At 33.5% G+C, this 121,896-nt stretch overlaps 11 protein-coding genes, 1 long non-coding RNA gene and 1 pseudogene across 12 annotated transcripts; 8 read left to right on the plus strand and 5 right to left on the minus strand.

Moving 5' to 3' along the window:
* Positions 1-2,201: 2,201 nt before the first annotated feature.
* LOC123664557 (GATA zinc finger domain-containing protein 1) lies at positions 2,202-4,905 on the plus strand. Its single transcript, XM_045599088.1, has 3 exons — positions 2,202-2,720; positions 3,036-3,222; positions 4,688-4,905. The coding sequence occupies exons 1-3, from the start codon at positions 2,310-2,312 to the stop codon at positions 4,852-4,854; spliced, it is 765 nt and encodes a 254-aa protein (XP_045455044.1). The 5' UTR covers positions 2,202-2,309; the 3' UTR covers positions 4,855-4,905.
* Positions 4,906-10,223: 5,318 nt separating this feature from the next.
* Positions 10,224-13,410, plus strand: LOC123664564 (U6 snRNA-associated Sm-like protein LSm6). The gene is made up of 3 exons (XM_045599094.1): positions 10,224-10,455; positions 12,237-12,392; positions 13,015-13,410. Exons 1-2 carry the CDS (start codon positions 10,365-10,367, stop codon positions 12,383-12,385), a joined length of 240 nt encoding a protein of 79 aa, XP_045455050.1. The 5' UTR covers positions 10,224-10,364; the 3' UTR covers positions 12,386-12,392; positions 13,015-13,410.
* LOC123664562 lies at positions 13,141-14,120 on the minus strand. Its single transcript, XM_045599092.1, has 2 exons — positions 13,751-14,120; positions 13,141-13,273 (listed from the first exon to the last, which is right to left on the minus strand). Exons 1-2 carry the CDS (start codon positions 13,988-13,990, stop codon positions 13,211-13,213), a joined length of 303 nt encoding a protein of 100 aa, XP_045455048.1. The 5' UTR covers positions 13,991-14,120; the 3' UTR covers positions 13,141-13,210.
* A 4,398-nt stretch (positions 14,121-18,518) lies between these two features.
* Positions 18,519-23,231, minus strand: LOC123664565. Its single transcript, XM_045599095.1, has 3 exons — positions 23,064-23,231; positions 21,781-21,863; positions 18,519-18,829 (listed from the first exon to the last, which is right to left on the minus strand). Exons 1-3 carry the CDS (start codon positions 23,094-23,096, stop codon positions 18,712-18,714), a joined length of 234 nt encoding a protein of 77 aa, XP_045455051.1. The 5' UTR covers positions 23,097-23,231; the 3' UTR covers positions 18,519-18,711.
* A 7,898-nt stretch (positions 23,232-31,129) lies between these two features.
* Positions 31,130-43,098, minus strand: LOC123664554. Its single transcript, XM_045599085.1, has 9 exons — positions 42,574-43,098; positions 41,946-42,256; positions 39,314-39,451; positions 37,586-37,681; positions 36,974-37,172; positions 36,690-36,776; positions 36,413-36,531; positions 32,161-33,950; positions 31,130-31,279 (listed from the first exon to the last, which is right to left on the minus strand). Exons 1-9 carry the CDS (start codon positions 42,692-42,694, stop codon positions 31,159-31,161), a joined length of 2,982 nt encoding a protein of 993 aa, XP_045455041.1. The 5' UTR covers positions 42,695-43,098; the 3' UTR covers positions 31,130-31,158.
* An 8,155-nt stretch (positions 43,099-51,253) lies between these two features.
* LOC123664566 lies at positions 51,254-58,388 on the minus strand. The gene is made up of 11 exons (XM_045599096.1): positions 58,152-58,388; positions 57,397-57,555; positions 56,952-57,071; positions 56,464-56,601; positions 55,476-55,669; positions 54,560-54,815; positions 54,083-54,255; positions 53,146-53,295; positions 52,191-52,265; positions 51,585-51,708; positions 51,254-51,482 (listed from the first exon to the last, which is right to left on the minus strand). Exons 1-11 carry the CDS (start codon positions 58,184-58,186, stop codon positions 51,314-51,316), a joined length of 1,593 nt encoding a protein of 530 aa, XP_045455052.1. The 5' UTR covers positions 58,187-58,388; the 3' UTR covers positions 51,254-51,313.
* A 2,279-nt stretch (positions 58,389-60,667) lies between these two features.
* Positions 60,668-62,209, plus strand: LOC123664394 (zinc finger MYM-type protein 1-like). The gene has a single exon (XM_045598940.1). The coding sequence runs from the start codon at positions 60,668-60,670 to the stop codon at positions 62,207-62,209; it is 1,542 nt and encodes a 513-aa protein (XP_045454896.1).
* Positions 62,210-72,274: 10,065 nt separating this feature from the next.
* On the plus strand, positions 72,275-72,933 carry LOC123664560 (annotated as a pseudogene).
* A 413-nt stretch (positions 72,934-73,346) lies between these two features.
* On the plus strand, positions 73,347-86,011 carry LOC123664556. The gene is made up of 12 exons (XM_045599087.1): positions 73,347-73,629; positions 73,739-73,788; positions 76,433-76,591; positions 77,027-77,146; positions 78,043-78,180; positions 78,844-79,040; positions 79,476-79,678; positions 80,700-80,928; positions 81,342-81,491; positions 81,748-81,825; positions 85,145-85,268; positions 85,353-86,011. Exons 1-12 carry the CDS (start codon positions 73,576-73,578, stop codon positions 85,519-85,521), a joined length of 1,671 nt encoding a protein of 556 aa, XP_045455043.1. The 5' UTR covers positions 73,347-73,575; the 3' UTR covers positions 85,522-86,011.
* A 1,334-nt stretch (positions 86,012-87,345) lies between these two features.
* LOC123664567 lies at positions 87,346-88,406 on the plus strand. Its single transcript, XR_006744841.1, has 3 exons — positions 87,346-87,801; positions 88,040-88,195; positions 88,253-88,406. It is a non-coding gene; the product is annotated as an uncharacterized LOC123664567 (long non-coding RNA).
* Positions 88,407-91,209: 2,803 nt separating this feature from the next.
* LOC123664395 lies at positions 91,210-91,563 on the plus strand. Its single transcript, XM_045598941.1, has one exon. The coding sequence runs from the start codon at positions 91,210-91,212 to the stop codon at positions 91,561-91,563; it is 354 nt and encodes a 117-aa protein (XP_045454897.1).
* Positions 91,564-98,809: 7,246 nt separating this feature from the next.
* Positions 98,810-101,362, plus strand: LOC123664555 (DNA polymerase epsilon subunit 2). Its single transcript, XM_045599086.1, has one exon. It carries the CDS (start codon positions 99,161-99,163, stop codon positions 100,736-100,738), a length of 1,578 nt encoding a protein of 525 aa, XP_045455042.1. The 5' UTR covers positions 98,810-99,160; the 3' UTR covers positions 100,739-101,362.
* Positions 101,363-102,024: 662 nt separating this feature from the next.
* LOC123664571 (putative ferric-chelate reductase 1 homolog) lies at positions 102,025-121,619 on the minus strand. The gene is made up of 12 exons (XM_045599097.1): positions 121,518-121,619; positions 120,319-120,501; positions 118,026-118,198; positions 112,236-112,389; positions 109,981-110,455; positions 108,482-108,653; positions 106,964-107,021; positions 106,239-106,392; positions 105,740-105,832; positions 105,125-105,237; positions 104,224-104,343; positions 102,025-102,281 (listed from the first exon to the last, which is right to left on the minus strand). The coding sequence occupies exons 1-12, from the start codon at positions 121,611-121,613 to the stop codon at positions 102,153-102,155; spliced, it is 1,920 nt and encodes a 639-aa protein (XP_045455053.1). The 5' UTR covers positions 121,614-121,619; the 3' UTR covers positions 102,025-102,152.
* Between the last annotated feature and the right edge of the window lie 277 nt (positions 121,620-121,896).

A 121,896-nucleotide genomic window follows, 5' to 3' on the forward strand; every position in this document is an offset into this window, starting at 1 on the left:
TACTTGACCTTTTTTTATATAAAAATATATATCCACAGGCTTATAATGCCCGTGCTTTTGTTATTCCAATTATTTGTTTGTTAATATCGATAACTTGGTACTTACACATGCAACTTTACATTTAGAGGACTAATTGACTTACTAAACTAAGCTTAGTATCTCTAAATCATACGTGAGTCCACCGATCAAAAATTTTAAGTTACGCCAACTAAAATTACTTATATATATTATTATTATTATTTCCATCTTACAGTGATCCAGGGGTAGAAGCTGTATACATTTCTTTAAATTTTGTTTACATACTGTTGCTATTATTATCTAAGTTTATATTTACACTTATATGCTAGTTATCATATATGTACACTTATTTCCTAGTTACCTTACATATACACTTATGGCCTCTACTCGACCTTTAACTAATAATGAATCACAAGGTATACTCGATTGCACAGAATATATCCACCACTCTTCTCCATGCTATGGTAAAGTGCTCGGCCGAGACGACAGATGTCCACAGAACTGTGTACTAATTCAAATAGGATCCACATGTATCCTTTTTTTGTATCGTAGGGGAACTCATTTGCGGGTGACATCCAGGACGCCCGGGTAGGTAGTCCTAGACCGTATGTCGGTCTCAGCACTTGGGGGTACAATACCGACTAAACCCCTGCGGGAGCGGCGAAAAGGCAAGACTTCTCCTCCATGAGGACTGTCCGGCTTACCTCTGAACAATCCCGATGAGGCCGTGTCTAGCAGGACCGGCCCGACACGGACACAGGGGCGTTACTGAAGGCGCATTAAGTAGCGCCTCCTGCGCATCCCCGTTCGTCGCCTGCGGAGGAGGCTTCGTCGGCGGCCTCCTTTCTCCCCGCTCGTCATCCTCCTTCTGTGACATTGCTGTCTCGCAGAAGGAAAATCTACATATATCCTACTCAACCACAGTTATTTTTTACAAACTGATTTGCTATTGCACTAAAATGAGTAGGTACTAAACTTAAACGTAATTGAAATTAAAGGAATATATATAGGATTAGTAGTAGTAGTTAGTGATAGTTTAATTAGTTTCATAACAACGTGATGTCAAGTCGTTTCTATTCAAACAAAATACCTGTTATACGTCTGTGTTTTCAAACTTTAAATCAAAGGATTATCCACCAGGCGTAGCTTCGTTAAAAGTTTTAATACTTCATTTGGATTTGGAAATTATTGACAGTTCTAAAATGCAACGTTAAAAATGTTTTAATGATTAAAGATTATTATTATTAGATTAAATTATTTAAGTGCATTGAGAAAATTTCTTATCTTGATAAAGTTTCATTTACCTATATATAAAATTTTGTTTACTTACAATATCTATATTTTATTGAAGTTATATATTTTTTTACGTTATTCGAAGCTATATTTTCATTGTTGATAGCTATATATTACATCCATATAGATTCTGCGACATCTGCGTTCCTTCAAATGGGGGGTTCTGTAGGTGTTATAGATCACGATCCGAGTGAAAAAAAATAAGTTAGCCCATTTTTATATTTGGCTTTGCTTAAATAGATGAGCTAATACCTCAAATATATATTAGGTGTTAGCCAAAGGTGTTAGCTTATTATACAGAACAAAAAAAAAAACTTTGTTTAAAACGATTTATTACGACGCTAAAATGTGATTTATCTTATTAAATAAATATAAATCACGTTGCTCAACGGTTGTTTTATTTATTTGGTGCAAGGTGCGTGCATTTCATTTGACATCCAGAGCATTCGTACATAAATCCACGTACACTGAAATCACGAGATAAATCTCTATAGCGATAGTTCGTACGTGATAAATTAAGCTAGACAACAACGTCAGCATAAACCATGCGGTAAAATAAATTCACCTGACATGTAATCAGATACGGGCTATAATTTACCAAAACGGGATATATATGCAAATTAAATGTACATAAGGGCAGATTTTGTTTGATTTTGGGTTGACTTTTATTTTGTATGATTACTTCAATCGTTAATTGCCAGTATTTTCTACTTAATAATAGATGGCGCCTTAATAGCTACACTGTATAAAAGAAAAATGCTAATTACAGTTACAATTTCTGATTGTAAATGTTAGATAGAAATAGAATCATTTTTGTTTAGTTTTACGTTCAGAAATCTCTAAAATGTATGCTTATTAACTCTTGACAAGTGAACAAACTTCGAACTGTCAAACTCAAAAGTTGAACTACCTATACATTTGTTTAGGTTGTTATAATGAATATTTTTAAGTTAAAATAAAAAAGCTCTTCTCTTCAGCTTTGATTAAATTTATTTAAAATGCCAAAACCAACGTGTGTCCAATGCAATACGAACGATTCATTGCTCTGGCGTAGCGCAGAATCCGGCCAAATATGTAACGATTGTCACCTTACAAACACTGCTAATAAAGAAGTAAAACCTGAAGCTAGTACTATCAAAACCGAGGGGGAAGATAAAAAGGAAGAGAAAGAAGATTTAGAAGGTAAAAATGGCAAAGCTGAAGGGGAAACAACGCCAGCAAAGGCAACTGGGAAAGGTACTCGTAAGAGTACGCGTTCAACGAGATACAAGGCAAAGACGCCTGCCCCAGCGCCATCGAAACCGGCAGCGCCTCGTGGAAGAGGTCGACGAAGTATTTTTAAAAGGCAACCATTAAAAGCTCCTACAGCAACCGCCACTGTTGTTACAAGTGAATCTATATTTTTTAGGGTAAAATGCATAACCATAATTTATATCTTTTACTTTTTAAAGAAACGATGGTTTTATAGTGCCAGATTTTATTTTATTATGTGTATGATGTGTGATCCTTTCCTATTTGATCCTTGGATAATATGATTATAGAACAAACAAACAACATATATTTTATTTTTATTTATAGTTTATGTTACAATTACATGTAATAATGAAAGTGAAGACAACTTAATATTATACCAATAATAATATATTGTTAAAAGTGCAAAAATATTTTTTTATCTACTAACGTTCTTATGCATATGTATATTTATTATATTATTTTCTTTCCAGGGCACATACATGCAAGTCGGTGACATAGTCTCAATGATAGACATCGATGGAGGCACATACTATGCTCAAATCCGAGGTTTCCTAACTGACCAGTACTGCGAGAAGAGTGCTGTCGTCACTTGGTTGTTGCCCACAAAAGCGAGTCCACCTCCTGAGAAAGGATTTGATCCAGCTACTTATATCATAGGTATTTTTTAAAATATTTCCAAAGTTAAATATCGAAACTTTTTTTGTATAAAATAAAAAATAATTTGGAATAAAAACTTTTCAACAGACAAACTTAAACACTTAGTGTATTTTTTTATAAACTGTAAGGTTAAATAATAAAGTTATACATACAATTGTGATTCAGCCTGTAATATCCCACTACTGGGCATATGCCACCTCATGTTATATGTTAACAACCGCAAAAAGCTGCACACTGAATGGTAATAACTTAGGTTCAAATAATTATTATTGTAGTTTAGATTTGTTTTGAAAGTATCTCACTATCTGACAAATAACAAACTGATGTAATGGTTCGTGTGTCATATTGTCTTATAAACACCTATACTTACGGTTCGATTCACGTTTGGGACGGATATTTCCATTTTTGCAAATTTGTTTCTGGTCTTTGGGTCTGACCTTATCAGTTTTCCATTTTGTCTCAGAGAGCATGTTAAACTGTCTGCCCAGGCTGTTATCATAAACACCTGTTAGCAATCGTTACTCATTACACCATACCCATTAAACCATAGGAGAGCAGCATGGTGGATTAAGCTGAAATGTCAAAAAGTACATCAATCAATCAAACATTACAATGTATTATAAAAAGATATATTTAAGTATCACAGGTTATAGATCATCACATCAGCCTATCGCAGTCCACTATTAGACATAGGCCTCCACAAGTTCACGCCAAAAACGCCGTGAACTCATGTGTTTTGCCCATAGTCACCACGCTGGGCACGCTTTTATTTTATTTTTATTTGGGAAACGCACAATTTTATATTACATTATTATATTATGTCTAACTACAATAACTGAAATCAGTAAAGTTTCCACTATTAACTAATACATACAACAGCACTATAAGATTCGCTTCAGCCTGTAATATCCCACTACTGGGCATAGGCCTCTTTCCCCATGTAGGAGAAGGATCAGAGCTTAATCCACCATGCTGCTCCAATGCGGGTTGGCGGATATATTCCTTACTATGAGTAACGATCGCTATCAGGTGTACATGATAACAACCGGGACCGACGGCTTAACGTGCTCTCCGAGGCACGGTGGGGAGACCCACAAGGACTGCACAAACACCCAGACCATGGCAAACACCTGTATGGCCAATACAAATGTTTGTCATGTGCGGGGATCGAACCCGCAACCGCCAGCGCAACAGGTACAAACCATGGCTGTGACCGCTGCGCCAACGCGGCGTCACAGCCATGATAACACTATAAGATTGCGTGAAATATATTGTTTGGGAAAAAAAATTAAACAAAACAAAATGGAGAAATAAAATTGTTATATTTAGAGTAAAATGTATGTGATTGCAATCATAGTGTATTAGAAAAGAATCTTAGTGACTGATAATATAACTTTTTTTTAATTTACAATAAAAAAAAATTAAGTTTGGTGGAATCATTAATTTTATATATATTATATTTCAGGTCCAGAAGAGGAATTGCCGCGCAAATTAGAATATATGGAATTCATAATGCACGCCCCGTCAGACTACTACAAAGCAAGCAACACACCCTATCCCCTAACAGAAAATGAATTAAATAATTATTCAGGATTTATTTGGACGACACTGGAACCTAAGGAAAAAACATAAATTTATTTTTTTAGTATTATTTAGATGTTAATTAAAGAAGTTCTTACGAAAGGAGTGTTTATTTCTTATAGATATTGGTTATAAAATTAGATTTAAAAGATAGATTTAACAGATTTAACAAATATGACTGGCAGAATTTTTATGAAAAATAAATAAAATGTACTGTGTGGCTACGGTACTAAAGAATATAGCCACCCCCTCTCTTCCCGTGGGTGTCGTAAGAGGCGACTAAGGGATAACACAGTTTCGCTACCACATTGGAACTTAAAAAGCCGACCGGTGGCGGGATAACCATCCAACTGCTGGCCTTGAAATACATAGGCCGAAGACGGGCAGCAGCGTCTTAGGTGCGACAAAGCCAGCCCTGCGGTCACCAACCCGCCTGCCCAGCGTGGTGACTATGGGCAAACCACATGAGTTCACGTTATTTTTGGCCTAAACTTGTGGAGGCCTATGTCCAGCAGTGGACTGTACAGGCTGTAATGAAATAAAATCTTTGAATATTAAGACATCTTGAAAATTATTAGACTGTGTTCCCACATTTAAAAGAACGATTCGTAATTTCAATCAAACTGTTCAATTTTGAATATAGCACTAAAACGAATCATATGATTATAGGAGAAGCTTTAATGAATTTACTACAATCTAGTTCTGTCGGTCAATCAGGGCTCTCGATGGAAAAGCGTCAAGCTTCTATGTCATATACCTACGGCATTTCACAATATATCACATAGGTATAAGCTTATCGCAATCAAGTACTCGTACTTATACTTTCAATATTGGCATTCGCGCGCAACTACGCGAGTATTTGGCGAATATTTACCCGACTGCAAAGGAAGGGTTATGTTTTTCGCTCGTATCTTGTAAGGATGTATGTATGTAATATTCTTTATTACCTCATATCTCCAGAACCGCTCAACGGATTTACATAAGTAAGGTATCGTTAGATTCGTCTTAGCAGCCCAAATGTTCTTAGTTATGTGACGTTAAAAAAATCAAACATGGCGGCTGTGCGAAGCCATTGTATTTGATATTGTTTTGATTTATTTCGCTGGCTTTGTGTAAGACAGTATGAGTATAAGTGTAGTAAGTAATGACAGTATGAGTGATGCCTTTTAAAGTGGCCTGATAATACTACCTGTTAATACCTCAGGTGGTAATAAGGGGTAGATTACAATTTATACTGATCATTTTCGCATTTCTATTTTATTATTATTAAAAAACTAGGTCGGCAAACAAGCGTATGGCTCACCAGATGGCGATGTAAGCGATTACCGTAGCTTACCGTCTGTAACACCAGAAGCATCGCAAGTGCGTTGCCGACTCTATCCCCAATTCCCTCAAGAGCCTTACTCATCATCAGGTACACAACTCTTCAAGGCTTCTTCTTAATCTTAGGCTGCATCTTCAATTACCATCAATGTGAGATCGCAGTCAAGCGCTAGTCTATAGGTATATTAAAAAATATATAATAAAATTTTACGATTTCATCAAGCTATTGTTGTAGTAGTGTAGATGTTGAACCTGAATGAAAAGTTGCAGTCAAGAAAAATAATTTAATGTTCTACTACTTATCGAGTTTTACATTTATTTGTTTTTGCCTTCACTTTACAAAATTCTGGGTACGCAAATTTGGAGCAGGGTGGGACCATACTTCACATCGGAACATCGGCCTCTGTTTTACAAAGTTCAGGTCAGTCCCCGTGTATGAAAATTTAAGGCGGAGTTCCCCAATAACAACTCCTACATTTTGACTCCATTAAACGCCGAGCAGTTCGCATTATCGGCGATTCAAAACTTATGGATGGTGTAGAACCTTTAAGTATAAGAAGAGACGTCGTCTCTCAGTATTTTTCTCTTAGTTTTTTTTGAAGACTATATAATGGAAAAGTGTTTTTAAGAACTCTTCGATATGGAACCACTATCACGTTTTTACAATCATATCCTTAGCCACAGGACTAGGCATCATCCATACCAACTGGATCTTCTTTACGCTCATTTTTTCCACGTACGTACAAACTATGGAATGACCATCCTCCTGAGGTTGTTCATGAGACATATTTTCTTTAAAGGTCGTCGACTAACTCGCGCCTCTTTTAAATGTGCAAATTTCCATAAATTCTTAACTGGAGAAGAACGTCTTAACTGAAAAAGAATCACTTAAATAAGAACTCTTTTTAATTGGATTAGAATATTGTTTCGTAAAATAGATTTTTCTAAACAGAAACGGAATCTTCTGCTAATTGTTATCGTAAGTTTATAATCTTTTGAGGTCACTATCAACACTTTTCATAGACCTTCGTAACTTTTGGTCACCGGCGATGTCGTTTGCATTGTGCAAAGTCTAATCATATATAAAACATTGATACTTTCAAAATAGCGATCGCGGTAATAAATTGCTTTGCAAGTATTACGTTGCGTCATTAGATGCCAGAAAGTGTTGCGTTTATTTGGTTAATTTAAACACTTATTTAAATTTAAAATCCTCTTAGTTTAAAGCTTTCAACGTTCCTGTGCTTAATTACAGATACTTAGAAAAATTCTAAACTCTCATTCATTCGTGCCTTTGGCATAATAATAATGGTCTTTCTAATTCCAATAGTGCCATACCAAGATTCCAGATGGGTGCCAGATAGGGTTGCCAGATGGTCGGGATTCGTCGGGATTATCCCGACATTTCGTATGATGTCCAGAGTCCCGAAAAAATACTAAATGTCCCGACAAACAACAGCAAAACAAAAATCTAAAACTATCGCGATAATAAATGTAATGCGAAGTACATGTGGCAGTAATTTATCAAAAAGGAGTTCAAATTACTAATAATTATAATACTTATTAGAATAAGTGATTGTGATAATTAATGATCTCAGAATCTGCCAAACATGTTTTTTTTTTGTTTATTGTTTTTGTGATTTTTATTTTTATAATAAAAAGTAATTTTGTTTATTGTTTTTGTTATTTAAATTTTTATAATAAAAAGTGATTTTTTATATTTCTTAATATTTATTTGTCCCGTTGGTCCCGACCCTAATTCCAAAATCCCGACTTTTTGAAAATTTGCCCAGATATTTTAGTCTACCCATCTGGTAACCCTAGTGCCAGACCCAAGAAGCTTATACAAAACACATATATGAGCAATTCTCAAAATAATGCTGAATAATTTTTATTATGACTTTAAAAAACAAAATGACAGTATCCTACTTATTAATGTTTCCAATTAATAAAGAAATAATCAAATTTGACTATTTTTTATAAAACTACCTTATTTATTTAATATTTCTTGGAAAAAATATAAGTTTTTAAGACAATGGTCTAAAAATGTTCTTATTACGTTACCGAATAAAATTCGTTAAAAATGAAAACACGTAAAAGTTTGCAAACCTTTTTAATAAATTTTAAATATTTTAAATGAAAACACAGACAGAGAACGGAAAACTTTAATTATAAGATCAATACTTTAGAAGAAATAGACCACATTTTGTCCATTTCGTTACCTTTGGAACACCTGCTTGGAAAACATTTTAAATTATTAAGTTCACAGGCAGAATCTCAGTCATTTTTTAATTAAAATTACAAAATAAATCAACAATCTATGCTGTAACACTCTTAATTATTATAAAAAATTGTTAAATTTTAAATATTAATAGAAGAATCGGTCATCTCTATCAGGACAATAACAAAGTAGGAACATTGGTAACACAACAAGAACTTATAAGGCTGAGTAAGGCTGACAATACACAATTCAAAACAATGTTTTTATTTAACATAATTCGAACTTAAGATTGAGAATGACGTTAATTAGCTATTTTAGAAATCACAAATTTTATTCGAGCATAGTATTTTAAATATATGTATATGTTGAATACTGTACTATCAAACACATTTCACGTAAAAATTAATTATACTTATTCTAAAGTAAATAAATCAAAAATCCTTATAGGTTAGTATATCTAAATCACAAATGGGATATCAAATAAACTTAATTATTATTTACTTAGTAATAATTATGAAATTATTATCAGGAATCAGGATTTTATTATCAGGAATCAGGATTATTAGGGCAATTCAGGAAACCACACTCAGAACCACAACAAAAAGTCGTAGAATTTAACCCTAGAACCCGATTGAAGTGCCACCTACTTACTGGGTCTAATTGTTAATCTAAGCCATCTACGACCCACTTAAACACAAAAAAATCATTGGAAATCGGACAAAAGCTTATACTTTGAATAAATGTGCTACTCAATGGTGAAAACCCCATCCAAACACAACGTACATACATACAAACATACAGGTCAAACTGAGAACCTCGAACCCGAGAAAAGAACTAAATACTTATAGACATAAAGTCAAAAATAACCCTCCCTTATATTGTGCTATAGTTGGGTAACAATGCAATGTAGACTCTGCCTTACGTTTTCCTATTTTGTTACTTCATATTCTTCTTATACATAATCAAACAAAAGTAACCAAAGAGGAAGTAACGAACATAGACCAGAAGTTTTATTTCATCTATTTCTACAATAAAATCTGATAAAATCGACTGTAGGTGATAAGATATCAAAAATGTATTAAACAATTATCAATTCTTAACACTATAAACATTAAAAATTATAAACTTACCCTTGTTAATACAGTTACAAAACAAGAAGAAAATTTTGAATCCGGCGCGCACCACACAATGAAACGATATTTTCAAATAAATTCGAAAAGTGGAGGCAATGCTAATTTTAGATTTTCGTTCTTCTCAAATGTTGCCGGTGCACAGAAAATCATAATCTACTAACTTGTTTTTAAATATTTTCCATAAACCACGTAACAAAATAAGAAAATACAAAAGGAACTTTTTAAAGACGTGTTATAAAATATATTTATTTTTAAAATATGCAATGTTTTTCGCAAAAATGTATATTCGAGTGATAAATTGATAGTAACAGCGTAAAATAGCATCATAAAATTAAATGTCAGCCCATAATATTAAAAAAAAAACTAATAGAAAGTCATACACTGCTAAATGGGACACATCACTCTCCATACATTTGCACACTCAATAGTTTATCTTTTTTTGTTTTTTTTCATAAATTATCAATTTGTCATAAGAATGAAAGCAGGAATGTAAACAGTAATTCAGTGATTTTATTTATTTAATTATTATCTTGAACATAATATTATTCTACCATTTAAAAAAATTAAGTCAATTTATGGGACAGCAATACAACGATCATTCAGCATTATTTTGAGAATTGCTCATATAAGCTTTTTCGCCAGACCCAAACGGCACAGATGATTTCGCCAATTCATTCATTTTTCTCATCCTTATGTCTATGTTTCATAAACCAAAAAGTCTAAAAAGTAGATAATTTGACACTGACAATAATAAGAGTTGACAAATTAGTGATTACAATTTGTAGTGTTTAGCGGCATTTATTTTTATTTTTTAAAATAAAACCAATACAAAAAGTAATAAATATTATTGCCTTACTCGGAACTCGGAAGTGAATTCATAAAAAATGAGTCGAAAGGAGGCACTTTCTTCCTTCATACAACAAATCCACGGTCGCCCAGTTGTCGTGAAACTGAACAGCGGCGTCGACTACAGAGGTAATATTTACTTTAACCTTGATTTTAGAATTTCCGGAAATAATAACATAATATTCAAGGAATAAAATAAGAAGAATATTTTTGTTTATAGTTTTTTGCATTACGGTTTTTATTTATACTTTAAAATTGAAGGTTAATTTTTAGTGCTGTATTTTTTAAATAAAATTAATTGCGTGCTATAATTTTTTTTACATTAAGGGTCATATTATAACGTAATATAATAAGTTTTATATATGTACATTCTTTCAAATGTATTAACAATATTTGCTATATATATATACTACGTGTCCTTTTAGCAAAATTAACCAGAATTAGACCCAAAATTCTCTTTATCTTCATTCTCTATGGCCAATGCAAATGTTTGTTATGTGCGGGGATTGAACCTGCGACTGCAAGCGCAACAGCCACAAACCAGTGCTGTGACAGTTGCGCCAACGTGTCGTCCAATAGCCTAAAAGTAGTCAAAGTTTTATTTTAAGTATGTTAAAAAATAAAATCACAACATACTTATTAAAGATCAGCAACCTGCGACTTCGCTCGCATGGAATACACTATTTTATCCTGTTAAAATTTAGCCTATGTCACTAAGTAGTAATGTAACATTTTCCATTTACTACTCAGTTACTACCGGTGAAAGAGTTTTCATAATCAATTCTTTTTATGTTTTGAATATAGATTATGAACCAAAATAAAAAGAACCACATATATAAAATAATTTATGTAACTAGTGGCCTGTATTAGTCGAGGCACTCATTATCCTTTAACACATTGATACCAAGTTCAATATGTAAATGCAGCTTCTATTACATAGATTTGTAGATGTTTGTCAATATTTGATCCTATATTCAGTTATTCTCATACTTATGTACGAAGGTCTTCGCACACATTCTAGTTTATATACATTATGTATTTAAATAGTTTTACGAGATCGTAAATAACTTCAATGTTGTACAATGGTTCATCTAAATATAGCTATTGTCTATGTGCTAACAATATATGTATATGTTGTTATGTGATGTAAAACAACAAGCGTTATAACCAATTTAAATCTCAACTTAATTACTGGATATAATGAATATTTAATTTTTTCATTTAAAGTATATAGTTTGTAAACATTATTATGTTTTATTTAGCACCATTACAATATTAGCACAAGATTTTGTTTCTAAAAAACTAATTTGTGAGACAATACTTTTTTGTCTAGAAGAAGAACAGCCATAAGTCTGCCCATAGTTTTAATGACTGTTACTGTCAAGTGTGTCGGTTACATAATAAAGTATAAAATAATATATATAAAAATAAATGTTTTTCTGTATGTTCTTTAAAGAATCGTAAACTATGCATTTGATCATATCATGATCTTCAGCAAAGTATTGTACACGAGCCCACAAAGGTTTCTAAGTTAATATGACCAAAAAAAAATAGCATAGCAACACCCGCAGGGTACAGCTAGTAAAGTATACATTAATAAGCAATTCAATTAAAATATAGAACTGTGCAAAAATATAACATACAATGAATAATAATATTGTTTAATTTTTATATAATTATTAGCTGACCCAGCAAACACTGTTCAAGCTAAAATTTCATAAAATTAGTCAAACTGTTTCGGATGAGTTCTGTAACAAACACTGTGACATAAGATTTTTATATGTCAGATTATGAACAATTTAGAAATTTATAAATCATTACAAAATACTTTTAATCAGATACGATTTATTTAAAAAAAATTGAATTATAGTTTTTGTCTTTTAAACTTAATAATTTATTTGTTTTTACAGGAGTTCTGGCTTGCCTTGATGGGTATATGAACATAGCATTAGAACAAACTGAAGAGTATGTTAATGGCCAGCTCAAAAACAAATACGGAGATGCCTTCATAAGAGGAAACAATGTACTTTACATAAGTACACAGAAAAGAAGGATATAGTTTTTTTTTATTTTTTAACCGACTTCCAAAAAAGGAGGAGGTTCTCAATTCAACTGTATTTTTTTTTTTTTTTTTTTATGTATGTTACATCAGAACTTTTGCCCGTGTGGACCGATTTCGACAAATTTTCTTTTAATCGAAAGGTGATGTGTGCCAATTGGTCCCATTTAAATTTATTTGAGATCTAACAACTACTTTTCGAGCTATATCTAATAATGCGTTTTTACTTGACGCTTTTTTCGTCGACCTACGTTGTATTATACCACATAACTTTCTACTGAATATACCGATTTTGATAATTCTTTTTTTGTTGGAAAGAAGATATCCCTAGTTTAGTACCATGATAAGGAAACCAGGATCTGATGATGGGATCCTAGAGAAATCGAGGGAACTTCTTGAAAATCCGCAATAACTTTTTATTAGGTGTACCGATTTTAATGATTTTTAATTTAATCGAAAGCCGATGTTTATCATGTGGTCACATTTAAATTTCATTGAAATCTAATAACTACTTTTTGAGTAATCTTTGATAATGCGTTGTTACTTGACTATTTTTTCGTCGATCTACGTTGTATTACTCGTCGATGTAATTGAAGTCGGTTTTTTTTTTCGTTTGCGAGCAAACACAATTATTATAGAATAAGTTTGTTTAAAAAGGCTGAACTTTTTAACTAAGAAATATAATGTACACCATAAAAATTGTTTATTTAAGTTAAATAAATAAAAATCTACAATGAAAAATAAAACTAAATAAATATGAATATTTAATTAGTGTTTTATTAGTATTAACTCACTATAAGTACACAATTCATGAAAGCTTTATAATTAGTGATGTCCTCTTTTGTTAGCCCCATCATATGTGTAGTAAACCTGTATATCTCCATAATCCTAAAACATGAAATAAGGATTTATATTAACAAAACTAAAGTTTTTTTTTTAACATTTAAAACATCATTCTGTAACGGGTTTATTTATAAATTTTTATATAACATTTTTATCATTAATTAGCAATAAATATTCTGAAACTATATCAAAAATGTCCGTTATTTTTCCAAACAGTACAGACAGGTGTACTGACAGCAAGAGTTTAAATGATATATTAGGAATAATTTTCACTAAAGTTAGGTTTATGTTTATTTTCTTCATGTTAATTTTTTTAGATGCTTCTACAGGGGTTTTGGATAAAATTTCCCTTCAAACCATGGTTAATTTAAAATTTCTTAGTCATATTCTTTTTATATTTATCCTTTTTTTAAACATTGCGTATTCGAACAAGTTTTTTATTCAAACGCTTTTTTTGGCGATATTGTAAAAACTGGATATGGCTAATTTTCTAAATGACTTCTTTATATATATTAGACATACCTTATATTCCTTATTAGGTCCATTTCCATTGCTCAAATCAGCTATTAATTTCTCACCATTTTTTCCATATTTCTGTATGTATTCTTCCCTCGCATTTTTACCTGCATTTGGATCGAATGCTATATCAACTTTATACCCTAATATTTTTGGATTAAATAGTGGCGCCCAAAAACTAGAAGAAATCAACCCGCACTCATAACACGTTAGTGTAGCCAGAATAAAAACTAATTTTAATTTCATTGTAAGGAATAATTTTATTGTTATACGAAGAACGAAATATATGAATGATTATTTGCAGGAAACACACGCGGTTAAATTGTAAACATGAATGAGGATATTTATGCGTACGAGAACATTTTTGTTGACCGTGCCAACAGATTTCAAGGATTAATACAAAGTAGCTGTCATTTTAATGAACACTTCATTTTTAGCGCGTGCGATGCGCTCGGTTTTATACAGGTAGTAGTTACAATTTCTTTTAAATAAATGAATATCCCACCAAAAACATTTTCATGTAAAATGTTGCCAAGACGAAATCATATGGCTCGCACTGTCAAAAGTTATCAGATCTTAACCTTTTAGTGATGATGACCACTTATCAAAGTGTGTATTTTACCGCCAAGCACTAACTGTTTGGGGGAAATATTTTATACTTGGTTATTCCTAATTAATAGTAGTTCTAGTACTTAGTTGTAGCCTAGTGTGACTCACTCACTCTACACAATGCTTTCGCGCACCGGTTCGGGTGCTTCCGGGGACCGCACTTGATCCGCGGACCACTCGTATAGACTAAACTAATATTTGTCATTATATTAATTTTTATACTATTACGAACATTTGTCACGAGCGAGATCGAATCCGAAAAAATGCGCGCGAAAATTATTATTGTCAGAATCGATAACGGGATTCGCATGATGCAACCACCCTCCGCGTCGCACTATTTCTCCAACAATTATCGTCATATTTTAACAAATTTATACAAAACAACAAATTACATTCCTAAGATTTTAAGCTTTCCTCAGGAATCGCTCTTTCTATTGATAGAAATGGTATAAAAATCCGCGTTTATCATCAGTGATCCAAACATTACATTTACCTACATTTCCGTCTTGTCAGTACAACCATAATTTGTATTTTTTTCTTCTGTATATATTAATAATATAATTAATTAAAGCATAATAAAATATATTCAAGTATCATATTTTTTTCTTTGAATATTTTATGCAGTCGTTTGACCTTATACCAAATTATATTTTGTATAGATATACTACATAAATGTACAAAAAACTAGGAATTTGACTATATTAAAAACAGCTAACAATGTATAATCCTTCATGTAGCCATTATTTGTGTTTTTTTTCAAAACACTGGTATGTATTAAAAAATGCGGACTATAACCTACTACATTTTTTTATACACCTAGGTCGGCAAACAAGTGTACGGCTCACCTGTGGTAAACGATTACCGTAGCTTATAGACATCTGCAACACTAGAAACATCGCAAGCGCATTGTCGACCCTATCTCCTATTCCCCCCAGGAGCTCTGGTCACCTTACTGACCAACGAGAACACAATGAAACATTATTATTTAGCTGTGTTAGTGTTGCCCAAATTCAGTCTTGGTCTTGCAGTCTTGGTCTTGTTCTTGCGTTTTTGCAAGACCAAGACCAAGAACAAGACCGCGTATTTTTAGCAAGACCAAGACCAAGACTGACCGTGCAAGACTTGAGCAAGAACAAGACATAGCCTGCAAGACTCTTGCGTCTTGCAGCTAGGACTTAGCGCTATTTCACTGAGTAGTTAGGTGTAACAGTTCGGTGTATAGGTAGGTACGCTTAGGAATTCTATGAGACGCAAAAAACTGTATCAAAGAATATGAAAAACTGGACCTATGCGCATTACGACTAATACCATAAACATAGCGAATAAAAAAATATCTATTAAAATCAAACTGAGTGCATGCATAGTTATGTTTTAACCATCGGCACTTTGATAATGCGGCATCAAAGGTTTTGTACTTACTTCTCAAAGAAATTTGCCGCTTTTCGGAAGTACATGGTTATGATACACGCGCCGGCGGCTTCTTTTGAAATCTAAAACAATCGTTGCCGCCACGCCGAAATCATAACATTTGACACTATTTGATTGCCGCCATAGGGCGTAGGTATACTCATGCAAAATAATTTCGAATTTTAAGAGTACCTACAGTTGTTCCAAAGAATAAATAAGTTTCAGAGTGCTTAGAATGAAAATGAATACATTATACTGATCACGCAAGTAGTATTATGATTAGGATAAAATGGTAAGGATAGGTAGTAGATGTCATATTAATTCATTCTAGTAAGTATATATTATAATATTGATTACTTATATGGTTTTAAACTAATTACTTAGGTACTATTATTGTACATTTAGTCATTATATTTCTTAAGTTTTTACAAGAAAAAATAGCAAAAAGTGTTCAAATATCACCCGTTTAGTAAATATTGTAGCCACTTTTAAATATACTTGAAACGTGTAAAAAAATTCTACAAAACTAATAAAATAATATAAAAAGCGTAGGTACTTACCTACTAATAAAATAAAAAGCCTGCGATAAGAGTTTTGTATTACTTACCAGCCCGAATATCTCTGAGAGAGTTGATGAGAGTAAGTATTTACTAGCTGTGCCCGCGACTTCGTCCACGAGGAATAGTAACTTTGGAGGTATAGTGACGTTCAGGACTTATTTATTTATTTTAAAACTTCTGTCATCAAACATACAAACGAACTCTTCAGCTTTATAATATTAGTATAGATGTAAATTTCTTATAAGTTGAGGGTTCAATCTCTTTCTAGACAGATAAGTATTGTTCTTTAAAATACAGTCAAGTTATTGTAATTAATTTGTTTTTTTACATGTTTTAGCAAATGTAAGCTTATAAATCATAAATGTTTATTAAGAAACAGTTACTTCCATGGAAAACGACATATAGGTCAATTGATTTTTCGAATTTCTTATCAAATCTTCAGTTATTTATTAATCTGCTTGATCTTTACTATGGCTATGTTAATTCAAGCTCACAATGTTCCAATTCTAATACGTTTTTCTAAGATTTAAAGTAAACTTTAATAAATAGTAATAGACTAATAGGTAATTGCAAGACTTGCAAGACTCTTGCTGCAAGACCAAGACCAAGACCAAGACTGGGAGCGCAAGACCAAGACCAAGACCAAGACCAGGTGTATTGGCGCAAGACCAAGACCAAGACTGGCTAAGTCTCGTCTTGTTCTTGCATTTGGGCAACACTAAGCTGTGTTCTTCTCAGCAAACCGTTGCACATGTAATAAATAACAATTTTAGCCTGTAAGGCTGTATGGTTACGGCAGCAAAAAATATAGCCACCCCCTCTCTTCTCGTGGGTGACGTAAAAGGCGACTACGGGATAACACAGTTCCACTGCCACCTTGGAACTTTAAATGCCGACCGATGGCGGGATAACCATCCAACTGCTGGCTTTGAAATACACAGACTCAAGAAGGGTAGCAGCGTCTTCGATGCGATAAAGCCAGCCCTGCGGTCACCAACCCGCCTGCCCAGCGTGGTGACTATGGGCAACACACATGAGTTCACACCATTTTTGGCGCGAACTTGCCTATATCCAACAGTGGACTGCGATAAGCTGATGTGTGTGTTTGTTAGCCTGTAAGTATTCAAAAATCAAGTACCTATATCTACTTAGGTAAGACGATCAGATTTGTTAATTTATTGGAAAGTATGTCAATTCGCGTTACTAGAAACAAATTCCAATGCAATTCTATTACACCATATATTTTAAATATTGTTAGGTTTTTTTTTTTTGAAAGTATTAGTAAAATTGGATCACCAATTTTGAGTTCTGGAAGAGAAATAAAAATCTGAGTAATCAGATATTTCTGTTTTCACATTTTTGTCATAATTATGTAAGATAATTGTTTTAAACCTTCGAAATCCGAATATTATAGCATTTGTTTATTTAAAGTGTTTCGAAAACGACTATATTTCTATAGTCTATGACTGTCTATGCTATTTTTGATATGAGTACCATAAAATGGAGTTAATAGGAAATGCGATATCAATAGTGACGACATCCGGAAAGAAATTCGGTAAAAATGTTCATAAAATTTAAACATAAATCGATATGATCATTTTACCTTATAAAAGAATATCTCAGCTTGACATTAGTATCACCCAACCAGTAAGGAATTTCCAAAAAGTTGGTTTAATTTTTTCGGGACTCAAAATTTGGCTAAACAGGCCCTAAGACTTTTGTAGATATTAAATCTGCCCTGTTTCACCAGGTGGATAACGCTGATGACGATAGAAGGCGCTAGGACGCGGATGACGATACAAACCACGGTCGTATATACAGGTCATGTAAGTGAGCCCCATTTCAATGGTGAAAGATTAGTAAGATAGTGTCATAACTTTTCGTTCGCGTCAACGCTACTGTATGTACGTCACTGCTATCGATATGTGCGATGCGCAACGCGCATTGCGCACGCCGGTCAAGTGACGTTTCATTGTAATTAATTATGTTTTAAAACATAATTATCTTCATGCCTCTGGCGGCCGTAAATAAAAAGAAAAGTGCAACTATTAAGCCAAAGTACCCCCACTATACTAGATGATAGATTAGATGGTTTATTATTTTATTTTAATTGGCATATTAATTTGACATTACGCTTTTATTTTAATTGTTTGACATTTAAATAAATATGGCGCCCTTGGAATAAAATAACAGTAATTTTTATTTAAAAAGTTTTATTTACAATATCAACCCTCGTTGTATAAATTTATAAAATATATGTAATTATATACCTAAATCCTGTATATACGATATCTTCACTTACACATACCCATGTCTGAGAACTGTAATGAGATTTAAATAAACATCTTAATAATATTTGCACCAAAGTTTTTTATTTATATTAAATTATTATCAGTGGATGCCTTCAAGTGGTGAATAAGATTTATACTGATACAATTCTGGTCCCCCATAACCGTACAGTAATTTTCCTTTGCCATTTTCATCGTAATATGGGTAGCGGTATTTTGGCCTGAAATAGAAAAATAATATTGAAATAAATTTTTTGTTGTAGGTGTGTAGGGGAAAGGAGGGTAACCCGGCCACTTATATTTGTTTAATTTTGTCCCTAATAAAGAGTAGTAAAAAACTACACATAACTTATCTCTAAGATATATATTTAACATAAAATCGTATAAAGAGAGTGACAAATTGTCAGAAACTCGAATACAAATTATTTTAAGGACAGGCTTGATTTCGGTTTCTCTAAAATCGTGGCGGGTAGCTCTGACTACCACAATATTTAGCTGTCGAAAAGACATTTGACATTATAAAAGTCTCATATTTAGTACAAATTATCTGTATTTACATAAACAAATGCCTCATAACCCAATCTTGATCTTATTGGCATAGCCTCCAGTCTTCGTCAAAAGTTTTATCATAAATGATGCATTAGTGTTTTTCTTTTGATATGCGATTTAAATCTACCCTTTTCTTAGATGATTTTCTTCTTTTTCTTCATGTCATCTTTAGTTTCTTCTTTGGAATTGTTAATCTCGATAAGTTCATTTTGATAAGGCAGTGATATTTTGTTTGATTGATGTTAAAGTTTTACTTATTTAGTTTCGTTACATCCTTTACGTGCTCCTGTAATTATTAAATTTCTGGGAATGCTATATCTTTCTGCAGCAGCTTTCTTCGGGAAATTCAAGTTCAAGTATCAAGTTCTCATGTTTTTTTAACTCAATTCACTCATTTCGTTTTTGTCTCTTTGAACTTAGGTATTTCGACGTCCGTTTACGATAAACCAAGGACGGGTAATTGCAATAAACATTATTTATGAACTTTTGAATAGAAATAAGCCTTACAATATATGACCGGAGCTACCCACCAAAGTGGTGGCCAGAGCTACTCGATAAGACTTTAAGCAAAATTATGGCTTTAGTTCTAAAATAGCTCTTTTTTATAATGGGAATAATAAATAAGGTATAATGACAGAACTTAATGTTGGCCATGTAATGTAAACATTTCATTACGTATTTTCAACTCGAAACTTTCTTACGTTGAACTTGACGTGATCGTCATTCTCTTACGACCAGACAAAATACCAACCGAGTTTTACTTATTGTACCTTTCTGGTATTTATATACAAAACTAAGGGCGCATATATTTCAGACATGACCGGTCCTACCCAACTCCCCCCTATAACTACTTACTATAACTACCGCATAACATATGCTTAAATATTTTTTTAATCGAATCTAAACGAAAACGAAAAGATAACACTCTTTACCAGCACACCAGGCTGGATAATAGAAAGACAATAAATAAAAAATAAGTATAGCATAACCATAAGTATAATTATTAGAAACAAAGACACATTCTATAAATATAAAGTTTCAAAAAAAAAAACAGCAATTGAAAATTCAGTATTGAAAGCCCGGGTTTCAACCTGTTCTAGCAGCACTAGTATTTTAAAAGGTTCGTTCAACCTATATCAAGATATTTTGATATTTTTTTATGCAAAAATTTAACTGAAAACGAACCAAACTTATTTTTCTTGACACTCAAAATTACACGTTAATGCAATTATGATTATTCTTTTATTACTTACCATCAAAATGTAGTTATTACAAAACTTAAGTGATATCATTGAACATAACAGTAAATCTAAGCGCCAGTTAATTATGTAAGTACATTAAAATTTGTTATATATGTTAACATACTGAGAATTAATAATCGGTTCCTTTTTAATATAATGATGAAATAAAGTGTCGTAATGCGTTATTATTTCATTGTGTAAGATCCTACCAGCAAAAAAAAACATTTTGTGTAATTACACCTAGCACTTAGAATTTTTAAAATAGGTATTACGTATTTTTATGACGATGTACATAAACGTAAAATACTCGACATACAATAAGTTAATGTACTTTTTAACCGACTTCAAAAAAGGAGGAGGTTACTCAATTCGACCGTATATAGGTATATATTTTTAACCGACTTCCAAAAAAGGAGGAGGTTCTCAATTCGACTGTATTTTTTTTTTATGTATGTTACATCAGAACTTTTGACCGGGTACACCGATTTCGACAAATTTTGTTTTAATCGAAAGGTGGTGTGTGCCAATTGGTCCCATTTAAATTTATTAGAGATCTAACAACTACTATTCGAGTTATATCTAATAATGCGTTTTTACTTGACGCTTTTTTCGTCAACCTACGTTGTATTATACCGCATAACTCTACTGGATATACCGATTTTGATAATTCTTTTTTTGTTAGAAAGGGGATATCCCTAGTTTGGTACCATGATAAGGAAACCAGGATCTGATGATGGGATCCCAGAAAAATCGAGGGAAACTCTCGAAAATCTGCAATAACTTTTTACTGGGTGTACCGATTTTGATAATTTTTAATTTAATCGAAAGCTGATGTTTATCATGTGGTCACATATAAATTTTATTGAGATCGGATAACTACTTTTTGAGTAATCTTTGATAACGCGTAGTTGCTTGACTATTTTTTCGTCGATCTACGTTGTATTACTTGTCGATGTAATTGAAGTCGGTTTTTTTTTTCGTTTGCGAGCAAACACAATTATTTTACGTATGTTCGGCGATAACTTCGTCGTTTATGAATCGATTTTGATAATCCTTTTTTGTTGGAAAGAAGATATCTCTGGTGTGGTACCATGATAAGGAAACCAGGATCTGATGACGGAATCCCAGAGAAATCGAGGGAAACTCGAAAATCCGCCTAATTCTTTACTGTGTGTATCTACTGGTTTTGATAATTTTTAATTTAATCGAAAGCCGATATTTATCATGTGGTCACATTTAAATTTCATCGAGATCTAATTACAACTTTTGGAGTAATCTTTGATAATGCGTATTTACTTGACTAATTTTTCGTCTACCTACGTTGTATTACTTGTCGATATAATTGAAGTCGGTTTTTTTTCGTTTGCAATTATTATATTTACCTTTCAAAATATTGAAAATTTGGTGCTCGAGGCTGTGGTACTGTAGACTCTGCGATGGCCATCATTGACAAAACTACGACGAGCTAAAAAATACATTAACACCATATTATATAAAACATGATTACAATTATATTTTATAACATTTTTAGTCCTAATACATCGACTTTCAGTTCCCTAATTTTAAAAGATAATCAGAACTCTCGCAATTTATTATATTCTAATGAAAAGTCGCGGACTCTCCGGGAGGAAATTAAAAGTGATTTTAAAGTTGTACATACAAATACACATGCATACACAAACTCACACTCAATAATCGCGTGCCTAGTTACGTACTCAAACAGACATGTAGGTAGTCAACATAATGGTTATTACGTGATAATTCAAATTTAGTCAACGTCCGCGATAAAAAAATAACTCTAAACTAAAAGAAGTAACATTTGCGTAACTAATGATTTTTATTTAAAATAGACATTATCTAATGAAAAAATAAAACTTAATCCTTGGCTTGATTTATTTTTAAGGTAATAGCCGAAAAAGGCAAAGTCGATTCTGAATTGGAAGGTACTCTCAGCTCTAATTACTTGATCTCATCCATGAGATTCAACTGATATTTGAGAAGGGAATATTTATGGCTCATATTTTTGATTATAATAATAATAATAATGTATTCTTTATTGTACACCATGTAAAATGGGTATAAGTAAATATAAAACATTAATAAATATTATACATATTATGTTCTAGTATAATATTTATATATTATACATTCAACCGAAGAGCATTCCACAAAAGGATGGCTGTAATAGTAAAGAAAAACTATAAACAGTAGTAAAGTGCGCAGGCATTTTTAGCGTCAAATTTATTAATTTAATAAATGGATACATTTCTAGATTAAAGTGCCATCTATCCTTGAGTAGCAGAAATATAAGTTAAGACCTACTCGCTAAGTATATGATGCAATTTTTTTAAATAACAACCAGGACTTAATCTACATAAAACATGTATGAAAATTGCTTCCAAAATTTATTAAAAATTAAATTAGAATTAATTAATTAGTAGATTAAATTGTAAAATAAACCCTTAACAAAAACTAAGCTCATACTTTTAAAATTATTATTAAAAATTACATTTTTATTCCTTTTTGAATTATTTAAATAAAGGACTCTTTAAATAAGAAATTTCTGACGTCAATCACACAACATGACATAAAAAAGAACTTCATTAATAAGTTCACATAACACTAAAAAACTCGTAAGAGAAAAAAAAAAGAGATAATAACCCACCATGAAAACCAAAACCCTCCAACACTTTTCCATTTGAGCTGAAACCAAACACTAAGACACGGTTTTATTTAATTTCACACACCAAAACTTTAACAGCGTACGTGCGTCACTGCGAGTAAAGGTTACAAAACTAGTCGATGCCTTTAGAAAGTGTGCTTCGAATGCTAATGATTCTCCATAACCTACTTAGTCCAGGGATTTGGTTTCTTTAACCTTGAATGATAAAGCATAACTTAGAACATCGTTAGATCTTTTTGACTGATCACTTTTAACCTGTTTTATAAGGTCGCTGAACTTTAGGTTCTAAGGTTTAGCTGTAGAATGGTAAAATCGTTTTGATACTTGCAAATATATTTCAATTAAAATTTTATAAAACTTAATTTTTTATTAATTTACGTTTCATTTTCAAAAGTAATACAATTTCTAATAGATACCAAACTAACAAAAGTGATTTACCTTTTTTCCTATTGTTTGAAAAATAATGAATAGTTCATTTGTTCAATAATAGTAATAATGGTATTAAATAACTTTAGCAATTAGTAATTAATTAATAATGTCATTAAAATCAAGGTATCATAATCCACCTACATCAACAAGTGAAAGTCACCGTTCCGTAATGTGTTCTTACATCATACCCAATACTCGAGAACAGTCTGTTGTTCCATTTGCCCAACTTCGTGTCAGACTAGCGTGGCGGGCCCAGGACGGGGGGGGGGGGGGGGGGATGACCCCGGACTGCACACGAACGGCGGCAAAATCATCACATCTCTTCAATTTACAAAATAAATCCATATCGCCTCCGCAATGTAACACACAACAGTGTACAGTAGACTACAACAAAATTGAGAACCTTCATATAAATTATATTTTATATTTAAGAAGTCGGTTAATAATAATAATAATAATAATAATAATAATCTTTATTTCGGGACTAGCCCATATAGTGTTAGTAACAATGATGCTTATAGTCTAATGTTAGTACAATTACATTTAAATAATTAAATAATTACATTTTAATAAATTTTGAATTAACAATAACTATAATAATATTTCTTAATAATAATAACAACAATTTTAAAACAACTAAAATGTGCATTCCCTTTTTTAAATATTATATTAATGTGAATTATAATTTAATTATTAATTTATTTACCATTTCATTATCATTATTAACAATTTATAATTAAGGAGTTAAATACAATGAATTAAAAACACACAGAACACAAAATAGACATGAAAAAATATATATATCAAGTTAATCAGTATCATTCAATCCTCCTTTCACTCTTCGTGGCTTTCATCCATATCGTATGTACCTATCATGCTAATGTTATTAATTTATTTAGCGGCTCGGTCCGACGGCATAACATGCATGGTGATCCAATGTTTTATTATGGATCCGTCAAACCGGTCCGCAACTGTACGCAGGATGCTGTTGGTGCTCGCGCGTATCCGCCTCCACAGAGATGCCACACGCTTACGCATAATTGCATAAAAGCCATCTGTATGCTCCTCTGCGAACATCCCCGAGGCACTGCAGTGTCGCGGGAGCCCCAACAGCGCCCTAAACGCATTATTATACTGGACACGCAGGACGCTGTAGGCCTTCTTAGTATATTTAATCCACAGGCTGCAAGTGTAAAAAGATTGACAGTATGCTCTGAATAGAGTTATTTTAACTTCATTTGTGCACTTTGCAAACCTGCGGATAAGCATGTTACTTCTGACCGCCAGCGCCCTACGTTCCCGTTCCATGTCCATATCATCGCTCTGGTCAGCATTTACCCAATGCCCCAAGTACTTGAACTTTGTTACTATTTTAAGCGAGGTGCCACTTATTGTTACCGACGGTACTGTGGGATAACATTTATTACCTGCTTTAAATATAAGCATTTCGCTCTTTTCGGGATTATACCTAAGGCCATGAGCCACTGCATACCTCTCACAGATCCCTAATAATTTTCTAAGGGCTTTGATTGAAGGGCTCAGCAGCACCATGTCGTCAGCGTAACTTATATTGTTAACAAATGTACCATCAATAGAGCATCCGACTTTGGTGCTGCTCAGCTCCTCAATCAGACGGTTCACATACAAGCTAAAAAGCTTCGGCGAGGTCACTCCTCCCTGCCTTACCCCACATTCCAGCCTGTATGGCTCCGACAGCGAGCCCGCCCAACTAATAATGTTATTCTGGTTACCGTACCAGTACTTCAATAGACGTATAAAGCCTTCAGGTAGTGTGGTCTCTGTCTTTAATTTATGCCACAGCTTATTGTAAGACACCAAATCAAAGGCCTTTGAAAGGTCCAGGAAACACGCATAAACTGGTGTGTTCCTGTTCGTATAGTATTGGACAGTATGCTTAAGACACAGCACTGCACTTTCAGTGGACAGTCCGGGTCTAAATCCGAACTGTGCGTCATGCAGATTTAGATGCGTATCCAATCGGCTACTGAGCATACTGTCCAGTATTTTTGCAATGATGGTGGCCAATGATATGGGTCTATAGTTACGTCTATCAAAGACATCCCCTGTACGGTTTTTCACAATAGGTACCACCAGGGTCCTCATCATTTCCTCAGGTAGGTATGAGTGACACACGCAAGCAGTATAAAACAACGCCAGTACCTTAGACATATGCTCACCCGCATACTGTACATGTTCAATGCTTAGGGAGTCATGTCCAGGTGATTTCCCGCGCTTTATGCTCTTTATAGCTGCTTTTACCTCTACCTCAGAAAATACCACCTGTTCAACTAACTTGGAATCATCTCCCAGATTCAATGAATATTCCTCCGATGGAACAAGTACAGATTCTACTTTAAACTGGTTTTTAAAGAGCTCTGCAATTTCAGAGGGCTCGCTAACACCGTTCACACTAACCGGAACTCGCGACCTGGGATTCAGTTTACTCGTTTGTTTCCAGAATTTCCCAAAGTCTTTATTATAATGATGTGAAGCTATCATGTCCATTTGTATCTGTTCTTTATTATCTAGGCACCATTTCAATCTTTCCTTAAAAACTTTTCTAGTATAGACCATGTTGTTATATATATCTCCCGTTTTAGGCCTACCATATAGAACCCAGTCCTGAAACCCACATCGCGCGTCCCGATGTGCTAACCTAACGTGCTTGTTCCATCCTACAACATGTTTTTTTCTCTTATTCTTATTTTTACTACAGCTTCGACTAGATGCAATTTTTAATACATTAACAATATTACTATACAAACTATCAATAATAACCCTATGTTCCTGATTACAACAACTAATATTACTACACTGATTTAACACCTCAGGAAACTCAGGAGGAAGGTTAAAGAACATAATGAAAATTGTGCTGACAATAAAAGTATTACATTTATTTGGTAAAAAAAAATGAATTGTTTAAACATATTTTAATTATATAAATTTTGAATCTTTTAGAAATTATATAGTTTCTAATAAATTAAGTATAGTTAATATAGATTCTGCAGAGAATAAAAGGAAAGTAACTCCACAGTTATTATTTTAGTACAAAAATATACCGTATTTTTGTTTAATTTAAAGATGGATTACTTAATATTATAATATTTACGATAGATTCTTTGTGAAGAAAATAAAACAAATTATATCTTTATATATTTTTTTATTTCTTTATGAAATTACAAATGACTAGAAATCAGCGCACTAAACTTCTAAATCAGCATTTTCGCTATAAAGACTAACACATATTATTATCAAATAATCATATTTAATATAATTATAATTAATAAAATGCGTATTATAATTTTATTATAAAGGTTATAAACATACTTGTAATAACAATAACATAATACGAAAAATATACATAAATTTCGTTATTTAGTCTTAGGAGGTGTCTCAATGTAATGTACAAATAATCATGTAATAGTAAAAATGATATATTAATAATAGTGAAGGTATCAACGAGCATATTTAGCGATAAGACGAGCTATTAGATAGCTTTTAATATCCTATTCTATAACAAAGTAGTTATTGCATTACAACAGAATGTTCAACTGGTAACTGCGTTCCTTCAAATGGTGGGTTCTTAAGGTGTAATACATTCTACGTGAAAAAAAAATCTATAAACGAGCTACTTTGATACTCGTTCCGCATGATACTTTACGTGAACGCGTAAGCACGATTATAATTTACAATGAAAAAAATTCTACGAGAAAATTAATTCGTTTCCATGTGCGGTTCTTTAATTGCATGCGGTAGTTGGTATTCATATTTCATTTTATCGACGTTTTTTAGTGTTAAGAAAAATATTATTAGGTGTTTACGCAGAAGTGCGTTACCTGAGTAGCTCGTATATTACGTCAAAGTCAAATTTTAAAACGGGCCAATGATTATTTTTTTCAGGTGGAACGTAATCTATACTACCTACAGAGCCTCCCAAATCAAAGGAACGTAATTAGGAGTCGAACATTTTATAAATATTTTATGTAATAATAAGAAATAATGTAGGTATGCTTTCTTTTAATAACATAACATACGCTTTGATCTAAGCATCATACCAATACTTTAACAACTATAATCTAAGGGCATCTTTTACCGTTTTCGAATAAAGCCATCTGGCGTATAATGGTGTCAAACGGATAAAAAATTACGATATATTATTCGTATTCATTATCTTTACTTTATCAGTCAGATATTTATTGTAGAAAACTTTATTCATTTAACACTTTATTGCACATTTGAAATTACATATAAGGAAAATAACAATATTCTATCTTTAAAAAAGTGCACAAGCTATCAACAAGTTATCACTAATAAATATTTGTTATTAATTACTTATTTGTTAAAGTTAGGAAGGCCTTAAAGTCCTGTTTCACCTCCTGCTGATAAAGCCTATCAGTAACTTATGAGCAAGATAAACAATAGAATAGATCACAAATTAGTCATTTATTTTTTTATATTGAGTATTACAATATTAAGTTTGATATTTTTTAGTATTATTAATTAGAATGAATAATTTTCTTTTAAAAGCTAATACAGTTTGATAGCTTAAAAATTTATATTCGAATAACAAAATCAGTTATTAACACATGTACTAATATAATATTAAACTGTTAATTCAAATGTTTATTCCAAAAAAAAAATACTTTATTGCGTTATAAAAAATATCAACATAGTGTAACCGAGACAAATCTATTTTTTATTATTCTCTGTGATTTTATATTTAATATTAATCATATTTTCGACTAATAAAATAAAAAAAAATAATACAGATACAATAGCATATGTCATAGCTTTGGTCATCATACTAAAATATTTGCTGGAATATATTCTTTAATAACACATTAAGTGTACAATTATCATAAATCACTTAATTTCTAGACGAAAATATTAAATTTATATTATGCTATAAATTTAAATTTTCTTTTATAACGAAATAAGGCAATAAATGCAAGCAAAATTCTCAGGAGTTCACGATTATTCCAAACAATGCTAGTTTAACTTAGTTTTTGTTAAACTTTGTAAAAACAAACAGAGTACCTATGTACGTGTAGTGTGTTGAAACATGAAAGGCTATTTTAAGTTAACATTACATACAATTATAGAGATAACAAAAAAATATAACGCTACAATGTTGCATAGAATTGATAAATATACCAAAATTGTGTGCAAATCGACGAGGAATATCGACTTTTTAAGTTTCTAGTCTATTTTCTAGATTGCATAATCATTTATTTTGCTTAGAAAGCCCATATTGACTAGCCGTTTGTTATCAATTTCAAAACTAACTGCAGTTTTACAACAGTTAAAATATTCATTCAATTTAAAAATATTATAAATATACAGGAAATATAAATACCGAATATAGAATGTAGTTTTTATTCATAAGATACCCAATAATGTTTTGACATTTTTAGGTTACCTTCAATTAGAAAATAAAATTTAAATGTACATATATGCATAATAATATATACCTTCAATTTTTTTATATTTCCATGTTACTCTGATATAATATATTGCCTTCTAATCAGTCTGACTAAAGCCTGGTTCTTATACTGTAAAAGGATTCGTTCCTAAGGGTAAGGAGGGTATCCTCACGAGAGAGAACCACTCTTTTTTAATATAAGAACTTAAGGGGCTTAATTTAGCAAACGAATTATAGTAACCACTTTGTTACCCAATAATTAATCAATTCAATCACTACAATGTTTATATAGAAACATTATCACTATTTTTGAATATATCAAAACTGTTGAATTATATTTATATATCTTATATCCTTTAGGATATTTATAATTTATCCGCTTAGTAGTTATGTATGCAATTTATTATAAATGTTTACTTAGTTTTACTTGCAGTTATGCAATATTTAAAAAAAAAAACAATTTTGTTTTTATATCATTATAAGACAATTAATTACAATATGGCGTCCATTTCCCGCCATAATGTAACTTTGCAGCAGTCTTAACATAATTATTAAGGTATAGGTAACCTTTTTAATTTGACTAATAATAAAATAATTAAAAATATCTAATGTAAACTTCTAAGTTTTAAGTGGCAATGTATCACATTGTTTCTAAATACCTACTTAAATAAAACAAAGATAACATACACAATATGTATATATTATTTAAAAGACCAAATTCTCATACAAGCTACATTATATGCTATTTATTGCGATTGTATATACATGATGTAAATACTGTATAAAATTATTCCATTAAAATTTAGCTGACTCTGCTTTTTAAGAAAGCAAGACTTATTTATGGTCATTCTTAATAATTTCAAGTGACTTATTGTTCTTCAATTCATTTACTCGTTCAACTAAATAAGTTTATTTCCAGAACTTCTTATAACAATAGTTCTTATAGCCAATCCTTGACAGAATTTCAACCAATCGTTTATTCATTCAACAACAAGTTAACTATTCATTCAGAGAATGAAATTAAGTTAACTTTTTAACAACATCAGTTGTCAATGTGGACAATTTCATCTAATTCAATCAGTCATTTAAAAATTGATCTACTTTTCATTCAGACAAATAAACTAAGTTCCTTAACTTTTCAACAACATTAGTTGACAATTTCCACATCATATCATTCAATCCATTCTTTCATTTCAGCAAGTTTCATAGTCTTGCTGATTTCTTAACCGTCAGTTCACATGGGAAATTCCCATCAACTGGCTCCTGTAGTGTACGTAATCCATGACTTTTTGAGTAATTGTTCGTTTCCTTACCAACATGGCGGCCGCTTGTTCGAACTTGTGTTGATTACGTCTGATGTAAGCCGTTGTGTCTGTGATCATACTTTGTATTTTCTCAGGATTGATTTCGTCCATAGCGCATTCCTCCATTAGGGGTGGGTTGAATCGGTAATAGTTGCCCGGTGGTAGTAAATCGTTCATAACTAGATGTACACCTGAAACAAAGGATAAATTGTTTGTAACAATTTTTATTGGCATTATTATTATTCTAAATATTATACTAGACACAATTCTTCATAAACTTCATACAAATTGTCTAAGAAATATATGCTAGGTAAGCAATTAATAATATATTATTTATTATGTAAGAGGACATCAATTATATTCATCGTACTGTTTTGGAATTTAAATTTTTGTAACTAAGAGGATCAGGGGCTTCCAATAACTTTATTGCCTATGCATATACAATTTACTTTGACTAGTTTAAATTTAATAATGTACATTTTTATTACGATACAAATATTTAATAAATAAAAATTCATTGTGTGGTTTTATGAAACCACGATGCGAGTAAACCTTTTTTATGGTTTGTAGGCATTTATAATAAATACCGCGAAACACTTGCTCGAATAAGTGAGAATATATATGCTACACGGTCAGCTGATGAGAGCTATGGGCGCCGACATATTGGTCTTGGCCGCTCTGCCGTCTGCCTTTCACTTTATCCCTACTTCGCGGCCAGCTGTAATGCGACATGCGATAGATGAACGAATATTTTAGGGCAATAGAAAAAAAAATCACTTTAAAAAAGTACCTTCAGTATCAGTAGCCGAATCTAAGATCTTGTTGAATTTATCCTTCCAACTTGTTCCAGAAGTTTCCTTTGCCAAACCTTTGCTCAACAACTCGTAGTCTAAATGCTTGTTCAAAGCTCTGCCGGTACCCACTGATATAACTGTGCCGTTTTTGATTGTGTCTGGTCCAAATAATAGTTTAGCTTCGTGCAGACCCACTCCAGTAGGGTTGTTGACCATGATGCCACCATCCTGTAACAAGTAATATAATTTTCATTATTAAATTGATTAGATCAAAGAGACCTCTCTCTTGTTATACTCGTAATATAAAGAAAAGGCTTTCCATTATTGCACGCTTCCAAGGAGACTGTGCTTTATTTTCACAAAATGAAAAATTACGGGAAGCGCTTACTCCTAAATCTCTATATTTTTATAACAATGCATTAATATGCGAAAAAAATACACATTTTTATACATAGGAAAATAATAATAATAAATAAATATATACACAATACACTCACGGTCGTCTGTTACTAAAGTAAGCAACTTAATGCTTGTGTTATATGTTATAAGTAACAGCCGACTGGTATAGCTACATTTTTTTTTTCGATAAACATACTTACAAATAATACATATATAAATATATAAATAAATATACATATTACACCCAGACTCAGGGTGGAAATCGAACCCACAACCCCCGGAGCAGAAAGCATGGTCACTACAAACTGCGCCAAAATATGTACTATGTGCGCAGTACTAGTGCCCTATGTGCACCACGTGTACAGTACGTGTACTAGCAGGTTAGGGTTAACCGAGATTCTTTTTTTATCAAGTTACTCTATTAGTTATTTGAGTGTTACTAATTTTGTCTGCTGAAATTTCAGCTAACTGATGGGCCTTTTTAGCTCAAGAATTTCTCGAGTTTTCAAGGATTCGAGTTTGTTTTCCCGTTTCGACTAAAGACGAATTTCTGGAGAATGCTCGACCCAAAGAAACCCAGAGCAAGCTGCACGTTTGTCTCATATCATAACCATATGAAGGCACCCACAGCTTGCTACAGGTGCGCGCGCTAGCTGCCCGGGAACACGTGTGCAGCAGTACAGCAGGACAGCGGTACAGCAGGACAGTACCTGGTGCAGCAGGCCGTGCAGGCGGAACTCCGTGAAGTAGGTGGGCGCGGCGGCGGAGGCGCGCACGGCTTGCCACAGGCGCGCGCGCGAGCTGCCCGGGAACACGTGTGCAGCAGTGCAGCAGTACAGCAGTACAGGACAGTACCTGGTGCAGCAGGCCGTGCAGGCGGAACTCCGTGAAGTAGGTGGGCGCGGCGGCGGAGGCGCGCACGGCTTGCCACAGGCGCGCGCGCGAGCTGCCCGGGAACACGTGTGCAGCAGTGCAGCAGTACAGCAGTACAGGACAGTACCTGGTGCAGCAGGCCGTGCAGGCGGAACTCCGTGAAGTAGGTGGGCGCGGCGGCGGAGGCGCGCACGGCTTGCCACAGGCGCGCGCGCGAGCTGCCCGGGAACACGTGTGCAGCAGTGCAGCAGTACAGCAGTACAGGACAGTACCTGGTGCAGCAGGCCGTGCAGGCGGAACTCCGTGAAGTAGGTGGGCGCGGCGGCGGAGGCGCGCACGGCTTGCCACAGGCGCGCGCGCGAGCTGCCCGGGAACACGTGTGCAGCAGTGCAGCAGTACAGCAGTACAGGACAGTACCTGGTGCAGCAGGCCGTGCAGGCGGAACTCCGTGAAGTAGGTGGGCGCGGCGGCGGAGGCGCGCACGGCTTGCCACAGGCGCGCGCGCGAGCTGCCCGGGAACACGTGTGCAGCAGTGCAGCAGTACAGCAGTACAGGACAGTACCTGGTGCAGCAGGCCGTGCAGGCGGAACTCCGTGAAGTAGGTGGGCGCGGCGGCGGAGGCGCGCACGGCTTGCCACAGGCGCGCGCGCGAGCTGCCCGGGAACACGTGTGCAGCAGTGCAGCAGTACAGCAGTACAGGACAGTACCTGGTGCAGCAGGCCGTGCAGGCGGAACTCCGTGAAGTAGGTGGGCGCGGCGGCGGAGGCGCGCACGGCTTGCCACAGGCGCGCGCGCGAGCTGCCCGGGAACACGTGTGCAGCAGTGCAGCAGTACAGCAGTACAGGACAGTACCTGGTGCAGCAGGCCGTGCAGGCGGAACTCCGTGAAGTAGGTGGGCGCGGCGGCGGAGGCGCGCACGGCTTGCCACAGGCGCGCGCGCGAGCTGCCCGGGAACACGTGTGCAGCAGTGCAGCAGTACAGCAGTACAGGACAGTACCTGGTGCAGCAGGCCGTGCAGGCGGAACTCCGTGAAGTAGGTGGGCGCGGCGGCGGAGGCGCGCACGGCTTGCCACAGGCGCGCGCGCGAGCTGCCCGGGAACACGTGTGCAGCAGTGCAGCAGTACAGCAGTACAGGACAGTACCTGGTGCAGCAGGCCGTGCAGGCGGAACTCCGTGAAGTAGGTGGGCGCGGCGGCGGAGGCGCGCACGGCTTGCCACAGGCGCGCGCGCGAGCTGCCCGGGAACACGTGTGCAGCAGTGCAGCAGTACAGCAGTACAGGACAGTACCTGGTGCAGCAGGCCGTGCAGGCGGAACTCCGTGAAGTAGGTGGGCGCGGCGGCGGAGGCGCGCACGGCTTGCCACAGGCGCGCGCGCGAGCTGCCCGGGAACACGTGTGCAGCAGTGCAGCAGTACAGCAGTACAGGACAGTACCTGGTGCAGCAGGCCGTGCAGGCGGAACTCCGTGAAGTAGGTGGGCGCGGCGGCGGAGGCGCGCACGGCTTGCCACAGGCGCGCGCGCGAGCTGCCCGGGAACACGCTCCGCACTCGGAACCCGCACTCGTACGTGCGGAACAGGAAGGGCGCTAGTCGCGAACCTGAGTTCACCACGCACGACACTAGCGCCATCTGACAAAACATTAACGCCTCAGCCTGTAATATCCCACTACTGGGCATAGGCCTCTTTCCCCACGTAGGAGAAGGATCAGAGCTTAATCCACCACGCTGCTCCAATGCGGGTTGGCGGATATATTCCCTACTATGAGTAACGATCGCTATTAGGTGTACATGATAACAACCGGGACCGACGGCTTAACGTGCTCTCCGAGGCACGGTGGGGAGACCCACAAGGACTGCACAAACACCCAGACCACGGCAAACACCTGTATGGCCAATACAAATGTTTGTCATGTGCGGGGATCGAACCCGCAACCGCCAGCGCAACAAATACAATCCATGGCTGTAACCGTTGCGCCAACGCGGCGTCCAAATATAAACGGCGACAAAATATTAAATAATCTACTAAATACGATTGCTGCGGATATTCGAATCCGCATCCGCGAATTTGGAACATCTACATCTATTGATTTAGATTCCCTAGTCTTGTTGCGAATATCCGCAACTGCAATCGCAAATGCGGATCATCCACATCGATTTAGACATCTTCATTCACATCCGAATCCACAGAACGCAATGCGGATTTTGCGGATGCGGATTTGAAGCAAGTAATAACATGAAAATAAAGTGGGCGTGGCGGGAATGGCAAGTAACTCGTACCATTTCGCTAATTGACAAATAGGAAGGACATATTGGTGATAAAATCCTACAGGTTTTGTTTTAGTTTTTATCGTGTCTCTTAATTTCATTATATTTTTTATGTGTGTCATAACTTTGTACTAGGTGTACCGATTTTGATGATTTTTTGGCTATTCTTTAGATTATGAACCATCGAATTATGGGGTTTTAGGGGTTGGAGGGCGGAGGGTGGAGGGCTGAGGGTGGAGGGGGCTACACTAGATAACACTCCCATCATTCGGAAACCAATAGCTATGGAGATATCCAGAACCGAATCGGAGCACCCCACTATCCACGGTGTGGTCTTGGTCTGTCCTACCCCTAGAGAGAGCTTTAGAAGTCAGAGGCGCGGAGGGAGGGCAGCCCTCGCCTGCCGTGCGATAGCGCGTGAACGAATGCGTAGAGGAGCGGTGGAGCATGAGTGAGTGTGCTTTCGCACGCAAATTCGGAAGGGCTGAACAGCCCGCAGCGCCGGAGCCAAGCGTTATTCTAACCTTAAAGGTGGTAGGTTAATTTTTTTTTTTTTGTAACGAAATTATGCCTATAAACGGTCTAATTTGAGTTTCTTAGATGGTTAGGTAAAAAAAAATTAATATTGAATATTTTTCGTATATAACAGTAAATAAGTAAATATAAAATATATTTAAGTAAAAAGCATACAAGACGCCGCGTTGGCGTAACGGTTACAGAAATGAATTTTACCTGTTGCGCTGGCGGTTGCGGGTTCGATCCCCGCTCTTGACAAACATTTGCATTGGCCATACAGGTGTTTGCTATGGTCTGGGTGTCTGTGCAGTCCTTGTATGGGTCCTCCAAACGTGCCCTGGAGAGCACGTTAAGCCGTCGGTCTCGGTTGTTATTATGTACACCTGATAGCGATCATTACTCATAGTATACATACAGGCTGAAGCGTAAATATAAACTATAAATAAGAATTCAAAATACAAATACATGTGGCGCGCCATTTTTTTCAAAGCATCTATCTCTCAGTCGTTTCACATTAGTTGTATCGTTTGTTAAAAAACCGTGTGAAAACGTTAAATTAACGTGTGAAATGTGAAAATAGCGTGTGAAATGTGAAAAAAATGCTTGTGAAATGTGAAAATAACGTGTGAAAGCTGCGAAATTCTCCTTCTAATCTCAAAACTTTAACCATGGATATATCCATAACCATGGGGTTCCGAAGTGTAGTAGTGGAACAGGGGGTAACGTACCCCACCCTCCCTCCCCCTTCCCCCAAAGTCCCGAAATTCGATGGTTCTTAATCTAAAGGTTTACCGATTTTTTTTTTATCAAAAGCTAAACTAGCTTTTAAAGGTACATACTAATACAGTTTGATTTATTCGAGCACGAATAGAGAAAACCAGTTAAAGAAAATATAAGATGATACTGGTATTTACCGTATGTATCAAATGACAAAGTTTTTCATTTTACACAACAACACTTGTTCTAATACTGTAAAATTTCGAATTTACATTTTTAGTGGTAGCTACTGTAATATCATCACATTTGTTATATGATATTATAACAAAACCTGTTTTCTTATTTAAAGTATAAAATTTCTGTCATTTAATATATACAACAAAACTTTAACTGTGGACAAGGTTAAAGTTTAGGACTTTCAAAATATCAAATACCATAAGTATAAAATATCAAACATTCAAATTAATTGAGAAATTAGAGGACACGCTTAGTATTACACAAACCTACTATAAATCAATGTGAATATATTACAGCCTAAAATAACAAAAAAAAAAAACAGATTATAAATATTAAAATATATTAACATATCTTACCTTAGGCGTGTTATGTCTGTTACACTCAGTAAGTGTACAGTCCTTGAGATTTTCTTGAAGCAATTCCTCCCAAGCATCGGTGTCGTAATATGAGTGACTCCATACTAGCCTAGAAGTACCTAGAAAAATATAATATACATTTAAAAAAAGGATAAATTAGTTCCAATGGTATCACCTAATGACACTGGCATTGAATGTTATGTATAACTTTATATAAGATAAAATTCCACTATACAGAGTAATAATAAATATTTATATTAATTTTTTATATACATACCGCCGATAAGAGAGGTGTTTCCAAACATTTGCTTTGATAAAGTATGGTACATTTGAGTGGCTGTTTCCAAGTTACCAGCTCCACTAGCTGCAAAAAAAATTAACTTTTAAATGAAACATAATTAACACAACTATATTTTTTATTTAATTATTTACAGTTAGAAATATATCTTTGATACATAAAGGAAGATAGAACACTTTCTTTGTGGTCCATATTCTTAAATGAATTGTCAAATAAAGGTAAAAAATGATTAATATAAAAAAAATTGTTATACAAACTCTTACCCATAACAGCGGCAATTATAGCACCAGTACTGACGCCAATAATGTAATCAAACATTTCCTCCACTTTTCTCCCAGTCAGTCTCTCCAAGTGTCTTAAAATCTCAATTGCAATGATACCCCTAATGCCACCGCCATCTATAGACAAAATATTTGGACCACGACTTTTTGTCGGACCCGTGTAACCCATAAGTGCCAAGGCCTAGAAAAAAAAATCGATTTCGATATTTATATCTGTAGCTTAAAGTATATATTTATAAGGTTAAGTAGTATCTGTATGGTTAAACATAATAATAATTATTATTTTTATTGCACTACGAAAACCCATTTCCTTTATTCAGAAAATGCGTGTTTTAAATTTTAAAAATGATTATATTTTTTATTACTATTAAGTGATAAAACAAAACATATTAATGAAATTAAAACAAACATTTAAACTTTAATTTTAAAAAATCGCAAGTAGGTAATAGACATTCATAATTATGACATTCGCCTAATGATTTTTTTTTACATAATACAATAATAAAACAATGAATTTTTATTAGTATGAATGTAAACAAAATAAAATAAAATCATACATACGATTTCTGATATTAAATTATACATGTAACTTACCTCATTGACAAGACCATTGACTTCCTTAGTGATGGGTAAATCATCATTTTTCTTCAACTTATGTTGTACCCTCAACAATGCTCGGACTGCTCCCTCCTTTAATAAATAAATTTGTATTTAATAAAGACATACACTGACCTTGTGCAAATATTTAACATATCTTATTGGCTTGAATTGCTATTTAAAAGCTTTGTTTACAATACACACTCCTTATGGAGATAAATTAAATAAATAAAATAAAAATGATAATATAAAACAGTAAAAAGAATTTACAAAATTCATTAGCGAACCCGGCAGACGTTGTACTACCCGGAAAACGGCTACCAAATTTGATTGCTTACATACCGATAGCAGCGCCACCTACTCCCAAGTTGGACCAAATTACAGATGCTTACAAAATTTGATAAAAATTGGTTCAGTAGTTTCGGACTTTATCGTTAACATACATCGTGACACGAAATTTTTATATATATAGATATACACACTAGCTTTAGCCAAAAATGACTGCCACACACTGACAGTAGCAGTTTCGATAAATAAGATTAGTTTTTAAAACATCGCAAAAATAAAAACCTTTTCAATTACTCAAAATATATTTAATAATTTAAATTAAAAATTCTCAAAATCGGTATACCCAGTAAAAAGTTATTGCGAATTTTCGAGAGTTTCCCTCGATTTCTCTGGGATTTCATCATCAGATCCTGGTTTCCTTATCATGGTACTAAACTAAGGATATCCCCTTTCCAACAAAAAAAGAATTATCAAAATCGGTACATCCCGTAAAAAGTTATGCGGTATAATACAACGTAGGTCGACGAAAAAAGCGTCAAGTAAAAACGCATTATTACATGTAACTCGAAAAGTAGTTGTTAGATCTCAAATAAATTTAAATGGGACCAATTGGCACACACCATCTTTCGATTAAAATAAAATTTGTCGAAATCAGTCTACCCGGTCAAAAGTTCTGATGTAACATACATATAAAAAAAAAAAAAAACAGTCGAATTGAGAACCCCCTCCTTTTTTGGAAGTCGGTTAAAAAGACGTCAGAATTTACTATTTAAGGTACATTAACTTATATTATGTAAATAATATTATAATAACACTATTTAATTAATAAAAACGTCTACTGTTAAATTTTTATAACTAATTCAGATTATCAAGTTATATGTTATCAATTACTCATGTACCTCTGTCATCACTTCTATACATCACATTTTAACACCATTATGAACCATAGCTAAGTTGTTCAAAGTAAACAAAACAACAACAATACTCATAAACATAACTCATAATACATGGTCAAGCTCAATGTAATATTTATTCACAATGGTTTTACCTGTACATTGTTTTGAACAGGTAAACAACATTGCAATATCTTATAATTTTAGTTGAGTTCAAGTAAAGTAAATATGAAATTTTTCAAAAAGTAATGTTTTATTTCAATTATTATCATCACATTTAATAAATGAAAAAAAAAACTATGGCTTGTTTTTATAAAAAAAGTTATTACTCCAAATATGTCCATTTCATGATCACCTTATCTGTTTTGAAAGATGAATATAAAAGAAAAACAGTTTATATTAATTGCCTGTATCATCTGTATCCACTTTGTTGTATTTTTTTTTAATCTAAATATTGTACATAGTTTAAAATAGACAAGATACCAAATACACATAATATATTTTGTTCTCTTTAAATGCTTGTATATGTTTATTAAAGATTTACCTTAATAGCATAGTCTCTAGACTCAGGGTACTGTTGGAGATGTTCTATGAAGTGCTCAGTCCTTTTGAGAAGGCATTCCGTTGATTCTGCCGTTACTATCGCTGATATCACATAGGCTGTTCGGGAATGGATTGAAGTCTGGAAGGAAATAATAATAATAATAATAATAACATTTATTTCAGGACTAGCCCATATAGTGTTAGTAACAATGTTTCTTATAACCTAGTGTTAGTACAGAAAATTTAAAATTGAAAATTTATAACATTTTTATATTTACATTCTATTAGATTATTACCTTGAAATTGACACCAATGAAATCAAAAGTAAAATAGACAAATATGATAAAATTACGGCCCCCAGTAGGATTTTCTGCTTTGTCGGGGGCCTGGAAACACACAATACACAAGCACAAACGCCCAGACCACGACAAACATTTATATGGCCAAAAGTCTGTCTCGAGCGGTGATCGAACCCGCGAACTCCAGCGCAACAGCCAGTGCTGTGACCCGTGTGTGAATGCCGTCATAAAAAAAAATCGGCCAAGTGCGAGTCGGACTCGCGCACAAAGGATTCGGTACCATAGACTAAACTAAATATAAATAAATGTTCTGTAAAATATTTAATTGTTAAATAAAAACTAAATATTTTGTGAAAATTTCAGGTGTTTACCTAGTGCTGATTATAATATCGGCCAAAAAGCGGCAAATACATCACTTTTGTTGTATGAGAGCCCCCCCTAAATAGTTTTTATTGATATATTTATAATTATATTTTAAATTTTATTATTAGAGTAAATATACAATTTAGTATTTTGTAAATATTTCAAATGCCTATCTGTTACCATTTATTGATATCGAGTATGGGAGCCCCTCTTAATTTTTACTTTAATTTTGTTTTTAGTATTTGTTGTTATAGCGGCAACAGAAATATATAATTTGTGCAAATTTCAACTATCTAGCTATCGCGGTTCTTGAGATACAGCCTGGTGACAGAAAGACAGACAGACGCTCAGACTGACGGATGGACGGACGGACAGAGAAGTCTTTAGTAATAGGGTCCTGTTTTTACCCTTTGGGTACGGAACCAAAATCAAATATAACTGACAAGTGTCATCATATGACTGTGTAGTTATGATTTTAAATATTGATATTTTATTTCATTTTTTATATATCAGAATAACTTAAGCATAATTTAAGTAATTAAAAGAATTGAAACTAATAAATTATATACTAGCTGACCCATGCCCACTTTGTTGGGCGTTAATTATTATTTTTGTGACGGAAATATATAGTAAAGTTTTCATCTCGCTTACATTTATCCTATTTGATTTACATATACTATTATTTTTCAGTGAATTTTTTTATTCCTGACTAGTGTAGATTTCTGTTAGTGAAAGAATTTTTATGATCAGATCAGTATTTACAAAGATTACCCCCTACAAACATACAAAGTTAGAAACACTACCTCTTTATAATATTAAGTATAGATTAAATTCATAAAATATTATTTTTAGCAATGATATACATTAAAAAGACAAAATAAGATGTTATCATAACATTAATTATATACTTAATTTTAGATAAAAAATCATAGCAAGATAAGTGTATAAGGTCTGCGATCACGCCTACCCGCTTTCATTTATAGACAATATCTATGTAATTCATCATTGTTTATGTACGATCACAATGAAATTATATGCTGATTATGTGAGCAATGCATGAATGATAATAGTTTGGGGTCAAGCGGTAATAAAAAATATTGATAATAACATTATAAGTTTTATATGTTCAAGACAATATTATGAAGAGAGTAGAAAGGACAGATTCATAAATAAGAATAATAATTACTTACAAAGGAATAAAAAACAAACTTCAATTAACATCAAACGACAAATAATACAATGTAGGTAGTAATGCATGCAACGCAGACCTCCATGTTAGATTAAAAAAATAAATAATAAATAAATATCTTATAACATACACACACAGTCGTCTGTTCCTGTAGTAAGCAACTTAATGCTTGTGTTACAGGTAACAACCAGCTGTTATACCTATTTTTTTTTTTTGATAAATATACATAGAAATAATACATATACAAATACAAATATTACACCCAGACTCAGGCGGAAATCGAACCAACAACCTGCCGAACAGAAAACACTACAAACTGTGCCAATTTTATATTATTTTTTTATTATTTATTTATTATATTATAAGTTAGATAAAAACATAGGCAATAAAAAAAACAACTAATGAAAGACAGACACAGATGATTTCGCTAATGTCACATAGAATTGAGAAGACACTTCTTAAAGTAGCTATGAATGATAAGAAAGATGAAATAACATCCACCATCGGAAAAATTTATTAAGAACAACAAAACTATACAACTATTAATCTGGAAAAATAAAAATGAGCCAAATGTGTTGCTAAGCGGAAAACTCAAGGACAGCTCTATTTTCAATAAGTAATTAGTTGATTAGATCATTAGACCAGGAATAAAAAATTGGAACATTTTCAACTATAGTACGGGCGTGGAGCATGAAGAATTTCGTACATTAGTTACTAAAGCTATTTTTTTATGGTGTTTGTTTTATCTTAGATTAAAATTTAAAGTTGAAACCTATCCATACCTTAGTTATAATAGGTTTATTTGTCTTCCAGCTAGGTTCAGAAATCTTTCCAAAGTGAAGATCCTTTTTTAATTTCAGACCTTGCCAGAGTCCTTCGAATGTGATTTCTTTAGCCTCAGAACCCAGTGTTAGACCTTCTTGACTTATTTTCTCGTCTTTGTCATTTTTTTCTTTTATTTTTTGTACTTTAGAATCGGTTTCCTCAATTGTTGTTGCATTTACTTTATTATTTGGTTTTTCTTCTAAGCTTTTAGCATCCACAGTTTGACTTAGTCGTGCCGATACTGCCCTTTCAAATTTTTTAATCAAACCTGAAATAAGTTTAATTTTACTAATATCTGTGCAATAGCATAGCTAATTATATAGTTACTAGTCAATGAATCTAGTAATGATCTGGCTAAGTAAATTTAAAATAATAGGTTATACAATATATGATTTTATAGATATATTTTTATAGATTATATTTTATATATTATATTTATATATATAATTATATTTATTTTATTATATTATATTTATTTTATTCTTTGTCTTATTTTTCGTATGAATGTACAATGTCTACAACATTATTTTTAGGTAATTTTTGATCATTGCAATATTACTTGTTTTCTAAATAGTTTTAACTTACTTTCCCATTGCTCAGGAGTAGCTGGTTTAATTTTCTGAACTAATTTTTCGACTTCAGAATTCAAGTTACTCATAGAAAGGTAGTGGCGAATAATACGCCACTGTCCTCCAAGCGAAGACATTTTGCCACTTATTCGTATCAAACGTTTTAAGAAAACAATTCACTAATTAATAGCACTTAAGGCAATTTGTTCAAAGTGTTTCTACAGTAATACTTTCAACAAATATAAGACACACACAATAATAGTCATGTACACGACTTATCTCGTGGATAACTTCGTGTATAATGTTTTAATAAAAAATTTAATTACACACGTAACACTAGGAAGGTCTTAACTTCGTATCAACAGTAGCAAAACGTATTAGTATCGCAAAAAACCTTGGCAAATAAATAAAAATATCGCATATAATATATCACAAATAGATCAATGACAGTACAATGACGTCAGATCGCGCGATCAATGCTACCAACACGAGCAAATCAAAACAAAGTCTTAAAAAATCTTGATCAGTTTCTTTATCACTTGCCAGTACCTATATAGTTTCAGAAGAGTATTTTTGTTTTACTTGTTATCACAAGGAGAGAAAGTTATAAACTGATCTAATGGGTGAGCTTGCGATAAGTTTTATACTGGCATGAAAACATGTTGGCGTTCACGCTTAGATCACGACGAATCACGTTAACGTATTACGACGTCGTACGACACACCTTTAGTCTGGGTCAATGAAAATGCTCGAAAATGTAAATAAACATCATACGATCGCGTTTGTAGCTGTTCCAAAAATTACGACGTGACGGTGTATTTGTGGAATTGTTTTCTAATGGCTAATCTATTAGTATCCGCTATCTACAAGTATAATTTTTGTCTTGTAAATTATGTAACTCGCAAAATTTCTAAGTTAATAGAAATTACTTATTTTCAAAAAAATACGTTTCGATTTTAATTAATGTCTAGTAAATATTAATAAGATAAATTTTCATCAATAATATTACTTTTAAAGATAAATAATAATTTTAATATATTTTAACTATTTTAAACGTTTTAAAGAATAAATAGTTAACATAACCAGTAATAATATAATAAAAACTTGGTTATTTCATAGCGAAACCGAATTTTTATTTGAAATCATTATTTAAACATAAGTGTCCATGTTCTTATACATAGTACGTACTACGTAGGTAAATTAATACCTGTGTTTTGGGTAACAGCTGAGTGTTATGCATATTTTGTAATAAATGTACACATAAATAACACATTAATAAAATGTCATACATAATAATATGTACATTACACCCAGACTCGGGGGCTTAAATTACGCTGGTGCAGAAAGCAGGATCTGTGCCCACTGCACCTATGGACCTACGGGCTATATTAAGTAATTTATTACAAGTTTTAATAAAGATTAAAGATTAATGTGTGTATAATAGATATTTATAATTAAAATAGGTACCTACTTAATATTATATCTAGAACATATTTAAAATACATTAATATTATGATTGAATTTAATACAAGCGTCATGTATTGCGTAGTTTGTTTGTCGATGTAGATACTATATTTTACAGTTAAAAATAAACTCCAGCTGACTTATCAGAAATGCAAATATAATTAATGAAATGACTTAACTAAATAATTTTTCTTCCCATTTTCGATGCTTTTCTTTAATAAAACCTATAATTCTTTTACGTAACGTTTTATAAATGTTCATAATGGAGTTGTGTATCTTGCGATAAAATTATTGTGTTAAGTATACTACTTTCAATTCTATAATTATTTATGTACGTATTTTCTGCGAAAGGACACACAATACGTATTACAGCTCTGACAGAACTTTGTTTTTGTTATTGCCCGTATGACGTCATACCATGGTGAGTCGTGTTTTAGGTCACGTGATATACAAATTAAAATATACGACATTTAATTTTAATATAAAAAACAATAATGTGCTTTTATGATTCCAAATCAGAATATTTAAAGAACGAAAATAACTGAAGTACCCTATTCTCTGAATAAACTAATTATTGCTATATTACCTATGAGCTAACCATTTCTAATTTTTTCAAATTGTAATCTTCAATTTCAATAGTCAAAATAATATTCAATGGAAACCGTAAAATATAGATCTCGCACAAATCAGTACTTAACCAAAAAGTCATGAATTTGTTATAATTTATGGCTAGACTTTGAAGACATTAACTAAATGAAAATAATTTAAAATAAATGAAGTTCTATCCCAATTTATATTCCGATTGATTGCAATAGGCTAATAAAGGATATATAACTATATAGTATAGATTATATAATAGCAAATAATGCATTTAAAACTTATTTAAATTCACGGTTTGTTTTAATATCTTTTTTTTAATTATTATAAGTTTTTTTTCTATAAAAATTTAACTGTAGTAATGCTAATGAGTAACAGAAAACCATTGTGCTATATCCTCAAAAACATATCATTCGTTATCGTGTTATCTCCTTAAAAAAACATATCTATTTGTGTTTTTTGATTAATAAGCGCAACATGTGATAAAAGTACGATGCAGAACTTACAGAAGTATTACTCATTGTTTGTTATTATGAAAGTTATTTGTATGAAAATTTCATGTTGTTTTGCACATGCAAACGCAGTTACGTGTATTAATAATTTGATATTGTTTTTCTCACTATGAGTACTTACCTACAACTTTACATTATTTAGTAAAATAATTTGGCAATAGTTCAGTAGACAATGACGCATTATATGTCATAGGTAAAAATTCAATATACCTAAGGTGAATTAGAGGAATCTAGACTAATATTATAAAGCTGACGAGTTTGTTTGTTTGTTTGCTTGACCGCGTTAATCTCAGCAGCTACTGATCCGATTTGAAAAATTCTTTCAGTGTTAGACTGCCCATTTATCGAGGAAGACTATATAATATTTTTACACCTCTTTTTTCTTAAATTAACGTGGGTGAAACCGCTTGGCACATCTAGTTAATCGATAAAAATCATTAAACGGTGACGAGGATAGCAATTTTTATAATAAAGTTTGCCCTGTTTAAATTTTTGTGTGTTCGAATGTTGAAAGAAAAATTTCTCGTTTTTATAGACCCAGCACAGTGGATTTTACTACTGTAGTTGTTTACTTTTTTTGAAATATTTCTTTCCGGTCTGGATGGTCCTTGTGGGTTTCCATCGTACCCCGGAGAACACGTAAGATGTCTGCCCGTCGTTATCATAAATAACTGATTGCAATCAATTAATAAATTCCGACCTTAATCGTACATGGAGAACAAGACCTGTACCCAGCAGTGGGATGTTACAGTTGTATTTTATTAGTTACTTAATATAAAGTTTTATCTTAATGCGTATCTGTGGCGTATCGCGAATGTTTTTGTTTTTTGAATTCTTATTTATAATTTTTATTTACGATTCAGCCTGTATATATACTATGAGTAATGATCGCTATCAGGTGTAGGGGAACACCGGGCAAGATGGGGTAGTTAAGGTTTAAAGCTCCAGAAATCGTAGGGGTTCATGGTTTCATAATCATATTTATTCTTAATCAGGCTTGTAGTTATCAATCTTACATATTAAATTGAAATCAGGAATACAGCACTACGGAATTGTTAATAATATAACAAAATGTAAAATATGACATATCACCCCATCATGCCCGATAGGTCGGGTAAGATGGGGTGGGCCTAATGGGCAAGATGGGGTATAGCCATTCTCTCGACTATTCAGGAGTGCAGAACTTGCAAATGAATGTTGCTTCGGCATCATTATCATCCACTCCTGTGCAGCCATAATGTAACCATTTACCACAAGAAGAATAAGCAATCCAACTTTTCTTGGAGCCGAAATATAACCCTGTAGAATGTAGGCATGGAGTGTTTTCGGTTTCAACATCACTCTTTTCAGAAGACGACTGTCTAATACGTTTATTTGGATTATATTTCTTTGTGGCTTTAGTCTTGAAATAGGTTTTGTTACTCTTCCTTTTTCTGTTTTCGCTCCTTTTTTCTCTGTCTGATTTCCTTGTTATGCTTTTTTAACTTTTCTTTTACATTTTTTTTTAAATAAATTCTTTTAACTTAACTCTTAACAACTTCTGTTTATAGGGTGAAGAGGTTATGATAGTAGTTTTACCGCGTTTTTTGTCACTTTTAATGTCTTCTTGGTCACTGGAAGAGGCAATAGTTGCTTTGGGCTGGCTAATGCACTAAATTAGACCAATAAGAAAATCTAGGGGAAGGACTCAAATTTAAATATGAGTTAATTTCAGTTGTATTAGTTGTCACAACTGTTGAAGTAGCAGAATCTGTAACAACAACTGCAGTCGTCGTCCTCGTCCTCCTGCCACAGTATCTACAGTTAAAAAAAACCGATTTCTATGTCTAATAAATAATCCATCAAGCCCATCCTCTTCTTCTTCTTTTTGCGAGAATACTGGTACCCAAAGGTACCTTTACATTCTTTTTTTGCCTTTTTTACCTTTCATTCCAATGTAGTTTGTGGGACTAAGAAAAATTTTGCAGCCAACATAATATATCCCATTTCTCGCTTCAAAACAACTTCTATCGCCTTATTCAGTGCTTCCCTTGACCGTTTTCCTCTTCCAGAGTTTCTTTTATAAACATATATGACATTTTTTTAAATATAAACCATCCTAAAACAATATATAAAAAAATATAAATAATCAAAATCGTGTCAGGCAAGATGGGGTATCAGATACCCCATCTTGCCCGTCGATTCGTTTCAACATTAATATTCAAACAAAAAAAAATTGAATAATGTTTCATAACAAAACAAGTTGTTACCTGTTACTGCAATGTACTGTAGATAGGATTAATCGAGGTGCCACTTAAAATTCACTAAATACAAGTTTCATGTACTACGAAACGTATATATAACAAATTTTAATACGAACAAACGAAATCTACTTTTCGACGATAACTAAAACAAATAAATAGCCACCGTGTTAGTACTCGTGTGACTAAGAGCTGTCGTGGCGGCCAGTAGCGAGATGGCAGAGCGAATGAGATTGATCAATTTAAATCACCTGAAAAGCCTGATGCCCCGTCTTGCCCGGTGTTCCCCTACATAATAACAACCGGGACTGACGGCTTAACGTGCTCTCCAGGGCACGTTTGGAGGACCCATACAAAGGCTGCACAAACATTCAGACCACGGCAAACATCTGTAGTGCCAATACAAATATTTATCGTACGCGGGGATCGAACTCGCAACTTCCAGCGCTACAGTCGCAAACCAGTGCTATGACCGTTGCGCCAACGCATCGTGTAATTTATATATACAATTTATTAATTCTATTGTATATTTTGCTACGTGAATATTGTTTTATATTATTATAATTATTTTAAATAAAAAAGTCACTGAAGATATAGATTATTTTATTATTATTTCACTCGTTAAATAGCTCATTCGCTAAATATCTAAGTATATGTAGTTATGTACCGACTAATTAATACCATATATTATCTTAACTATCTTATATTCTATTATAATTATCCTTGTTTTTAGACTACTGTACATGGTTCGTTTTTCTTAAATAATATCTCACTTAAGGGCATGAAGGGCCAGTTTTGACAATTTAAATATAGACATAAATTTTCGAAAGAATTTTTGAAATCAAGAATGTATTGTGCTTTTGTCGATTTTTTTCGATGTTTTATATATGAATATAATATAAACAAACATTATTGTAACGTGATCAATGTACTTAGATTAGATTACAATCTAACCTTCAATTATTGAAGGAAGTGAAGTTAAAAAACAGTTGCAATTGGTTGATTTCTATTAAAAATACATACAATGCAATTACCATTAACAATTATTGTCAATATGTATGACTCTATTGTGATAAATAAAATAACTCACAATGTTATCCGGGACACCCCTACGATATTATACTGTTGGCAGTATTTTTCATTTAAAAAAAATTAGGTTCAGAAACTATAGCCGAATTTTTTGTTACTCAAAAAATACTGTCAAAAGTGTTATAGGTACTCTTCTTTATGTTGTAGTTTTGAAAAATAAATTTAATGTTTCACTTACCGTCATAGTTTACGTAGCATCTACTTAAAGATTTCATATTTACTTTATTAATTTACTTTCAAATTCAATAAACTGATATTGCATAGATATCTATTATAATTATAATTCTTTCCATTATTTTGGATCATCAAAAGTCTTGAATATTCTTAACTAAATTTAGTCACTTATAAAGAGCAAAAGTGTAAGTTGCGTAACCTTATCTTTTGTATATATTTTATAAGAAAATTGCGTCGCAATTCCAAGGCTACTTTTATCTTGACAACTTTTGTGATTTTGCAATGATATAAACTGCATTGTCTCGCTCCATTATTTAAGAACTAAGAGTTCATATTATTAATTTAAAAATGTTCATATTATTAATTTGTAATTTTTTTTTATACAAAATCTGTAACTTGTGTTGTCTGAGTCCTGACATAAAAGATAGATTAATCTGAACTTATTACGAAACCTCCACATGGCAACACTTAAACAATTTTTTTTTTTATATAATTAAGATACATCCACGGGCTTTTGAAACGCATGCCCTTTTTTATTTCTAAATATGTTTTTTTTTAATCAAGGTAGGCGTTATTCAACAACATCATTGTTTAGGTTATGCCCCTTACGCACTAGCGGTTAGCCGCCTAGGTGGTTCGTTTTAGCGTCCAGCCGCCTGAAGCGGTTGCTATAGCGGTTGACCGCTACCATAGATTATACACTTATATACTGGCCGCTACAGTGGCCAACCGCGACGAAACCGCTAACTTATTGTCTCCAACAGAGACGTGAGTCCATCGACCGGTTCATCTAACGTATGATACCTACATTGTTTTTTTTTTTTTTGTAATTATTCTATTCTAAATGTATAATTTTTTTTTTCATTATTTTTTTTTAATTTTTTTCTTTTTTATATATTTTTTTTCTTTTTTGTTAAAGTTATTTTGTATAATTATATCTTACATTATCTAAACGAACAACTCATTTTCCTAATAATAATATATTTACATCTACATAATCTTACATTATTTACATGCGTAAACGTTTTATTAAAAATACATATTTTAATATTATGTCATATCACTTTATGGAGGATTTGTTGGAGCAAAGCAACCTATTCGCATTTTACTTTAACATCGCGAGAACACTCAACGACGGCGGTGTTTCTATTATGAATCGCCATCTTGAGATATGCTCGAGAGTGTCTTTTTCTGTAGCCTCCGCCGCCCTCCTGACGAAACGACAGATGGCGTCATCCCTGTCGTCGGTGTAGTAGACACAGGCCTTGGTGTGTCTAGTCACCGCGACTACCGCGTGCGAAATGCTGTCGTGTATTCGCAGCCTCCCATTCTTCGTCCGGATGACGATGACACTCTTACTCGTCTGGCCCTGCGCCTCGTGGATAGTCAAGACACGCTACCCCTCCCCTTTCCCGTGTCCTTGGTCCACCAGCAATTTCTTCTCTTCCTGCGTGTAAACCAGGTACAGGATCCAGTTCAGTCTTACAGAGATTCGCGCGCCCGTGAAGCTTTCCACGCGGAGGGAACGGATTATTGGGCTTGAGCCATAGATGTCATTGTAGACCTCGCTGATGGCGAAGGCGACATCCTTGGGGTTTCGGTGCGTGCAAGCAAACTCCCACGATATGCCTGTTATCAGGGTTGGTCTGCTGTACCGCATCTTGAACAAGTTTTCCCTGTTGATGTACGGCAGCTGGTTAATGTCTCCGATGAGGATTACCATCTTGGGTCTTGATAATCGGGCTGCCATCACTATGGCCGCCCCGAAGTAGTTAATGAGGGCTTTATCCACCGTAAGACGGCTGATTTTTGCGCCCCCTCGAAAGCCATTAACTAGTACAGAGGCCATAGCACGCACCTTGGATTTAGTTTTAACATCATAGCGGTGCGCCAGCTTCTCCTTAAGATCATTTATCCATTCCAATGATGGTAGCCCCCAGACCACGGGAGAGCCATCGGCGTCACAGTCCTCCGTAATGGTTTGAGTCATCCGGAGTATTCGATCATTCAGCATCATTCTCGTGCATCTGGCCACTACCAACACCGGGTCCCCTGGTGGTGTATTGAAGATCTGTGGCTCATCTTACCGCCCCTCTGACTCAACCGCGCTCACATAATAAACAATGTAACAGATTCATAAAGGGAACTACATCCATAATAAAGAAATAAAATGGAATTTAAATACATTGGCAGTTAAAATGAAGGATTCGAGTCATGATGTGGATGGCAAAAAGGACAAAAAATCATTATCTAAGTATAAATGAAGTATAATTAACTGATTTAAAAATTGAAAATATAATAGGTTTAATAAATACCATTTTTTTACACGTAATATTTGGTTAAATAAAAACATTGGACATACAATTAAAACCTTTATTCTATCAAAAAATATAAAACCAAATACATGATAATTATTATTGTTGTAAAATTAAAATTTAAACAGTAGCTAAATATAATTTTGAGTCTTTTAACTGATCAAAGACATATGTAGTTTGACTTTGTCAAAGTTTAGCACCGATTATAAGTGAATTATTCATAAGATTATTGCACTGTTACATTTTGTAAAACCGTTCAGTGCTCGGAAAACGTCATGCGCTCGTTGCATAGCTCTGGTAATTTACTATATAACAGTCATATGCAGTGCTAACGCTATGTATGATGTGTGCCGTCTCGCTCACTCCTACGCAGTGAGAGCGAGACAGTACTCGGAGAGCGTCTTCAGCCCACTGCGTCCAGCGACTCGGACATTGTACGCACTCACTGCGGGGTTGATGTGTGCGTTGTGCAACTCCGACACTTGTGTGGAACAAGCTGCTGCAGGATCACCTGATGTGTGTAAGCTACCAAACCTGAAATAAACAGAGCACAAATTTTGGACCAAATTGTTTAATTACACAACAAAATTTAACGCATAACGCAAAATAACCCAAACAAAACAAATACAATCTCACCAGAACTCATTCCCCGGATGTGCGTTGCTGTCCCATGGGTATGTCATCACCAGTAGCTTGCCTTCATGCTCGCCTGTCAAACGAGCAGACGGTTCCCTATTCTCCATAGACACTTTTATACCACCTAGAAATGTAAATATTTCATTCTATGATTAATCTCATTATCTCATTATAATGCGGGGAAATAAATTGAGGATATAAAGATTTTCAGCAGTTAAATTACATTAAACAATAAACATACATACAAAAATGTCAGCCGGAGGCAGCAGTATAGGCACAGGACAGTTTTACAAGTTAACTTAAATATGTACATTTTAATAATTGAAATGAAAAAAAGATAATAATTTAATTTATCGCTAGTCGCTTCTAATTTTTATTTTATATTTAATAAATAAGCATTCCTAAAAGTGGTACAGCTCTGTCACACATGGCTGAGTTAACAAAGGTTTCGTTGGTGCCCTTAAAATGTATAATTAAGTATGAAGTCTTAATATTAATTTACAATATCAATGATCAATCAATATCACCCAGAATCAATTATATAATTAAAAAACTTGGTAAATAATTTCGTCCTTATAATCATACAAACTTTTTTCATTATCTTACCTTTAGGATGCGTTTCACTTTTAAGAAATATTGTTCCGCTTGTTTTAGTTACTTCATTCGAATTTTGAAACATACCTAAAATTTAATTGAAGCAATTTTTTTTATTATGTTACTCACTGCCAGTAGTCACACAGTCAGTACTAATTAAAAATAATAGTAATAAAAAAAACAATAAATTAATCTTTATCACTACATAGTATAAAACAAAGTCGCTTTCTCTGTCCCTGCATATGTATGTACGCTTAAATCTTTAAAACTACGCAACGGATTTTGATCCGGTTTTTTTTAATAGATAGATTGATTCAAGAGGAAGGTTTATAGGTATAATAACATCCATTAAATAGTGGAGAAATACTGTTATTTTTTGAGTTTTCTAATGTTATGTCGTAAATAATTATTATTTTTTCGCTAAAATTGCAAACGCAGGCTGAACCCTACGAGATTTATCAAAATAATGTACAAGTATTGTACACATTTAAAAGGTCTACAGAAAACTCCGCTATGGTGTATGTCTATCTCTTATGGATATCCCACAATAACATTTTTTTGTCATTTACTTTTTACGACAAATAATGGCTAATTTTCAAAACGATTTTAACCAATACAGCATTAATCGTTATCTAATTAAATACCTTAAGTACATTGTTGATTTAATATAGATCTATATGTCCCTTTACAGCATATGATTTAAATGAATATTTTCGAAGATATTACAGATTTAAAAATTGCGGTACGTAGCGTTTGCAGCGGTTCCGGCCGGCTTTTACTCTAAAGTTAACGCGAGCGGGCCACGGGCAGTAATGAATAAATCAAAATTACTGGATCGATTTAAATCATTTTTTCAGTGAATGATATAGGCTATAATTATATTTTATACCCGTGCGAAGCCGGGGCGGGTCGCTAGTTATATATTAAACTAATAAAATTACAATTTTTTATACATTCATTTACTCACCAACAACGTTAGATGTGTCCTTTATATACGCGAAGTTAATATCAGTGACGTGATTTAACATGTTATTACTAAGAAATGATTTGATTCTTTCTAAAAATGTCAAAACGTAGACATCTGGCTGGTGTTTTGATACCATCCACACCCCAAGACCTTAAAAGTAACAATTATAAAAAAATAAAATGTAAAGTAAATCTAAAAAAGCGCGTTATATAGCATATATATTAGTTGATCCCGCAAACGTTGTTTTGCCATATATGTTATTCCTCTAATTACCCCTTTTAACTTAGGGGTATGAAAAATAGATGTTGGCAGATTCTTAGACCTAGGTATCCAATATGTACACAAAGTTTCATAAAAATCAGTCCAGCCGTTTCGGAGGAGTATTGTAACTGACATTGTAACACGAGAATTTTATATATATGACTAGCTGACCCCACAAACGTTGTTTTGTCATATTTGTTATAAACCCGCTTAATACCCCTTATAATGGTCAAAGCACTAGTTTGTAGCTTTTGTGCTGGCGGTTGTGGGTTCGATCCCCGCACATAACAAACATTTGTATTGGCCATACAGATGTTTGCCGTGGTTTGGGTATTTATGCAGTCCTTGTGGGTCTCCCCACCAAGCCATGTGAGCATGTTAGGCCATCGGTCCCAGTTGTTATCATGTACACCTGATAGCGATCGTTACTCATAGTAGGGAACATATCCGCCAACCCGCATTAGATCAGCGTGGTGGATTAAGCTCTGATCCTTATCCTACATGGGAGAAAGAGGCCTATGCCCAGCAGTGGGATATTACAGGCTGAAACATAGGGTAGCGAAGAGTAAATTTTTCTTCTTTAAATCAAAATTTTTTGAGCTTGAAGTTGTTTAAAGAATCAGTACCTATTAAATATTTTCTTATGTTACATATTCTAATACTTAAATATACATACCACATCCAACGACATTAACAAATGCATTCTTCCCACATTCCTTGGCTCTGTGCTCGGCCTCTATGAGAGTTGTTTCAGCAATAACACATATCCGTTTGTAATATACTTCATTATTAAATATACTATTAAGATTGCCTTTCCGTAAATATACAAATGTTTGTGTGTAATCATTGCTCTTGGCATCTTTGAGCATTGCTTCTTTGTACACAGATGGTGTTGTCTATGACAGAAATATATTTGGTATAATACTATAATATGACTAGCTGACACCGCAAACGTTGTTTTGCCATAGATGTTATTAACCCGCTTAATCCCCCCCCTCTTATAACTTAGGGGTATGAAAAATAGATGTTGGCCGATTCTCAGACCTACCCGATATGCCCACAAAATTTTATTAAAATCGGTCGAGCCGTTTCGGAGGAGTTCAATGTTAACACCATGACACGAGAATTTTATATATCAGAGAGATATGCGAACTTTTTGCATATATTTTTTTTTAATAATGATAAAAACTGTAAAGCTTCCAAATTACTACAAACCTGATAAAATTCCGCCCAAAGTTCCCTCAAAGCGTACTTGGCCGCTTGCCTGTTGTCAGTTTCTTGATTGGGTATTTTTAAAAAACTTTTACTCTCTTCGCCATAACCATTTTCTGGACAATTTTGTTGCTTTATTATTATTATATCCTCATAGTCCATTTTACCGCGCCGACGAAAGCGAGGGCCAACTAAACCTATTACACACAATATTTATAATTGAAACACAAAAAAATTGACTACCTATATTATTATAATTTTTTTAGGGTTTATTTTACGCAATAAATACATTACAAACAAAGCTTAATGATATTTACATACTATGAAGTATTGTGGCAATGGTGGATTTGGTGGCTAATTTGACCCATTTATTCTAGTCAATCCAACCTATATAAATTTTAGTCTGTTTATTGTATACTTTTTTAATCAACATATTTTGCACGTTTTGAACAGTAAAATGTTAATTAAACTACAAATATTACATTTTACATAATACCATGATTTTGATTGAATTTTTTTCATTATTTTTATTAATTACTTTATTGCATATGGATAATCTTAAACATATTACAAACAATTCATATTGTAATAGAGACACAGTAGTACAAAAAAAAGTAGAATGATACACTGAAAGCATGCAAAGGCAGTTTTATTTCTTTAAGCAATCTCTTCCAGACAACCCCAGGTAAAAGAAAATTATTAACAATGAAGTGTGGGCTAGTGTAAAAGTAGGTAGATATAAATATAACTATAAAAACATATCATTTATATATTATTTAATTATAAATAGATATTATAATATATACTCTGTATTACACTTAATAGTAAAAATTGTTTAACTCAATATTGTAACTTACCAATGATAATAGCTTCTTGTTCACAATTGTCTACAACTTTACCTTTATTGAATCTTGAGCCGTCATTTATGCATTCAGTGTATCCACTCACATATACCATTGATGATAGTTTCATTTCATCGTAACTTAAACAATTCTCTAATATCAGAGGTGGTTTTTCCTCTGTTGTGCCAATTTCTTCCCAGCCTTCTGCCCTATAACAATATATTTGATTTATATTCAAATGTTAAAAATACTTGATTGTAACATAAGGTATTAATACTTTTTTTTTGATAAATTATTACAATCTGATTAATGAATATTTAGACAGAAGAGCTTTATCTTGTACTCAACTAGTAGTATTGCGTGCTAGATAGTACATAATTATTAAACTAATAATATTTAACTCTAAATCTATACAAACACCAAAAACACTATTCTCAATTTGGGATACTTTGTTAAATAATGTACTTATATATTACATTTTTATTATAAACATTACTAGCATTATTAATATTAATATTTTATAACATACACACACAGTCATCTGTTCCTATGGTAAGCAACTTAATGCTTATGTTACAGGTAACAGCTGACTGTTATAACTATTTTTTTGATAAATATACATAGAAATAATACATATATAAATATAAACATTACACTGACTCGGGCGGGAATCAAACCCGCGATCCGCGGAACAGAAAGCAAGGCCACTACAAAATGCGCCAATGGGCTAGTCAAAAAAATTATGGTATTAACTTATTGACAAAACTGTTTATATACCATTAAAGTAAAAAATATATCTAATATATATAAATCTCGTGTCACAATGTTTGTCCTCAATGGACTCCTAAACCACTTAACCGATTATAATAAAATTCGCACACCATGTGCAGTTCGATCCAACTTGAAAGATAGGCTATATTTTATTTTGATATATTATTATATTTAAGAAAAAAATAAAGAAGGCGGTACAAAGTTCGCCAGGTCAGCTAGTTTTAATATTTACCCTCTTTTGCCACTGAGCAGTAGATATTTATCCCTTGGTCCAACAAAACATACTGCTCTTTTTTTTAATATTCTGTCTATAAGTTCTGGCACTGTCATCTTTTCATATAGAGCTTTTTCAATAACTGATCCAAATAGTCTAAAAAGAAAAATTAACATAATTATTAAAGGACATATTCTATAAACAGTATTTATCTGGGGTATATGACTGATCTGTCTAGACATTAACTTAAGAGCCGCATAAAATTTGACAATTAGATCTGAAAAGTAGGTCAAATTATTGTAATATAAAATTGTAACTAATAGAACTTTAGCTATAAGTTTTCTAACTTACCTAAAAAGTGACTCAAGATTACTTTTAAGATATCTAATACACTTAAGAATTTAAATGTACATACATTCAAAGCCATAAAACAATTTTTGAATAATATGATGCAATATTGAGTGACTATATCTTGTGTTGTGTTTAGGGTCAATCTTCAATCTTACCTTTTATATTCCAAAAATTTAGTCATCAAAATTAAAACCCTCTCATGTATGACAGGATACGTTGATGTTACATTCCTTCTTAGTCTTTCAATAGGTCTTTGAGATTTTAAATTAATCAACCTGAAATATTTGGAACAAATAAATAAGCAGTACAGAACATGTATAAATATTTCAATGAACTACAACAAAACATAGAAATACAAGGCACAGTTGCTTACACCAAATATAAAATCATCATATCAAAAATTTCAATCTAGCGGATACATAATTCCATAGCTTAATTGGCTAGAGCATCGATACGGTCAGTCGGAGATGCAGGTTTGATCCCCGCTGGAACGGTTGATTTTTGATATGATATTAAAAAATGTTTAGAATTTCCTAATGTGTGGGTAACACAAAAATAAAATCATACAAATAGAAATACAAATAAAATTTAAATACATACCTAACAGTTTGTATTGGGAATTCTATCGGGAATGCTTTGCTCTTTTCAATGATTTCATCAACATCATCTGACAAATTCAATGTCGACAAACTTGTACATTGTTGGAGCAATGACTTATTTTGATCTGTAATGTTCGGTAATTCCCAGTGTGGTTTACACCTATAAAAACAGCAGGTAATTTTAACAAATGATGGTGAAAATTAATGACCATAAAAGTGATGGGAATTTTTGATTGCAATAGTGGTGTAACATATTTGTTTTGAAAGAGTTCTTGACTTGTATAAATAATCTATATTCTATAAAAATAAATAAAATTAGTGTCGGTTTGTAATATTAAAATAACCGCTTTTTACTAAATGCATTTGGATATATACACGGTACATATACCAAAATAACATTTTTTAGAATTTTTGTCTGTCTGTTTGTTCCGGCTAATCTCTGAAACGGCTGGACAGATTTTGACGAGACTTTCACTGGCAGATAGTTGATAAAATGAGGGGTAACTTAGGCTACTTTTATTTTAGAAATTTATTTATTTTATAACTCTGCGAACTAAACAATAACTTTTACAGCTAGTTATAAATAAAGTAAAATTTGTTATTTTTTTTAATACAATTTTTAAATAAGATGATTGAATTTCATGAATGTTCAAATATTAGAATATAAATAGAACTATACCTAATCTTTAAATGGTGTAATCTTTCATTTAATAAAAACATACTTCAAAGTTTCCTCAATAAATAATATAAACTTACCACGATATACTTTTAAAATTTGGCAAATTATCCATTTCACTTAAGTACAAAGCCGTAAATAAAGTGACTAAAACAACATCTCAGCAGGAAAACGAAAACTTAAATGACTAAATGCCGGCACGAGGCTTCGTATACAGGTAAAAACAAGTATATTGTAACTGTTTTATCATGTTATGAAATTGGTAAAGTTAACTTGGAAAAACCTAAATAAAGTAGGTGGTATAGTTCGCGTCATGTAAAAAGAACGCTGGCCTTGAAGCTGCGCAGAAGCGATTTATCGGTCTATTTGGTGGTACGGGGTAGGGGGACGGGAGTGTTTACACGTGTCGCATGCTTGCCGGTGTGCTATTGGTTGACAGCGGTTGACAGTTCGACGTCGACTCAAATTATTATCGCGCACAAAAGTTTTAAATTACAAAATTCTCCATTTACTATTTATTTCACTAAAAAACAATTATCAATTTATTATTTTAAACACATAACAACTATTAAGATACGAATATTGAGAGTACAGATAATTATTATTTTTGAATACGACATTTCAATAACTAAAAAATTTGTTATTGCTTTTGTTTAAAAAAAAATTGCGATTTTGTAAAGTGATAATTATTATACTTATTTAGTCCGAATTATTCGCACTTGTATTTCTAGTATTTTTTAATGTACCTACCAATAACCATTATACGAAGCCGCGAGTGAAAGCCTAATTAAAAAATAAAACAGTAGTACTTGTGCGCGAGTATACCCATGCGCAAACGCACCCCCTCCAGTTTCTTTCAGCGTTCTTTTTACATGACGCGAACTATAGTAATAAATAATAGCCGAAGGCGGAACAGGCACGGTAACGATATACGAAGTTCATTGTTTCAATAGAAGTTTTAATAAGTGGAAATAATTTTTTTATTAAAAATTTCAAATATAAATATTGATAAATATTTTGATTTTATTGATCTTACTTGACATCTACACATTGCCTTAAAGTAAATGTAAAATGTAGCGCATTGACGTGACAGGTGGTTAGTTCATAATTTCATATCTAGCTTCCTATGCTAGCTTCATATTTTGATATTTTGTCATTTTTTGTTTCGTAAATTGCACCAACGATGTCTTGTAATTCCTCTTTACTCTAACAAAATAAATTTTGACACCAATTATAAAGAAGTACATTGTATGTAGTCTTTGCTGTTTTTCGTTCGTTTGTTACCAGCTTGTCGGACTTAAAGCGAGAGTTAAGAGAATTCTTAAACTATTTTTGAACATGACACCCTGTTCTAAAATAAACCCTAGCCAGATTATTATAAATATCTTATTTCTAGTTTTTATTTTAATTTTAATGACACAAATCAAGTAACAAATTTTGTTTATGTCGCCCCCGTCGCCCCTGAAAAACCGATTTCAATTACTTTGGGGAACACTGGATTAAAAAGTTTTTGAGATTAATATTATTTTACTAATAATTTGAGATTGTGAAATGCATGAAAAGATTTTTATAGAAATGAAATAAGAGCTTTGTTTCTAGTGAATGCTATAATGTTTTGTTTACAGATTCTGCAGCATTCATTCTTCATAATATGAAACAGCAGATTCATGATTCGGCTTATAACGTATCAATATCAGGGGCGGATCTACTTAAAGGCTTTTTGGGCTGCAGCCCAGGGCCCCGCGAATACAGAGGGCCCCCAACCGAACTGAAACCAATAGACGATATTGTCAATAATAAAAATTATCTAGAATTTTAAAAAATCCGATCATGAGGTTGGCAACACTGCGATCAATCAACCCGAGTGCGCATCTATCAAACGGAACGGGGAATTCCCTGTCGCTTGTTTTCAGTCGGTGTATTCCGTGTATAGTAGTGTCTATTACTGGGGACTTCCCTCCGCTTATCGCCCGACGCAATTTTGTTATTTTTCCGCACTTCTGCTATAGTCGACTATATTAACGAATTGACTTTGTTATTGTTAGAAATGTGTTTAGTGCGTGTGTTTAGTTTACTAAGTAATAGATAACTTAAAAGTTATAAGGACCGGACCTTTCTTTTAATTTACTAAAATTGAAAGTCTTCAGCATAACTAGACTTCCTGCTTTTAATAGGCAGTAGGTAAGTAAAAAGAATTATAAAACATGACTTTTTATTTCAGTTTTCAAAACTAAATGAATCAAACTCGTTCGATATTTAATTATAATTTGTGAATTGCTACACTCATTACAAAGTAGGTATTAAAATTAAAAGTTCTATCCAGTTCTTTGTTTATTTTCAGAAAAATATCTTATTTTACAATATGTCTGCTAGAAAATATAAAAGTGGAGCTGAAAAAAGAAAATTACAGTTTAGTCGAGAACAAGAAAGAAAAAAAATGCGCAAAAATTGAAACTTTTTTTAAATCGGAACATATAAACGCGAATGAAATAGCTATAAATCCATTCAAAAACGTAAAGGTATTTTATGCGAAGAGAATCTAACCGATGGCAGCAAAAAATCGCAAAACGAGGAAAAAAATACAAGTGATGAAAATATGCAAGATTTTGAAAACCAGAAAAAAAATACCAACGATGAAAATGTGCAATATCTTGACTTCCAGCAACCCTCTGGTTCCTCTGAAAATGAAATTGGTGTTCAGCAAAAGGGAGGTAATACCGATACCGAGGTGGAAAGAAATTTAGAAAATATTAAGTTTGAGTTTGAGAAATATGTTGACGTGGGCTTGTGGCCAGATTTGCTGAATAATGATTTTATTAATTTCGTCCTCTCACATGAAATGACTGACTTTCAAAATAAAGATCCGAAGAATATATATTCAGCTTCAATGAAGAAATATAAAGAACAAAACAGATCTTTTTCAAATAGGTATTTCACTAGAAAAATGAAAAATGGCCAATTACTGGAAAGATCTTGGTTATGTTATTCAAAAAGGGTTGGTACTGTTTTTTGTTTGACTTGCAAACTTTTTTCTAAAACTCCTTCTCAATACACAACCGGATTTTCTGATTGGAAACACATAGGATTTTGTTTAAAAAATCACGAAAATTCTAATGAACATAAGAATTCAATGTTAGTGTGGTTGACACGAAAAGAAAATAAGTCTGTTTTAGACAAGCAGCTTCAGGAGCAATTAAATAAAGAAACAGAATATTATCACAATGTCCTAAAACGGGTTATTGCAGTGCTAAAATTTCTGAGTATAAGAGGCTTAGCACTTAAAGGTTCCGAGGAAGTATTTGGTTCTCCACATAATGGTAATTTTATGGGTGCTCTAGAGCTATTGGCAGAATTCGACCCATTCATACGTGAACATATTGAACAACGAGAGCTGCGACCAAACCCTGTAATATCATATTTATCAAAAACAGTATATGAGGAAATAATTGAGATTATGGGTAAACAGATAATTAAACAAATTATAACTGAAATAAATAACGACGACACAAAGTATTATTCAATTATGATGGATTCAACCCCAGATCTGTCTCACGATGACCAACTTGCTATTGTATTACGATACTGTTTTCGGGGAAAAGTGTATGAAAGATGTGTATCTTTCATTAAAATTAGTAGTCATACTGGCTTATATTTATTTAATATTCTACAAGCCTTTTTGGAAACAAATGGACTACTACTGGATAATTGCAGGGGACAGTCATATGACAACGCTGCTAATATGGCCGGAGTCTACAATGGTGTACAAGCACTACTAAAAGAAAAAAATAAATCCGCGGATTACGTGCCGTGTGCTGCGCATTCCCTTAACCTAGTTGGTCAAGAATCCGTGAAGGTTGCAACCGAAATTGTAATTTTTTTTGGAATAGTGCAACAAATATACGTTTTCTTCTCTGCTTCGACCCATAGGTGGGAACTGTTAAATCGTGAAACAAAACTAAAATTTACGTTAAAAAGTTTAAGCCAGACCAGATGGTCTTGTCACTTTGATGCTGTCAGAGCTTTGAAAAGTAATTATGATGGCATTATGAAAATTCTCAATAGTTTCGGCGAAAATGACGATGAAAAAGTTGATGTCCGAAAGAGGCACGAAATTTATTTAATAAACTGGCGAAACTAGAAACTGCAATTTTGATTGTTTTTTGGGAAGAAATTTTGGAGAGATTTAATGTAGTTAATAAAAAAGTACAGAGCCCTGGTTTAGACATTGGTGAAGGCAATAAGTTAATTGTGTCATTAAAAGAGTTCGTGAAAAACATAAGGCAACAATCAGATCAGAAGCTAAAGGAATACGAAGAGAAAGCTAAAAAATTAAGTACTAGTGTGGGAACAGACTACAGTGACATAAATAAGAGACGCATTACTTTGAAATTTTCAGATAAATCTACAGATAAAGTCTCAGTGAACTGCGCAGAAAAATTTAAAAGAGACACACTTAACGTTGCGTTGGATAAGATGATTATGGATTTAAATAATAGAAGCCAAGCCTATGAGACCTATAGCAAAAAATTTAAATTTTTAATGGATTTGCAAGACAAAAATCAAGAACACATAGATCTGGAAAGTGTACGTAATATTATTGATTATTATCCAAATGACGTAGACGAACATTTAGTGAATGAGTGCATTCAGTTGAAATCTTACTTACTGCAATCTAAGACAGAGTCTTACACCTCTTGCAGTGAAATTTTTTGGCTAATTTATGAAAAGAAACTTGTTGATGTTTTCCCAAACTGCTATACTATCTTAAAGATTTTTTTAACGATGCCGATCACTAGCTGTGAAGCGGAGCGTTCTTTCTCCAGGATGTCGTATATAGAAAACAAATACAGGACAACAATGTCGAACTATCGACTAAATCATTTATCAGTTCTTTCGATAAATTGCGATTTAACAAAGGACCTACAGTGCGATGACCAAATAAAAGAATTTGCAGCACAAAAATGCAGAAAGGTTGCTTTATAATTTATTTAACATAACCATTTATAACCCGTCAATTTATTTTGCAATAAATAATGTTTTAATAAATAAATAAAATATTTTGTTTTCCTATTTTCTTCCTGTACTTAACATATATTACATTACATATACCTACATCACTACAGAAAACAGTTTCTTGTCAAAATGGCAATTAGTTGAGTAATTAGGTAGGGCCCCTAAGCAGTATTAGCCCAGGGCCCCACAAATTCAAGATCCGCCTCTGATCAATATCCCAATGTTGGGCATAGCTGGTCTCTTTCTTCAAGTAGATGCTACATGCTACAGATAATCATCAAAGAGTATATAAAGGTAATATCAATATAATCATTTATTAAAAATGTTAATAAATATAGTAATTGGATTTACTTTTCTTGGGTATATTATGTATGTTTCTTGTGGCAGGTGTTTTCATCAGTCTCAAAATAATAAATGAACCAATCTTCTTCTTTATGGCCAAGCTATTTGGTTTAGGAAACCAATGGAATAATCTTGGCACTCGTAAATCTCAGCAGCAAAGTATGAACAACTACACTACGTTTGCTAAGCAGAGGGTAAATATAGCTTTATTAAGTTCATACATTGCTATGAAAAGCAGACTCGGATTGCTCAGAACATATCTTCTCTAAATCTATCTTGTCTATGACAGTCATATGACAGTAGAAATGACTTTTCAACTGTGACTTTTTGACTTTGACAGTGCAAATTATATTTGTCATATTGCAATTTACCAACTTTGCTTTCCAATTACACATAATGCAACATTGTTGCAGTACTCGACAGAGTGCTTTCTAACTATGGTGTACACTGTTCGACACTGGAAGAAGTCATGTTCGACAGTGTTTTACGCAATACCACAAATAAAAAAGAAAATAATTTTTATCGCTGCCTATAATTTTTAATTATTCGTATCGGGGCTGTATGGATTATAGTCCTTTGCCATTCCCTATTGGGGATAAATTTTAAAACAATAACATATTCGTATCGGTTTTAAGAAATCAAAAATATTTTTTTTAGAGAAACAATTAACATAAAATTGCTCTGAATTAATTAACATTATTTTATTAGTATTGTTATGAGATAAAGATATGTTATAAAATTCATTACAGTAATTGAATTATTCCTTCAATAAAGCGTCTGCTGAGAGTAAATATATCGGTTATGTCGGTTCGGCTACATGATGGTTTTTTTTTTTTTTTTTTTTTTTTTTTTTAATTTTGGCATCGCGCGGTTTGCGCATATGCCATTAACAAAAGCAGGGAAACGTTTATCAAGATTTGAAAGGATAATACTCACGGAATTGGAAAAGGATCAGATAGGATTACTATGATAGGATAAGTATACGGATTTATAATTTCAAATTATTATCTAACAGGAAAATAGATAAAGCTGTATATATATCAGGATTAGAACATGAAAGAAGAGATTTGATAGAAGTAGGAAATGGTACACGGATGGAGACCAGATGATTATAAAAGGAAAAAACGTCATTCAAAGGGCAGGTAAAGAAAATATGATTAAGATCACCCACATCCCCACAAGCACACAAATCTGAATCAATTATATTAAACCTGGCCAAATGTACAGGTGTGCATGCATGACCCAATCTCATTCGAATAATTGATGAAGTAACTTGTTTACCAAACCTCAGAGATGAAAACCATGGCTTACTAGGAATATTAGGTTGTAAAGACTTAAAAAATTTCCCCTTGATCCTCCCACTAGTTTCCCAAGCTTCATCCCAAGTTTTCCTGAGATAGAGCCTAGGCAGCGTAGTCAAATCATGGCAGTAATTAATGTAAGGATGAATGTCACCGCACACCACAGCCTCATTAGCTAGACGATCAGCTACAACATTACCAACAATATCTACGTGTCCTGGAATCCAGGCAAACATCACGACATATCCTCTTAAAACACAATTATGTAAAGCAGTTCTAATATTAAATATTACAGGATACATGGGTTTAGATTGAAATGGATATCTTTGAATCGCCATTAAAGTGCTTTTAGAATCAGATAATATAAGGGTTTTTTCTAATTTCATTAACAAAATGTATTCTAATGCTTTGAGGATACCAAAACATTCCCCTGTAAAAACAGATGTTTCGGGAGGAAACTTAATTTTTTGGACTATATTCAATTGTTTGTGATAAACACCAATTCCAACATGAGAAGTATGTTTCGAAGCATCAGTGTAAATGTGATGCCAATTGTGGAAATTATCGTCTATCACAGAATTAAATTCATAATTAGCAGTAACGATATTTCTGTTGATGCCCAAGTTCAAACAAATATTAGGTGAGATAGTCAAACTTTCAAAACTACAGGAGAACAAAGGAAGTGAAGGACAACGATAAACAGGTGATTGAATGGACATAAATTTTCGAAAACTAATTATTAAACAGGGTAAGGGCTTATGTCTCCAATAAGCGGAGGTGTGAACTAATTCTGACAATAATTTGAGTTTATTAAAAAGTGGATGATTAGAGTTCTGTACAAAGCGGAAGAAGAATTTGTCTGCTAGATATTGTCTGCGTAACTGTAAGGGTGGTTCACAACATTCAACTTGCAGGGCATTAATAGGCGTAGTCTTCATAGCCCCAGTAATAATTCGAAGAGCTTTAGCTTGTATGCTATTCATTTTGGAAAAACCAGAAGAACAACCGGGTTCAAGAAGAAAGGTACCATAATCTAGTACACTTCTAATGATAGCATTATATATTAATTTTAAAGACAAAGGATGCGCTCCCCACCACACTCCCGAAAGACATCTTATTATATTTAACAACCGCTCGCACTTAGCCACCACATATTCCGTATGGGGAAGTCCAGTGAGTCTTGCATCGAGATAAACACCTAAAAATTTAACATTATTTTTCACTGGAATTATAATATTATTGTATTTAATGAGGACGGGAGGGGGTAATCGGCATCCAGAAAATAATACTATTGTGCTTTTTGATAGTGTAAGTTCTAAATTATTTTGGAAAAGCCAGTTCTTTAATTGATGAAGGGAAGAATCCAGAGCAAATTTAGCATTATCAATGGACTTATTTACATTATAAATTAACAAATCATCTGCATACTGTAGTACCTTAACATCGTTGCCCAATGAATACTCTAAATCATATGTATAAATATTATATAAAGTCGGACTTAGGACTGATCCCTGCGGGATACCTTTACTTGTGTTATCATGAGCTCTATGTATAGAAGAAATCGGGCTATAAATTAGTTCTGGTTGAGGAACAAAGGAAGGAGCCAAATTATCCAAAAATTGATTAGACAAAGTAGACGGTAGACTGGGGGATGAATTCTTGAAAGCTGATCTGAAACGTTTAATATTTTGCCAAACAAAAGATGGTTTAACTTCAGGTGAGATAGTTTCACAGAAACTTTTCCATCCTTCCCATTTCTTTCTTTTGACTAATTTTTTAGTGGTAATAATAACATTATTTAATATTTCAAAATTTTCTTCTGAACTTAATAAATTATAATTTAATTCCGCTTCCTTCCTTTTTTTGACAGCCCAGGAACACTCACTATCCCACCAGGGAGGCAATGGAATATTATTTGAGGAAGGCTTCTTTGATGGAAAAACTTCGTCAGCAGTCTCAATAATAGCATGTGCAAAAGCTTCAGAACTCCGATACACATCACCTTGGCTTAAGATAGGAAGAGTTAAGATCTTATTATCTAGGGTAGCTTCGTATAAATCCCAGTCTGCGCTAGCCAACTGATATTTAATTCGGAAAGAAGTTTTAGTTTTATTAAAATTTTTAAAAGGTAAATTTATTAAAATGGGGAAGTGATCACTACCATAAGTGGAGTTTAAGGTTTGCCAAATCAATAATGAGGCTAAACTAGGAGAAGAAATGGAAAGGTCAGGAGCACTTTTACCTTCATTAATATTGGTTCTTCGTGTAGGAGTGCAATTATTTAAAATACAAAGATTAAGTGAATCTACAATGTCCAACACTTCATGTCCATAGTTATTATTATTTGAACTACCCCATGACTGGTGTTGAGCATTAAAGTCACCTAAAACAAGTATAGGTTTGGGAAGAGATACTAAAATATTTTTAACTTCTTTTAAAATTTGAGAAGAAGGATGAGGAATATATATAGAGACAAAGCAAATGTTATTTACAATGATAGCAATGATTGAGAAATTTTTATCATGAGAAGTAATATTTACAAGAGAAAAAGAAAGAGGATGTTTTACTAATATTGCAACACCACCATAGCCATCAGATCTATCTTCTCTAATACAAGAATATCCTTGAATTTTAAAAATGGATTTAGGTTTTAGCCAGGTTTCTTGAAGACATACTATGGTGGGATGATACTTATTAATAATATGGATAAGATCACTTTTCTTACTATTTATACTACGACAATTCCACTGAATTGCCTTGGCGTAACTGTCCATTATGACTAATATAATTATTTATAATTTCCATTATTGGTTGGGCTACGTTGGACGGTTGATTTTGATTTAAAATATTTAATAAAGTAATTATAAGTTCGACAATAGATTGTTTAGATGAATCATTTGTTTCATTGTTAAATGCACAACCATTTTTAGGGGTAGGCAATCAAATTCATTTATGATAGCATTATGAGCCTTGACATCGTATCCTGTGTTTGATGTTAAATGTTGACGAGGTTTTAAAAATACAGTTTTCTTATAGGAAACATTTTGAAAATCTTTATTATTATTTATATGAGTTTTGTTGATGACAGAGGTTGAAGGAGTGTTTGGGGAAGTTGCTACAACATCAGAATATGATTTGGTTATTGTAGGGAAGATTTTGGATGCCTCTGCATAAGAAATACTATTTTTAGCCATATGTTCTTTGATATTTTTTTGCCTTAAAAATTCTTTACATATTTTATTTGTTGCATAGTGGGAGCCATGACAAATACAGCAAAATGCCTCATCTTCTGATGTACAGCTGCTTCCAAAATGACCGTCCTTACCACATTTAAAGCAGCGAGGAGTTGATCTACACATATCTTTGACATGTCCATATCGACAACATTTAAAACATTGTATAGTAGGGTAAATATACAAGTCTACAGGAAAAGAATTAAAACATATGAAAATTCTTTTAGGAAGAATTTGGCCATCGAAAGTCAGGACAACTGTTTCCGTATCAATAAAACTGGCTTTATTATCAATAAATGTTTTCTTTTTTAGTCGCCTTGCTTTTAAAACACTCCCACAACCTGGGGGAACAGAAACATTCTGGATCACCTCTTCTGTAGACCATTCTTTGGGAATCCCTCTTATAATACCCATTCTAGAAACATTAAATGATGGAATAAAGGCTTTGAATTTATTACTCGAAAGCTTAGTATCGCTGGTAAAGTTATTAGCATCTGAAAAATTTGTAAATGTAAGAGAGAGCCTATTTCTGCCAATTCTCTTCAAACTTCCATTTAGAATATTTTTAAATGAATTATTTTTAAGAAATCGACCAAAAGAGACAGGGTGAAGTGTGACATTTTCATCTGGAGACACTTGTTGTTTTTGTATATGGACAACATATGGGCCAATATCTGAGGCTTGGTAAAGGCGAGTTGTAGTAGTTGGGATTCTTGTATCAGACATATCACCTTGACCACTAGTGGTCAAGGTGATATGTATAGAAGGATCACAATTATTTTCATCATTTACACAAGAACAGTCGCTCTCTTTAATTATCTTGCCCTGACGCTTTCGTTTTTTATTGCAGTGTTTACAAATTCTTAAAACATTTGTACGCTTTCGCGGTAGTTTCGTATTATTTACAGAGCTAACATCCGTGTCCATGGATGATTCGCAATGATCGATAGTTACATAATGCGATACCTGCGGGACTGTGCCCCCAGGATCGGGAGGTTCGTCTCCCATGGAGAGAACAAAATAAAGGAATTAAAAACTTACCCTACGAAGAAATATTTACACTAATTACAAATTAAAAACTAAAAAGAACTAAAATAACAAATATTTACACTACTTTACACCTATCTGAACCATAAAAGATTTTTTAAAATTTTAAAATACAAAAAAACACTCCCGCTCTTACGACGTTTCCCGCGCTTTTTTTTCTACATGATGGTTATGTTTGATCAATTCAATAGTATAGTTCGCGTCATGTAAAAAGAACGCTGGCCTTGAAGCTGCGCAGAAGCGATTTATCGGTCTATTTGGTGGTTTGGGGTAGGGGGACGGGAGTGTTTATCACTGTCGCATGCTTGCCGGTGTGCTATTGGTTGACAGCGGTTGACAGTTCGACGTCGACTCAAATTATTATCGCGCACAAAAGTTTTAAATTACAAAATTCTCCATTTACTATTTATTTCACTAAAAAACAATTATCAATTTATCATTTTAAACACATAAAACCTATTAAGATACGAATATCGAGAGTACAGATAATTATTATTTTTGAATACGACATTTCAATAACTAAAAAAATTTGTTATTGCTTTTGTTTAAAAAAAAAATTGTGATTTTGTAAAGTGATAATTATTATACTTATTTAGTCCGAATTATTCGCACTTGTATTTCTAGTATTTTTTAATGTACCTACCAATAACCATTATACGAAGCCGCGAGTGAAAGCCTAATTAAAAAATAAAACAGTAGTACTTGTGCGCGAGTATACCCATGCGCAAACGCACCCCCTCCAGTTTCTTTCAGCGTTCTTTTTACATGACGCGAACTATACTTACTTTAAATTTATAGTTGGTTGAAATAGTTATTATTAATCAAAATTATTATTATTATAAAATAATTATATATTTCTCTACGAATTGTGAACGCACTAAAACTTATTGAATGGTTATGTTTGTAAATTTAATAAATTTATATTAAGACCAAAAAATGCCTCATATGCTGTTTCAGTCTTTCAGATACTACAGTCCATTCACAGTTATTTTACCTCTGACAGATGTCATAATATGTTTTCTTTATGTTGGCGTTACTTTCGAGTCGTCCTTTGAAGTTCCTAGCGTTTTTCTGTAAAATTTGTGATATTTCATCTATAATCATGCCGAAAAGGATTCAAAATAGCGGAAGAAATATTGTATTATCAGTGCGTGATTTTTGTGAAAGGGAAAAAGACAATAATGCTCCTTTAATTCCATTTGGAAATGTTCGTCAACGAGTAGCCGCCATGACAGGTATGTAAAATAGGGTTACCAGTCTTTAACATTTTACCCAATTTAAATTTTATTTTAATTTAAACCATAACCACCATCAAAGTAATATATAGTTCTGTCATATGATATTCGATTTGCTAACACCACAAGGCATGTTCGACTGCTTGTATTTTTTGTAAGTCTACCTTCACGAGGACAACAAATATTTTGTGATGTTTTGTTATGTATTATTTTTATAGTATCATGTCGCGTTTTTGTATTCAGTTGACTTTAATTCTATATTTAATTTTCATGTCCTTGCTATTTGTTTTTAATATATAATAAAATAAACAAGGGTCCGAGCTGTACTCTATTTTGTACTAACAATTAGTACTTCACTTTTCCTTTAGAAGCGAATGATTGTACCTTAAACGTAAGTAGGGACATTATTGAGAAGAAATAGGCTAAGAAAGACCTAGACTATCAAATAAAGCTTTTTTTCATGTTTCAGGTATATCTGAAAAAACTGTCAGCACCATTACCAAAGAAGGTGAGTCATCTCAAAAACTTTCTACGCCAAGAAAGAAACGCGTGCAAGAAAAGAAAATTATACTAGATGATTTTGATCTGTGTGCAGTTCGAAATAAAATACATGAAATGTATACCGTCAGAAAGGAGGTACCGACTTTGAGAAAACTCTTAGCAGAGTTAAAAACTGACATAAATTTTCGTGGAGGTAGTACTACATTGTGGAAAATTATCCGACAAATTGGATTTCGATTTAAAAAATGTGGGTCAAAAAGGAAGTTACTTATGGAAAGGCCTGATATTGTAGCTTGGAGATACAGATACTTAACTATTTTGAAACAACATCGCGATGAAGGTAGGCCTGTTGTATTCTTGGACGAGACTTATATTCACGCGTCTTACACAGTGAATAAATGCTGGCAAATAGAAAATGAAGGTGTCCTAAAAAACGATTCTGCTGGTGCACGATGGATAATTGTTCATGCGGGTGGTGAAATGGGGTTTATACCAAATGCTTTATTAATTTTTAAATCCCAGTCGAAATCAGGTGACTACCATTGTTACGGCCCTAGCCAGTCCAGCAGAGCCTCAGAGGTCGGGGCCCATCAGCGACCTCCCGGCGGACTGCCTAGGGTCGGGTACGGAATACCTATGGCGGTCAGGATATGCGGCGTGAGCAATCCAATACAAAAAAGGGGTTGAAAAATAAGAAGGAAATTGCACTTACCTTCGAAGGGCAGCTAGGGTCTATTGGGATCGAAGATCGCCAGGGAACGTGTATAGGTCGTGTGGTGTGGTGTGACGTTAAGTGTAAAATAGGTGTCCTGACAGTACCCGAGAAGGATGCCCCAGGCCCCCAGACTTCGACAGTGAGTAGACACTCCCAGTCACTCGCCAGCAGACACGTCACAGAATTGATTATAACGAAATAAATAACTCAGTCAATACACAAGCAGTTACAGTCACAAGCACAGCAACAAATATTTACAGTTACCAAATAAACCGTTAGATATATTCACAGGACCGCGTGCGGTCACGCCAGCAAAGAGTCCAAACCCAACATTGGGGTTCTCATAAAGCGACACAGAAAATTGCGTTCTGAGCGAACCAACTACAGACAACAACATCAGTAAAAGTACAGCAATTAAAACGGTAGCAGTAAAGTAATTAAGTAAGCAGTTAATAAACCACGAGGCACGCGCAAAACAATAAGTCCAACAATAGGAACTGGCCGGCCGTCGAGCAGCGATACGGCCACACCTTGCAGAGCGGACGCGAGACTTTATTCGCCGTATCGAGCAGCGATACGTCCGCTACCGTGAGAGCGGAATCGAGACTGTTCGCCGCTAAGCGGCGCGGGCGACGGCGACGGCGGGGGGCCGTGCCACCTGGCGATATCACCGATGAAGCCCATACAGAAAAAAGCGTCGCTAACGCAGCGAAATGGTATTACAAAATCATAAGTAATAAATGACAGAGCCACGGTTAAACTAAACCCTAAGGCAATCGCTCTAAGGCGCGATTTGGCCTAAACAACCATGATGACATGGACAAAACAAATTTCATGAAATGGCTTCAGGAAAAACTAATTCCTAACTTGCCGGCTAATAGTTTAGTGGTTATGGATAATGCCCCTTATCACACGGTAAAGTTAAACAAGGCACCAACATTAAGCTCTACCAAAGCAGAAATGCAAAACTGGATCATAAATAAGGGTTATCGTATCTGCCTACTATGGTAAAAGCTCAACTTTATAAAATTATAAAAGAACATAAAGAAGCTCCAATATATGTAGCCGATCAAATGCTTCAAGCTCATGGCCACAAAGTGGCTAGATTACCGCCGTATCACTGCGAGTTAAACGCAATTGAATTTATGTGGAGTCTTGTCAAAAGGCGAGTAGCAAATAAAAACGTAGGACAAGAAACAAACAATATAGTTAATTTAGCTGAAGAAGCTTTTCAAAGTATCACTGCAGAAGACTGGCAAAAACAATGCGAACATGTGCGCCACATTGAAGACAAGCTTCGTGAAAGAGATGTGTGTATGGACGCTGAAATGGACAGGTTCATAATAGAATTAAATAATGAGTCTGATACAGAATCTGACAGCAGTTCCGAAGATTCATCTGATAGTGATTATTCATCATTGGCAATCCACATGGATCATGCTTATTCAAAATAAAAAATATATTTATAATTCAAATGGCTGTTTATAATTTATATTTAATAATTAATATATCACGCTCATGTAATGTACGAATTTTTACTTTTGTATATCAAATAGAACAAAATTAAACTTTGCTAAACCAATTTTCGTACAACCGAACTGATTTCTTAAAAAGAAAAATTTAAATGCGTTCATCCATCCTGAGAACAAAAGATTTTATTATAAACATTACAATGTTATTGTGTAAGAAAAAATAGGCATCGATATTATTACCAATAGTTTAATAATAACTGCATATAAAAAATTTAACATTTCATATAAAGGAGTCATATGAGCTAAATATGGCAACATAACGCTCATATTGGCCAACATAAGAGCTAGAGGTAAAATAACTGTGAACGCACATAATATTTATTCTACTCTATGGAACGTACTGTATACTGTTCCATTTAACCCAAGAGCAACACGAAGCATTTAACACTTTGTAGATGTCAATGTCAATGTTTTGCCGTTTTGCAGTATTGCGCAGTGTAACACAGAGACCCTCTGTGTTAGTAAATGGAAAGCCACGAAATTGCGTCTAAGCCTAGCGAACTATGTTCATGAATATATAGAGAATTCGTGCATACTAACTAGATTTTCAGTTGTTTCACAGGATCACGAAAATTTCTTAAGTTCATGTTTTACCTTAAATTATTGCCTATTGCGTATTGCGTAATTTTCCGACAAGTGGTAATAAGTGATTACTAGTCCTGTTAATAGTAAATATACATTTATAAAAGTAACCGTCATCAGTATGTTCGTACCGTGAAAATTATTTCGGATGTTGTTGTTGTTGTAGGTGCAGTCAAACAAGATGGATATTTTGCGGCATTTTCAAAACATATCTTGGTAAGTTCCAATTAAATATTACTTATTATAGTAATCTCTTACAAGTTTAAAATGTTGGTAACTTCTAAGTTTTAATTATATATTCTAATTATTTTTGTATTTATATGCATTAAATTGTAAAACACTTTTACATAATTTATCATCGTGAGTACCGTGTGTTGAACAAATCATTTGTGATATGTATTACTTTTTAGCTTAAACATAAATCAAAGCTAAAAGAAAATATGGATTGTAGTATGCATGCAATTTAATTACAAAGTAAAAAATGTATGTGTGCATTTAAAACAGCTAATCTTTTACATAATATATGTTTTGTTATAATTATGTTTGCTGGCAAACAAAAAAAACTGACTTGAATTACATCGACAAAATACAATGTAGGTAGATGAAAAAATAGTCAAGTAAATACGCATTATCAAAGATTACTCCAAAAGTTGTAATCAGATCTCGATGAAATTTAAATGTGACCACATGATAATCATCGGCTTTCGATTAAATTAAAAATCATCAAAATCGGTACACCCAGTTAAAAGTTAGGTGGATTTTCAATAGTTTCCCCTTGATTTCTCTGGGATCCCATTATCAGGTCCTGGTTTCCTTATCGTGGTACCACACCTGGGATATCTACTTTCCAACAAAAAAAGAATTATCAAAATCGGTTTGTAAACGACGAAGCTATCCCTGAACTTACAAAAAAAAAATATATATAATATATATTGAGTAACCTCCTCCTTTTTTAGTCGGTTAAAAAAGAGACGAGGGAGTTTTGAAATAAAAAAAAAGTTTTTTTTTTATAAAATAAAATTGAAAATGTACAAATAACTACTATGACTTCTAAAGGTTAAAAAATGTATAACATTTAGTTATTTCCGTACCGGTTTGTAAAATACAGGACATAGGAATTTTACAGTATTATAGTAATTATAATAATTTATGATCTACATGCATATTTAAAAAGTTTTCTAGATTAGTATTCACTTTAAAAAATCAATTTTCATCCAAATTATTTTGCTTAAAAGTGTACCACTTTTCAAATTATGCAGTTTATATGTACATGTTTCTGGTTGTAAATCATTGCTTGTCATTTTGTCCGTACTTGATGGATTACTTATTAAAGTGACAATTTTTTTGTAAATATATACTTTTTATTTGCTTTATTGGTTTATGTTTTTTTTTTTTTTTTTTTTTTTTTTGTATAAAATAGAATTAGCTTTATTTTAGTACTGTAATTGTTATCTGAAGACCAATTTTAATAAAAAAATAATTCTGACAGTCTTACATGTAGAAAAAGTCCTAAACCCATCAGTAGGATTCTACAGGCTAAATCACTTAACTCTGATTTTGCTTACTAGTTTGACAAAAATAATCAAAATCATAAGTTTCAATCTATTAATGTAGTTGTGTCTTTTTATCATTTTTATCAACTTTCAAGAAAAAAATGTGAATTTTTATGATATTTAAAAACATGTATTGGTGTTCTTTTAAGATGTACCGTGTATGTATGTGTGTGATGTATGTAATAGTTTTCTTATTTATCAATCTGATTCTTATTCAGGCTGCTTATGGGGCCGTATAAAAACAAAGTATATACAAAAAATGTGTGTATTTTTTATCTTTATATATAAAAAGACAAATCCTGTCTCACTCAGCAACGCCCAGCCCAAACCCTTGGACCTAAAAAGCTAAAATTTTGCACAGAGTTTCCTTTTATGATGTATACTAGGAATAAGGAATGATATTTCAAAATTTAACCCCTAAAATTAACCTAATAATTGACATGGGTATCATTATTTATGTTTTTTGGGACGTTGGTTGCAAAAATAGCAGTTACTTCGAAGTCTAAGACGGCGGACATGACATAAAATTAATTAAATTATTTCCCAATACAAACTCTGAACTCCCGTTTGACCACTATGGGGTGACTATTCAATTCAAACCTTAGTAGGTGTACTCCAATAAAAAAAAAATAAGTATTTATAAGTTTCGAACTTCAAATACATCATTGTAACATTAATTTGAATTAGTATTTTATAATAATATATAATACAAAGACAAATAAATAAAATTGGAGTGTCTATTTGTAATATTAAAATAACTGCTTTTTACTAAATTCATATGTATGTATACACGGTACATATACCAAAATAATATTTTTTACAATTTTTGTCTTTCTGTCTGTCTATTTGTTCCGGCTAATATCTGAAACGGTTGGCCCGATTTTGATGGGACTTTTACTGGCACATAGCAGATGTAATAGGGAGTAACTTAGGCTACTTTTATTTTAGAAATTTATTTATTTTATGACTGCGAACTGAACAACTACTTTTTTGCTAAACTCCACGCGAACGAAGTCGCGGGCACAGCTAGTTTTATTATAATTATCATTACTAAAAAAAATACTGAAGTATTTTTAAATAATTTAACTGCAAATTAGATACCAATAATAATTCCCTATTCAATTAGTAATTATTGTAGTAAAAAAATTCAAATACTTTCAAGATTTGTTAATTAAATTGAAGTTTTTTTAATTATTTTTTTTAATGATTAAAAAATAATATATAAATTACTATACAATCAGAAAAAAAAACAAAAATATTATAGTATTTTTTTTTTTGTCATAATATTAATAATACATGACCTGTAGGTGTAAACCGGATTGGTGTTACCCGAGTATGAGTAAGGAAACAAATGAATTGCTACGTCAATGCATAGATCTGCCAGCTTTCCAGACCTCTGAAAACATTGATGAAATTATAAAGAAGAGTAAAGCTTTTCCTATTCCATTCCCAATCGAAACTGTTAGGTGAGTAATTTGATTTATTTTAACTGATTAGTTCAATAAAATTTTTATTTTCAAAATGATAAAATAAACCTAAAATTATTCATACTCATTCTTATAGTTAAATTCATTTTTTATTTATATATAGATAAATAAAAAATATAAACTAAAAAAAAATAAAAATGATAAAATTATGGAATATGCGGCCTAAAAGAAGTCGAAAAATTTTACTGACAATAATCGATTATTTAACTAACACATCCCTAATACCTACATAAAGTTCTTAATTTATGGGGCAGCAAATTAAAATAGCCTGGGTCGCAGAATCTTAAAATACGCCACTGGATACATTATATTACGCCTAATCTATATTGACAGATACCCACAAAGTTAGGTTTAATGCCTAGTGTTAAATTATATAACATTTAATAAACTGTAACGCTTTGTTCCTTATTTCAGATTAGAAAAATTGAAAGTAAGAAGACCAATAGATCAACTGAAAAAGAACGTTGTATCAACTTATCCCATAATACATGAGAGAGTACTACTGTTAATGACTCACTTTCTAATATACAAAAGGTATGAAAAATGTTTTTTCTAAATTGATTTTGAATGTTTTTTTTTTTTAATATACATAATAGTGTATAGAAAATTAACTAGGTTTAGTTTAAAAAATAATATATTTTAAACTCAATAAATAGCCCACAGTAGTATTTTTTCTTTTGTCGGGGGTCTGAAAACACACAACACACAAGCACAAACGCCCATACCACGACAAAGACTAATATGGCCAATACAAATGTTCGTCATAAGCGTCGTCAAAATATTGAATCAAAATAATCTTATATATACACATTTTATTACACATATGGTCATTCTGTCCCTATGGTATAAAAACTTAATGCTTGTGTCATAGATAACAGCCAACTGTTATAGCTAAATATTTTTTATTTGTCATGTGCGAGGATCTAACCTGTGACTTGTAGCGAAATAGCCAGTGGTATGACGGTGCGCCAACGTGTCGTCACAAATCTCTGCATATACATTAACGGTCTTACTTATAAAATTCTCGCTAAGCAATACTTAGCCACCGCTTAGTTAAACCGCTCTTAAGCTACAAATCCATGTTTAACTTTTGTTTACTTATAAACGTTGATTAGTTGTTACTTAGTTAAGAAACAAACAAAGAATGATAATTTTTTTTTCTAACAAACACACGCAAGTAAGTAGATCAAACGTCACAATATAACAGCTGATTTATGTGAAATCCGCCATCTTGCCGCTTAGCAGGAGTTAAACTATGCCTCGGCAGTGTTTAAATTTGACGGCTATTTAAACACTACTTAACGACTTCTTAACGCTAAATAGTGTTTATAAGTGAGGTTTTTGCTAATCCGTTGCTAAGCAATTGATTAAAAATTAAGAAACGTTTATAAGTAAGACCGTAAGGCATATTATTTTTATATATATTTTAGGGAATATGGTTCAAACATCGAAAAGGCGTTATACAAAGACATGACAGTGCCGGAACTTATCGACAGAATATTACAAAAACGAGCTGTATCGTTTATGAATCAAAATGATAGTTATCTTCTACTAACAGGGGAACAAGAGTAAGTACAGATTCATCATCTTACTTCAGTTTTCTACTCTTTATTGACCTTAGTGTGACATATTATATCATTATCTTTATTAATAAACAGGCCATTTTATGAAAAAATATATGTCGACGACAGCGTTATTATAACTATCGTAAGACATCATATGGGCGAGTGATAGGGTAATCGAGCAAAGAAACTATATCATAACTGCCATAATTTTTGTTCTAATGATTTTTCACAAATTTGTTCTCAATCATACGATTGTCCCGCGTTTTGAACGAATTTCTCGACAGTGCTGCCAAAGTTCGGATACCACGCCAAGTTTTTTTTTACCGTATTAATGTCTTTCTCCAATATAATATATTCAAATCATAACATTAACGAAATTTAAACTTTTTTTTAGAATAGACATATAGATTAATAATTCTTTTTTCTCGCAAACGAAACAAAATCTACCTCAATTGCCATCGACAAGTAATACAATGAAGGTAGTTAACAAAATAATTAAATACATATTATTAGAGATAACCTAAAAAGTACTTGTCAGATCTCGATCAAATTTAAATGAGACCACATAATAAGCACCAGGTATTGATAAAAAAAAATATTCATCAAAATCGGTACACCAAGTTGTGAGAGTAAAACAAATAAAGAAAAATGTAATTAAAATTCTAGTGAAGAAGGTTGGGAGCAAGTAGGTACTATTCATCAGAAACCACCTCTCGTTTTGGAAAATTGTTTGAGTTACGATGAAATAAAATTGTCTGCTATGGTATATGTTAGCGGTCACACTGAATGTATAAACGATGGGGAAAGACACAATTCTGGCGTCATTAAGGAAGATATCGCTGAAGAGAATGCTGTTATAATTGGTAAGTGAAACTAATTTATACAAATTAGTTTTCTATTTCTATAACTTAATGTACTGTCATATTTTCAATCAAATGGAATCACAAAATTTTCAGATATTTATCTTGTTCTAACAATATAGATTTCAATAAATTTTCAGTGTTGTTTCCATACAAAATTCTTAGTAATTTTAAAAATGAAGCTAGCATTCTTTGAAATTAACAATTAGAGGATCATTTAACTTTTTTATTAAATTTTGTTTTTATTGTAACTATTGATTTTAATATAGCCAAACACAGTACAGGCGAATCTCTAAACGTTTTGGATGCTATTAACTCTAACGATTCTAACGATTGGGAAGCAATTTATGTCAGTGCCAGTTTTTACGTGAAATAATGTATTGTGAAAGGATTTTAAGTTGAAAATAGTTAATCAATGCTTGAAATATCCAATTTTAGGCTTAATAGGTCCACGTTTCGAACGGCGCGGTAGAATGGATTATGAAGATATAGTTATAACTGAACAACAAAATTGTCTGGAACATGGTTATGGTGAAGAAGTGACACCTACCACTTGTCTAAATGTTCTAAAGACTACGTATGTTAGAAATAATCAATCTGCTAAGCATATGTGGAGGCAGATGTGGTCGGAATTCTATCAGGTGAGAATTTTTTGAGAAGAGATTGATTCGAAAAAACGATTTTCATATCAGTTAAGACTAACATAGGGGGTTTTGCCTATCACCGAAACTGTTTAGAACTGCGTTGGAGGATGTCTTTAAGACCTTGGATTGGGGGGAACGAGGCATCAACGTCAACGGTGAATTCATCTCTCACCTTCATTTCGCCGACGATATCGTCATCTTTGCGGAGACGTTGGATGAGTTAGGCCAAATGCTGGCTGCCCTAAACGAGTGCTCCCGACGTGTCGGTCTCTGTATGAACTTGGACTAAACGAAAGTTATGGTTAACAACCAAGTCATACCGAGACCGGTATCGGTAGATGGTAACCTTCTTAAAGTTGTTCAGGATTATATTTACCTAGGCCATACTATTCAACTAGGCCGCAACAACTTCGAGAAGGATTCCGATAGGAGGATTCGGTTGGGCTGGGTGGCGTTTGGCAGGCTTCGTCGAGTCTTCACTTCGAAGATTCCGCAATACTTGAAGACAAAAGTCTTCGAGCAATGTGTCCTGCCTGTGTTAACATACAGAGCCAAGACGTGGACACTGACGAAGGGATTGGTCCACAAGTTTAAAGTCGCTCAGCGTGCAATGGAACGGGCTATGCTTGGGGTTTTTCTCAAAGATAGGATAAGAAATTAGACTATCCGCGAGAGAACGAAAGTAACCGACGTAGCCTACAGAATTAGCAAGTTGAAGTGGCAGTGGGCTGGTCATTTGTGTCGCAGGACCGATGGCCGTTGGAGTAGACGGGTCCTAGAGTGGAGACCGCGTCTTGGCAAACGCAGTGTGGGACGTCCTCCGGCCCGTTGGACTGATGATCTACGTAAGATTGCCGGTGTAGGCTGGATGAGGATTGCGGAAAACCGGGATGTCTGGCGCGAATTTAGGGAGGCCTATGTTCGGCAGTGGATTGCAATAGGCTGAACTGATGACTGACTAACACTTACATTCAATTTTTCCAAGAAAAAGAAAAATAAATCCAGTTTAAAATCGTAGGTACACAGCTACACATACGAAGAGTTATCATCATATATAAACATACAAGAAAAAGACGAAGTAAAACAATACATGGACAGATATATCAAACGACCTGGCACTGACGACATATTTGATAACGAAGTATACTACAAGAGAATTAGTATTTTAGCTGAAAGTACTTTACTAGAAGCGGATCATAGAGCAAAGGAAGCTGGGAAAAGTGCTTTCGTCAATGTTATAGGATGTGGTAAGTGGATTTGCTTTGGTTCATTTTTGAAATAGCATCTTTATGTGGTTTTTTATATCATTGACTTAATTTTGATAAGATTTGAACAGTACTTTGGGTAGTAAATAAAAATATAGCGGACAAAATCATAGATAGTGTATAGATACTTGTTGTTTATTTATTATATAAATTATAACAGGCGTAGGCTACCTTTAGAACACCTTTTGATTTCAGTAGTTATGATCAGTATTCCGATTTTAACCTGTATAGTGGTATTAAATAAACGATCATAGTAGTTCTGACTAATGTCTGACTAATGTCTAAGTCTTCGTTTTTATTAATGAATCTTATTTCCTTTAAAAAAGGTAATAAGTTACTTTTGTAAGTTCACGCAATTGTTTTTAAAGTTGTAAAATTAGTTAATCGTTTTATAGGTCTTGGTGTGTGGAAAATATCACCACATCAACCAGATGTGTACGTCTTAACATTCCTAGAGCGGATACGATCATTTCTCAAGAAGGATCTTATTAATCATGTTTCTGATGTCAATTTCGCTTACATTAAAACTAGCCCCGGTATAACAGGTGAGAGAAATATGCTTACATATTGCAAATTTTCATTTACATCCTATATTCAAAAAAGGAATAACACATCCGAATCATGAATGAAAATCCGAAATTTCGGAAAGATTAAAGGTTTATATTATAAGTACAATTATTAGTTTTTTTTAATAGGTACTTTTTCTATATTCTTTAGTCATATGATTTTTTTTCATATAAAAAGTAAAATTTTTTGGTGTAAAAGTGTTGAGTTATATGGTCTATAAACATATGTTTTTAGCATTATTTACAAATCCAGTGCAGAGCGATTCTCCGGTAGAAAAATGTATCTTCTTCGAAAGCAAACGACATCCTAAAGGTAAAGGTCATATTTGTTGTTTTTTATTAATAACAGAACATGGAATAAATGTACATTTATAAAAACAACTTATATTTGTTACTTTGAATTGGCAATTAAAAAATCGTTACTTGATTTTTTCAAAGCCTTTGATAGTGTAAATCAATTAAAACAGATACCGATTGTAAATTGACTAAGAATTAAAAATAATTTTAATTTTAATTAGTACTATGGGGAATACAGTGAACAAGCATTTGTATGACTTGGAAATTTGGTATTTTTGTAGGAGTTTAGTACTAAGGTAATTACCAAAGTTTTGTGAATATTAAACGTTTAAAGATTTCAATAAATGTTCTTTTAGTGATCTTCTATATTTGCGTTTGTCCAGGTATAACTTTTGTCGGTCTTTGGAAAGTTCATTAATATATGTTCACCAATATAATAAGGGTAAAATGGTGCTTAACATTCTAGCTCCGTAAAATTTTCTGGCATTCGTTATAACAATTTTTTTTTGAGTTTCGAACATTTCTTAGGGTATTTATTGGGTCTATATTTTTCGATTAATAAAGAAGGATCATTAACTTTATTTAAGACTGAAGTTTTAAATCCCAATTTACTCTATAGAAATTTGGCGTCATTTATAATAAGACTCATTATTGACTTCTAAATTATAATTTGGATGATGAAAACAACACAACAAAGGAGAATGATGCGATTCCATACATTCTTGGGCCAAAATGTAATGAAATGAAAATGGTATAAATTAATGCATTTAGGCTTATTGATCCCTCGCTGAAAATTATCTTTATTTTGGCTATCTGAGAGTGGAGTTATTAGACTTTTTGTAAAAGTGAGGTTATGTTACAATGTCTATAAAAAACCCGATCACTAAGTTCTTGTAGCATTAATGTTTGTTATATTTAGTAAAGACTGTTTGAAAACTCATTACAAATATTGATATACACTTGAAACCATAAATAAATATCAGGAATGGACTCAGAATGCATCGGAAAACAGTAAACACTAAACGAGTGACGGACACAGTATTACTGTTAGTAAGCTGTCAAAGCTGTCATTAAAAATATGATTTATTTTAAATCGATACGAAATCGATAATCATTTTGGTTTATCAAATATTAATTGATATTTTCGATATTAATGTAACTTTATTTAAATACACGTTATTGTTTACAGCTTTAATTATGCATCTAAATATCTTGAGTTAATTAACTAGTGCAAACATTTTCTTTTTGAATTCTGTAATCGATTATAGTGGAATCGATACCCAAATAATTTGATGAAAACTATCTTTCTCAAATTTCTCCGCTTCTAGATTCAGAATTGAGGTGATATTTTATATTTTAAAATAAAAAAATATGACCAATTTTTTAAACAATATCTCTACTCATTACATTTTGGCCCAAAAGTCGCATTCTCCTTTGGTATTCTTTGCATTCAAAACCACGTTGTTTGTTGTAAACCAGTCTTACATCGCGATAAAGTAGCTTTACGTCGTCATAATTTACTTTTTTAGTACCAACTTAAAATATAAGCACACACTGCATCATAAATATTCTTAACATAAAGTGACAGATCGTTGATGTATATTAGAAAAATAAAAGAACCTGGAATTGATCCCTGTTGAACGCTCATTTTTAACATGCACCCAAAAGAATTTGTTTCGTTTATTGATACATGTTGAATTCTGTTAAGTGGTAAGATATGAAGTAATGAGATTAAGCCTTAGGCTAAGCGCGCACTGGCGGCCAGGCCACAGCGGCCAGTATTGCGACCAGGCCGCGAGTGTCGCGACCAGCCGCAAGCGTCGCTCCCAAGCCCAAATTGTCAGTCAGTCAGTCAAAGACATAACGATATAATTTGAACACTCCGTAAACAGTTAAAACATCTATCCGCGGCGACCAGTGCGCGCACACTAGCGCACGATCGTACAATTCTTCGAATCTCGATGGCCGCGGCGGCCGGCTGGCCGCAGGTACGTCGCAATGATCTCGTTGGCCGCGGCGGCCGCTGGCCGCTCGCGGCCAAGTGCGCGCTCTATGATACGATGTACATACATTTCGCTGGCCGCCGCGGCCCGGCCGCTGCGGCCAGGCCGCCAGTGCGCGCTTAGGCTAAGCGCGCACTGGCGGCCAGTGAAATGTACATACATTTCACTGGCCGCCGCGGCCCGTACATCGTATCATAGGCTAAGCGCGCACTGGCGGCCAGGCCACAGCGGCCAGTATTGCGACCAGGCCGCGAGTGTCGCGACCAGCCGCAAGCGTCGTTCCCAAGCCCAAATTGTCAGTGTCATGTACAGAGTGCTTCAATATAAATAACGATATAATTTGAACACTCCGTAAACAGTTAAAACGTCTATCCGCGGCGACCAGTGCGCGCACACTAGCGCACGATCGTACAATTCTTCGAATCTCGATGGCCGCGGCGGCCGGCTAGCCGCAGGTACGCCGCAATGATCTCGTTGGCCGCGGCGGCCGCTGGCCGCTCGCGGCCAAGTGCGCGCTCTATGATACGATGTACATACATTTCGCTGGCCGCCGCGGCCCGACCGCTGCGGCCAGGCCGCCAGTGCGCGCTTAGGCATAGAGCGCGCACATGGCCGCGAGCGGCCAGCGGCCGCCGCGGCCATCGAGATTCGAAAAATTGTACGATCGTGCGCTAGTGTGCGCGCACTGGTCGCAGCGGATAGATGTTTACGGAGTGTTCAAATTATATCGTTATGGGCTATGGCTTGGGAGCGACGCTTGCGGCTGGTCGCGACACTCGCGGCCTGGTCGCAATACTGGCCGCTGTGGCCTGGCCGCCAGTGCGCGCTTAGCCTAAGAGTTACTATTGTTTATTTGATAGAATCCTGATCTTTAGAGAAATTAATTTAGCCTGGGAAAAACCTTTTTACAATATTACAATGCTATTGTGAAAATTAACTCTTCTTTCGCCAGATCTATGTATTTTCGCTTGTGCTTATGTTATAATATTTACAATAAACTCTAACAAACACCACATCATCATCATCATTCCAGTCTATTGCAGTCCACTGCTGGACATAGGCCTCCACAAGTTCGTGCCAAAAATGCGTGAACTCATGTGTTTTGCCCATAGTCACCACGCTGGGCAGGCGGGTTGGTGACCGCAGGGCTGGCTTTGTCGCACCGAAGACGCTGCTTCCTATCTTCGGCATAACAAACACCACGCTTTAAATAAATTAAATTTGAACAAATGGTCGTAGGATATCTGTCTGTCGAATTCAAATTCTATTACTTTTGATTTTATTTAATCTAGCTATGGAATAGTAATAAAATTGGTTACCATGTACTTTTAGGTGGTATAAACGTACAGATGGAAAACAGAGAACCGTCTGCCCGTTTAACAGGCGATCATGCGGGCAAACTGCTTGTCATGACGTACCCGTGGGACGGCAATGCGCATCCGGGGAATGAGTTCTGGTAAGTTTGCGATGTTTGTAAATGTCTCATCGAGGTCTTACTAGTAAGTACCAAATCCTATTCAGTTTTTTCTTATTTTATTAGGTTAGGCAGTTTATCTGGTTCTGGTGATCCGGCAGCTGCTTGTTCCACACAAGTGTCGGAGTTACACAACGCACACATCAACCCCGCAGTGAGTGCGTACAATGTCCGAGTCGCTGGGCGCAGTGGGCTGAAGACGCTCTCCGAGTACTGTCTCGCTCTCACTGCGTAGGAGTGAGCGAGATGGCACATATCATACATCACACTCAGCATCAGCACTGTATATGTATTCTAGTAAAGTACCGGAGCTACACAACACGCACATTAAACCCGCAGTGAGAACCAATTGCAAAAATCTTTCAAACTTTTCGGAAGATCAGTTTTTGGAAAAATGTAGAGGATGTTTCGCAGATCTGTCAATTAATTAGTGTACCTATTGTTGAGACTTATTAGGCATCGTAACATTCTGGTTGCCTCGTCAAATCGTAAAAACTCGTGCTGGCACAACACGTCGATTCTTTCCCACTAGCAGTAACTAACTAGGAGATGAATTATATAACAAGCTTAAAATGAGCGTTATATAACCAAACGTACATGGTCTAAATTAATAAAAATAAAAACACCAATTTCTCGCCTAGCAATAAATGATAGAAAAAGGTAGTTGAGGTACTAACTCTAGGTTACATCTTTGGTTTTGAATAAAAATTCATTTTGAATAAAAAGTCAGTTATTTTTAAATAACGATTCTTTAAGCTTAAGATCGTTCAATTTCTAACATGCATTTTGTTTCAAACATGTTTTATCTTTCGAACATGTGTTTTTTCAAACATGTATTGTTTCAAACATGTGTTGTTTCAAACGTGTTGTTTCAAACATGTATTGTTTCAAACATGTGATGTTTCAAACATGTGTTGTTTCAAACATGTGTTGTTTCAAACATGTTGTTTCAAACATGTGTTGTTTCAAACGTGTTGTTTCAAACATGCGTTAAGTTACAAACATGCAATATGATGCAAATATGCGTAACGTTTCGAAGATGTGTCTAATAAAACTAGGCTTAAGAATCTAAGTAGCCTGGTAAAACTAATAATAAACAATGGCTTTGATAGAATGTAATTGTATTAATTAAGATTGATTAAATTTCGAATAATTTGTACAGAAAATATTCTATTTATTATTGTAATTATTAAAATATGTAATGTGTAAAATTATTTGAAATATACAATTTTTAAAGGCATTTTGTTAGATTGAGATAACTTTGATGCAATATTTCTTACCAAAAACTATAGTAGGCTGGCTCTCTTAAGAAAATAATAATAGTATCTTCATTAAAAAAAAAAAACTGAAGAAATCCTATCTTTAAATGGTTCATGACTAAAAAAAAAAAATTAACCTTTTTTAAATGGAGATAAAATATATATGAAGAAAACATTGCTATAATTTTAAGTATTAATAAATTAACATATAATAAGCCAGCTAAGGATTAGCTCGTACTATGTAAACTTTGAATATTAGAATAACGCACACTAACTGCAATAAAATAATTAGATGACACTAATGTGGGTAAGTGTATACTGTATGTGAATATAGCTTTATCTTTCTATCTTGCTCCAACGATATAGGAGTGAAGATGAATTTATAAAACTGTGATGTATGTAATTAAATTTAATTGAATAATGTTTGAGATGATGTGAAAATATTTAAAGAAACTCTTGCCCTTTAGTTAAAATCAAAACGATCCTACTTAATGCAGCTATTAAATTTATTCGCAGAATCACTCTTTAAGTTCAACTAAATCTAAGAAATTATGCTCATTAAGAAAATAAACCAAAAATTAGATACCTGTCATAATTATATAAGAAATTTTAAAAACGTTTTTATTTATAATTTTGTCTATGATTATTTTGTCTATGATTATATGCCTATTAGAGTTTGATAATAATCACCTAATATGTTGATGTGTGTAAAAGTATATTTAGTGCATTTTATTAGCTTAATATTTTAGCGAAACTATATTTAAAAGTTTTGTAGTCTATTAAACATAATAGGCTATTTGACTGGTTTTCAAAATCAATTTTATCTTATTAAGTAGATATTAAACAACCCAGTAATAGCTTGTTTTTTTAATTCTTGTACATATTTGCTGAAAAATATCAAACGAAAAGTACAACATTTAAATATCTCGCCAATACGCTATTTTGACAATATGGCGCTGCAACGGGGTCGGTGACGTCACTTGCCTGTAGTCTGATCTGTGGCACCTGTCGTTTACATACATTTGTTGCAAACAAAAAAAAGAAAGTGTTATTATAACAGTGATTTATGTAATAAAATAAGTTACAAATGGTGTGCAGTTCCAAAATGTACGAATACGTCGATAAATACTCCATAAAAACTATTCGTAAGTGTTCCAAAGAATGTCAAAGTGCGCCGAAAGTGGTTGCAACTTTCTCGGAAGGATTATTACATAGCGAATAGTACAAATATTTTCTCCTGTGAAGACCTTTTCGATGTAAGTAAACATAATATTTATATATTTTTAATAATTTATTACATTCTGAATGTAAATAATTTGTATTGATTTGAGGTTATAATACCACTAATGTTTTTAACAGAATGTCTTGTGCAATTCACTTCACTAGTAAAATATTTCTGCTGTTTTCCATAATATTAATTACAAATTGTAACTACAGACTTATGATTTCAAAAAGTATTACACTTAAAGGTCCTGACAAACTTGTTTGTTACAGATGGAAAAGTTAAGATATTCAACAACCTAAAATAAACAATGATAAGCCTACTGCTACTGCAATCGAAACTTGTACAAAAAGTATGCAAACTTAGTCTCTACAGCATACTGAAATTATTTCTACGCTTCCAGAGTTTTATTCCAATTAACTAAGACAGTAATATCATATAATTTCTAAATAATTTATAAATTAATTAATAGTTTTTTATTTCAGAATTATCCCAAAAATGTGAGAAAAGTATGTTAACAGAACCTGTTGTAATAGTAGAAAAATCAGTCCAGTGTCATTTTATAAATAAAGTGCGTACGAGAAGCAAGAGAGTGCAAACTAAGCCCCTAACAAGAGATACAGCTATTTCTCCTCTCAATACTACTGTTTTGTATAGTTATACTTCTCCATTGTAAATGAATTTATGCTTTTGCCAAAAAAGCCATCTACATCTGGTGCTATTAATATATAGAAAAGGATCAGCTTGGTGGATGATGTAAAATCTAATATAAAGAAAATCCTTTGCAACAAGATTCTTCCTGACTTACAGCTACTCCATCAAAGGTGTCTGAATCCAGTACGAACATTACATGGATAAATGAAGATGTTAAAAAATGAAATGTATGCAGAATACTTTGCACTTACATAAAAAAGCCAATGATGTATATTGGAATCCCTGTTGACTGCTATTTTTTAGTTCATTTAATACATAAACACACCCACATACCACATGAACATATATTAAATATGAATATGCTTGAAAAAAATTAAATTAAATAGTACTTTTTCTGACCTTGAAGATAATTTTTGAATGACTGTTTGTTTTAATTAATTTATATTTGGGAGTTTTAAATAAAACTATTCCCTTCGGTGAATAAATTAAAAAAAAAAAAAACGTTTTTTTATTTTTATTCCTGTCAACAAAGTCAATCAAAATTTTATAAAAAGACTGTCATCGTTTATAATATAACCTATAAAAATTATTGCTTGCGGTGAAGTTCATCATTATTTTATTTTACTTTTTTATGATAAAATTTAAATTACCGCTGAACTGTCATTATACTTTGCTGTTTTGATAACTGATTTTGATAATTCTTTTTTTGTTGGAAAGGAGATATCCCAAGTGTGGTACCATGATAAGGAAACTATAATCTGATGATGTAATCCTAGAAAAATCGAGAGAAACCCGCGAAAGTCGTAGTGACGACTAGTGCGTTTGTTAATTTATTTGTCTACTTGCGTTGTACGACACACTACTACTACAACTTGTCGATATAATTGGAGTCGTTTTTTTTTCGTTTGCGAGTAAACACAATTATTTAGTTCCGAAGCAAAGAAATCGGAATTATTTTTGAAAATTAATCCGACCATGATTGCGTCGACTTGGGGCAGGTTTCTGCTGTCTGCTTTTAGAAAATCGTTGTCCATGATAAAGCTGACAGAATTTGTAAAATATTGCAAATAAATCACACAAAAACAATGGATAAAATAGGATATTCTTTTAAAACACATTCGAAAGCATTTAAACACAACAAGCAGGTAAATGCGGTTACAGGCAAGTGACGTCATCATAAACTCGACCAATCGGGAACGTTCTGTGTCACGTGACATACGCTTAAAAAAATGAATTTGTATTTATTGATTTTTAAATTAATTATTTTTTTCAACTTATATTAATGAATAACCACTTTTAAACTCATAATATATACCGATAACAGCAATTTATACTTTATTTTTCACATTGTCAAATAGCCCATTTTATATTAAAAGCATTATAAATTCATGTATGTCATTTGTATTTATTTATTTTGTATTTGGATTTGTAGCATTTAAAAAAATAATGAACAATGTCTAAGATGAAATTAAATTGTCGTCAATGTGTACCTATTTACTTTAAAATTTAAATTTAAAGTTTTGATTTTTATACATTAAATTGAAACTAAACTACTGAAACTATGTAATTACCAAATAACATAAAATATAGTCTGGCAGCATTTAGTCTAATTGCTTTTTTCTTTTGTTCGTAGACTTGATATTGGCATATAAAAAGTTGAACTTTGTTTTCTAGTATAAAAAGATTACGTAATACTTTTTTTTTTTTTTTTTTTTATTAAACCACGACAACGATTTCTGAAATCAACTCGCCAAATTGGTGGATTTTTAGTTTTTAGTTACTACATCGATATTTACTTAAGCCCTGTTCCTATATTTAAAAACTCGTTTGCTTGCGAACCGTTCAACTTAAAACGTCGTTATCGAATTTGAACGTTTCGTAAGAATCGTTTTAATATAGGAATCGGATATTTAGTTATTAAGTTAGATTATAATATATTGAGGTAGTTTGTAAATTTGTAGTAATAAAAATGTAATATATGCTTTTAATATGTACTTGGTTACGGTATTATTGTGATAAGTTAAAGCAATTTTATTAGTCCCAGGCGTTGGCTTAACTGGCCTGCCGATCTATTCCGAAAGCTTGATTCTCTTTGGCATTAATATCTATGAATGACGGTTGGCATATAGGTATAAGTCTGGCGCGATATGTGTGCAAAATCATGCCAAAGAGATTGTTTGGCTGACACGTCACGAAGGGTCGTGGGTCAAATGTATTTTTTTATTATTATTGTGGTCATTTATTGGATATATATAGCATAGTATTAGCCATGTACATCTATAAATTTGTATCTTATTAGATTAGGCTAATTCTCGGAAGATTGTTAAGTTTAATTTCGTAAGAAATATATGCAGTTTTGTACTATTTTGTTCAGTTTTCTTTATAATTTAAAAATTAAATAAACAGTTTTTGGAATAGTGATTTATGTAAATATATGGCCTAACGAAATCACATCTAGTGTATTCGTTTGAATATATACGCTGAACATTGAATAAATAAAAATAAAATAAATAAAATTATAGATGTAAAGGAGATAATTTATCGGAACTGGAGTCAGAGTCGGAGTCGGAAGTAGTTCAGTAGTTGTAACATAAGAGTTGTTTCACGTTATATTTAAAGACAAATAAAAACTTTATTCAGTCACTATAATTTTAATTATAAAATAGTTAATTTAAATAAATAATAATATTTAATATTTTTAAATTTCGAAAAAAAAAATTCTTGTCAGTCACTCGTCAGACGTTGACAGATACACATCTTAAGCTCCCAGTATTTTAATCGCGATCCAATGGACACTACCTCAGAAGCAGCGGCCCAAGTTGTAGCTTTGTTGCAAGCGGGCCATAATCAACGGCAAGTCGCTCGTGAACTTAACATGAGCCAATCAGCTGTTTCACGAGTATACAGAAGGTTTCAAGAAACTGGTGGTTTCGTTCGGAGACCACAAACCAATAGACACTGGAGCACATCTGAGACGGACGACCGCTTCATTGTCTCAACTTCGTTGAGAAATCGTCATCTCACAGGCGTTGATGTGCAACATGAGCTCAGAAGGGTTCGAGGAATGGCTGTCAGTCAGTGGACAATTAGGAGACGCCTGAAGAAAGCCAATTTATCTCCTAAACGGCCAGTCAGAAACTGACCGCAACTCACAGTCAAGCCCGAATTCAATTTGCTCGTGAATACCTCAATTGGACTATTGAGCAATGGAGCTCCATCCTGTTGACTGACGAGATCAGAACGTGTCTCCATGGCAACGACGGAAGATACCGAGTCGAGGCGTCCAGGAGAACGGTTCTCGCAATGCTGTTTCGCTGAAACAGTATCATATAGCGGTGATTCAGTCATGATGTGGGCTGGAATATTATATGGGCGAGCGTCCGAGCTTGTTTTCGTGCCTGGTGGTGGTCGGAGTGGTGGTCTAACAGCTCGAAAGTACGTGGAAAACATTCTCCTCGATGATGTTGTACCTTATGCAGGGTACATAGAAGAAGATTTTCTATTGATTCATGATAATGCTCGGTGCCATACAGCAAGTGTTACTCGCCAGTTTCTTCAAGAGGTGTAAATTGAGACGATGATGTGGCCAGCCCTCAGTCCTGATCTGAATTGCATTGAGCATTTATGTGACGAGCTCAAACGGAGGGTGCTAGCTAGAGATACGGCTCCATCAAGCATCGTCGAGCTCAAAACTGCGCTAGAGGAATGGAATACGATACCTCAAGATTTTATCAAAAATTGTTAAAATCAATGAAAAATCGCATGCAAGCCGCTATAAAAGCTAGGGGAGGCAATACAAAGTATTGAAAATTTTCATTTTCTTATTTTTATCAAAAATATTTTTTTCATTCATTACTTATGTTGTTGTTTTCATTTTTCTTCATTTTTATGCATTTCTGTCAAATTAAATTTTATCAATAAATACTCAACCGATTTTTCTTATTAGGATAGTATTTTTTAAGAGAAAAGATTAGGCTTTCAAACAAAAAAAAAAAAACAAGAAAATCGGATAAGCCATTTTCCTAAAAATCGAACTTTTATACCCAATATACGGCGTGATTCGATTCAGTTGCACGCGAGTGTATTTTTCGAATCAACCAAAGGTGTAATAATAATCGGCAGTTCCGTGTTATCGGAACCCTAGTATTAATTATCAACCTTTTAATGAACTTTGTGCCAACTTTTCTCTAACATTGCTAAACTTCTTGATTAAAGCCTAATTAAAACTACAACCCTTTTCTGTCTCAACTTCGTAAACTTCCATTGCAAATACGTTCCCTATTGAAAATATCTCATAAACCTCATAAAAATATGGACAAATGCAGAGAAAACTCATACCGAATTATAAGAGACAGATCTATACAAATTTGGTCTACGTTTGTCCATGTTGTACATCCTTGTAGTTTATTTCCTTCCAAATTCTTCTTGTTTCCAAATTCCTCTTCTTTTCTTGAATTGATGGTTAATAGCAAATTATATATTTCATATCATCTTGCTCAAAATTTAGACAAACCCGACTGGGAACCTTGAAGTGTTTATAGAAGATCAAGGAGGCTTACAGAAGATCATAGTTAAATCATGTTGATATCAAGTTGTGTTATGTTCTTGTGGTGACTAGTGGTGAGTAAGGTATGTAGCCAGGTCCCTGGGAAAGGTTACGGATAGGCTTGGTAGCATGTTTGCAATGCTCTCGCTGTTGCAGGCGTGCATAAACTACATACGTACAAATTCACTTACCATCAGGCGGACCCATGCTTTTTTGTCACCTTCGAGTAATAATTTTTTTTTATTTATAAATTCTTTTATGATCAAAGTTATTGAGCTCATTTGGAATGGGCAAGAATTGAAAACAAGCTTTATACATGACGATTTTCGTACTCATCGATTTTAATTATATTTAACTGTGTTGTTTATAACTTGTTCTTTAATATAATAATAACCTGGGCTTTTACTTGCTTTATAAAATTATTTTTATAATTTTTTTTATCAACACATTATTTTTTGTTGTTGGGCAAATACGAATGTATGTTAAGGTCAATTCTATTTGTCGAGAACGAGCGGGAAACTTAAACGCGCGCGGTTGTGTTTTTTCTTGCTACTGCTAAAATTATTTTAAATATAGTTCAGATCAGGTGTAAAGTGTATATATTTAGTTATTTAGTTTTAGTTTTGTATTTAGTTTGTTTTTCTTCTATTTTCGGTAAGTTTATGTAAATATTTATAGAATGAACGAACCTCCGGACCCGGGTGGCGGGAATGATTTTAATTCTCAATATATTCCGCAACCTAGCAATTTTATTACTATTGATTACGATGAATCAAGTATAGAAACTGATCACTCTATGACTAAAAAGCCACTTAAGAGATCTCGTCTTCACAAAATTTGCAAACAATGTAATAAAAAAGTTAGAAAAAACGCGGGAAACCAAAAAGTTGGTTGTCATTGTTCGGAGTCTGAGAAATCAGATGAGACGAACAAAAATGAAAATAATAAAAATGTCCCCGTTTCGGTACCACAATCACAGCTCCAACCTGAGAACACTGTATCTAAAAATCCCATAGGCAGAAATATTTATAATGAAAATGACGTGTCTCCATATTTAATTCATGTTCAAAAAATTACAAAAGGTGATAACGATGGAACGATTTTACACCCAATCACATTCGGAGATTTCCTTATGAAAAATAAAATATATAATATTATTAACGGCAGCTTGAAAAAGATAGGACGAAACCGAATTTCTGTAGCATTTAATAATTTTAAAGATGCGAATTCTTTTTTAAATAATAGCCTGCTTCTTGAAAATAGTTATCACGCTTTTATACCATCTTTTAATGTTATTAGAATCGGTATCGTTAGGGGTGTGCCAATAGAATGGTCCCCAGAAGAAATTATAAAAAATATTTCTACACCTATTGGTTGTGGTAAAGTTGTAAAGGTTAGACGTTTAAATTACAAAACTGTTGTTGAAGGCGCTACTGTGTGGAAGCCCACACAATCAGTAGTAATTTATTTTGATGGCAGGGTCCTCCCAAAAAGAATCTTTATATGTTACAATTCTCTTCCAGTCGAGCTTTACATCTTTCCCACAATCCAATGCTACAAATGTTGTCGTTATGGACACACAAAATTGCAGTGCAGGTCTAAGCCTAGGTGTTTAAAGTGTGGTCAGGAGCACACATCAGAATCATGCAATGCCAATGATGATAATTATTTTTGCTGTTTATGTTCTGGCAACCATATGGCAAATAGTAAAGCGTGCCCCGAATTCAATAGGCAAAAATCTATTAAAGTACATATGGCTGAAAAGTGTGTATCATATGCAGAGGCTAATAAAGAGATACCAACGTCATACAAATCTTATTCAGAAGTCAGTAAAGAAGTAAATATTAGCCAAAATCCTAATAAATCATACAAAAAAACATTTATATCTAGACCTCGGGATCCTATTAAGCCTAATATAGGTTATGATAAAATTGCTCATAAAAATATAATAAAAGAATTTTCATTTAATGAATTTGAAAAAAATTCAACTCCAATAGATATTATTAACTCTAAAAATGATTTTGCCAAAATTTCAGATGTGCTTTCACTATTACAAAGTTATTTACAAAACAACAAAAGTTTACCGTCCATCGTTGCCCCTTTAATACAGTGTATCGTAAATATAATTCAAAATGGACAGTTCCCAGATAATAATACAGTGGAACGCCAGAAGTGTAATTAATAAAAAAAACGACATAATTTATTTATTAAATAATTATAAACCTTTTTTATTTTCTATCTCAGAAACTTGGCTTAGGCCAAGTAATAATCTTAGGTTTCGTAATTATAATACCATCAGAGAAGATAGACTAGATGGTTTTGGCGGAGTAGCCTTTCTCATTGAGAAAAACGTTCCTTTTAATTTAATTAATATTCCTGTACATAGTTCTGAACTTTCTATTTTAGCTATAAGTGTACATAACATATCTTTTGTGTCTGTATATATTTCTCATATTTCTAATAATATTTTAAATGAAATAAATAATATTTTAGCATCACTTCCAAAGCCATTAATAATAACAGGGGATTTTAACTGCCAGCATCAGTCCTGGGGTAGTTCAGTAAGTAACAGTTATGGTAAAAAGCTTTTAGATATTCTTGATGTAAATAATTTGTGTATTATTAATTCTGGAGAGCCTACTAGGCGGACTCTGCCTTTTGAAGGTAAAAGCGTGGTGGACCTAACTATTTGTTCACCACAGTTTGTGCCACAATTAACATGTTCTGTATTAAGTTCAACCTATGGAAGTGATCATTTTCCTGTAATCACTTCTTGTGCTTTTAATAATGTAAATATACCAAAACAGAACATAAAACTGCTCCCTAGATATAATCTTAATAATGTTACACCAGAAACATGGGAGCAATTTAGTAATAAAGTAGATACAAAATTGCTACAATTATTGTCTAATGATGCACTTATTGATGCTCCTGTTTTCACGCATGTCTTGATTGAAAGTGCTAATGAAATCTTCCCAGTGAAAAATGAAAGTTCTCATATTCCTAGTCCACCTTGGTGGGATAAAGATTGTACGGATGCTATAAAAAAAAGAAAACAGGCTGAAAAAAAATATAATAACAATATGTGTTTGGAAAACTATCTGTCATTAAAAAATATTGTAAACAGTACTAGATTACTTTTCAAAAGAAAAAAATGTGATGGTTGGAGAAATTTCTGCTCCTCCTTATCTCCTCATACTCCTCCATCAGATGTATGGAAAAAGATAAGAAGATTCAAGTCAGCATATAATACAACCCATTCTGTATCACTCCCCAGCAGTATAGCAAATGATTTTCTAGATAAACTTGCTCCTCCAACAGTTAACATAAATATTAACCTATTAGACAAAAATAGCATAGCAGACGAACGTGACGAATCTCCAGGATTAAATTCTTCCTTTAGCAAAACGGAATTAAAAAATGTATTATCTTATGTTTCAGACTCTGCCCCTGGACCTGATGGTATATATTACTCATTTATTTCCCATCTTAATGACAATAGTTTGACAATATACCTAAAAATAATAAACACTATTTTTCAGTCTGGCAATATCCCATTAGAATGGAAATGTCAACTTATTATCCCTATATTAAAAACAAACAAGGATCCTCTCCTCCCATCCTCATATCGCCCCATAGCTCTTTCATCAGTCCTTTTAAAAATAATTGAGCATTTAGTTAAAAATCGCCTTGAGTGGTTCGTAGAAAGTAACTCTCTTCTTTCTTCGTCCCAGTTTGGTTTTCGGCGAAATAAAAGCACGTACGACAATATAGGTATATATACTTCGGATATAAGATTAGCTTTTTCTGTAAATAAATTTGTGCTTTCAGCCTTCCTAGATCTGTCGAATGCCTATGATAATGTCATTGTATCAATACTAAGACAAAAATTATTCAGTCTTAAAATCCCCAGCAAAATTATTTCATTTATAATAAATATGCTTACTGATAGATCAATTATTTTTTACAATAATAACCAAAAATATTTAAGAATCCTCACCAAAGGTTTACCTCAAGGGTCAGTTTTAAGCCCCTTGTTGTTCAATTTGTATACCCATGATTTAGATTTAGCAATTGACAAGAATGTTGATGTTTTGCAATATGCGGATGACTTACTTTTATACATAAAAGGTAATAATATTGATGATGCGTCTGCGAAATTAACGGAATCTCTGTGTTATCTTAAACGGTGGTTAGATAATCATGGTCTCGATTTATCACCATCAAAAAGCTCCGTCGTTCTTTTTCATCGAATGCGTAGAGCTCCATTACTTCACGTGACTTATGACAATAGTATTATACCGCAAAAAAACCATCATAAATTTTTAGGTATTATTTTAGACGAAAAGCTTTCAGGAACTCCTCACTTTAATTTTATTATAAATAGATGTGAGAGAAATTTAAATATTATGAGATGTCTTGCAGGTGTATGGTGGGGTGCCCATCCTTTTTACTTAAAATTGATATATAACGCATTAATACGTAGCATATTAGAATATGGCACCTTCTTGCTAGAACCTGGGTCAATGTCGGGATTTAAAGCATTGGACAAAATTCAAAGTAAATGTCTTAGGATCATCTGTGGGGCCATGAAAACTAGCCCTATTAATGCTTTACAGGCTGAATGCTGTGACCCTCCTTTGCATTTACGTCGTCAATATTTGGCAGACAAATACCTTTTTCGCTGCCTTCAAGTCACTGATCATCCAATTATTGCAAAGCTCCAACAACTTGCTTACTTTGTTTCTAATGGTTCGTATTGGACAAATAAACCAAACCCGTGTTTAGTTACAAGTTATTTTAAATTGAAATCTCTTTCCGCTCCAATTCAAAGCTCTTGTAATTTACCAATTTTCTCTTGTTCATACAATGCCCTTATTTCTATTCCTAATGTTGTAAACTTTGACATAGAAAAAACAAATTCTTTTAGGGCTGATGAAAAATTTAAAAAAATAATTAATACACGATTTATCGATTATCATTATATTTTCACAGATACGTCAAAACATTTTGCCAATAGTAATGTCGGAGTAGGAGTTTTTCACTTTCAATATAATATTGTTCAAAAAATCAAACTCCCTCCTGAATGTACAGTATTCTCTGGGGAATGCTTAGGCATTTTAAAAGCTTTAGAATATATAAGGTTAGCTAAACTTAAAAAATCCATAGTTTTCACAGATTCATTAAGTTCTATTCAAGCTCTTGTCAAGAATCCTTTTAAAATTAAACAACAGCATCCTTATATATTTGGCATTAGACAATTATTAACTGAGTGCACAGAGAAAGGCATTTTAATAACTCTTGCTTGGATTCCTAGCCATTGTGGAATAGAGGGAAATGTTAGAGCAGATACTCTGGCTAGAGAAGCTACAATAAGTGGTGACCTTTTTCCATATAAAATTTCCTACCCAGATTTATTAACTTTGCCCAAACTTTGTATGGATAAGTCGTGGCAAGAGTCTTATGATCATAGTAGTAGGCAAAAAGGAACGTATTATTATAGTTTACAATCTGAAATTTTGGTAAAACCATGGTTTTATAATATGGATTTTAATAGAAAAGGCTGTAGCATAATATCGAGACTAAGGCTTGGTCACACTTGTTCTCCACACCATCTGGCTAGATTTAAAATTATTTCCAGTCCGTCCTGTTTTTGTGGTTATGAAACGGGGGATATTAACCATCTTTTATTCTCTTGTCCACTTTTGAACCGCTCCCGTTTCCTAGAGTCACTGATTGAATATAAAATTCCTTTTCCTACATCTATAAATTGTTTATTGTCTTCTAGAAAGTATGATATATATAAAATTGTATTGGATTATATATTTCTTAATAATATAGACATTTAATATACTGTATATGTTTTTTATTTATTTTTATTTTTTCCTTTTCATCATAAAATATATTATTTTGTTTCTTCCTATCCTGTTCTGAATCCTCTCATAAATTCCTCTTGTCCGTTATCCACAATTTTTAAACATTTTTCTTAATTCCTGCTCGTCATTGGCAATGCACCAACGTGCAGTCCATAAAAAAAAAAAAAAAAAAAATTCTATTTGTCACTGTCAGTTTGACAGTTGTCTGTCACAGCATGTTTCTGTTTTGGAGTTTCGCGGGTTTTCTGTTAACTTTATAAATTATTGTAAATACAAAAAACCTGTAAACTCATGTTTATATGTAACAGTGAGTTAAAATGGCTGAATTGCAGCAATTAAGATTAGAAATAAACAATGCCTTCAAACTTAGCGGCTTCACTATTCGTAGAGAAGCTAGTATATACTTAGCGGAGCAGCTGGTGTCCTTATCACAACAGGAAAGAAAGAAAAAGATTGATAAGTTACTAGCACATATTCTGCATCAATGTCTTTCACAGCCAGTTCTAGAAAAGCAACATATAGAAGTAGCTTACAAAGAATGCTCGTCTTCCGGTCTTGAAGAAAGTGAAACCGTTTTGAATATTATCGACGCATTCAGTGTTCCGAAGCTCAATTACGACAACGAGAGAAATAAATTTGTTAAAGATATTAGTGCAAGCAATAACCTGTACCCGGAACCGAAATGGAAAGCGCAATTTTTGATTGATAGGTACACAATGATCTGGCACAGAACAGCAAGAAACAAACTATTTGCGAAAGAAACGTTGCCATCAATGGAAAGTGAGAATCGGTTTCAATTACGCAAAATTGAGGTATTACAAAGTTCGTCAAGTAGAGTTGATGATGTTATAGTGCTGGGTTTTTTAGCACAGTTGACAGAAGGAAAATATTATTTAGAAGACCCAACGGGTAGTGTTTTACTCGATTTGACAGAAACAAGATATCACTCCGGTTTGTTTACAGAGAGCAGCTTTGTTTTAGCGGAAGGTTACTATGATGATAAAGTTTTACATGTTATGGGCTTAGTACTACCTCCGGCTGAAAGCCGATCTGCATCATTACCATTTTTCGGTAGCTTGAACACATTTGGAGGGAAATCAAAGACATTATTGAAGAATTCTCAAAATTTATTGAAAATTGAACAAGAAAACGAGGATGGGGTAATTGTTTTCATATCTGATGTATGGTTTGATAATTTAAAGGTTATTTCTAAACTAAAAACATTGTTTGCGGGGTATAATGATTTTCCGCCAATCGCAATAGTTTTTATGGGCGAGTTCCTATCGTGCCCATATGGGTATGAACATAGTACACAATTAAGAGCAGCCCTAATTAACTTAAGTGATGTTATTTTTCCATTTACAAAACTGAGGCAGTCGTGTAAATTCATCTTTGTACCTGGTCGAGGTGACCCCGTCGCTCCTAATATTTTACCAAGACCGGCAATCCCAAATTCAATAACGAAAGAAATTAGAGAAAAATTAGGTGATTCAGTCATATTTACGACAAACCCGTGTAGAATACAATACTGTACACAGGAATTCGTGATAATGCGGCAGGATTTAGTCACAAAGATGTGTCGGAACTCAATTCATTTTCCAGAAACTGGCGATATTCCAGATCACTTAACGAAAACTCTACTAAGTCAATGCACATTGTCTCCACTTTCATTAGGCGTTCAACCTATATACTGGAAACATGCTGATGCATTAAACTTGTATCCTATGCCAGATTTAGTAGTTGTAGCCGATCATTTCCAGCCGTATACAAGAATGTATCAAAACTGTCATGTTATGAATCCAGGATCATTTCCAAGAACTGAATTTTCTTTTAAAGTTTATGTGCCTGCCTCTCGAACAGTTGAAGACTCACAAATTCCCAATGATGAAACTTGAAATAAATTCAGACAACGACATTTGCTAATGTACCGCGGAAAAGTGAATTCATTTTAGAAAGTACTTCATACCACTAAATCTCTTACAATATGTATGTTTAATGTTGAGAATTATTAATAAAATCTGACATATAAGAGATAGTTGTTGTGGAAAAACTAAATAAAGCAGACAGTAAATTTTAATGGTTTAAAATCTATGGTATTTTTGTAACTGATAGTAAGTATAGAAATGAATTAAGGTTGTATTCAATACACCTAGAAATAAAAAGTGGATGAATAATTTGTGAGACATTGTTTTAAATTTAATATTGCACATTCTATGCTAATAACATCTTACACGTTTTAAGTTTTCATCAGGAGGTATTTTTCAAAACTAGTAGAGTTCACTCTTCCACGATTTCACACAAAATTGAAAGTAAAGTATTTTTATCAGAATTTATAATTAGGTCTTGGTTAAAAATTAGTTTCATTTGCTCCAAGGCTAACTGGAAGGAGAAGAATTTGTTTAAAAATATTTAAATTTAGAAATTAAAATTTTTGAAAATTATTTCCTGATTGTTCACACTACAATATTTTTTACAAGAAATGTGAAAATGTGAAGGATGGAATAAAAAACAAAATGTTATTCTATTTATTTATTTAATCTCTATTTACACAACAATATGTTTAATCTTACCTCTATTACTGCTAATAAAGATAAAACTAAATGAGTGTAAATTAAAACTAATTTTACACAATACCTATATCAATAAATATTAAAAAAATAATCTTAAGTTAGAAATATAGTACAGGTAACTAGCATTGTGATTTTTCATTTAAGAATCTATTGGTAATAATTGCGGTTAACAAATTCATATTCGAGAAACAGAGGAGAACAGTGGGTTCTATCAATTATATATATATATAAAATTGCTCCTTAGCCTGGTTGTACTATTATTGCTTTTGTATACAAGAGTCAAGTTTGCAACATTTTTCAAAATTACTAAAAATGGCAGTGATCTTATATTTATTTGTCGTACTGATTTAATAAAGCATAAAAAAATATATATAATTTTGTAAAAATGTAAATTAAAATAAAATAAAATTGTAAAAGTAATAATAAAAATACTGATATCAAAAATTTCATTTCAATAAACATTATTTTCTAGGTACTAAGACATTTGTTAGCACAAAATATGTACCTATCACGGTAAAATTAATTGTTTTAAAGTTAAAAAATTCGAGCTCTGTTTATCAGGCCATGAGAATTAACTTAGTTTTTGTAAATTAACGAAATTATAAAAAAAGTTTCTGCTAATAATAACGAAAAGAGTACTATTATGTTTTATTTTCGGCCAGTATTTGTTTCTTTATTAGAGTATGGTAGCCCGCATGGATTGAAATATTTGTTATTAATTTAACAATGCAACGCTAGTCTATGAACCCATTAAGTTATTGTATGTAGCACCGATTGGGGCTAAGGCGACGAGGCAGATCATGGCGATCACAAATAATATGATGATTGGTGCATACACTCCTAGTAGATGTTTTCTGAATGTTGAGAACTGTAACACAAAAAAAAAGAAAATTAATGCTTAAAAAAATCCGAATAGTTATTGTACGTTAAATTTCCGTGTTAAATATTTAGTGACAACATGTGACGAAAGAGTAGTGCTATAGTTAAAAAGATGTTCCAACACCAGAAGAATGAAAAAAATGTAGGAGAAAAAGAATTTTTTTTGAACGAACAATTTTCGTCCGTTTAAAAGTTCCTTTCATATAGTTTGTTTTTATTTTATTGTACAGGTAGCGCAATAGAATGTTCATATTTAAAAAATAGATTAAAAAATAAATACAAAATAAAGTAATAACTTAAGTTTATTTTTTAAAAATAACATCATCTAAATGACGATGACGAAGTCGATTAAGCATTTCATTAGCAAAGCCGAGCCTTTTTCTGAAGTCACACTCTTTCAATTCTTGTGTTAATTGCAGCTTGTATGGATGTAGTTTAAAATCTAAGTTTAAAATTAGTTACAAACTTGAATCGCGATAAGTGTAAGACAGATGATCATCTCTTATGAGTAGACAATCGGCGATCTTTTCGTACATACTGCATAACTATCTCAATATTGTCTTTAGTCCTAAAAGTTCTAGAACGACCTTTCACTTTAAACTGAGGTACTAATGTTTAACTTTAAATGACTTTGGCAGGAACATAGCAGGAAATTTTCTGCTCATAATCTGGTTCAGCCCGACTGGGGAAGTACCTTTACAGAAGATCACAGATAAATATTACTGTTTTGAAGCAGTCATGTGTTAGGTTGAGTAAGGTGACCAGAGCTCTAGGAGAGATTGGGAATAGGGTCGGCAACGCGCTTGCCTTGCTTCTGGTTTTGCATGCGTCTATAAGCTACAGAAATTGCATACTATCAGGTGAGCCGTACGCTTGTTTGCCGATCTAGTTGTATAAAAAAAAATTGAACCAGTCTCTTAAACGCTTAAACCATATTTTAATTAAATTAGCACTCGGAGCTTCATTGATTCGACGTAGTCCATCTTCAGAACAATATAGTCGCCTAGTAAAAATGTATGAATGACAGTTTTCGAAGTGTTTCATTGTGGCTAAAACTCCATGAGCGCAATATGCACGTTCTACTGCGCCACCTGTATTACTTATTTAATTATTTCTTTTAGATAAAATTCAGTAGGTACATGTATATACGGGTGTTTTATCGTTGTGAAATTTTGTAATCGATATTTTAAATTGAATAATTGTAGAGATTTTTTTTGTCGCAATATTTTTCGGAATTTCCGTTGAGCTTTAACGTATGCTACTAACTAGCGACCCGCCCCGGCTTTACACGGATACTGATACTAAATATAAATTATGTTATTAAACATATAAACCTTCTTCTGGAATCACTCTATTTACTAAAGAAAACATCCGTTGCGTAGTTTTTAAGATCTAAGCATACAGACAGCGGGAAGCGACTTTATTTTATACTATGTTGTGATTTAATTGAAGGTATTTCTTGGTAAATGATTATAAAAATAAAGCATAATAAATGATTATAAATATTAACCATATCACTAATCACCAGTTAGTATTGTTGAACGACGTATACGAGGAGGATTTAAATTTTTACACTTATTATGGACTAATATAAAAAATTATTGTAAATAAGTATAACAAGATTAGAACAATTATGTAAAGTTTGAGCAAGAAAAAATCCAAAAAGAAAGAAATGAATTTTTATCGCATTGAAGATAAGTAATTAGTTTATCAACAAAACAAATTGCATTTATGTATTGTTACATTTTAGTCAATAATAAAAACAAGATTAATAATATTAAAAGTAAAAAATGTTATTGTCATAATTAAAAGAAAGGTTAAGAGTGATAAGCAAAAAGCTCTAGAAGTTATAAAATATATAGAAAAAGTGATTTTTGTGAATTTCCAAGGCACAAAAGTGATTTATTTGTTTTTTTCATAATTTTACACACCGGCGCGTCTGAACTTCTGTCGACCGCTGTCACTTGTCGGGATTGTCCCATCATGTCTTTCATCGGGAACGAATTCACTCGTCCATTGCTTATCCGACCTTCTGACACGCATACGGTTAGCTAGAATAGTAACACAATAGTGAGGGCCAAGACAAACCAAATTAAACCCATTTAAATTTTGCAAAATTTTGAGTAATTAAGTGGATCCCTTATACATTTTTCAGGATTGTAAATGTGTTAAACCCTTATGGGATTATGTATTTTGTAAGCAGATAGGTGCTTCAATGCTTATCTAGTAGAAGCTAAGCCTTGTTCTATTATTTGGTATATATGTGAATTATATGCAGGTATAAACTTCAGGCAAGAGTTCTTGTTCGGTTATGAACAAGTAATTAAATTAGGGATGATTTTTTATTCCTATATGAGACTCAATGATTGATAATATTTCGGAAAATTTTGGTCTTATTTTTTCGTAAATCGATGGTAGCGAAATCATCTGTGCTCGTTTGGCACTATTGAGTCATCCTCAAGAAAAAGAAAGAGATAAATTGACGTTAACCATTTAGAGGGTAGATTTAAAAAAAATCATCTGCTGATAATTCCAAATAGATCAAATAAAAAATTATAATTGATGGGAAGTTATTATAAACTATTGTGTGTTTGAAACAAGGATTCCAAATACTTTATTCAAATTTGATACTTATAAATACAATTTTTATCTGGGCATTTTTCGATCCAGATAGATTCGAGATTAGATAGAGATTAGAGATTATCTATCAGGATCCCAAATGGAACTTAATATTTTATATCGGAGTTTTTCCACAGGGAATATTTTTGTTTTTTTGGTGTTATCGTGGTTCTTTTTTCTGTAAAATAATTTGTGTAAGTAATTAGATCTCACCGATAGTATGATGTGTGCTAGTATGTGGAATACGACGAAGGCGGCGAGTATGAACACGCTCCAGGAAGGCAGTTGCGCCTTTTGTAAATAAACGGCCAGGAATATTGTTGCGACTGTAGAGATTAAAATATAAGTTTTAAAATATCACATAACAAATGATCTCATAGTTATATGATACACTAGCTGTGGAAGGAAATGGTAAATGGATTATACAACACATAAAATTATTTCTCAATTCTAACCAGTAGTTTCTGAGATTAGCGCGATCAAACAAACAAACCCATCAGCTTTATAATCTAAATATATATATTTAATCTTGTGTCACGATGTCCGTCCGGGCTAATCTACGAAACTACTGGACCGATTTTAATTAAATTTTGCACAGATAATGTAAGTTTGTCCAATTTAAAATATAGGCTAAATTTTATTTCGCTAAATGAGTGCGATTTATTGGAAAATTTAAAAAAATGGCGGTACAAAGATCGCCAGGTCAGCTGGTATTAGCATTCGCGCATTCAGCCTGTATCATCTCGCGGAAGCTGAGAGGAAGGATTGGAGCCTTATCCTCAACCACTTTATTAGAGTAATAGGTACTTCTATGCTGTAAATACTCACTTCCTAAAATATGTGCGGAATTTCCAATAAGCCAATGTAGCCAGTTGAATAACGGGCGGTGTTTAGTACCCGGATGTGGTCTGAAGAAAGCTCCTGTAAGTTAATTTGTATAGTAAAGTACTTTACCGATATAAAAATAATTTTAGACAAATTTAAGATTTATATTTGCATAGAATTCTGTCAAAATTGGTATCGACATATAAGTTTTTTTTTCTATATAAGAACAAATATCTTTCCAGGCGCAACGCCAAGAAATATAGAAAATCAAATAGCAAAAAAAAATGTTTTGTTGGCACGTTTTTAGCGATAAGACCACCTTTTATTTTATTTTAATTATAATGGTAAATAAATATCGATCTATTCACTATTGATGTACCTATATCCTGTAGGGTATATTAATTAGTGTTTTTGAAACAAAGTTTATATTTTTTGCAAATTATTGTAACTATTCCAAAGTCCCTTTTGTATAATACCTAAAGTTATAACAACAAAATCTCACCAATAGGCTGTATAAAGCAGAGAACGACAGTGATAATGCCGGTGATGGCGTGTGGATTGTCTCCTGTGTCTTGCCATCCACCAACTTCTACCAGAATGAGAATGAAGCCCACCATTGTTAGCACCCACGTCAACACCATCAGGATTCTGTGGTACTGCAAACAAATATACGTAAATAAGCCTCATTACTTTATCAAATGTGCGGTTTTCCTTACATTAGTACTAATTGTAACTTTTATTTTATGCAATTTAGTAGTTTTGCTTGAAAATTAATAGAGATTAATAATTTCTTTATATTATCAAGAACTTTCGACTTTAATATATTTATATATTTCGCTTTAGCCTGTAATATCATCACATTTTTCTTAAGGTTAATTGAATTTGATCAACACTGTTCAATTCTGAGAAAAACAAATCTGAATCCCTAGATTTAGATTTATAAAATCTAGAAATTGTCTTTTCATCTATCCCTCTATTATTTCTAGTTTAATTGGGAGTCCTACCCTCGGTAGGTCCGTCTCATTGTCAGAGTTATTGAAGAATAGACAAGAAAAGAAAAGAAAATCCGGGATCCAACAGTTATTTTAAATGTTTAACGGTTGCTAGTAGTTGTTTTGAGGCAAATACTTATAGAACTGATATCAAGTGGTAGCTTAGAAGTGTAAGACTGTAATCCTTGACATTTATTTTTATTTTTATTAGTTTATAATACATATGTTTACTTACGGCAAACCATATATCTTTTCCTCCTAGTGTTTTTCCTACCCATGTCTTTTTGAAATATCTGAAATGAAAATTGACACAAATTTTAAAAAAGCTATATTATAGCTCATAAGGCGGTAGAAATACGAAGCTCTCAAATAGTATGACATGCCTGTTCAGTTAAACAGTCGAAGGAGCCAAAATCAGATAGCAGCCAGGGCTGGATTTAGGGGAGGAACAGGGCTACAGCCCCGGGGCCTCCACAATAGAAAAAAATAAATAAAAATATAGACTAGTAAACACTAGTAAACAACTTTTCCTTTTACACTTTTTTTTATGTTTTGCCTTTAAAAAAATTGTACATTTTATTTGGAAAATAATTTGGGGCCAAGGAGCTTCCACTACTATGTTGCCCCGAGGCGTCCAGACCTCTGAATTCGGCCCAGAAATTCATTTATAATTTATTTTTATTGGCGTAGGGCACAGTAGGTAATATTTTGCTCAAAATAGGGAGTAGTTCATTTGGGGAAATTTCTCATTCTACAGAAGACCATAGCTAAATAATACTGCTTTGAAGCAGTGTTGTGTTCCTGTTGGTGAGTACGGTCACCAGAGCTCCTGGGGGATTAGTGATAGGGTCGGTCGGGTGTAGGGTTGGCAACGTACGTGCAATGTCCCTGGCGTTGCAAATAGTTATAGTATCAACCTATCGTCGGGCGAATCATATACGAGTTACCAGCTAATCATATAAAACACAACCGCTCTGGCGTACTGGTGCGTGCAGTCGCCAAAAACACCGACAGTTTGCGTCTTAGCGTGAGCTTGCGTTTAGACGTCTGTCCTTTTGGGTCTCCCACTGTGCCTCGGAGAGCACGTTAAGCCGTCGGTCCCGGGTGTTATCATAAATATCATGTGGCGATCGTTGTGGGGGATAATAATAATAATAATAATAATAAACCACTTTATTGCAACTAAAGATAGTATACATAACAAACCTTAATTCTAGATACATATAGTGCAATGGGCGATCTTATCACTAAATAGCGATTTCTTCCAGATTACCCAACAGAAAAAAGCTAGCAGTGTAACGGGCTTGCAGAAGAGTAATAAAGTTTAATCAAAATACATATATAAATTTCAACAGACATATCGATGGCTCCTAAGTATACTGAGTCAACTAACAACTTTTGATAATTTAATTTTTTAAGGTATTAATAACATTTACTTCATTTCCTATCTACCTATGTAACAAAAAAATAAAGTTATTAAAAGTAGAGTTGACTCAGTATACTTAGGAGCCATCGATATATACATATGCAACTAAAATACAAAAAAATAAATAAATAAATCTGGTAGTGTATCTGATAGTCCGCATTGGAGCAGCGCGGTGGATCAAGCCCCGACGCTATCAATGGCACGGGAGGCTAGTGGGCAGGGGGATGTATCTGGCAGCCCGCATTGGAGCAGCGCGGTGGACCAAGCCCCGCTGCTCCCTGTCCACGCACTAGAGGTCACTAGAGGCTAGTGGACAGTAGGGCTCACCTGGCCAGCACGACGCCCAGCGAGGCGGCGCCCAGCCACGCGGCCAGCATGCAGCAGCCGTGCAGGCGCAGCAGCAGGCGCGAGGCGGGCGCGGCCGAGCCCGGCGCCGACAGCGCCAGCGCCGCGCCCGACGCCTCGTACGCCACGTCGTGGAAGCCCACGCGGTTCGCGTCTGCGCGCGGAAACGTTCCCATTGCCGAACATATTTATTTATTAACTAGCTGACCCGGCGAACTTCGTATCGCCTAAACTTTATCGTATGGTATTAAAGTTCAAATTGACTTTTAATAAAACAAATCTTTTGTATGGGAGTATAGAAAAGTGTTGTTTTTAGACTTTTTCGGGAAATTTAAATTTTTTTTTTTTTAGAATTTTTCTCTCCGTAAGAACCATCCTCGTACTTCAAGGACTATTTTAAAAAAAGAATTAGCGAAATCGGTCCAACCGTTCTCGAGTTTTGCGCTTAGCAACACATTCAGCGACTCATTTTTATATTATAGATATGTACGATTTTATTTTTGTGCTACCCACACATTAGGAATTCTAAACATTTTTGAATATCATATCAAAAATTTACCGTTTTTTTTTTGTGTCAAATAGGCAGGTATTTGACCACAATCTCACTTGATGTTAAATGACGATGCGGTCGAAGGTGGAGCATGCCTGATTAACAACAGCCTATTCACTCTGGCTTTGAAGGCACCCAGATTGTATCGTTCGGAAAACACAGACGCGGGCAACGAGTTCCATTCCTTACCTGTGCGCATCAGGAAAGTAGTGCCAAAGCGTGTTACCGTTCCAGCGGGGATCGAACCTGCGTCTCCGACTGACCGTGTCGGCGCTCTAGCCAATTAAGCTATGGAACGATGTACCCGCTAAATCGAAATTAATATAATAATATGTATTAAATTTATTTATTTCTTAGGTTTTGATCACTTTTTATTAACCGCTCCCTTCTCTTAGATTAGTCAAGTTTGATGACTTCGGTCGGGCGTCCCGAGACGCACATTTTGTTTTACCCAACTGTCATGGGGCCATAAACTACGTCACACACTAACTGAGGTAGGGGGGCGACGAAGTGGGGCATTATGTGACAATGGTTGGGAAGTGGTCAAAAATTTTGTGATGTTACATTGCAGAATATATCCGTTGTTAGAATTTAAATGGAAATAATATAATGTTGAAACTAATATTGTAAATTAATAATTTCTAGGTATGAAATTCCAAAACTTATTAATAAAGACTGATGATTACATCGATTACGAGCTGATGGTTGCGGGTTTAAAGGTGCTTAATTTCAGGCCAGTTGATATAAATATATAATTATTTCCATTTTTTTTTAAGTGTAACTACGGAGTTTCTGAAGTTTGAAAGGGAAGCTTTTGGAGTTTCAGATTCGGAATTCTTCTTAGCAAAATTTTTTAGTGTTTGAAGGTTTTACAGAATTCTGGCTATTTGTAAATAACTGTAAATTAATTATTATATAGTGTAACACTCACCTTTCATCGAACTACCAGCCAACGCCATCAAAAAGTATTTATTATTCGCTAAATCGAAGGTCTGCCCCCTGACCACGGAGACGGTATCCCTCCTGAATTTGCAATACAACTTTCCTTCTATATTCGAAGATTCTAAAAGCTGCACAATGTCTTGAGGAGAGTCCGACCTTCTAACATATGGTTCAACCTTTGGATATGTCCAAGACGTATGTATTGTGATTCTTCCATTGTCGTTTCTAACGCATTCCACAGCACTATCCTCTCCCATTTTGCTGTCCATGCTCAACCCAGCAGCTACGTATTGAGGGTTGTCAGTTCCTTGAATTTCGAAAGTGTAAATATCGCCAGCCACAAAAACAGCAACGATGGCTTTGCAGTTTCCATTTGGTATGCAGTTTTGCGGAACACCAAAACAAAGTTTGGTGTCTTCGCATCCTTGGTAGATTGGGTCGAGTGTGGTTTGAGTGGGCTTAGGCTGAAATACATAAAAAGTGAATAAAATTTTTGTAAAAATGCCTGAATCAATTTCACAGTTTTCACGTGTGTGATAAGGCAGCTTTTGATACATGTGTATATACATGTGCAACTGTTGATAATTTATAGTTATTAATTATTTTATAATATCAAATCTACTATGTAATGCACACAAATTATTATTATATACTCGGTATGTATGATATGGGGTCCAATGAACTTCACCTCAAATTCAAAAAATATTAAATATTACAGACATTAAAAAATATATTGAATGTTGATTTTGCCCGTTAAAATAAATGTCATGGCTATTAAAGTTATTTATTACGAAAATTATTCGAAAACGGGATATTTACCATGTTTATTTATTTTCGCTTTGCGGTTCTATAATCTATAATATAATATAATATAAATCTTATAAAGTTATTTAATTCAAAAGAATTAAAAAAAAAGTTAGTTTAAAATATTTTTAGCGTCAATCTCACGTAAATGGAGGGGTGGAGTCTAAACTGACCGAAAAATAGCTCACGCGAGTAATAGATAGATTTGTTCTTTTTTTTATTTATTGTCTACATTACGATTTTAATATCTGCGCTAAAGCGCTATTTTTTTGGAGTCTCGAGATATGTTATTTTGACAATCATCCTCATATATGTAAGTATGTCGTGATCTCTCTGTTACCGAAGCCGACAAGGCCAATACTATTATAACATTTAAACTAATTTGAAATAACTGACAATAGTGTACACTAATATTATAATGCTTGTTGAGAGTTTGTTTGTTTGAACACGATAGTCTGAGAAAACAATGGTGTGAGTTGAATTTTTTTTGTTGCATTAAATAATCTAAAATTGTTTTTGTCAACTGTTTACTGTTTTTTTTTTTCTGATTGTTAGCGACGTGTTGTGATTAGTGTAAATGATGCAAGTGCGGAAACGTCCTAATTAACTATAAATCTATACAAATAAATAAAATAGATAAAATACCCGCTTTTTACTAAATGGTTGTGTATACACGGTACATATACCAAAATAACATTTTTTACAATTTTGTCTGTCTGTCTGTCTGTTTGTTCGGTCTAATCTCTGAAAAGGTAGGAGCGATTTTGACGGGTCTTTCGCTGGTAGATAGTTGATGTAATAAGGAGTAACTTAGGCTATTTTTATTTTAGAAACTTATTTATTTTATAACTCTGCGAACTGAACAATTATTTTTTTGTTAAATTCCACGCGGACGAAGTCGCGGGCACAGGTAGTCAATAAATAAAATAAAACTAGGTCACAAAACAAGGTGCCATTATACAGCTAACACATACACACTACGAATAAAAAATATAACCCATTACAAACAAACACACAATGTTTGTCTTCTTTTCGTCTGCAAGAAGCTACGAGCGATCATCATCACTACTTCAGCCTATCGCAGTCCACTGCTAGACATAGGCCTTTACAAATTCGCGCCAAAAATGGTGTGAACTCATGTGTGTTGCCCATAGTCACCACGCTGGGCAGGTGAGTTGGTGACCGCAGGACTGGCTTTGTCGTACCAAAGACTCTGCTGCCCGTCTTCGGCCTCTGTATTTCAAAGCCAGTAGTTGGGTGGTTATTCCGCCATCGGTCGGCTTTTTAACTTCCAAGGTGGTAGTGGAACTTTGTTATCCCTAATCCCTAGCGATAGGAGCGGAGTATTAATGGATAATATTACTCTTTAGAGACATATAAACAATGTAAATTGCACCATATATTATTTCTCAAAATTCTTACAAGATTTGGTTTACTAACCTTGGTCTCCATAATAGTAGGCGGTGCTTGTGTTGGACGCTCTGTTGTAGCGGCGGGCGGGGATGTGGTGATCACGGTGTCCGGTGTGACCACTTCGACTAGGGGAGATTCAACATTTTTCCAGAACGTCGCAAAACTTTGGGCTACAGTCGCTCTGGGAAAGATAGAAATAATTTGAAAACGTTGTTTATTTTCTTGTATTTTTTATTTCTTTTTCCCAAGAGGTCCGGCTGATTTACTCGCCACAGGAACACAGCACTACTTAAGAGTAGAATTATTCATTTTCTTTTAAGTATTTCTATAATTTATAAAAAAAAGAAATAGAAAAATTTCAGCCATAGGCACCGTTTTAGTAAGTATTGAGGAAAATCGCATTACAGTTGTCGGGTTTAGGTACTTCTAATTTGATTTTTTATTTAACAAATGTTTTGTTTTTGGTTTGAATGTTTACTTCTATGTGTGTTACAAGTATGAATTAAATAACACGTCAAGCCGACGGTATTGTTTTTCGTCGTAAACATCTTCTACAGACAAACGCGGTTCCAGCTTTGGCGTCAGGGTGGGGGGCGGGTTCACATAGTTGTGGGCAAGTCACAAGAAGTTATAATTTAATTTTGATAATAATAGATACAGGTAAAAAGTAGGTATTTTATTAATGTATGTAAGTACTGTACCTACTTAAAAATATCTATATTGAGACAAAAAATATTGTTTAACAATTTTATTTAGTGGTCCACCTAGATCCTGGACCCAGCCCAGGCGGAGGTCATGGCCCCCATGAACCCCCCCCCCGGACCCGCCCTTGCCTAAAAGTTATACTTCGTAACGAAATTATCCGGAGTGAAGTAGTTTGGCGAAGGTTTGCCTTCTTTATGACTAGGAGAGTCAGACTTAGCCCAGCAATAGAACATGGATAAGATGTTTCAGTTCTGATTAATAGACATTTTTAAATAAACATCTAATTCAAGACAAATCAGACATTATATAAATTGAAATACTTAAACATTCGTTTGTCTCATAAGGAGTTAATTTGAATTTATACAAGTGTTTTATCCAAGTTTACTTCAGTTAAATATAAGTAGCAAGTCTTTTATGAAGTAATAATGACTTTTAATTGGTGTTCTATATGATATTCTTTGTAAATACATTAATTATACAATTCTTACATCAAATAAAATGTTTTTTTTTACCTTAATCATTAAGTGATTGAGTCATCAACATGAATACAAATCAACACAGAACAAAATGTATAGTAGAATTGGTAAGTGATTATGTTGTATGGTATAAGTAACTACATACATACTGAAATTAAATTAAATATTTTTGCCTTTAAGGACGCTATCACATTTTTCTACAAATATCAGTGTTTTTCACGTACCATTTTAATTAATTAGGAGTCACCCTGAGAGGATATCTTGGTTTTAAATGAAAGATAATATATTCATCTCCGAGTGAGACCATAAAAATTCTATAGCCCCATACAAACTTTTCACACAAATACAGTTTAACCATCACAGAAATCGCAAAAAATTAAAAAAAGACGGGTCTGAATTGGAACCATTATAGCCTAAATACACTGCACTAAGAAAAATAAATACACTAAGAAATTGTTGCTTATTTAGTCCTCTATGCGTAGCGCTAGATATTTTATATAAAAATAAATAATATTTCCATTTATGAGAAAAATAAGAAACGCTCTCAAATTTCTTCATACATTTTTTACAAGTGAACCATCGTCGTTCGTCATTCCGCGCCGAAACGCGCTCATGGAAGCACGGCTGTATCGCTTCAGCGCAAGTAATAATTACGTAAAAAATGAGTTTTTTGTGTGTACTGTGCTTGGACGAAATTGATACTTCACAATCGATTATCTTTGCTATGCATCTGGTTTATATATAATAATCAATACTAATAAGTAATCTTTGCAATTTGTCTTCTTTTCAACCGACTTCAAAAAAAGGAGGAGGTTACTCAATTTGACCGTATATATATATATATATATATATATATATATATATATATATTTTTATGTATGTTTGGAGATAACTTTTTCGTTTATGAACCGATTTTGATAATTCTTTTTTTGTTGGAAAGGAGATATCCCTAGTTTGGTACTATGATAAGGAAACTAGGATCTGATGATGGGATCCCAGAGAAATCGAGGGAAACTTTCAAAAATCGTACGGGTGACTAGTAAATTTAATCATGTTTTCATTAAGTACTATAAAGCACTACTATTTAATAAAGGTCTGGAGTCGATCTGATTGATGATGGAGAAGAAAGATAGTCGAGGGAACTCTTCAACAATTTATAGCAATTACCTGCTTTTTGATCTTAATTCGTTTCTATTGATGAGAACTTTGCACCTGTATTAGTTATAAGTGCCATTACAGTCTGATGATGGAGACAAAAGATAGTCGAGGGAACTCTTTAACGATTTATAGCAATTACCTGCTGTTTGAACTTAATTCGTTTCTATCGATGAGAACTTTGCACCTATATGAGCTACAAGTGCCATTACAGTCTGATGATGGAGACGAAAGATATTCGAGGAATTACCTTCTGTGTGGTCATCTGTGTCACAGGACCAGGTTTGATGATGGAGCCCATAACCACTCGAGGGAATTTCTCAACAATTTACAGCAGTTACCTTTTACTGTTTGACGACCGCTTTGATATAATGGTGCATGTGCCGCGTCGGCGGCGCCTAAACACTGACAGTCGCGGGTTCAATTCCCGCTTGGAGTGGATATTTGTGTTTATACAAATATTTATTTTCAGTCTAGTTGTTAATCCTTGTGGTTCTCCCAACCTAGCCTCGGAGAACACGCTGGCTGTCAGTCCCGGTTGTTATTACGTGCACCTGATAGCGAACTTTACTCATAGTATGTCGACGCGTTAGCGCAGCGGTCACAGCACTGGCTGTTGCGCTGGCGTTAGTGGGTTCAATCTCCGCGCAGGACAGACATTTGTATTGGCCATATAAGATGTTTGTCATGATCTGGGTGTTTGTGCTTGTGTATTGTGTATGTTTCCGGACCCCCGACACAAGAGAAAAAGCATCCTTGTTAGGTCTACTCATCACTAAAAATTGTAAAATAAAATAATTTTTAACAAAAAAAACCGACTTCTAACAGGAAACTAAAAAGTGAAAAATAAACTTACTTAGTTCAAAGTAATTCGTATTTTGATTTAGTTAATCAGAAATGATTAAATAAATATTTTATAATATTGAAGAAGTTTCCTGTTTGAAGTCGGTTTTTTTTTGTTAAAAATTATTTTATTTTAAATTTACATTCATCATCATCATCATTGTTCCGTTTGCAGAGTTATAAAATAAATAAATTTCTAAAATAGAAGCAGCCTATGTTACTCCTTATTGCATAAGATATATCCCAGTGAAAGTACCGTCAAAATCGGTCCACCCGTTTCAGAGATTAGCCGGAACATACCGACAGACAGACAGACAAAAATTGGAAAAATGTTATTTTGGTATATGGACCGTGTATACATCCGTATGCATTTAGTAAAAAGCAGTATTTTAATATAACTAAAGGACACTCCAATTTTATTTATTTGTATAGATTGTTTACGTAAAATATGTTATGTTTATATTATTATAATGTTAAAACTATAATAATATAACTTAAAATTGTATGTGATTTTGAATTATAAAAATAAGCGTATTATTATCTATTATATTTTAGTACCTGGGTGACCGAGCCTAGCTCGGTATTTTTAGTAAATCGTGTTTTTTGGAATTCATATTTAAATTCGAATTACATATTTATAAAATATGAATAATATTTTTTTTAAAATAACGAGTGCAATTAAAAAAAGGAAAAAAAAGACATCGTCATAAACAGAGTAGGGGAGAGGTTCCGTGAATAGTAGGTACTTAGTAACAGTTACCAAGTTCGACTTTAAACTTACAACTAAATTTACTAATTACCAGTAAAATTAAAAATTAATACTTTCAAGTACCAAGATTAGTTACGTCGGTAGAAAATCGAGCAGATAGCGGTATCAATGTGTGCGTACGCGTAATGTTATTGTGTTGCGATTTAAATACCTAAACTTGAGCGAGTGAAAAATGTGATAGCGTCCTTAAACGATTGGAAGGCGTTTAGGCTACAGTAACTGCTTACCATTATGCGGACTGTAAATGTGTTTACCACCACAGTAGTAGGGTAGTTTCTTTGATACATTGTCTTGACAAAAGCGAACAAAAAAAAGAGTGTGCTTAAGACCACACGACTGAAGCAAGACTTCCGCACAATAGGCTTGCGTCTTAGATATACGAAACGTAACTGGCTATGAGAGAAAGAGAGAAAGAAAATGAGTGCTCGCACCTCTCTCTCTTTGCCCCGTTCGCCTCGCTCGATCAAAGTTTTCGTAACGCTCGTCACGCATTCATCAGCTTATTGCCCAAGTCAAGCGTGCGTAAAAAAGTTTTACTTAAAAAATATGTATCCAGTCAGTAGTCGCTGGGAAGTTAGGCGCGTATCTATAATAATATTATAAAAAGGTAAAGTTTATAACTTTGTTGGTATGTAGGGGGTAATCTTCACAAATACTAATCGGATCATTAAAATTCTTTCATTAACAGAAAGCTACACTATTCAGGAGTGACATAGGCTATATTTTATTGTAATTGAAAAAAAAATTCAGTAAATAAAAAAAGATAAAAATATAATATCAAAATGGTAATTAAACTAGCGCCATCTATCGCTATTAGAAAACAATTTATTAGTCTTTCGACGTTATTAATTTAGTCTTATTTCAGTCTATCGACGACGTTTTCTCGATTTTTGATAGATGGCGTTGGAGCAACATATTATTTATTTAAGTGCTATAAAATTTGTTCTTTAAAGTATGTTATTTGGTTAATATAATAATAATTAACGCCCAACGAAGTGGGCACAGATCGGCTAGTATACATATAAATACATTAGAACTTCTAACAATGTGTTTATTCTAAAGCGATCAACGTACCTATTGTTGCGGACCGGTTCTCTAGGTCACAACACAACAGCGGCATTTATTACGAGATTGCAAACAATTACATCGGACTAATATGTATTAAGATTTGTGAATGATCCGTAACATCATATATTAAGATTTATGAATTATGCGTAGCATTATTATTATGAAAGAATATATTTTTGATATTATTGTTGATTCCTGTGTTTGTTTTTGAAGAAGAACTTCTTTACGCACGCTTGACTTGAGGAGTAGCTGGTGAATGCGTGACGAGAGCGTTAAAAAATATGTGATCGGGCGAGGCGAACGGAAGTTGAGAGGGAGATATAAGTTAGTGAAGATAGAAAGAGAGAGAGAGAGAGAATTACGTTTCGTAAGTTTTTCAGTCGTGTGGTCTAAATCACACTCGTTTTTAATTTGTAAACTACGAGTAGCTTATTTAGATTAGGTACAAGCTTCTGTCTTTTCGGTTTTCTAGTATTAAAATAACGTGTAGGAGGCGCATTAAGTAGCGCCTCCTACGCACCCCCGTTCGTCGCCTGCGGACGGAGGCCTCGTCGGCGGCCCACTCTCTCATCCGCTCATCATTCTCTTTCTGGGACATTACTGTCTCGCAGAAGGAGACCATCGCCTTCCAGGACTCGTCGTCGCCGATCATCGCGGTGATGACGCTCGGCAGTGACAAGTCCCCTCCGAGGACTGTCGTCAGGTCGCGACGTAGCGCCGCCCATCTCGGGCACACCTCGAGATTGTACTGGGCCGAGTCCACCGCCGCGCCTCTAATATTAGTATAGATTATTTTCTTACCTGAATTCAATCCCTCCCAAGAAGTCGTTTGGGGCTTGCCACGTGAAACTGAGGGGAGGCTTCTCCTCAGGGTTGGTGTGAGTGACGGTGTCATTGTTTCCGCGGCAGCTGGTGATCTGAGCGAGATCGCTGCTCGGAACCTTGGTGAATTTACCGACTATTTTATCTGTATCCTGGAAATAAATAAATTTATATAAATACAAATGAATTGTTAAAATGTATTTAATGTATAAATTCCATACAATTATTGCATCAAATTGAACAAAATTTTTTGGGTATTCGTTATTGTCAAGACGATATTTGTAAAAAAGAAAAAAAAAAAACACAAATTTTACCTCTTTATAATATTAAATGGATTTTTTTAATAAGTACATATTTGAGTCGGATCGAGTCCAGAACCCTAGACAAAAGTCAGGATCACTTTCAACTGCACCGATGAATTAATTTGGCAACGGAAATTGAAACGAATTATATACTGTTTCGAATTTATTTCTATACGTTATACGTGACGTGTTGTTCTATTTACATATAATTTATGTCGTTTATAATGTTCCTCAATAATAAGGCTTTTAAAATTAAATTTAAGTATATGGTGTAATCGTTAGAGCCATCTAAGACGTAAACCCGTCTTAAAATAGTTAAATAGTCTCAGTTTTAATCTAAAAGAAACCATCATTTTTGTATATGACTACTAGCTGACCCAACCACGCGTTGCTGTGGCTCAGTAGTTATAAGTTATTAAAATATATGTAAAGTCTATATTCAAACGTGTTATCTATAATCTAGAAATAGAAATACTGCACCATCTACCGGATATCTGTGCAATTTAGATGCTAGGCCGCCATCTATTAGGATTTTACAGAAGTGACCAATAAATACACACTAAAGTCGTATAATAAACATTTAGTTTGCAATAACAAATATTGAGACAATAATTGACATAAAAACTACCCTCCCAAGTTGGACAAATTACAGGTGCTTACAAAATTTGATAAAAATTGGTTCAGTAGTTTCGGAGTTTATCGTTAACATACATCGTGACACGAAATTTATATATATAGATGTTGGCAAAGATGCGTACGGCTTCGGGTGATGGTAGAAGTTAACGTATTCTATAGACGAGATGTAACAACGCAAGCGCCTTACTAGCCCTAACCCTGTCCTCCCCAGAAGCTCTGGCTACCCCACTCTTCACAGGAACACAAAACTACTTGAAAACAGTATTATTTAGCTATAGTAATTTGATTATACATTTATTTTTATATATTGTATATATATAGTATTATAGTAAATAAAGTAATTAATTCCTCGTTTTTATATGTTTACAATCAGTGTAAGGTAGTTATTGAGACTATGAATATTTTTATCGTCGTGAGTTTTTGTTTGTACAAAAATATAGTCTTTGATTTATATAATTATGTATATTTTAACATTGATGAAAAATTTTGTTTTCGTAAAAATCACCTGTCACTTAATATATAATAAATAAATAAATACGAGTAGAATATATGTCACAAAAACAGCAGATGACTTAATTAGCAATTTAAAAAAGTAATTTTTAATTAATTACAGTTAATACGAAGGTAATTAAAAACTGCATAGTTATCAGTTCCAGTTTGATAAAGGCAAGACTGATTAGGGCAACATTTTTTCTTTTAATTTATTTATATGTAAAATAATAAACAACATAAGGGATCGCCCATGGCATAAGTCACACGGAATTTTACTGTTTTGAACCCCCATGTCACACTAAGTCTTATCTTCAGTGACCCCATAACAAATGTTACGCCACGAAAGCTAGTCCGTCTTTCCATAAATGATTTCGTAATTAAATAGCATACAGATTAATAACTAGCTGACCCCGCAAATGTTGTTTTGCCATATATGTTATTAACCCCATTAATCCCCCCCCCCCTTATAATTTAGGGGTATGAAAAATAGATGTTGGCCGATTCTCAGACCTACCCGATATGCCCACAAAATTTTATAAAAATCGGTCGAGCCGTTTCGGAGGAGTTCAATGTTTAACACCATGACACGAGAATTTTATATATTAGATTTAATTTTTATTTGAAAAAGATTTTCCCCTTGTCCTATCTTGTCACGCTAAACAAGGACCACTCTCCCCGTCGTTTGCGAACGTACTGAAAACACTTAACAAAAAATTTTTTTGCGTGGTTTCGGAAAAAAAGGAATATGCTGCATAAAACTATTCCTTGTAAGTGGAGAAAAATCTAGTTATATGATCTGTGGCATATATAATTTTTTTTTACAAGAGATTTCTTAAGCTTACCTGTATTCCTCTAGCTTGTAAAATGAATCCGCCGATTGGAGCTGGAGCCCCAAAAGGACTACTAATAGTGACGTTCAAGACATCTCCTTGTCTGACTTGGGAGGCAGAGGTAAATATGGCATACGGAGGTACTGACGTTTGCGCTTGGATGTCGCCGTGTCTTGGTGTTTGGTCGTCGCAGGCCTGGAATAAAAATAAAAAAATACAATTTTACTATATTTTTAATATATTTATATGTGTTGAGTGATCACACAATTTTGTTGAGTAGTGCTGAAGCGTAATATGGAGAACACGATTTTAAAAGACGTCTATTATATATTATCATAATAAAAATAAAATAAAAGCCTCACACTCAACATCCCCCATTAGGACTCACTCCATTGCCGGGTGTTCCGAAACACAATTCACACACAAAATCTAGACTACGGTAAGCACCTGTATGGCGTACATGTTTGCCAGTTATGGAGATCTAGCCCGCGGTCGCTACGATAACAGCCAGTGCTGTGATCGCTGCGTCAACGACAATTTACACATCACGTGTTTATATTTAATCAATAATCTTGAAAATTTCCCGTTAACCATATTGAATCAATAATTTATTAGAAATAGTTTAAGAGAGCGGTGTTAGAAGAAACTGCTTTAAGAAGTTCCGGTGAAGGGTGAATGAGTCAGAACAGAAAGTAACGTTAGCTTAAAATAGAATACCATTGTTGCTCACGATTCTAGTTTTGTGACTATGTTTACTGTATAATATCTTAATCCAATATCATAATATAAATATCATATCAAAGCATAACAAAAAAAACTTAGTTTTTTATAGACAACCTACAATTTTTACTGATTTCAATATTTCTATAATTGGCCAGATAGATGTTTGTCGTCATCTTGGGGTTTGTGCTTGTGTTATCTGTTTCCGAACCCCCGACGCAGACGAAAACACTACTGGGGGCTGTTGAGTCTTGTCTGTTTATTTTCTTTACTTGTGTCGAATTCAATTCTAATTATATAAATAAATAAAAAAAAAACAATTATTGCTACAAATGGCAGGTTTATATTTACAAGCAAAATTAAAATCAGTTTCAAAATTTTACTGTTATTGATAACGTGTTATATTAAATAATACTTTATTTTTTGTCATTAAATATATAATTTATGCGTTATAAAGTTTTTTCGCATTTAAATATTATAACTGTTCTTACCAAAGGCGGCGCCCCTGAGCCATACTGTTGGCATATTTTTACGAATGATAATACCGCTATCAGTATTAACTTTATACTTCTTTTTCTTCGCAGCATTTTTATTTATAGCTGAAACAAAAAATAAAACTTGTTACTTGGTGTTGTAAGGTTAAGTAGTTATGTAAAAACCATTAAAAGATATATTTTGTAAATTGATGCAACCATTGTTTTGTTTACTAATAAAACAAAATAATTCAATATCCTGTATATTGTTTTCTGGAGGTGGCCACGTTGAACATTTATTATAAATTTTAAAAATATTACCTAAATGATTATGATCTTGTTCTTACTTAAAAGCTTAAAACTTTTCTTATCCAACCAACACAATAGGTTTCCAGGA

The sequence above is a fragment of the Melitaea cinxia genome, chromosome 22 (genome assembly GCF_905220565.1).
Source record: "Melitaea cinxia chromosome 22, ilMelCinx1.1, whole genome shotgun sequence".
NCBI lineage: Eukaryota > Metazoa > Arthropoda > Insecta > Lepidoptera > Nymphalidae > Melitaea > Melitaea cinxia.

Bases quoted from the DNA above. Each gene is read 5' to 3' on its own strand.
- LOC123664557 (XM_045599088.1), top strand. From the start codon at position 2,310: ATGCCAAAACCAACGTGTGTCCAATGCAATACGAACGATTCATTGCTC. The intron at 2,721-3,035 runs GTAAAATGCATA...TTTTCTTTCCAG, and splicing joins GTGAATCTATATTTTTTAGG to GGCACATACATGCAAGTCGG. The intron at 3,223-4,687 runs GTATTTTTTAAA...ATTATATTTCAG, and splicing joins TCCAGCTACTTATATCATAG to GTCCAGAAGAGGAATTGCCG.
- LOC123664564 (XM_045599094.1), top strand. From the start codon at position 10,365: ATGAGTCGAAAGGAGGCACTTTCTTCCTTCATACAACAAATCCACGGT. The intron at 10,456-12,236 runs GTAATATTTACT...TTGTTTTTACAG, and splicing joins CAGCGGCGTCGACTACAGAG to GAGTTCTGGCTTGCCTTGAT.
- LOC123664562 (XM_045599092.1), bottom strand. From the start codon at position 13,990: ATGAAATTAAAATTAGTTTTTATTCTGGCTACACTAACGTGTTATGAG. The intron at 13,274-13,750 runs GTATGTCTAATA...TTCATGTTTTAG, and splicing joins GACCTAATAAGGAATATAAG to GATTATGGAGATATACAGGT.
- LOC123664565 (XM_045599095.1), bottom strand. From the start codon at position 23,096: ATGGAAAAGTGTTGGAGGGTTTTGGTTTTCATG. The intron at 21,864-23,063 runs GTGGGTTATTAT...TGTATTTTTTAG, and splicing joins GGAGGGTTTTGGTTTTCATG to CTCGTCGTAGTTTTGTCAAT. The intron at 18,830-21,780 runs GTAAATATAATA...TTTCTATTTCAG, and splicing joins AATTTTCAATATTTTGAAAG to GCCAAAATACCGCTACCCAT.
- LOC123664554 (XM_045599085.1), bottom strand. From the start codon at position 42,694: ATGTCTTCGCTTGGAGGACAGTGGCGTATTATTCGCCACTACCTTTCT. The intron at 42,257-42,573 runs GTAAGTTAAAAC...AACTTATTTCAG, and splicing joins TACTCCTGAGCAATGGGAAA to GTTTGATTAAAAAATTTGAA. The intron at 33,951-36,412 runs GTAAGATATGTT...ATGTTTTGTCAG, and splicing joins ACAGACATAACACGCCTAAG to ATGGCGCTAGTGTCGTGCGT.
- LOC123664566 (XM_045599096.1), bottom strand. From the start codon at position 58,186: ATGGATAATTTGCCAAATTTTAAAAGTATATCGTG. The intron at 56,602-56,951 runs GTAAGATTGAAG...TTTTCTTTTTAG, and splicing joins AAATTTTTGGAATATAAAAG to ACTATTTGGATCAGTTATTG. The intron at 55,670-56,463 runs GTAAATATTAAA...ATATTGTTATAG, and splicing joins CTGCTCAGTGGCAAAAGAGG to GGCAGAAGGCTGGGAAGAAA.
- LOC123664394 (XM_045598940.1), top strand. From the start codon at position 60,668: ATGCAAGATTTTGAAAACCAGAAAAAAAATACCAACGATGAAAATGTG.
- LOC123664556 (XM_045599087.1), top strand. From the start codon at position 73,576: ATGTTTTACCTTAAATTATTGCCTATTGCGTATTGCGTAATTTTCCGA. The intron at 79,041-79,475 runs GTAAGTGAAACT...ATCCAATTTTAG, and splicing joins AGAGAATGCTGTTATAATTG to GCTTAATAGGTCCACGTTTC. The intron at 81,826-85,144 runs GTAAAGGTCATA...ATGTACTTTTAG, and splicing joins AAGCAAACGACATCCTAAAG to GTGGTATAAACGTACAGATG.
- LOC123664395 (XM_045598941.1), top strand. From the start codon at position 91,210: ATGGACACTACCTCAGAAGCAGCGGCCCAAGTTGTAGCTTTGTTGCAA.
- LOC123664555 (XM_045599086.1), top strand. From the start codon at position 99,161: ATGGCTGAATTGCAGCAATTAAGATTAGAAATAAACAATGCCTTCAAA.
- LOC123664571 (XM_045599097.1), bottom strand. From the start codon at position 121,613: ATGCTGCGAAGAAAAAGAAGTATAAAGTTAATACTGATAGCGGTATTA. The intron at 118,199-120,318 runs GTAAGCTTAAGA...ATTTATTTCCAG, and splicing joins TACAAGCTAGAGGAATACAG to GATACAGATAAAATAGTCGG. The intron at 102,282-104,223 runs GTGTGTAAAATT...TTTGTGTTACAG, and splicing joins ACAGAAGTTCAGACGCGCCG to TTCTCAACATTCAGAAAACA.